General features: G+C 43.4%; 1 protein-coding gene and 1 non-coding gene across 2 annotated transcripts; one reads left to right on the forward strand and one right to left on the reverse strand.

The window, feature by feature from the left end:
* Nucleotides 1-51504: 51504 nt before the first annotated feature.
* On the reverse strand, nucleotides 51505-121673 carry LOC118380694 (GDNF family receptor alpha-4-like). The gene is made up of 8 exons (XM_035767677.2): nucleotides 121187-121673; nucleotides 65084-65359; nucleotides 63878-63958; nucleotides 57762-58107; nucleotides 56858-56967; nucleotides 55484-55618; nucleotides 53196-53359; nucleotides 51505-52876 (listed from the first exon to the last, which is right to left on the reverse strand). The coding sequence occupies exons 1-8, from the start codon at nucleotides 121227-121229 to the stop codon at nucleotides 52736-52738; spliced, it is 1296 nt and encodes a 431-aa protein (XP_035623570.1). The 5' UTR covers nucleotides 121230-121673; the 3' UTR covers nucleotides 51505-52735.
* trnaa-ugc (transfer RNA alanine (anticodon UGC)) lies at nucleotides 85479-85552 on the forward strand. The gene has a single exon. It is a non-coding gene; the product is annotated as a tRNA-Ala (tRNA).
* Nucleotides 121674-126097: the final 4424 nt, after the last annotated feature.

The following is a 126097-nucleotide window of genomic DNA, read 5'->3' on the forward strand; positions in this document are numbered from 1 at the left end:
ATATCCCTACTGATCGGTAAATTGTGTTTTCAACAACATATATATTTGGAAAAGCCAACACTTAACTTGCTATCTAATTGTTTGATAGGAGACAGTTGGCTGTGAAGGAGGCTAACGAGCTAGCAGAAGCTAATGACACGACTTGCAAGCTGCCACTGCTCTTGGGAAAGGCAGTCAGTGCATCTTTTCCAACCGAAGTTGGACACATTAGCCGATGTTGTTAACTTAAAGTAGCAACGGTCATCAAAATTGTTAAAATGTTTTCAAAACAATTCTAATAAATGTAAAAGTTGAAGAAAGGGTGAATATACTTTTTATTTATGAATTCATTAACATAAAGGGGTGTAATAGGGCTGCAACCACAAAAACGTCCTCTGGCTAGGCCTACCTGCACCAGAGAGGAAAATGCGAAGCGAGAGAGATAACTGGGCCCAAAATCTGTTTTCTCCTGCAGGTTGCATTTTTTGATGTTGTTTTTTTCGCTCACCAAGCAAGGAACTTTTGTATGGAGGTCAATGAGAATGTCTGTTTATATCCAGCTGCCAAAGAGAAGTAGAAAAATGGAAAGTGGTCAGGAATGTCAATGAAAGTATATCTGTACTAGCCACGTTATTCAAAGCATTTGTAAAATTATTGTCGATAAGGGTAGACCAATAACCTCTCTGCCAGTAATAGCTGGTTTTCCGTTTTCAACTCCCCACTCAGACCACTCCCAGAAAGTGCTAGCGGGGTTCTTGCTTGGGAGATTGCTCTTTGCTAAGAAGCTATTTTGGTTTATTTTTTACCAACGTAACATCATAACGTCGCAATGTTAACTGGGAAAAAACAACAGGCACAAGCAAGAGTATGAAAGAGTCATAGTAGTAAAATGAAAAAAATCAACAGAGGGAAATGTAAGTGAAAAGTGTATTTTGCACCCTAAAAACACAGGAAATAGATGGCTGAAAAAGACAGATCCTGGGTGGGGCATTGCTACTTAAGGACTGACCTGCCTATGCCAGCGAGCTACATTTTTTATAATGGAGAGAAATTTGGTGGAAAGATCATTATAGCCAAAACATGTCAATTAGATTGAACCCCATGGACATCAATAATGACAGTGAAATTTTGTTCAGTTTTGGAACCAAGCGCAAGCTAGCTAAGTTACCTAACTAATGCCCATTCAGCTCTAGCTAACAGCCACAGCTAATTGATGAGTATTTAACCCTCCACCTCTTGATGTAATAGTGAACTGATTAAACAAGTAAACATATAAATATGATTGATAGAATAAAATGCATCTGATGAGACTTATATAAAACTCTCCCCACTGCAAGGAAAACCTGTCCCTTTAATAGACACATACGCACCTTATTCAAGGTGAGCAGGCGTCTGATCAGTTTTAATACATCCACCTCAATCAGCCGTCCCATTTGAAGTGGCTAGAGCTTCCATTAAAGCCTGATTCAATATGGGCTCAGTAGTGACCAGTCAGTTGAACCCAGGCAAAGTCTATGTCTGGCTGTGCCATCGAGGGGTGTTGGTCTGCTTGACAATCTTCCACCGGATGGACTGATTATCACCATTCCCCTGAGGGACAGCACATTACACATAACGCAACCTACTATAGCCTACAGCCTAGTGCTTACACAATCTTCTATACAGCACATACTAGTGGCTATGTACTGTAGCATAAGGTTTGAAACTGTGGATGCTGGACTTTTGGTACCTCTAATGCCTTAAAGCTGGAATCTGCATAAGGGGAAGCAGTGCCACTGTTGGCCCCCCAGCACATCTGTTATTGTTTTTGGTTTTGTTGATGAAATGGAGGAGAGGGGTGTCCAGCATCGAGGTAAAAACATGGCAATACATACTCTACTGTTCCATCATGTGTGTAATGATGTGCAATGATGTGCAATGTTGTGCAATGAAGTGCAATGAAGTGCAATGATGTGCAATGATGTGCAATGATTTCTGAGGGGGAAAATACAGTGTTTGTTGTTTGAAGTAATTTCTTTGTTGTTGTAACATCACAAACGGACATGCTAGTTTCACCATTAAGGATTTAACAGTGGCTTTAAATATAACTGCGGATATAGTACTATTTTGTATTTTGCCTTGTCATATTTCTCTGTTATTAATTTGAATGAGTTAGAAGTCAATGACTGTCTAATGGTGTAGTACAGAGTGTACCAACATACATATTTAGCCCTTGGTTATGAAGGCATAATGTAAATGAGGACATTATGTAATCAATGCATTTCATGTAGATGCATTATTCAGTGTACACATACTTGGTCGTCATGATACATATATGCTTGAGTAATACATTTATACTGTAGGGCTTAGCACATGCCCCTGGGAGGGTGTTGCTGCCAAATGTTATCTGAACAACACTTACAGTCAATTATGTGATGATACATCCATGTGCCAACGACAAAGATGTCCACACGCTGCCTATTCTCCTCCTATTTCATCACTGACAGTCATATTATTTAGATGATTATGTTATGACACAGATGTGTCCTCTTGTATATTGGGGTCCCCTGTATTAGAAAAGGACGGCGTGAATACGGGTGTATTTATCATCACAATTAGTGTCACTCACTTCAGTTGAATACACGTACCCACAGCTGTCACTGCATGGTTGAGTTAAGCAATGTGAGAGATAATATAATTCACAGCAGGTTCTAGATAATAAGGTCTATTGTTGCAACCATTCAACACGGAAAGGTTGTGCCGATATAAAGCAAAACAACTTTTAATGTGTGCATATCACACATGCAAAAACAGATTGAGAATGAAAAAGGTGTAACGAGGTGTTCTTTTGTTAAAGACAATCTGTGTATAATTTCTGAAATCGTGCCAGTAAATTCAAAAGAAATTAGAATAGAAATTGTGCCTGATGAGGTGCCTGATGAGCTCAGATAAATAGCATAACAACTGCCAATATTTTTTAAATGGAGATATCATTTCCCAATCAATCAACGTATCATTGTTAAAGTTTATTTTAGGATACTCTTGTCTCATACATAGCCTATACAATATCTTTGTCACTTTCTGGTGGATACACAGGCATACAACTAATGGTAAATCTGGTAAATCTGTTTCTAAATGGTTGGTAAAGTCTGTTTCTAAACAGTTGGTGAGCTCTGTTTATAAACTAATGGTAAAGTTTTTTTATAAACAGTTTGTATAGTCTTTATTAACGGTTGGTAAAGTCTGTTTATAAACGGTTGGTGATGTCTGTTCATAAACAGTTGGTAAAGACTGTTTATAAACGGTTGATATAGTCTGTTCATAAACAGTTGGTAAAGTCTGTTTATAAACGGTTGGTGATGTCTGTTCATAAACAGTTGGTAAAGTCTGTTTATAAACGGTTGATATAGTCTGTTCATAAACAGTTGGTAAAGTCTGTTTATAAACGGTTGATATAGTCTGTTCATAAACAGTTGGTAAAGTCTGTTTATAAACGGTTGGTGATGTCTGTTTATAAGCGGTTGGTAAAGTCTGTTTATAAACGGTTGATATAGTCTGTTCATAAACAGTTGGTAAAGTCTGTTTATAAACGGTTGGTGATGTCTGTTTATAAGCGGTTGGTAAAGTCTGTTTATAAATGGTTGATATAGTCTGTTCATAAACAGTTGGTAAAGTCTGTTTATAAACGGTTGGTGATGTCTGTTCATAAACAGTTGGTAAAGTCTGTTTATAAACGGTTGATATAGTCTGTTCATAAACAGTTGGTAAAGTCTGTTTATAAACGGTTGATATAGTCTGTTCATAAACAGTTGGTAAAGACTGTTTATAAACGGTTGGTGATGTCTGTTCATAAACAGTTGGTAAAGTCTGTTTATAAACGGTTGATATAGTCTGTTCATAAACAGTTGGTAAAGTCTGTTTATAAACGGTTGATATAGTCTGTTCATAAACAGTTGGTAAAGTCTGTTTATAAACGGTTGATATAGTCTGTTCATAAACAGTGGGTAAAGTCTGTTTATAAACGGTTGATATAGTCTGTTCATGAACAGCTGGTAAAGTCTGTTTATAAACGGTTGGTGATGTCTGTTCATAAACAGTTGGTAAAGTCTGTTTATAAACGGTTGATATAGTCTGTTCATAAACAGTTGGTAAAGTCTGTTTATAAACGGTTGATATAGTCTGTTCATAAACAGTTGGTAAAGTCTGTTTATAAACGGTTGATATAGTCTGTTCATAAACAGTGGGTAAAGTCTGTTTATAAACGGTTGATATAGTCTGTTCATGAACAGTTGGTAAAGTCTGTTTATAAACGGTTGATATAGTCTGTTCATAAACAGTGGGTAAAGTCTGTTTATAAACGGTTGATATAGTCTGTTCATAAACAGTTGGTAAAGTCTGTTTATAAACGGTTGGTGATGTCTGTTCATAAACAGTTGGTAAAGTCTGTTTATAAACGGTTGATATAGTCTGTTCATAAACAGTTGGTAAAGTCTGTTTATAAACGGTTGATATAGTCTGTTCATAAACAGTTGGTAAAGTCTGTTTATAAACGGTTGATATAGTCTGTTCATAAACAGTTGGTAAAGTCTGTTTATAAACGGTTGATATAGTCTGTTCATAAACAGTTGGTAAAGTCTGTTTATAAACGGTTGGTGATGTCTGTTCATAAACTGTTGGTAAAGTCTGTTTATAAACGGTTGATATAGTCTGTTCATAAACAGTTGGTAAAGTCTGTTTATAAACGGTTGATATAGTCTGTTCATAAACAGTTGGTAAAGTCTGTTTATAAACGGTTGATATAGTCTGTTCATAAACAGTTGGTAAAGACTGTTTATAAACGGTTGGTGATGTCTGTTCATAAACAGTTGGTAAAGTCTGTTTATAAACGGTTGATATAGTCTGTTCATGAACAGTTGGTAAAGTCTGTTTATAAACGGTTGGTGATGTCTGTTCATAAACAGTTGGTAAAGTCTGTTTATAAACGGTTGATATAGTCTGTTCATAAACAGTTGGTAAAGTCTGTTTATAAACGGTTGATATAGTCTGTTCATAAACAGTTGGTAAAGTCTGTTTATAAACGGTTGGTGATGTCTGTTCATAAACTGTTGGTAAAGTCTGTTTATAAACGGTTGATATAGTCTGTTCATAAACAGTTGGTAAAGTCTGTTTATAAACGGTTGATATAGTCTGTTCATAAACAGTTGGTAAAGTCTGTTTATAAACGGTTGATATAGTCTGTTCATAAACATTTGGTAAAGACTGTTTATAAACGGTTGATATAGTCTGTTCATAAACAGTTGGTAAAGTCTGTTTATAAACGGTTGATATAGTCTGTTCATAAACAGTTGGTAAAGTCTGTTTATAAACGGTTGATATAGTCTGTTCATAAACAGTTGGTAAAGTCTGTTTATAAACGGTTGATATAGTCTGTTCATAAACATTTGGTAAAGACTGTTTATAAACGGTTGATATAGTCTGTTCATAAACAGTTGGTAAAGACTGTTTATAAACGGTTGGTGATGTCTGTTCATAAACAGTTGGTAAAGTCTGTTTATAAACATTTGATATAGTCTGTTCATAAACAGTTGGTAAAGTCTTTAGAAGCGGTTGGTAAACCATTACAGGCATCGTATGTTGACCATTCATACAGTTTGTAGAAATGTGTAAAGATGTTTGTCCTCATTTGTGAACACATTTATTATGTGTTAACCATTTATTACAGGATCCTGTAATCATATATGCATGAACAACAGGACTTAATACACGTATTAGCAAAAGTATAGTAATTTACACTGATCGTACAAAACATTAAGAACTCTTTCCATAACGTAGACTAACCAGGTGAATCCAAGGGAAAACTATGATCTCTTATTGATGTCACTAGTTAAATTCACATCAATCAATGAAGGGAAGGAGACAGGTTATGTAACGATTTTCAAGCCTTGAGATAATTGCGACATGGATTAGGTATGTGTGCCATTCAGAGGGCGAATGGGCAAGACAGAAGATTTAAGTGCCTTTGAACAGGGTATGGTAGTGCATCGGTTTGTGTCAAGAACTGCAACGCCACTGGGTTTTTCACATTCAACAGTTTCCTGTGTGTATCAAGAATGGTCCACCACCCAAAGGACATCCAGCCAACTTGAGACAACTGTGGGAAGCATTTGAGTCAACATGGGCCAGAATCCCTGTGGAATGCTTTCAACACCTTGTAGACTCCATGCTCTGACTAATTGAGACCAAATTTGTTGGGTATACTCAGTGTACACTAGCAGTTGTTAAGCGGAAAGTTTGACCACTTTCTTGTACAGTATTTTTAAGTCCAACCCAAGGCCTAAAACACACTCCAGCACACACAATTACGTAATTACAACGTAGACTTATATAATAATACCCCCCAAGATAAAAACTTTCAACAGTCTGAGAAATAACATTGTATTCACTTGATAAGCAGAACTTAGTCACAAACAATAACTTCACATTTGACCATTCGTGGCTTGGACGCGGCTTGGCACAGTGAATGAACAAAGCCATGGTCTCTTGAAGACAAACAGACATTTGGGTAAAGGTCAGCTGCACTATAAATAGCCCCAGTTCCCCATGTCCCAGGCTGGAGACAAATTACCAGGCAACCTCCCACTCAGAGAGAGGTGATTATTACACCACACTATCAGTTACTGTTTCACTCACTGTGGTTCACTCCCTGTGATTCACTCACCGTGGTTCACTCCCTGTGATTCACTCACTGTGGTTCACTCCCTGTGATTCACTCACTGTGATTCACTCATTGTGGTTCACTCCCTGTGATTCACTCACTGTGGTTCACTCCCTGGATTGGCTGTTGATACCTAGCACTACCTAGCATGCTTGCTTGAGCGCACATGAGGGCTAAGCTAGAGTGGCTTTCCAAATGATCATGCTATGTGGAAATCATCTTTAAGACAGATGTAAACAGACCTAGGGCTGGATTCAATGCTGCACACTTGAAGGAGTAGGGTATTTAATAAATTGGTCTGATGGTCAAATGTGATGTCATCTTGCTTGAAGAATAATAGAGGAGCAATAGAGAACAAATAGGCATGTACAACAAACTGCAAGTGAAAACCAAGTTAGCCTTGCTTGTAAGGAGACAAGTGACAGCCAAGTTAGCCTTGCTTGTAAGGAGACAAGTGACAGCCAAGTTAGCCTTGCTTGTAAGGAGACAAGTGACAGCCAAGTTAGCCTTGCTTGTAAGGAGACAAGTGACAGCCAGGTTAGCATTGCTTGTAAGGAGACAAGTGACAGCCAAGTTAGCATTGCTTGTAAGGAGACAAGTGACAGCCAAGTTAGCCTTGCTTGTAAGGAGACAAGAGACAGCCAAGTTAGCCTTGCTTGTAAGGAGACAAGTGACAGCCAAGTTAGCCTTGCTTGTAAGGAGACAAGAGACAGCCAAGTTAGCCTTGCTTGTAAGGAGACAAGTGACAGCCAGGTTAGCATTGCTTGTAAGGAGACAAGTGACAGCCAAGTTAGCCTTGCTTGTAAGGAGACAAGTGACAGCCAAGTTAGCCTTGCTTGTAAGGAGACAAGTGACAGCCAAGTTAGCCTTGCTTGTAAGGAGACAAGAGACAGCCAAGTTAGCCTTGCTTGTAAGGAGACAAGTGACAGCCAAGTTAGCCTTGCTTGTAAGGAGACAAGTGACAGCCAAGTTAGCCTTGCTTGTAAGGAGACAAGTGACAGCCAAGTTAGCCTTGCTTGTAAGGAGACAAGTGACAGCCAAGTTAGCCTTGCTTGTAAGGAGACAAGTGACAGCCAAGTTAGCCTTGCTTGTAAGGAGACAAGTGACAGCCAAGTTAGCCTTGCTTGTAAGGAGACAAGTGACAGCCAGGTTAGCCTTGCTTGTAAGGAGACAAGTGACAGCCAAGTTAGCCTTGCTTGTAAGGAGACAAGTGACAGCCAGGTTAGCCTTGCGTTGTAAGGAGACAAGTGACAGCCAGGTTAGCCTTGCTTGTAAGGAGACAAGTGACAGCCAGGTTAGCCTTGCGTTATAAGGAGACAAGTGACAGCCAGGTTAGCCTTGCGTTGTAAGGAGACAAGTGACAGCCAGGTTAGCATTGCTTGTAAGGAGACAAGTGACAGCCAGGTTAGCCTTGCGTTATAAGGAGACAAGTGACAGCCAGGTTAGCATTGCTTGTAAGGAGACAAGTGACAGCCAAGTTAGCCTTGCGTTGTAAGGAGACAAGTGACAGCCAGGTTAGCATTGCTTGTAAGGAGACAAGTGACAGCCAGGTTAGCATTGCTTGTAAGGAGACAAGTGACAGCCAGGTTAGCATTGCTTGTAAGGAGACAAGTGACAGCCAGGTTAGCCTTGCGTTATAAGGAGACAAGTGACAGCCAGGTTAGCCTTGCGTTATAAGGAGACAAGTGACAGCCAGGTTAGCATTGCTTGTAAGGAGACAAGTGACAGCCAGGTTAGCATTGCTTGTAAGGAGACAAGTGACAGCCAGGTTAGCATTGCTTGTAAGGAGACAAGTGACAGCCAGGTTAGCATTGCTTGTAAGGAGACAAGTGACAGCCAAGTTAGCATTGCTTGTAAGGAGACAAGTGACAGCCAGGTTAGCCTTGCGTTATAAGGAGACAAGTGACAGCCAGGTTAGCATTGCTTGTAAGGAGACAAGTGACAGCCAGGTTAGCATTGCTTGTAAGGAGACAAGTGACAGCCAGGTTAGCATTGCTTGTAAGGAGACAAGTGACAGCCAGGTTAGCATTGCTTGTAAGGAGACAAGTGACAGCCAAGTTAGCATTGCTTGTAAGGAGACAAGTGACAGCCAGGTTAGCCTTGCGTTATAAGGAGACAAGTGACAGCCAGGTTAGCCTTGCGTTATAAGGAGACAAGTGACAGCCAAGTTAGCCTTGCTTGTAAGGAGACAAGTGACAGCCAGGTTAGCCTTGCTTGTAAGGAGACAAGTGACAGCTAAGTTAGCCTTGCTTGTAAGGAGACAAGTGACAGCCAAGTTAGCATTGTTTGTAAGGAGACAAGTGACAGCCAGGTTAGCATTGCTTGTAAGGAGACAAGTGACAGCCAGGTTAGCATTGCTTGTAAGGAGACAAGTGACAGCCAAGTTAGCATTGCTTGTAAGGAGACAAGTGATAGCCAGGTTAGCATTGCTTGTAAGGAGACATAGTCCTGAGATTGCCCATGTAAATGCTAAACAAGTGAAATCTAACATCAAGTTTTGGTCTACGCTAACATATGGAATTGTTTTAAGATGTTCATACCATGGACAATTTAGTTATTTGATTTCACATTTTAGGACCCTTTTAGGTATCCAACAAAAAATGGAAATAAAATGTGCCCATATAAACACATTGAATAACACATTCATAAATAGCAAAACAAGACAGTGAAAAAAATGATAAAGAATAAGGTTTTGAAGTGTCTGTCCTAGGACATGTAAAAAAGCACAGGAAATATGGCACAGTTTTGTCAAGTTGGCTGGATGTTGTTCTTGACACAAACCAGTATGCCTGGCACCTACTACCATACCCCATTCAAAGCCACTTTTCTTGCCCATTCACCCTCTGAATGGTACACATACACAATCCATGTCTCAATTGTCTCAAGGGTCAACAACTTATTTAACCTGTCTCCTCCCCTTCATCTCCACTGATTCAAGTGGATTTAACATGTGACGTCAATAAGTAATCATAGCTTTCACCTGGATTCAACTGGTCAGGTTATGTCATGGAACGAGCACGTGTTCATAATGCTTTGTACACTAACAGTGCATATTTAAGCAGGGTCAAGTAAAAGATTATGCTGTGGATGATGTATTAAACCACCCAGACAGATCAAAGATACAGTCATCCATCTAGACTGAGCTGCAGGACAGGAATGGGTATGGGTATACTTGGTATGGGTATGGGTATACGCACATACTTTTCTTTATTTTACTATATTCTACATTATAGAATAATAATGAAGACATCAAAACTAAGAAATAAACACATATGGAATCATGTAGTAACCAAACAAATGTTAAACAAATCAACATTTATTTTAGATTTAAGATTCTTCAAAGTAGCCACCCTTTGCCTTGATGACAGCTTTGCACACTCTTTGCAGTCTCTCAACCAGTTTCACCTGGAATGCTTTTCCAACACTTGAAGAAGTTCCCACATATGCTGAGAACTTGTTGAATGCTTGTCCAAGCAAAGCACCCCCACACCATCATACCTCCTCCTCCATGTTTCACGGTGGGAACCACACACGCGGAGCTCATCCATTCACCTACTCTGCGTCTCACAAAGACACAGGGACTGGAACCAAAAATCTCACATTTGGATTCATCAGACCAAAGGAGAGATTTCCAATCTGGGTCTTCTTTTCCTGTGGCGTTCCTCATGAGTGCCAGTTTCATCATAGTGCTTGATGTTTTTTTCGACTGCACTTGAAGAAACTTTCAAAGTTCTTGACATTTTCCACATTGACTGACCTTCATGTCTTCAAGTAATGATGGACTGTCATTTCTCTTTGCTAATTTGAGCAGTTCTTGCCATAATTTGGATTTGGTCTTTTATCAAATAGGGCAATCTTCTCAAAATCCCCCCTACCTTGTCATAACACAACTGATTGGCTAAAACGCATTAAGAAGGAAAGAAATTCCACAAATTAACTTTTAACAAGGCACGCCTGTTAATTGAAATATATTCCAGGTGACTTGTAAAGCTGGTTGAGAGAGTGCCAAGAGTGTGTAAAGCTGTAATCATGTCAAGGGGTGGCTACTTTGAAGAATCTCCAATATAAAATATATTTGGATTTGTTTAACACTTTTTTGGTTACAACATGATTCCCTATGTCTTATTTCATAGTTTTAATGTCTTCACTATTATTCTACAATGCAAAAAATAGTAAAATACATTTTTAAAAACCTTGAATGAGTATGTGTACAAACTTTTGACTGGTACTATATACAAATCTGTACTGAAACTTTATTACTACTTGCATGAAAACTGTGGGTGGAAATGTGGTAATGACAAAAAAAAATCATAATTGAATTTATGTCAATCCCACTTTGTAACTAAACAAAATGTGCAAAATTCCAAGGGAGGCGGATACTTATGATACCCACTGTGAAAACTCAGAGTTTGAGACAGTGTAATTTATATTCAATTTATGTACAGCTCGAAAGGTTCGTATTGACAGTGGAGCACTATATCCTTATTGATGATGCACAGCCACGCACTTACACACAGCTATGCATCAAGAGGCTTTCAACGTGTGCCCCATTGGCTGCTTGCCAGACAGGCTCACTGACAGCAGCGCTGGAGGTTCTGGGAAGGAACACAATGTACTCAACCAGGGATGGAGGCCTTTAAGTAGCTATGACACAAATGTAACACATTATGAGCCTGAATACATATTGGAGAGGACACTCACGTGGGAGATGTGTTGTGATCATGGCGGAAACTAAACTAACTAATGAGAGTGATATAAGTCGGATTTTGTTGCTCGCTATCTAGTGACTTTTTAATTATTTTGTATGTTTTTTAATTATTATTACCATTATCATTAGGTCATCAGATACTGAACTTAAGCTGGATTCAAAGAACCCACACTGCGCCGACATCTCACTACACTTGACATTTAAAGGCAATTTCCCAGACGTTTACGCAATTATATTTGTTGTTAACACGTGCAACACCAGGATAGTGGGTTCAATTTCCGGGAACACCCATACGTAAAATGTATGCAGGTATTACTGTAAATGGCTTTGGATAAAAGAGTCTGTTAAATAGCATATATTATTATTATTGATATTAAAAGTCAGGTGCGATCGATGTTGGCACATTGCAGTTTGTTTGAATTCTAGAAAAACGTCTACTTTGATTTTATTTTTATGTTCCATGAAAATCTCTATCTTTCTCCCATCATGTCTGTCCTTTTTCTGCCATCACTTTCAGCATCATCTTTGAATTAAGACCTGCTCCCTTGCCAGCTCTATCCATACGACTTCCATTCCAGTGGAATATTACAGGAAGTCGTACAGTAGGTGTCAATTGTCTGTAGCGAGCCAGGGTCCTGTGTCCAGATTAGTCAGCTGAGGTGTGTGTCTGTAAGCCGTCTGATCACTAGTCCTGACAGTGTGGGAAAGACCAAGTAGCCTGCTAACTGTAGCGGGGTAATCACATGATCTTGGAAGAGAAGATTGGCAATGCATCAACAGGGTTGAACAAGGATTTTCAGTAAAAACTTATATAGTCCCTAGTCTACAGTCTGGACTGTGTGTAAAACTACATTACACAGCCATTAACAGTTTAACAGTATACTGTATGTCACGTTAAAGTTATAGCTAAGCCAAATGACAAATTCACATATTTGTTTCCGTTCCTTAAAGCAGATTTAGTCATGATATTTAACACAGAGATATTAGTGGTTGGAGGCAGTAGCTAGTTGAACTAAACCAAAATGTCAAAATGTCCTTTATTTGTCCATAGACTGCTTTTAAGGTAAAGAAACAAATGTACACTTTGACTAAACTATCCCTTTAATAAGCAATATAAACAGTAGAGCTAATATTCTGACATGAAGGGTATGTAACATGCTATTCAATAGGACATGAGCACGTTAGCAAATGCCTCAGTCGAGGTAGTTGGCCAACTGGAGTGATGCCTTTATTAGCAGAACCAGTGGGTGAGTGGTGAAAGGGCAGTAATACTAGTGGTACGCACTTGGCAGAGTCCAACTCTATAATCTGTGTTCATTAGTGTTAGAGGACTGAACCAGGACAAGGGGTTGCCAATCCTGCTACTGACCTGACCTGTATATGACCAGTGCCAGTACCTGACCTGTATCTGACTAGTGCCAGTACCTGACTTGACCAGTACCTGACCTGACCTGTATCTGACTTGACCTGTACCTGACCTGACCTGTATCTGACTAGTGCCAGTACCTGACTTGACCAGTACCTGACCTGACCTGTATCTGACTTGACCTGTACCTGACCTGACCTGTATCTGACCTGACCTGTATCTGACTAGTGCCAGTACCTGACTTGACCAGTACCTGACCTGACCTGTATCTGACTAGTGCCAGTACCTGACTTGACCAGTACCTGACTTGACCAGTACCTGACCTGACCTGTATCTGACTTGACCTGTACCTGACCTGTATCTGACTAGTGCCAGTACCTGACTTGACCAGTACCTGACCTGACCTGTATCTGACTTGACCTGTACCTGACCTGACCTGTATCTGACCTGACCTGTATCTGACTAGTGCCAGTACCTGACTTGACCAGTACCTGACTTGACCAGTACCTGACCTGACCTGTATCTGACTTGACCTGTACCTGACCTGACCTGTATCTGACTAGTGCCAGTACCTGACTTGACCAGTACCTGACCTGACCTGTATCTGACCTGACCTGTATCTGACCTGACCTGTATCTGACTAGTGCCAGTACCTGACTTGACCAGTACCTGACCTGACCTGTATCTGACCTGACCTGTATCTGACTAGTGCCAGTACCTGACTTGACCAGTACCTGACCTGACCTGTATCTGACTAGTGCCAGTACCTGACTTGACCAGTACCTGACTTGACCAGTACCTGACCTGACCTGTATCTGACTTGACCTGTACCTGACCTGTATCTGACTAGTGCCAGTACCTGACTTGACCAGTACCTGACCTGACCTGTATCTGACTTGACCTGTACCTGACCTGTATCTGACTAGTGCCAGTACCTGACTTGACCAGTACCTGACCTGACCTGTATCTGACTTGACCTGTACCTGACCTGACCTGTATCTAACCTGACCTGTATCTGACTAGTGCCAGTACCTGACTTGACCAGTACCTGACTTGACCAGTACCTGACCTGACCTGTATCTGACTTGACCTGTACCTGACCTGACCTGTATCTGACTAGTGCCAGTACCTGACTTGACCAGTACCTGACCTGACCTGTATCTGACCTGACCTGTATCTGACCTGACCTGTATCTGACTAGTGCCAGTACCTGACTTGACCAGTACCTGACCTGACCTGTATCTGACTAGTGCCAGTACCTGACTTGACCAGTACCTGACCTGACCTGTATCTGACTAGTGCCAGTACCTGACTTGACCAGTACCTGACCTGACCTGTACCTGACTTGACCTGTACCTGACCTGTACCTGACCTGACCTGACCTGACCTGTACCTGACCTGTACCTGACTAGGTCCATTACCTGACTTGACCAGTACCTGACCTGACCTGTACCTGACTTGACCTGTACCTGACCTGTACCTGACCTGTACCTGACCTGACCTGTACCTGACCTGTACCTGACCTGACCTGTACCTGACCTGACCTGACCTGTACTTGACCTGTACCTGACCTGTCCCTGACCTGACCTGTACCTGACCTGTATCTGACTAGTGCCAGTACCTGACTTGACCAGTACCTGACCTGACCTGTATCTGACTTGACCAGTACCTGACCTGACCTGTATCTGACTAGTGCCAGTACCTGACTTGACCAGTACCTGACCTGACCTGTATCTGACTAGTGCCAGTACCTGATTTGACCAGTACCTGACCTGTACCTGACCAGTTCCAGTACCTGACCTGACCTGACCTGACCTGTACCTGACCAGTGCCAGTACCTGACCTGTACCTGACCAGTGCCAGTACCTGACTTGACCAGTACCTGACCTGACCTGACCTGACCTGGACCAGTACCTGACCTGACCTGTACCTGACTTGACCTGTACCTGACCTGACCTTACCTATATGTACCTGACTAGGTCCATTACCTGACTTGACCAGTACCTGACCTGTACCTGACCTGACCTGACCTGTACCTGACCTGTACCTGACCTGACCTGTACCTGACCTGTACCTGACCTGACCTGTACCTGTACCTGACCTGATCTGACCTGTACCTGACCTGTACCTGACCTGACCTGACCTGACCTGTACCAGACCTGTACCTGACCTGTACCTGACTTGACCTGTACCTGACCTGTACCTGACCTGTACCTGACCTGACCTGACCTGTACCTGACCTGACCTGTACCTAACCTGACCTGACCAGTACTTGACCTGTACCTGACCTGTCCCTGACCTGACCTGTACCTGACCTGTATCTGACTTGACCATTACCTGACTTGACCAGTACCTGACCTGACCTATATCTGACTAGTGCCAGTACCTGATTTGACCAGTACCTGACCTGTACCTGACCTGTACCTGACCAGTTCCAGTACCTGACCTGACCTGACCTGTACCTGACCAGTGCCAGTACCTGACCTGACCTGTACCTGACCAGTGCCAGTACCTGACTAGGTCCATTACCTGACTTGACCAGTACCTGACCTGACCTGACCTGTACCTGACTTGACCTGTACCTGACCTGACCTGTACCTGACCTGTACCTGACCTGACCTGACCTGTACCTGACCTGACCTGACCTGTACCTGACCTGACCTGTACTTGACCAGTACCTGACCTGACCTGTACCTGACCTGACCTGACCTGACCTGTACCTGTACCTGACCTGATCTGACCTGTACCTGACCTGTACCTGACCTGACCAGTACCTGACCTGACCTGACCTGGACCAGTACCTGACCTGACCTGTACCTGACCTGACCTGTACCTGACCTGACCTGACCTATATGTACCTGACTAGGTCCATTACCTGACTTGACCAGTACCTGACCTGACCTGACCTGTACCTGACCTGTACCTGACCTGACCTGACCTGACCTGACCTGACCTTACCTGACCTGTACCTGACCTGACCTGTACCTGTACCTGACCTGATCTGACCTGTACCTGACCTGTACCTGACCTGACCTGTACCTGACCTGACCTGACCTGACCTGACCTGTACCTTACCTGTACCTGACCTGTACCTGACTTGACCAGTACCTGACCTGTACCTGACCTGTACCTGTACCTGACCTGTACCTGACCTGACCTGTACCTGTACCTGACCTGACCTGACCTGACCTGACCTGTACCTGACCTGTACCTGACTTGACCAGTACCTGACCTGTACCTGACCTGTACCTGACCTGACCTGTACCTGACCTGACCTGACCTGACCTGACCTGTACCTGACCTGTACCTGACTTGACCAGTACCTGACCTGTACCTGTACCTGACCTGACTTGACCAGTACCTGACCTGTACCTGACTAGGTCCATTACCTGACTAGGTCCATTACCTGACCTGACCTGTACCTGACTTGACCTGTACCTGACCTGACCTGACCTGACCTGACCTGTACCTGACCTGTACCTGACCTGACCTGTACCTGACCTGTACTTGACCAGTACCTGACCTGACCTGTACCTGACCTGACCTGACCTGATCTGACCTGTACCTGACCTGTACCTGACCTGATCTGACCTGCCCTGACCTGTACCTGACCTGTACCTGACCTGTACCTGACTTGACCAGTACCTGACCTGTACCTGACCTGTACCTGTACCTGTACCTGACCTGACTTGACCAGTACCTGACCTGTACCTGACTAGGTCCAGTACCTGACTTCACCAGTACCTGACCTGACCTGTACATGACTTGACCTGTACCTGACCTGTACCTGACCTGACCTGACCTGTACCTGACTAGGTCCATTACCTGACTTGACCAGTACCTGACCTGACCTGTACCTGACCTGACCTGACCTGACCTGACCTGTACCTGACCTGACCTGTACTTGACCAGTACCTGACCTGTACCTGTACCTGACCTGACCTGACCTGTACCTGACCTGACCTGTACCTGTACCTGACCTGATCTGACCTGTACCTGACCTGTACCTGACCTGACCTGTACCTGACCTGACCTGACCTGTACCTGACCTGTACCTGACTTGACCAGTACCTGACCTGTACCTGACCTGACCTGACCTGTACCTGACTAGGTCCAGTACCTGACTTCACCAGTACCTGACCTGACCTGTACCTGACTTGACCTGTACCTGACCTGTACCTGACCTGACCTGACCTGTACCTGACTAGGTCCATTACCTGACTTGACCAGTACCTGACCTGTACCTGACCTGTACCTGACCTGACCTGACCTGACCTGTACCTGACCTGTACCTGACTTGACCAGTACCTGACCTGTACCTGACCTGTACCTGTACCTGACCTGACTTGACCAGTACCTGACCTGTACCTGACTAGGTCCATTACCTGACTAGGTCCATTACCTGACCTGACCTGTACCTGACTTGACCTGTACCTGACCTGACCTGACCTGACCTGTACCTGACCTGTACCTGACCTGACCTGTACCTGACCTGTACCTGACCTGTACCTGACCAGTACCTGACCTGACCTGTACCTGACCTGACCTGACCTGATCTGACCTGTACCTGACCTGTACCTGACCTGATCTGACCTGCCCTGACCTGTACCTGACCTGTACCTGACCTGTACCTGACTTGACCAGTACCTGACCTGTACCTGACCTGTACCTGTACCTGTACCTGACCTGACTTGACCAGTACCTGACCTGTACCTGACTAGGTCCAGTACCTGACTTCACCAGTACCTGACCTGACCTGTACATGACTTGACCTGTACCTGACCTGTACCTGACCTGACCTGACCTGTACCTGACTAGGTCCATTACCTGACTTGACCAGTACCTGACCTGACCTGTACCTGACTTGACCTGTACCTGACCTGACCTGTACTTGACCAGTACCTGACCTGTACCTGTACCTGACCTGACCTGACCTGTACCTGACCTGACCTGTACCTGTACCTGACCTGATCTGACCTGTACCTGACCTGTACCTGACCTGACCTGTACCTGACCTGACCTGACCTGTACCTGACCTGTACCTGACCTGTACCTGACTTGACCAGTACCTGACCTGTACCTGACCTGACCTGACCTGTACCTGACTAGGTCCAGTACCTGACTTCACCAGTACCTGACCTGACCTGTACCTGACTTGACCTGTACCTGACCTGTACCTGACCTGATCTGACCTGTACCTGACTAGGTCCATTACCTGACTTGACCAGTACCTGACCTGACCTGTACCTGACTTGACCTGTACCAGACCTGTACCTGACCTGTACCTGACCTGACCTGTACCTGACCTGTACCTGACCTGACCTGACCTGTACCTGACCTGACCTGACCTGTACTTGACCAGTACCTGACCTGACCTGTACCTGACCTGTACCTGACCTGACCTGTACCTGACCTGACCTGTACCTGTACCTGATCTGACCTGTACCTGACCTGTACCTGACCTGACCTGTACCTGACCTGACCTGACCTGACCTGTACCTGACCTGTACCTGACCTGTACCTGACTTGACCAGTACCTGACCTGACCTGTACCTGACCTGACCTGTACCTGTACCTGTACCTGACCTGTACCTGACTTGACCAGTACCTGACCTGTCCCTGACCTGACCTGTACCTGACCTGACCTGACCTGACCTGTACCTGTACCTGTACCTGTACCTGACCTGACCTGTACCTGACTCGATCCAGTACCTGACCTGACCTGACCTGTACCTGACCTGTACCTGACCTGTACCTGACCTGACCTGTACCTGACTCGATCCAGTACCTGACCTGACCTGTACCTGACCTGACCTGTACCTGACTCGATCCAGTACCTGACCTGACCTGTACCTGACCTGTACCTGACCTGACCTGTACCTGACTCGATCCAGTACCTGACCTGACCTGTACCTGACCAGTGCAGGTACCTGGCCTGACCTGACCAGTATCTGACCTACTAAACCCCCTACTACTAAATGTTTGCTTTTTTTTTTGCTAATAAAATAACTACATGGACTATTTTCATTGAACCTTATATTTTAGTTTTAGTTTTGCATTGACCCTATGCACACTCACAGGACTCTACACACTCATACACACTCACACTTACACTCACACTTACACTTCAACACACACACACACACACACACACACACACACACACACACACACACACACACACACACATAATATGCTGCTGCTACTCTGTTTAACATATATCCTGACGCCTAGTCACCTTACCCCTATAGTCACCTTACCCCCCATTTTTGATCTATTTTACTTTTACATTTTTTTATAGTGCTAATGATATTGATTACTGCATTGTTGGGAAAGAGAAAACAAGAAAGGAATTTCACTGTACTTGTGCGTGTGACAATAAAACTTGAAACTTGCCTCAGCTTGACAAACACAGAGCTGCTAGAAATCTTACTCTGTTTCAACACATGGTGGACTGGACAAGTGCCTTATTCCCATCGTATGTATTCTAATAACTAGGAACTATTGCAGCCCACAAACATGCCATTTCTGAAGGTGTTCTGTTTTGCTTAGACATGCTACATAGGACCACATGATTACTTGATATTCATTGGGCCTAGCGACGGCTTCTCTTCAACTCTTTATTGCCCAAACTTTTTAGTCCAGGACTAGGTCTGGGAAACCGGCCCATGAAGTGCTACCCAAACCTTTTTTCAGAAGCCATCAGTTGGCTTGCTGGAACAGGTCTATGTAACTGTTACGAAGGTATCAAATGTCTTTCCGAGTTAATGAGAGAGGATGAGATAATCAGTGACTCAGGTTCGCTGAATTGTGCAGAGAATGGAGGTCTCCTTGGTGGCTGGTTAAAGGCCCAGTGCTGCCAAAAACATTAATTTATTGTGTTTTAAATATATTTGCACACTATGAGTTTGGAATAATAAAGTGAAATTGTACAAATGATGATAATCCCCTGTTTGAAAAGATCTGTTTGAAAAGACAGCCTGATATTTCAGAGTTCCTAAACGCTCTGCAAATAACAGCTAGTTTTCAGTTTCCCCCTCCCCACACAGACTACTCCAGTCCTAGAAAAATTATTGAATGAGAAATTTGCCACTTGAAAATAATCACAGAAAGGTACTTCATTGTAACCCACACATGATTTGATACTGATATTTAAAATAGGCTGCATTGGTCCTTTAAAGCAAGACAATGGACGTGAATTGGGGTGAGATGTGGACTGTGAGCTCTCAGAGACCTGAGGACATGATGTGACACAAAGGTGACATATTTGCTGAACTAGCAGGCCCGGCGTTTTGAAGCAGCACTAATGAGGTGACTAGAGGAACTCCTATCACTGCAGTTCAACCACACATCTGACCATTCATTCTCAAATGCATTGAACCGAGACTGATTGTTTCTGTTGGGATGATCATGAGTGTCATTCGGAAAACTTTAACACGAATCATAACATTTGAAAATAAAACATATGACATTCGGATCAATCCAAAAAGGACAGTGGTGTGAGGTAAAGTTACAACATAAGGGAGTGAGCTTTATTTATAATAAGGGTTACATGGAGAAAGACGGACCTCTCTGAATTGAAAATGGATGTCCCTCCCTTTAGCAATATATACTTACAGTACTAGTCAAAAGTTCGGACACCTACTATTTGCAAGGTTTTTCTTTATTTTTACTATATTCTACATTGTAGAATAGTAGTGAAGACATCAGAACTATGAAATAGCACATATGGAATAATGTAGTTGGCAAAAATTGTTAATCAAATGAAAATATAAAACACCAGTCTCAACATCAACAGTGAAGAGGTGACTCCAGGGTGCTGGTGTCACGCCTTGGTCATTGTATTTTGTGTTTTCGTTATATTATTTGGTCAGGCCAGGGTGTGACATGGGTTTTTGTTATATTGTATTTTCGTATTGGGGTTTGTAGTATTTGGGATCGCGGCTGATTAGGGGTGTTGTATAGGCTTGGCTGCCTGAGGCGGTTCTCAATCTGAGTCAGGTGATTCTCGTTGTCTCTGATTGGGAACCGTATTTAGGGAGCCTGGTTTCGCTGTGTATTTTGTGGGTGATTGTTCCTGTCTCTGTGTAGTTTCACCAGATAGGCTGTAATAGGTTTCAGGTTCTGTTTGTTGTTTTCGTATTTGTTACGTTATTTCATGTATCACGATCTTTGTTCATTAAAGACATGAGTAACCACTACGCTGCATTTCGGTCCGACTCTCTTTCCACAAACGAAGAACGCCGTTACAGCTGGCCTTCTAGGCAGAGTTGCTCTGTCCAGTGTCTGTGTTCTTTTGCCCATCTTAATATTTTTTAGTATTGGCCAGTCTGAGATATGGCTTTTTCTTTGCAACTCTGCCTAGAAGGCCAGCTTCCCGGAGTCGCCCCTTCACTGTTGACGTTGAGACTGGTGGTTTGTTGGTACTATTTAAAAAGCTGCCAGTTGAGGACTTGTGAGGCATCTGTTCTCAAACTAGACACTCTAATGTACTTGTCCTCTTGCTCAGTTGTGCACTGCGGCCTCCCACTCCTATTTATATTCTGGTTAGAGCCAGTTTGCTCTGTTCTGTGAAGGGAGTAGTACACAGCATTGTACGAGATCTTCCGTTTCTTGGCAATTTCTCGCATGGAATAGCCTTCATTTATCAGAACAAGAATAAACTGATGATTTTCAGAAGAAAGTTATTTGTTTCTGGCCATTTTGAGCCTATAATAGAACCCACAAATGCTGATGCTCTAGATACTCAACTAGTCTAAAGAAGGACAGTTGTATTGCTTCTTTAATCAGGACAACAGTTTTTATCTGTGCTAACAAAATCGCAAAATGGTTTTCTAAGGATCAATTAGCCTTTTAAAATGATAAACTTGGATTAGCTAACACAACGTGCCATTGGAAAACAGGAGTGATGGTTGCTGATAATGGGCCTCTGTACGCGTATGTAGATATTCCATTACAAATCAGACTTTTTCAGCTACAATCGGGAGGGATCGTTAATTGCACTGCACCGAACTGCCCCTAATCAAAACAAAACAAAATGGCCTAAACCAAGCTGTCAGAAAACACAGAAAATGTTACTTTTTTTCAATGTGTCATTCACTCTCGAGTCATCTGGGACCCACAAGCTAAGCCCAAGGGACCACTAGGGGGGCACTTGAACATTCGCAGTGTCATTCCAAAAAGTGATCAAATTCGACATCTTCTCACAGACTCCAACCTTGACTTCCTCTTCCTTTCAGAGCCCTGGTTCCATAAAACCTCTCCATGTGCTGCTTTGATTGTGCCTGGCTACAATGTTTTCAGGAGAGACAAAGAACATATCCGATGTAAACAAATTGAGTGGTCATGTGATAATGAACTAGAATGTATTGGCCTGAACGTTACACTGTCTCCCCAAATGTCTGTTACCCTTATTGGAATGTATTGACCACCTTCCACCAAAAGTGTGTTTTTTGAACAGTTTAATAACATGCGTAGGGAATGTGATTTTGGGAAAGAGGTCATCTTAATGGGAGATTTTAATATGAATTATGAAGACAAGTCTGAGTCTTGAGGGAAAACCCTCAAACAGATCACTAATACCTTTGACCTTACACAGCTAGTTAAAGGGCCAACCAGGGTGACTTGTTGCTCTAAAACACTGATTTGGTGTTCAGTAATAAACCAGAGAGAGTGACTAAATCATTCAATATGGTTACTGGGCTATCTGATCATAATCTGACACTATAGCCAGAAAGCTTTCTAAGAACAGGTTTAACCTTGCTACTGTTAGAAAGCCTGATCAACTCAGAATACCTAAGAGTGAATTACATTATCTTGAAAACGCAAATAAGGGAATTAACTGGAATGATCTCTTGCCCTTTATAGATGTGGAAGCTGATAGTCAGGTTTTTCTATCCACAATTCAGAATAAAATAAATGGCTTCCTAAATAAAATAAAATCCAAACCTGGCCAAAATAGCACTCTTTCTTGGCTAAATGGAGAAATCTGGAAATTGATGAAAGAACGAAATAGCAATAGCCTTCAATTCCTACTTTATTGACTCTGTCAGGGTACTGACACAGCACCCCTCCACTGGTTTCTTGGGCTCAGTGCTAGTGAATGACACTCAACCTATCTTCATTATAAGGGAGGTTTCTGAGTCAGAGGTGAACAAGGTGATTAGCTCACTAAAGAACTCTAAAGCCAAAGATGTGTTTGGGCTGGACTCTACCTTTCTCAAAAACTACAAAGAGGCACTCATTGGCCCCATTACTAAGGTCACCAACACATATATTGGTGGGGGGCTGTTTCCAAGGGTTTGGAAGTCGGCCATAATAACGGCCATCTTTAAATCGGGTGACCCTGCTGACGTGAGTAACTACAGGCCCATTAGTATACTACCTGTGGTGTCGAAGGTTGTTGGAAAGTGTGTAGCAGAGCAACTGATTGCCCACCTCAACAACATCCCCTTCACATTACACGCAGTTTGGCTTCAGAGCAAAACACTCCACAGAAACGACCAACTGCTTCTTCTGGAAAATGTGAAGTCCAAGTCCAACAAAGGGGGCGTTGTTAACCGAGGTGCTCATCACAAAATTGTCCAAGTCCAACAAAGGGGGCGTTGTTAACCGAGGTGCTCATCACAAAATTGTCCAAGTTCAACTTTTCCCCCGATGCCTTGCGATGGATGAAATCATACCTTGAAGGCAGAATTCATTGTGTCAGAGTGAGCAATGAGCTGTCACCCACTCTTAGCTATGATGTGGGTGTGCCCCAAGGGTCAATACCGGGGCCCCTCCTGTTCAGCCTGTACATGGGTCTGAAGTTCAAATGTATGCAGATGATACAGTGATATATGTGCATGCAAAGAGCAAACAATACGTTGCACAAGAACTCACTACTGTAATGGTCCAGGTTACAAAGTGGCTCAGTGACTCATGTTTGCATCTCAATGTGAGAAAAACTGTCTGCATGTTCTTCACAAAGAGGGAAACTGATGCTACTGAGCCAGATGTCTATGTGTCAGGGGAGAAGCTCTAGGTGGTATCTGATTTTAAGTACCTTGGACTCCCCCACTTAACATACTGCTTGACTAGTTGGGCCCAAGCTTGCTGTACAACATTATTCAGTCTGTTTACAAAAAAAGGCTCTCAAAGTGCTTGATAGCCATCATCACTGTTACATCCTCAGACAGCATGAGCTCCTGAGTTGGAAAAATCATGTGCAATACACCAATGCATATCTTGTATTCAAGATCCTAAATGGCCTGGCTCCCCCTCCACTCAGTACTTTTGTTAAACAGAAAACCCAAACATATGGCAGCAGATCCACAAGGTCTGCCATGAGAGGTGACTGTATAGTTCCCTTAAGGAAGAGCACCTTTAGTCAATCTGCATTCTCTGTGAGAGCTTCCCATGTTTGAAATACACTGCCATCAGACACACATAACTGCACCACCTATCACACTTTCACAAAAAACATGAAGACATGGCTAAAGGCCAATCAGATTTGTGAACAGTTTTGTATTGACGCTTTCTATGTTGTCTGTAGCTTGTGAGGTGTGGAAAGACTGTTGCTTTTATGGGTTTTATCTTGTTGCTTTTTGTGCTATGTTGCTCTGTCTACATGCTACGTATTGCTTGTCCTATGTTGCTCTGTGTGTGCTCACTGCTCAATGATTGTCTATATTGTTAATGTAATTGTTTTTAATAACCTGCCCAGGGACTGCGGGTTGAAAATTAACAGGCTGGCTAAAACAGGCACGTTTACTGAAATGTTGATTAATGTGCACTGTATTTTTCATCAATTTGATGTTATTTTAATGGACCAAAAATGTGCTTTTCTTTCAAAAACTGGAATATTTCTAAGAGACCCCAAACTTTTGAACGGTAGTGCATATACAGTGCATTCGGAAAGTATTCAGACTCCTTACATTTTTCTGCGTTTTGTTACGTTACAGCCTTGTTTTAAAATGTATTCAATTGTTTTTCCCCCCTTGATCAATCTACACACAGTACCCCATAATGACGAAGCAAAAACTGAAATATCACATTTACATATCTATTCAGACCCTTGACTGGGTACTTTGTTGAAGCACCTTTGACAGCGATTACAGCCTCGAGTCTTCTTGGGTATGACGCTACAAGCTTGGCACACCTGTATTTGAGGAATTTCTCCCATTTTTCTCTGCAGATCCTCTCAAGCCATCAGGTTGGATGGGGAGCGTCACAGCACAGCTATTTGTACGAGATCTTCTCTCCAGAGATGTTTGATCAGGTTCAAGTCCGGCTCTGGCTGGGCCACTCAAGGACATTCAGAGACGTCTCCCAAAGCCGCTCGTGTGTTGTCTTGGCTGTGTGCTTAGGGTCGTTGTCCTGTTGTAAGGTGAACCTTTGTCCCCAAGTCTGAGGTCCTGAGCACTCTGGAGAAGGTTTTCATCAAGGACATTTCTGTACTTTGCTCCATTCATCTTTCCCTCAGTCCTGACCAGTCTCCCAGTCCCTGCCGCTGAAAACCATCCCCACAGCACCATGCTTCACCGTAGGGACTGTACTAGGTTCTCCAGACGTGACGCTTGACATTCAGGCCACAGAGTTCAATTTTGGTTTCATCAGACCAGAGAATCTTGTCTCTCATGGACTGAGTCCTTTAGTTGCCTTTTGGCAAACTCCTAGCAGGCTGCTATGTGCCTTTTACTGAGGAGTGGCTTCTGTCTGGCTACTTTACCATAAAGGCCTGAATGGTGGAGTGCTGCAGAAATGGCTGTCCTTCAGGAAGGTTCTCCCATCTCCACAGAGGAACCCTGGAGCTCTGTCAGCATGACCATTGACCTCTTGGTCACCTCCCTGGAAGCCACTGTGTTCTTGGGGACCTTCAATGCTGCAGAAATGTTTTGGTACCCTACCCCAGATCTGTGCCTCGACACAATGCTGTCTCGGAGCTCTACAGGGAATTCCTTCAACCTCATGACTTGGTTTTTGCTCTGAAATGCATTGTCAACTGTGGAAACTTATATAGACAAGTGGGTGCCTTTCCAACTCATGTCCAATCAATTGAATTTACCACAGGTGGATCAAGTTGTAGAAACATCTCAAGGATGATCAATGGAAACAAGATGCACCTGAGCTCAACTTCCAGTCTCATAGCAAAGGGTCTGAATACTTTTGGAAATAAGGTATTTCTGTTTTTCATTTGTAATAAATGTGCTAACATTTCTTAATAAACCCTGTTTTCGCTTTATCATTATGGGTATTGTGTGTAGATTGATGAGGAAAAACATTTATTTAATCAATTTTAGAGTAAGGCTGTAACGTAACAAAATTTGGAAAAAGTCACACAGTCTGAATACTTTCCAAATGCACTATATATATATATATATATATATATATATACAGTGCCTTGCGAAAGTATTCGGCCCCCTTGAACTTTGCGACCTTTTGCCACATTTCAGGCTTCAAACATAAAGTTATAAAACTGTATTTTTTTGTGAAGAATCAACAACAAGTGGGACACAATCATGAAGTGGAACGACATTTATTGGATATTTCAAACTTTTTTAACAAATCAAAAACTGAGAAATTGGGCGTGCAAAATTATTCAGCCCCTTTACTTTCAGTGCAGCAAACTCTCTCCAGAAGTTGAGTGAGGATCTCTGAATGATCCAATGTTGACCTAAATGACTAATGATGATAAATGCAATCCACCTGTGTGTAATCAAGTCTCCGTATAAATGCACCTGCACTGTGATAGTCTCCGAGGTCCGTTAAAAGCGCAGATAGCATCATGAAGAACAAGGAACACACCAGGCAGGTCCGAGATACTGTTGTGAAGAAGTTTAAAGCCGGATTTGGATACAAAAAGATTTCCCAAGCTTTAAACATCCCAAGGAGCACTGTGCAAGCGATAATATTGAAATGGAAGGAGTATCAGACCACTGCAAATCTACCAAGACCTGGCCGTCCCTCTAAACTTTCAGCTCATACAAGGAAAAGACTGATCAGAGATGCAGCCAAGAGGCCCATGATCACTCTGGATGAACTGCAGAGATCTACAGCTGAGGTGGGAGATTCTGTCCATAGGACAACAATCAGTCGTATATTGCACAAATCTGGCCTTTATGGAAGAGTGGCAAGAAGAAAGCCATTTCTTAAAGATATCCATAAAAAGTGTAGTTTAAAGTTTGCCCAAGCCACCTGCGAGACACACCAAACATGTGGAAGAAGGTGCTCTGGTCAGATGAAACCAAAATTTAACTTTTTGGCAACAATGCAAAACGTTATGTTTGGCGTAAAAGCAACACAACGCATCACCCTGAACACACCATCCCCACTGTCAAACATGGTGGTGGCAGCATCATGGTCTGGGCCTGCTTTTCTTCAGCAGGGACAGGGAAGATGGTTAAAATTGATGGGAAGATGGATGGAGCCAAATACAGGACCTGGAAGAAAACCTGATGGAGTCTGCAAAAGACCTGAGACTGGGACGGAGATTTGTCTTCCAACAAGACAATGATCCAAAACATAAAGCAAAATCTACAATGGAATGGTTCATAAATAAACATATCCAGGTGTTAGAATGGCCAAGTCAAAGTCCAGACCTGAATCCAATCGAGAATCTGTGGAAAGAACTGAAAACTGCTGTTCACAAATGCTCTCCATCCAACCTCACTGAGCTCGAGCTGTTTTGCAAGGAGGAATGGGGGAAAAAACTCAGTCTCTCGATGTGCAAAACTGATAGAGACATACCCCAAGCGACTTACAGCTGTAATCGCAGCAAAAGGTGGCGCTACAAAGTATTAACTTAAGGGGGCTGAATAATTTTGCACGCCCAATTTTGAAGTGTTTGATTTGTTTAAAAAAGTTTGAAATATCCAATAAATGTCGTTCCACTTCATGATTGTGTCCCACTTGTTGTTGATTCTTCACAAAAAAATAGTTTTATATCTTTATGTTTGTAAGCTTGAAATGTGGCCAAAAAGGCGCAAAGTTCAAGGGGGCCGAATACTTTCGCAAGGCACTGTATATATATATATATATATATACCCCAAATAATAATTAAAACAAAGTGGATAGCAGAGAACATGTCTATGGTTTATCCTCACTACTAGGACAGACCAGATACTTAGATAGGCAGTTTTGAGCATTTATGCCCTGTGAGCATTACATGGTAACACAGGACTTTTGATAGTGTACAGGACTGCGGGCGAGATGATTGCAGTTTCGCAGACCACCATGGACAAGAGTAGGGGTGGAAAGATCTCCTTTAATGTAAATGCATTTCATGAAATTATCATCATATTTGCGGGTCCAATAAAACATAGCATAAAATATTTCATACAATTCGACATCCTTTTACAGGACTGGAGAATTTAGCAGAATATGTTTTAATACCACACACATTTGTTTTAATTACAGGCTAAGAATGGACAGAGAGATAGGCCTGTGTGTTCATCTTATCGTATTTCTCTAATGCCAAATCAGTGTGTCTTGTTTGCCACACAACTGTCGCGGTTTGCAAAAAATTTCACCTGAAACATTATGAATCTGAGCATGGTACTTTCAAAAGTTAGGCCTACCTTTCCACCCCAGACAGAGTAGGCCAACTGACACAGAATAATGTAAGTTTTATCTGCTGGCTACTCTTCTTCTGTGGCTTAACCCAACGAGAGAAGGTCACAAGTGTTTCTCTAAAAGCTGTCTGGATTTAAACATCTTCTATTCTACAGAAAGTGAATAGCTTAATTAATGGATAGTGACAGAATTAGATTACTTCCAAGCAAAGTACATTTTTTGTCTCCTCAGCTATAGAAGGTTGTCAAAGAAACAAAACAATGATATCCCCATATGCATTGGAGTCACGGTCTTTCTAGAATAAAGCATCACAGACCAAAGTGCTCTTATAGATCCCTTTATATAATCAATCTGTTTAATTGTATTCAAAATCTTAAGCTAAAAAGGGGTAGGTCTGTCATGATCGTCGTAATAACATTCGGACCAAGGCGCAGCGTGATATGGGTTCCACATCTTTTTATTCGTGAAACGCACAAAAACATTAAAGAGCAAACTACACGTGAAGCTATGGAGTGCTCACAGGCAACTACACATAAACAAGATCCCACAAGAACCCAGTGGGGAAATGGCTGCCTAAATATGTTCCCCAATCAGAGACAATGCTAAACAGCTGCCTCTGAATGGGAACCTTACCAGGCCAACATAGAAAAAAAACAACCTAGATTACCCACCCTAGTCACACCCCGGCCTAACCAAAATAGGCTCTTGATGGTCAGGGCGTGACAAGGTCTATGCTTTTTGCCATTTTCTGTAATAACAGGTGGCATACCCTCTCATTCCCACTCAATCCGAGTACTGGTTTTAACTTAATAGCCCTTCACTGACACTGGGCTAGGCTCGGCTATTAAAGAGTGCATGGTGGGTGTAATTGGCCGACAAGCCTGTAGCCTAATTTTGTCTGTCAAACAAGTATAAGAAGAAATAGGCTTCAACACAAAGCCCTCTTGTTGCTAGTACAGTCAATTTAAAATTAAGACGGGTCAAATGAATTATGTCTATTCAAATGTGCCTTCTTTTGCTACATATTCGTCGCCAAACCCACTGGCTCCAGGTCATCCATAAGTCTTTGCTAGGTAAAGCTCCGCCTTATCTCAACCCACTGGTCACCATAGCAACAGCCACACGTAGCATGCGCTCCAGCAGGTATATCTCACTGGTCATCCCCAAAGCCAACACGTCCTTTGGCCATCATTTCTTCCAATTCTCTATTGCCAATGACTGGAGCGAATTGCAAAAATCAATGAAGTTGGAGACTTATATCTCCCTCACTGACTTCAAGCATCTGGGGTGGCAGCGTAGCCTAGTGGTTAGAGCATTGGACTAGTAACCGGAAGGTTGTGAGTTCAAACTCCTGAGCTGACAAGGTACAAATCTGTCGTTCTGCCCCTGAACAGGCAGTTAACCCACTGTTCCCAGGCCGTCATTGAAAATAAGAACATGTTCTTAACTGACTTGCCTGGTTAAATAAAGGTAAAAAAAAATATCTGCTGTCAGAGCAGCTTACCGATCGCTGAAGCTGTACCGAGCCCATCTGTAAATAGCCCATCCAACCAACTATCTACTATCTACCTCATATTTGTTTTTTATTTTATTCTGCTCTTTTGTATTTCCACTTGCACAGCCTCATCTATCACTATGCACATCTATCACTCCAGTGTCAATTGCTAAATTGTAATTACAGTGAGGGAAAAAAGTATTTGATCCCCTGCTGATTTTGTACATTTGCCCACTGACAAAGAAATGATCACTCTATAATTTTAATGGTAGGTTTATTTGAACAATGAGAGACTGAATAACAACAAAAAAATCCAGAAAAACGTATGTCAAAAATGTTATAAATTGATTTGCATTTTAATGAGGGAAATAAGTATTTGACCCCTCTGCAAAACATGACTTAGTACTTGGTGGCAAAACCCTTGTTGGCAATCACAGAGGTCAGACGTTTCTTGTTGTTGGCCACCTAGTTTGCACACATCACACATCTGTCCCACTCCTCTTTGCAGATCTTCTCCAAGTCATTAAGGTTTCGAGGCTGATGTTTGGCAACTCGAACCTTCAGCTCCCTCCACAGATTTTCTATGGGATTAAGGTCTGGAGACCAGCTCGGCCACTCCGGGACCTTAATGTGCTTCTTCTTGAGCCACTCCTTTGTTGCCTTGGCTGTGTGTTTTAGGTCATTGTCATGCTGGGCGACCCATCCACGACACATTTTCAATGCCCTGGCTGATGGAAGGAGGTTCTCACCCAAGATCTGACGGTACATGGCCCCGTCCATTGTCCCTTTGATGCAGTGAAGTTGTCCTGTCCCCTTAGCAGAAAAACACCCGGTAAGCATAATGTTTCCACCTCCATGTTTGACAGTGGGAATGGTGTTCTTGGGGTCATAGGCAGCATTCCTGCTCCAAACACTTTCACCCAGTTGTCCTCTGAATAATTCAGATGTTCATTGGCAATCTTCAGACTGGTATGTATGTATATGTGCTTTCTTGAGCAGGGGGACCTTGCGGGCGCTGCAGGATTTCAGTCATTCATGGCGTAGTGTGTTACCAATTGTTTTCTTGGTGACTATGGTCCCAGCTGCCTTGAGATCATTGACAAGATCCTCCCGTGTAGTTCTGGGCTGGTTCCTCTCCGTTCTCATGATCATTGCAACTCCAAGAGGTGAGATCTTGTATGGAGCCCCAGGCCGAGGGAGATTGACAGTTCTTTTGTGTTTCTTCCCATTTGCGAATAATCGCACCAACTGTTGTCACCGTCTCACTAAGCTGTTTGGGGATGGTCTTGTAGCCCATTCCAGCCTTGTGTAGGTCTACAATCTTGTCCCTGACATCCTTGGAGAGCTCTTTGGTCTTGGCCATTGTGGAGAGTTTGGAATCTGATTGATTGATTGCTTCTGTGGACAGGTGTCTTTTTTACAGGCAACAGACTGAGATTAGGAGCACTCCCTTTAAAAGTGTGCTCCTAATCTCAGCTCGTTACCTGTATAAAAGACACCTGGGAGCCAGAAATCTTTCTGATTGAGAGGCGGTCCAATACTTATTTCCCTCATTAAAATGCATTTTTGATGTGTTTTTTATTTTCTTTTCACTCACTGTTCAAATAAACCTACCATTAAAATTATAGACTGATCATTTCTTTGTCAGTGGGCAAACGTACAAAATCAGCAGGGATCAAATACTTTTCCCCCCTCACTGTACTTCGCCACTAGGGCCGTTTTATTGCCTTACCTCCTTGCTTCATTTGCACACACTGTACACAGATTTTCTATTGTGTTATTGACTGTATGTTTGTTTACTCCATGTGTACCTCTGTGTTGTTGTTTTTGTCACACTGCTTTGCTTTATCTTGGTTGCAGTTGTAAATGAGAACTTGTTCTCAACTGACCTACCTGGTTAAATAAAGGTGAATTAAAAAATAAATAATTTAAACATGTGCTGTCCATTTCCAAATGATTGTGCTGCGGATGCCACTTCAAGTTTCAGCACCACTATGTACAGTAAATTACTCAAATCTGGATAAATAGATAATGGACTAGAAACATATTATTTTTAATAAAATATATTATAGTAGTAGCAAGTTATCAAAGTTGACCTCTGGTCCTCCTTCTCGTCATCGCTCTATCCTTTCCAAGCTGAACAGAACATGTACACAATATTGACATTTTTTGACTAGGTCTAATCAAAAATAATTTTTGTGAAGAAGCCTTGGACTTCTCCTAAACTGCCATTATAGGCCTACACAGCACAGCCAATGATTAGGTAGCACAAAACACATTTTTGATCAGCAAGAGCAGAGCACGCGAGGGTTACGGGTTGGAATATCCATTGAAGTGTGTAATGCAACCTCGTTTTATTTACACCATACCAGCAGTGCAAAATACTTGGAAAGGAAGTATATTTTCTTAGAAATATAACTTTGCTCTGTGCTTCTCAGAGCATGCATTTCGTAGTACTAAATCATACTAAAATAAATAGCCTGTAAGTTCACTTGATATTGCACGCCCAGAAGAGAATCAGAGATGAGGGATGGCATCGGGCACACATTGATATATAGCCTAATAAGCAACTAATTTTAAAAAATGTTTTTATCAATTAGAAATTACATGACCCTCCCCTGGACTAGATTTTTTTTTAAATGCTAAACCCTCCCCTTAACTGAAATTGAAAAAGTATGACCCTCCCCCTATTATGTACAGGTCCCCATTCTGTACATTTCAAACCATCCCTTAAGCGGTGATCTTTCAAGTACTTGTGCCAGCTGAAGAACAATATTCAAGCCCCAAACTCTCAGCCCCCTAAACCACACTTTCAGCTTCATAGCTGGTAACCTGGAGGTAATGTCTGTCAGGTTGCCTAAGAGCTGTAGGCCAAGGTCAGTGAGGCCAAGGTCAGTGAGGTTATGAGCAGTACAGTGTCCCATGTGGTTCTGCTCACACAGGGGTTAGTGATAGTAAAGTAATAGCCCCAGCATGTGGCTTTCCCTCCCTCCCTCCTTCCCTCCCTCCACACTGCTGTGCATGCTGGGATAGTGTTCAGTGCCCTCTTCCACTCCACACCCCCTAGATCAGAAGGCGAGTGCTGAGACTTAAGTGGCATGGCATTGTTGATACACTCCAGCTGGTGCTGGGTGTAAAACTAGTGATGCCACCACTTACAACAGTACCACAGTGCGATCTTGATGGTACTCTAGCAGGCCACTCCAGGATTCCTTATACTTTCCAAAATCTGATTAGGATATCAGTGTTCGCTGATATTTTGTGTTGGTTCAAACATGAATACATTTTCTGCATTAACTAAATTTTGAAGATTTACTTTATTTTACCAGGTAGGTTGATTGAAGACTCATCATTTACAACAACCAGAGTAACATGTGAAGAGAAGAAAAGAGTAGTGAAGTGAAGAGTAGTGAAGTGAGAAGAAAAGAAAAGAGAAGAGAAGAGAAGAGAAGAGAAGAGAAGAGAACAGGGGTCAAGCCGAGGTTTATCAGACAGCCATGGTAGTATGCAGGTTAGGAATTCCACTTGTGCACTGGCGTTAACAACGCTACTCTTGCGATATGTGCAATAAACCCTAAATGACCACTGATAGTCACACTCAGTGGTCACACAACTTGCCAGTCAGTGTTTCCCGTTGATTTAACACTACTTCCCAGATGTCCCAGATGTCAGTATCAACTTCTGGTCCAGGCTTGCTTCAAATAAAAGCTATCAGAGCATTGTTTATGGTGACTGAAATGTACTACAAGAGAAATGCGTAATTTATTTCCATGAGATTACCTGAAAGTTCTATTCTAATAAGTGCAGTTTGCCATTTGCTGATATCAACCTTTGGTGGCCTGCATTAAACTTGACATTTCTTGATATGAGTGTCTGACCACCTGTGAAGGATGTCCTCTCTCCACCCCCTGGGTTACCATGACAGCAGCGAGGCTGATTGGCCACCTGCTGCCTAGCCCTAGAGTGTGCTTATTACAGACCTCTAATGTAAAAAAAAGCTACAGGGACTATTCCATAACCTTGTAATGAACAAATGACATACTGTGGTCTGCCGTGTTCATTCCAAGTAATTATGTTTTTTCATTTTAGAACTAAGTGATTAAAGAAAGCAAAATCTTTCTGAACTGGAGTGAACTGGATTTAAAGTTATTATTGACTCACTTCTGTATTCCATTGAATGAGATTTGTTGGAGTAGGTCTGCAGTGCACTTTCTAAACAGAAGGGGGCAGTCTAGCAACAGCCTCGTTTCCTCCACTAACAGCTCCAGGGTTCCGTCGCAATTATTCCTCTCCTTCGCCGCTCCTTCAACACTCCCATCTAAAGGAACTGACCAGGTATAAGCTAACCTTATGAGCTTCCACTACATTGTTTTCACCTGTCCAGTCTTGATTAGGGGGAGGAGATGAGGAGAGGATGGATTTTCAAGCAACTGAGACAGAGCCAAAGTCTGTTATTCATATGAGTCACCTAAGCAAGAGCTCCTACCCTGTCTCCCTCTGTTCCTTCCTCCTTTTGTTAACTAAGGTCTTGCCTTTGAATAAGAGCGCATGGAAATTAGATTGTTGCCTGGGTATCTCAGCAAACAGCAGTAGCCTAAAGCGGACCTGTGTTGCTAAAGCATTTAATGACCTATATCAGTGTTTGATTGTCTAAGGTACTCTACTGATTGCCTGTTCCGTGTGTTTTGATTGCTAATTGCACCCTGCCTGTGTTCTAACAAACGTTCACGCCACCTGAACTTAGCTTAGCTGCGGATCACAATTACAATCATACAATTGAAAACATACAATGAGTATTGCCTTTGCATCTTGACAAAAATATTGGTAAGCCAAAAGCATTTGTCATCTGTATACTGCACAAATCTGTAAAAAGAAGGATTCACACGGACCGGAAACATGTTATATTTTTACTAGGCTATCATCTTTAACATTAAGCTCAGTAAAATGTCATGAGTTGATATCAAGGCAGTTGGTTTCATTGTGTTGTGCAATGTCATTCTGGCTCTTATTAGGTATAGAGCAGACACATCTGTTTAGCTAACCCTGTTTTCATTGTTAGCTCTAGGTGAGCCTGGGTCAGGCTCTTTATACATTACAGACAGGTGCTGGCTTTGGCTTGCAGCTGGAGCCATATGGATGGAAATACATGGCAGTGATTGATGTCTGTCTCAGAACGTAGAAGAGAGCGAGCGACAGAGTCAACATGCTAACCCCCAGCCCATATCTTTACCTATCCAGAGTCTTGGCCCAGGGCAAAATACTATGCCGGCTCCACTCAGCACAGCTTCCCTCATAACAATACTGACCAAGCGAGGACATCCAGGGGATCAGATGTCATGCGAACTGACATTCCCGTGCACTGACCTCACCAGGCTGTTGCGTTCAGAATGTCTTATTTCGCAACCAACCAGAAATGCACAAACAACGCTCAAAAGAGATTTACGGTCAACGAATAATTTTGAGTCAAGACATCGAGACCGAAACAAAGGCTCTTTCTCATTTCATCTTTCCTTGATACCTCGTATTCTCTCTCCTCACCTCCTTATTAAAACGCATTGGAGAAGAATGTCCACCTGGGACCTTTAATTCAAGAGGCATGGCGATTGTGCGACCGACAGTACTTGAATTCGGCCTGAACACATCAGTATTGAGTACCAGAACCTCACATTGTTTACTGCTTGAGTTACATATATAGGTTGAAAATATTATAACAAATATATAAATAGTGCAAGCACTGGCGATCAAGGAATCGTGGAAAGATTAATTGAGATTGAGCCACAGACTGAGAACTAGGTTAGTTTTTTCTCTCTTTTCAGCAGGAATAGCTCAAAGCCCACAGTTGATCTGTCGAGAGAGACGACAGATGTAGATTAAGCGATGAATTACTTGAGAAACTTCAAAGTAATTTCCCAATGAAGTATTCTAATGGTGGCTGGAAATCTCGACTTCCCACTTGAAAGTTGTGTAAAGTCAAGGGGTTTCTCAGCTTCGTCAGCCAATTAATGGGAGTCTGGGGCTTTTTCAACTGTCAAGCACGCTGTTGACATTCTGCTTCTCTATTCTTATGCTCAATTTGATGATACCGTGGTGCTTTCCAATTTAAATGTGCAAAACTGGAAGTCCATATTATCTGGAACATAGCTCTTCAACACCCATCAAGGGTGTATTGACCCCTACTTTCGTCTTGTGTGAGATGAGAATTCCGACGACGTGTCTCTATTCAGTCTGTTTATTGATTTGTTCGCACTCTTCTCGCTGGTTATTACAGTGCAAGCGTATGTTACCTTGGACCGGCTTAATTAGAGTGCACCCTTTCAGTGACACAGGTTTGACACATATTGCTATGAGGCAGAGTCAACGGTGGGAAAACAAGCAATACATATAATACAGAAGTCTCCAAGGACGTGAGGGTGGGAGTTGTGTCGTTGGGCCTTTTGTCCTCTCCTGTACAGAGTGCAAACCAGCAGTAAGGAGCCATAGAGCAGATATCTCACACTGTAGATGTATTGTACCAGAATTCAGATGTCACTTTAATATGCACTACCGTGCCTTCTCGCCATGTCTTCACTCACAAAGACTTCACAAGTATGGATTAAGGAAATAGCATCAATGTAAAAACCTTATTGCCACCCATTTCCAGGTAGCCATGCAATAGCTACATATAAGCCTCAAGAGTCTGGATGGTGATACCTGTATTAACTGTACAGTGTCACGAGTCTGGATGGTGATACTGTATTAACTGTACAGTGTCATGAGTCTGGGTGGTGATACTGTATTAACTGCACAGTGCATCAACAAGGGCACCATGACATTACATGTCATGATTAATGAATGTACTGTAACCAAAAAGAGTGACAGTTTCTGGCTAAATGGCCCCTTGCAGGCAGAGTTTTATGTCTTGGGCCAGCCTGGTCGGCCCCCAGGGAGTCTCTAGTCTCAGATGGAGGGCTCAGGGGTAGTGTGAGTGGGGCCCCACAGGGACCAATGGGCCAGCAGAGGGAGAGGGAGAGGGAGTGGGCAGCCAACCCAGTCCAGCTGATCCCCCCCATGACTCCTCTGTTCAGGGACATAAGTGCATCTGCCACACTGCAGCCGCTGGCCGCTGTGATAAGAGCACCACACACACGAACGCATGCAAGCACGCACGCACGCAAGCACACACACACACACAGAGAGAGAGAGAGAGAGAGAGGGGAGAGAGATTGATAAACACAAGATATGCACGTGCATACACACCCACTGCCGGACACACACACAAGCATGTGCTCATATGGAGCCACTCTGACCCATTTGCTGAACCCCCACTGTAACCGGTGTGTGACTTTTCAACTTCCCACAGAAAGCCAGCTGGGAGACAGGAGACAGCCACAAACACACACAAACATGGAGATCAGGGCTGCAAGGCACACACACACACACACACACCTGTTATTCATGAATGATGGATTTTATTACCATACAAGGGGGAGCACAGAAAGATGGATTATTTCACATACCCAACATTTCATAGTTTTCCACTGACATGCACATGCACTTGTATTGAATACAATCTCTGAAAATATTATTGTAGAACACCTACATCACTGAATTACGCTAGATTTGTGTCAGACCTGGCCCTGTGTGAAATTCTTGAATGTATTTGAGATGAGCCTGACTTATCATGAAGTTCGTACTTTGGGGACTCTTACATTGGTTCCATTGCATCGAGCAAACCTGCCTCGTTGGCATGAAGGATCGGGAGACAGGCGCAGGAATGTGTTATAGGGGTTAAGCCCAAATTACGACATGCCGTGTAAAGGCACGGGGACGAAGACCAAACAAACATGTAACAAAAACACAGGGTTGAAACACAAACAAAAGAGCAAGGAGTACCTTGAATAAATAACACGCACGATGATGAACACACGGGACGAGACCCGTAATAATCTGTGCAATCCACAAGGCCATGAAAGCTCAAAACACACAGCACAGATACTCATACGCACCAACGGACAATGTCGCAATAATCGCCAAGACCATGGAAACCAAAGGGCACAACTTATACAAGTACTAATCAGTGGGAATAGGGGACAGGTGTGCGAAATGAAAGTTCCGGAGGGATCCGTGACAGTGCCCCCCGCCCCTCCCCGATACACTGCTCTGGCAGCACAACGACACCGGCCTCGAGGACGGTCATAGGAATGCAGTGCAGGTCGATCAGGACATGATGCAGCTGCCGAAGTTGCGGCGGCGTCGGACAGACCAGTAGCAGTGGTGCCGGACAGACCCGTTGTTGCGGCATCGGATGGGCTAGTTGCAGCCGTGCCGGATGGACCAGTCGCAGCATCGTCGGATGGGTCATTCCAGCTGTCTCCCTTAATGGTCAATTATTTTGTCACGTTGGTATGAATGAGTCGGGAGACAGGCGCAGGAATGCATAATAGGATTTTTTATTTAGCCCAAGTTACGGAATGCTGTGTAAAGGCACGGGGACGAAGACCAAACAAACACGTAACAAAAACAAAGGGTTGAAAACTAAAGAGCGAGAAGTACACTGAATAAATAACACAAGCACACAATGATTATTAACACACGGGACGAGACCAGTAATCATCTGCACACTCCACAATGGCACAAAAGCCAAAACAACAAGGCACAGATACTCACACGACCATCGGACATTGTAACAATAATCGACTGCCCAATAATCGACTGGTGAAACAAAGGGCACATTTATACAAATACAATCAGTGGGAATAGGGGACAGGTGTGCGTAATGAAAGTTCCGGAGTGATCCGTGACAAAACCAACTCAAAGCTCAGCACAAATATTTTAACACGTTTGACATGCATGTGACCCAGGTCGACTACAGTAGGCTGATGTTCCAAAAATACTTAGTTTCAAATGTCATTGAATGCTAGTTGATTGTTCCAGACTGTGCAGTGCAGTAACAGGTTTGCATTAGCCTCAACTCAGTCAGTGTTGAGGACTGAGCTAGAGCAGAGATGAAGCTCCTGCTTGGGAAACACAACAATTCCCTTCAGACAGATTATTAACACTGAGTTGGACTGATTAAAGCCAAACTGTGCAAACAGGCTACAGTATGTGGATTACATTTTCAACCAAATAAAGCTCAAACACAAAGGCACAGCTTTGTGTCCTCATTAGACAACTAGAGAAAATAGTTATCATAATTTATGATGAAAGCTGTGCAAAACACATAAAACTCACACCATCTCAATGAAGTTCAATTAGTTATTTGAGTGTATGACGGAAATTTGATAAACTGTGCCAAGCAAACATAACTCACCCATCTCAATGGATGACAATGAAAACAGGGGCATGGTTTTGAATGTGTTTTTTTTGTGTATGTACAAGGTATAGTAATATATACTATTATATAGTATAATATAGTATTACCTTTCCCCAATTTCCAAATTGAGAGTAAATACTAAGTTGATGTGAGCATTTGTCACAGGCTTTAAAGAAGGCAAGCAATGGGGTTTACCTCTGTGTTTCATTGTTAGGGGTTGAACTCATAAAATGGCTACAAACAAGTCATTACTCAGGAGAGTAGAGCTCAGAGAAAGTTAAGTTGACATGTTTCATGAACACAGGCTCTACTTTGTTGCAGTGTTTACAGCAATGAGCTGGGCCAAATCGATCCCAATTCTCCTTTGCAAAGGCGGGCTTTAGAAGGTAATGGAAAAAGCAAGCAACTCCTTGGAATACAAAGATATGATTGGTAAAAAACCCTGGGTATATATTTGCAGGTGAACTCGGGACTCTGCAATAAATGGCAAAGGGTTGCAAGACTCCCAGGGCAATACTCGATTGTTTCCATTGATGGTGTCTGAATTCGAAACCGTCATTGGGTAGAAATTGAGGTGAATCGGGCATTGGCCCAACTGATAGTCCCAAAGGTCCCTGCAGCTTTTGGGGGGAATACATGTATATTGGAAGCAAGGGAATGGCAGAAGGAAAAGGTCAGGTACAAATCATTACTGTTCTTTTCTTTCACCTAGCTGTTTATGATGTCATTCTTCAATTTGTATTCTTATTTGTAATTCTAGATGGCTGCTTGGAACATGAAAGATTGAAAGAGGGTGGCTTGGAACATGAAAGATTGAAAGAGTGTGGCTTGGAACATGAAAGATTGACAGAGGGTGGCTTGGAACATGAAAGATTGGAGAGGGTGGCTTGGAACATGAAAGATTGGAGAGGGTGGCTTGGAACATGAAAGATTGAAAGAGGGTGGCTTGGAACATGAAAGATTGAAAGAGGGTGGCTTGGAACATGAAAGATTGAAAGAGGGTGGCTTGGAACATGAAAGATTGAAAGAGGGTGGCTTGGAACATGAAAGATTGAAAGAGGGTGGCTTGGAACATGAAAGATTGAAAGAGGGTGGCTTGGAACATGAAAGATTGAAAGAGGGTGGCTTGGAACATGAAAGATTGCGACCCCATTAGCTTTATTATTCTTCAAAATATTTTTCAGCCCATCATCCTCTGGAAATTTGTAGGTCACTAGCTGCCACTGAGTTCCATCACTGTCGGGCTAAAACAAGTGCTGTGGCAATATTCCCTCATCCTGTAGAGTACTGTATATAGGTTGTATCTTCTTGCAGAGGGTCACGTCATCACCATGTGGTACCAAAATCATGAAATATTAGACCCATCTTAAAGGGAGGCCAGAGCAGTGTCACTGCACTGTCTGGTAATAAGTAATTGAGGGATTCCATGTGTAGCAACATCAATCCATAACTGAAGTCATACCATGAAATGTCCATTAATTGCACATTCCTTTGGAGCTTTAACATGGGAGATAGCATAACCATTTCAATTACTTGTGAAGTTTGTAACCCCCAAACAGACTTTGATTGCAGTTTTACAGCTATCCAATTAATTAAACTCTGCCCATATTGTTGTAATTCAGGTAACTCTTTAAAAAAAAGATTTTCAATATTGGACAAGATAAATATGACACAGTGAATGTTTCCTAGGATTCTTGGCTACATATTCTGGTTTGGGAATTTTGGGATGAGTAATGTCTATCAAATTCTATTTTTAAAAAGCAAGCATACATTTGATTTGTGTTTACACTTGTGTATCCCAATGAATATTAAGCAATTTCAATGTCAATATGAATTGATTCTTTTATTTTAAAGTAAAAGTCTACTTTCGGCGACTTCCAACCAAGTTTTTATGTTGGTTCTATGGTTCTACGGCAGCTCTTTCAGTAAGCTCTCTGGGTTCAAAGACTACTCTTATCTCTTCCTCCCCTGACATTTTTGTGCATTTGTGTTTGCAACGGAAGCCGAAAGTAAAACGGATCCACAAAAATAAATGGGAAACAGCCTATTCACATTCTCAGAGGACGTCTATTACTTCTGTAGTCTTTAAATGTCAAAAGCAATTTTCTGCTCAGTAAAAAAAAATTGAGGCCTAGACTCATCATAAAAATTATAAATGTTCTTTTTATATTCCCTCTGATGTTGTGGGCTTTCTTCATTCCTTATCACGCCATACATGTTTTCTTGGGCTAATCAAAAGCATTGTCAGAGAGGATAGTGAAAGAAATGCCGACGCATACCTGGGAGTGCAGCCAAGTCCAGTGGTGTACGGTGATACAAACCTGGCAGCGCTGATATCCTCTCAACACCGCACTTCCAATATTACTATCAACCGCATTCAGAATCATAGCCACACCATTGTTATATTTTGTGGTGTGTTATGGCCGCATGGCATGATACACCATAATGAAAGGTCAGTGTAATTCTTTTTTTGGAGAGAGAGAGACCTCTTTTCTGGGATACAAAATCCATTGAATACAATTGTAGCCAGGTCATTCGAGGTAAGCCATGTGGACCTGTTCCATGTTTTTCTCACAGAACGTTAAATTAAAAGCCATCAGTCATGCTATGTGATGATTTGAGTATACAGTCGCACCAGGCCAATACATCCCTCTCACTGGAAATCATCCGAACCACTCCAACTGAGTATTCATATTGATTGCTACAATCTGTTTCATATCAACAAAGTAGGCCTACAAATGCGAACAGGGGTTTTCCCTGTAGTACTAGTCTTTTGGAAGTCACCTCTTGAGAGTGGTTTAACCACTGATAAACTTGCCACAACCTCACATTGAGATATCCTTGATTTAGGGCTCTATCCAATCTGGATTGCTGAAGCGTTACAGATTGAGCGATAGAAGAGTAAGGTAATTTCCGATTTAGACGACATCTCGTTCCTCGCCTTCTTCAACGCGTCATTCTCCGCCAATGCCACCATCAGCCGATGATGAGTGACTCTCTGCCAATACCACCTGGCTCTGGACCAACGCATCAGATGATTCATTTTACAATCACAGGAAAAGCGATTTAATTAAGGGGTTCAGTTAAGAAAATATGGCGCTGTACAGCGGGACCGGTTGGGAGTAGGCCTAAGCTACTAATTGACTGCAAAGGAAGAGCAAAATAATCCTAACATTTCCAAATAAAAATCTGATTGATTTATTAAGAAGACCAGTCCCCATGCTCTGTCATTCAGTGATATGTATTCCATATTATCCTGCTGATAGTTGAAATAAACATCTGCATTTTGAAAGAGTATTTTTATCATTATTTTATTAATGAAAGCATAAATACAATACAGTATATGCTTGATCCGACATTTGCGGTTGCATGAGGTTTGGAGTTAGTGTAATGCTCCGGGTGTCGTGGGTGTGGAGTCAAACGCAGGAGACAGAGAGTGCAATGCTGTGCTTTTTAATGCACCAATGCACCACAGGGTGCTCACAATAATAACGGCCCCAAACACGGGGAATGAAAAATGTACAACTAAAAATGCACGACCAGGAACAAACACGTTCCTCTACTACAGAGCCGAAGGTTACAATAATTAATCCCGCACAACAAACAGGCGGGCTGGCTGTCTAAAGAAGCCCAACTAATCATCACAAACAGGTGCTACCAATAAACATACAAGGAGGGGGAGGAAAGACAATCAGTGGCAGCTAATAGGCCGGTGACAACGACCGCCGAGCGCCACCTCGGTCGGACTCGTGACAGTACCCCCCTGACACGCGGCTCCCGCAGCGCGCCGACACCGGCCTCGAGGTCGCCCCGGAGGACGAGGTGCAGGGCGATCCGGATGGATGGAAATCCCTCAACATGGATGGATCCAAGATGTCCCCCACCGGTACCCAGCACCTCTCCTCCGGACCGTACCCCTCCCAGTCCACGAGGTACTGCAGGCCCCTCACCCGGCGTCTTGAGTCCAGAATGGCCCAGATCGTATACGCCGGGGACCTCCGGCACCTCACTGTCCTGCAGGGGACCAGCTACCAACGGCCTGAGGAGAGACACATGAAACGAGGGGTTAATACGATAATAGGAAGGGAGTTGTAATCGATAACACACCTTGTTTATTCTCCTCAGGACTTTAAAGGGCCCTACACACTGTGGACCCAGCTTCCGACAGGGCAAGCGGAGGGGTAGGTTTCGGGTCGGGAGCCAGACCCTGTCCCCCGGTACAAACACGGGGGCCAAACTGCGGTGGCAGTCAGCACTCCTCTTCTGCCATCCACTCGCTTGTTGTAGAGATTCCTGGACGGCCCTCCAGGTCTCCTTGGAGCGCTGTACCCATTCCTCCACCGCAGGAGCCTCGGGGTGATAACCGGAGGTCAGGCTGACAGAGACCCCCAAACGTTCCATGAAGGCCCTCCATACCCGGGACGTGAATTGGGGGCCCCGATCAGAAACGATGTCATCCTGCACCCCGTAGTGCCGAAAGACATGGGTGAATAATGCCTCTGCAGTCTGTAGGGCTGTAGGGATACCGGGCAACGGGAGGAGACAGCAGGACTTAGAGAACCGATCCACAATCACTAGAACCGTGGTGTTCCCCTGAGACGGTGGAAGATCGGTCAGGAAATCTACAGATAGATGTGACCATGGCCGTTGTGGAACGGTAAGGGGTTGTAAGTTCCCTCTAGGAAGGTGCCTAGGAGCCTTACTCTGGGGGCACACCGAACAGGAGGAGACATAACCCTTAACATCCTTTGCCAAAGTAGGCCACCAATACCTCCCCCGAAGGCTCCCCACTGTCCTCGTCACCCCAGGGTGACCCGAGGAGGGTAGGACGTGAGCCCAACGAATCAGTTTGTCCCGAACACCAAACAGCACGTACTTACGCCCCGCCGGACACTGAGGAGGCGCGGGTTCAGCCCGCTCAATGTCCGATTCCACCTCCCATACCACTGGTGCTACCAGTTTTGAGGCGGGAAGGATGGGAGTAGGTTCGGTGGACCCATCCTCCGTGTCGTAAAGACGGGACAGTGCATCAGCCTTTACGTTCTGGGAGCCCGGTCTATACGACAATGTAAACCGGAACCGGGTGAAGAATATGGGCCACCTTGCCCGACGTGGGTTTAGTCTCCTAGCTGCCCGAATATACTCCAGATTCTGGTGGTCAGTCCAGATGAGAAAGGGGTGCTTAGCCCCCTCAAGCCAGTGTCTCCACACCTTCAGAGCTCTAACCACCGCTAGCAACTCCCGGTCCCCCACATCATAGTTACGCTCCGCTGGGCTGAGCTTCCTTGAGAAAAAAGCGCAGGGGCGGAGTTTTAGTTGGCGTACCCGAGCGCTGTGATAGCACGGCACCCACCCCAGCCTCGGACGCGTCCACCTCCACTATGAATGCTAGAGAGGGGTCCGGATGCGCCAACACGGGCGCATCAGTGAACAGCGGGTTCAACTTGTTGAAAGCTCTGTTCGCCTCTGCTGACCACTGCAACCGCACATGGCCCCCCTTCAGCAGTGAGGTAATGGGAGCCACTATCTGGCCAAAACCCCGGATAAACCTCCGGTAGTAGTTGGCAAAACCCAAAAACTGCTGCACCTCCTTTACCGTGGTCGGAGTCGGCCAATTACGCACGGCCCTAATGCGGTCCATCACCACCCCCGAGGTGGAAATGCGATAACCCAGAAAGGAGACGGCTGGTTTAGAGAACACGCATTTCTCAGCCTTTACGTATAGGTCATGCTCCAGCAGTCTACCAAGCACCTTACGTACCAGAGACACATGCAAGGTGTGAGTGGCCGAGTAGATCAGAATGTCATCGATATAAACCACCACTCCCTGTCTGCACAGGTCCCTGAGAATCTCGTCTACGAAGGATTGGAAGACGGCTGGAGCATTCTTTAACCCATACGGCATGACGAGGTACTCATAGTGGCCTGATGTGGTACTAAATGCGGTTTTCCACTCGTCTCCCTTCCGAATACGCACCAGACTATACGCGCTCCTGAGATCCAGTTTTGTGAAGAACTGCGCTCCGTGGAATGATTCCACTGCGGTAGTGATGAGAGGTAGAGGGTAACTATACCCCACTGTGATGGCTTTTAGACCTCTATAATCAATACACGGACGCAAACCTCCCTCCTTTTTCCTCACAAAAAAGAAACTCGAGGAGACGGGTGAGATGGAGGGCCGAATGTACCCCTGTCCCAGCGACTCCGTGACATATGTCTCCATTGCCAACGTCTCCTCCTGGGACAGTGGGTACACGTGACTCTTGGGAAGCGCAGCGTTTACCTGGAGATCTATCGTACAATCCCTTCCCGGTCGATAAGGTGGTAATTTAGTCGGTTTCACTTTACTGAAAGCGATTGCCAAATCGGCATACTCGGGGGGAATGCACACGGTGGAACCCTGGTCTGGACTCTCCACCGACGTGGCACCGATGGAAACTCCCAAACACCTTCCAGAACACTCCTCTGACCACCCCTGGAGAACCCCCTGTCTCCACGAAATTTTAGGATTGTGCCGGAACCAGCCAGGGAATCCCCAGCACTAATGGAAACGCAGGCGAATCAATAATAAAAAGACTGATACGCTCCCTATGATTCCCCTGCGTCGCCATGTCCAGTCTCCCTGACCATCCCTGACCCTAATGGCCTCCTATCTTGGGAGTGCACGGGAAAAGGAGAATCTATCGGAACCCCTAATTTAAGGGCGAGTCCACGATCCATAAAGTTCCCAGCTGCGCCTGAATCGACTAGCGCCCTATGCTGGGAAGAGGGAAAAAAGTGAAGGAAAAAAGTTAAGACAAACAAGTGGCCAACAAGGGGTTCTGGGTGAGTTTGATGCTGACTCACCTGGGGTGATCGAGAAGCGTTCCGCCTGCCATCTCTACTCCCAGACGGACCCCCCCAGCACCAATCAGACATGTGTCCTCTCCGACCACAGTTGATGCAGGGAAGGCCTCCTCCTCCGGTACCCCTTGGCACAGCCCCTCCCAACTCCATCAGAATGGGAGCGGAGGGGCTGGGTAGTGGAACGCACAGGACCCTCTCCGAACGCCCGCGGGCAGCCAGCAGATTGTTCAGTCGAATGGACATGTCAATCAGCTCATCCAGGGAAAGAGCGGTGTCCCGACACGCTAACTCCCTGCGGACGTCCTCCCGGAGACTACACCTGTAGTGGTCAATAAGGGCCCTGTCGTTCCACCCAGATCCTGCTGCCAAGGTCCGGAACTCCAGCGCGTAATCCTGGGCGATCCTCCTCTCCTGCCTGAGATGAAATAGTCATTCTCCCACCGCTCGGCCGTCTGGAGGGTGATCAAACACGGCACGGAAGCGGCGGGAAAACTCTGGGTAGTGCTCCCGCGCTGAGTCTGGGCCATTCCAGACTGCGTTCGCCCACTCCAGAGCACGACCCGTGAGGCAGGAGATGAGGACACTCACCCTCTCTGCTCCTGAGGGAGTGGGTCTGATGGTGGCCAGGTATAGCTCCAGCTGAAGCAAAAACCCCTGGCAACCCGCCGCCGCTCCATCATAAGCCCTCGGTAGCGTCAGACGTCGGGTGATGGGGAGTCCGGAGCCGGGGGTGCCGAAGGTGGAGAGAGGAGACCACTCCTCTCCCATCGGTCCATTCTCTCCATCACTTGATCCATCGCGGATCCGATCCGATGGAGGACGGTGGTGTGGTGGAGAACCCGTTCCTCCATCGATGGGAGAGGGTTGGCTGCTGCTCCTGCTGACTCCATTCAATCTTTTGGTGTGGGATTCTGTAATGCTCCGGGTGTCGTGGGTGTGGAGTCAAAGGCAGGAGACAGAGAGTGCAATGCTGTGCTTTTTAATGCACCAATGCACCACAGGGTGCTCACAATAATAACGGCCCCAAACACGGGGAATGAAAAATGTACAACTGAAAATGCACGACCAGGAACAAACACGTTCCTCTACTACAGAGCCGAAGGTTACAATAATTAATCCCGCACAACAAACAGGCGGGCCGGCTGTCTAAACAAGCCCAACTAATCATCACAAACAGGTGCTACCAATAAACATACAAGGAGGGGGAAGAAAGACAATCAGTGGCAGTTAATAGGCCGGTGACAACGACCGCGGTGCGCCACCCGACCGGGAAGGGAAGGCATCCTCGGTCGGACTCATGACAGTTAGAAATAAAAAAATTTAGAGTACTTAATACATTGCAAGTTGTATCTAAGCTATTAGATTATCCTTTTGTAAAGGTTGAAGAGTCTATTGTCCTGCTAATAGCCCATCCTGGAAATGTTGTTTGCAGAATTCACAGCCTGATACGCTTGTGAAAAACAAAATGCCTCCAGCTGTCCATCACTACTGTAAATAAAAACACAGAATATCTAAGGGGCTTTTATATAATTATACTGCAGGGTTAATAATCATAATAATCGATGGATAACAGATCGGCTCTCGGAACTCATGAAGAGGCGGCTTCTATCTTCAATATAATCATTAATTCAGAAGGTTAAACCCATAGGTTTTTGGCCTGCAGTAGGTTATAATAAACGGAACATTGCGTGTCAATTCATAAACCATGTGCCATGGAATCGGTACATCGAAAATCTCTTCCCAACCATTTTGCAATCTATACGGCACAGATGTCAATTTTTTGGCCCTAAATGAAACTGGTATATATTTTATTTATCACAATTTTCTTAAACAAATGTTGGTCTTTAATTCAGGGCCGACAGACAAGTTCCTTACTATCCCCCTTGCACTTGATAAAGGTTCCAATTGATAATGTTTTTTTAATCAATTAGTATATTTGAGTTTAACCACAACATTTGTTGTATTATTTGTTCTGTATTTTCTGATGGATCAACTGAATTTGCAACCAACTTTCTATGGCTTGTTTAAAAAATAACAATATTTTGGAGATGATTTTGTTTTCAAATAACCAAAAGTGAGCGGTTGTAATCTTAATACAGGGAAAAAGGCCATTCTTGAACATGGGATGAGACATTCTTACTAATTTGTAGATAAAGGCAGTTCGTTATTTAGAATGATTTATTTCTGTTTTTAGAGGGAGAGAAACCAAAAGCGCACCATGCCTATTTTTCGAAAATCGTCAATCCACATGTCAAGTGTTATTCCTCCATTGTATTTACACAAGCTCTCTCTTAAAACTTCAGGACCGCCGACAGTTTTTGTCGTTGTTGCCTGATGCAGGACTCCAGTGCCAGAGAAGAGAGACTCTTAAAATGCCTCCATTAATTTACAAACAGTTTATACTATCAATAGATCAGCGCTCTAACTCCCCCTTGTGATAGTGTGGTGCACTGACAGAATGCCACTATCTACAACTAACGGTTGCGGCATAAGCTTGTAACTTTTAAAGGAAGAACCCTTGTATGCATCGTTAACCTTGAATGCAGTCTCCGACAGAGTATGTGAGCGGAACTAGAGCAGAGCGAGGAACGGAGTGAGCCCAATTTGACTGGAGCGTGTCGGCCTTCTCGCCAGCTCCAATTTCGCTCCAGTAGCGCTCACTTCACGAGCTCAGGGCATACCCAACCCAGCATGCATTTGTAGTGTACTTGTGTGCCGCTATAGCCCCTTGCTTCAGCTACTGTCACGGAGTTCGCGAAATAGCATGATGGTGTACTTACTACATGCACATGTTAACAGAAAGGAACGAGGTTGGTAGCTAATTAAGTTCATCATTGTATTTATAAATAAAAACTCAGATCTCTTAAAATGTTTGTTAATTTTTGTTCTATTATCTATACAATAGGCCAAAATTGACTTTGGCCCAATAAGCTTGACATCCCTGAGCAAGGCACACTGTTCCCCAGGCACCGATGACGTGGGTGACGATTAAGGCAGCTGATTCAGAGGGGTTGGGTTAAATGTGGAAGACTGAATGCATTCAATTGAATGCATTCAGTTGTTCAACTGACTAGGTATTGACGAGCCGATCTTTATTCCCACTTTCAAGGAGCATTGCATTTTGATAGGGTTACACCTGTAGGTGTTTAGCATCCCCAGTGGCTCTGCAAGCATAGAGAGGATATTCTCTGCTGCTGGCCTGCTCTCTAGACACCATCGCATGAGCTTCAAGCCACAGACTCTGGCCAAACTCTTGTTTCTACAAATGAATTCAAAGGCACTGTAGACTGAGCCTAATAAGGCATTTTTGCTTCATTTGTATTTAATTCCAAGTCACAGCCTATTTGCACAATTTATTGACTATAATGATTTAAAACAATGAAATGTTGAACTCCCTATGGTTGAGTTGATATCCATGCCTCCCGTGGAAATAGAATTAGTATTATAAGAATTAAAAAACATGAAAATCTGTCAATTTAAACTAGAGATCTCTGTTTGTTTGTTTTGCGTTGGCTGCGTCTCAATCCACCAAATCCACTTTTGTATCACATCTGTTAGGTGGAGCAGCACTGGGGAACCCAAGAGCAGACTCAGACCAGAAAACAGGGATGAATGAACCAATATATTTATTGTAACAGGGAGAGATGAAGTGCAGATCCAGGGAAGTTCAGATGAGTTGTAGGAAACCAGATGTGGAGGCTGAGGTTGGAGTGAGCTGTGTTGGGACAGGGTAAACAGGTCCGGAGGGGAATCCAAGGGAGTGATGGTGAGCTGAATCCAGAACAGGGTAGCGGGATGGTGAGATGTGGAACAGGAGACAGGAACCAGAGTCAGAGTAGCAAGACTGTAGTAAGAGGAGAAACAGCCTCAGGCAAGGAAACCGGCACAGCAGGATACAGGATCTTAAATAATAACAAACACCGAGAAGCATGACTGACTGAACAGAGATAACGATCTGGCAGAGTGGAAGTGGCAGGACTGAGTATTTGTAGAGGTCTTGATTATGGAACGGGTTGCAGCTGGTGGGGAACTGCTCTGACTCCAGCACACCTGTCTCCAACCACACAATCAGACACAGAGAGGGAGAACTAGGGGAATGGCTGCAGACACCGGATGTCACTAGGGGGTGTGGCAGGAGCAGATGTGACAATTGCCGCATCTGCAGTGAAATGTGATTCAGACCATGAGACATCCCAAAAATCGGTCTTCACACAAAATCATCTATAGCGTCCGAACGGTTTGGCCTTCAAACTATTATAACCTGTCTACGGAAAGATGAGACTCTCACAAACACAATTGTGTTCTCCATTTTGCTCTACGATGATTTTAGGTGATCTAGGTGATCTGCCAACTTCCGTCACTAGCATCCGAACAATTTGGCCTACACACTAATATGTCCCCTCTGTGTAAAGGTGAGACTCTCACAAACTAAATAGTTGGTATGTGTTGGTTGTTTTGCTCTACACACGTCTAACGGTCCCCCGGTACCAGTCGAAATTATGGAAGTATATATGGAGACTGTTTAGTGACGGAAATAAGGGGTTAAATACATGTGAATAAAATTTGTTTCCTGATCTTTCTTATATCTCTCACATATAGAATAGACACTTCAGAACAAACTTCCTTTACATTACCAGCCTAGTGTCGCACTCTCAAATGCCTCACAATGTATTTCTTTGTAGGCTATAGCCTTGAAATAATTGAAATAATAGGCTCCCTATCTGGTTCCTGACCTATTTAGTGTGTTAATATGCTGTTTAAAATGACATGAAATTATGAGTGCTTCTTACATTCACCTTTTCATGTTCATTAAAATACTAGAATTTTGTTTCAGAACTTCAAAACCAAATGGTAGTTCCAGGTAGTCACAAAATTAGATGGGTGTTGGTTGAATTGTGATTTTAATGAATGGAGCGAATTCGGAGCAGCAGTTTTTTTTTCATGTGAGAGCAGAGCGGTTTAAAGAATGTAGAGTGCCGGAGCGTGTGCACTGCTCCATTAGCAATGAGAGGGATTGCCTTTAAATTTCAATCACACTGTAAAGCTGAATTTCTGTATAAAGCCCTTTGCTTACAGTAGTAATACACACTGCCAACCCACTCCCTGGTTTCCAAATAATTTTTAATAGAAGAGCTGGCCACCAGACGGTTGTTTTTGAGAGTGAAACGGCTTGGATTCACCTGACTGATTCTACCTCACAGCTACTTCTCTGTTTATTTTCTAATCATGGCGCTCTCCAAGGCATCCTTCTCTTCCATTATTGAAATGTGCAGAATACTTAGAGTTGTCATTAGTGTTCTTTGCGTATACGGTGCCTGATAAGACCTCAACTTTTCAACTTTAATTAATCAAGCCGTTAATTGCGTCCAACCCATACCCCTATGGTCCAATTAATATTAGAACAAACATAAACAAATAGACATATTACTGTACTCAGCAAAAGCTCTATGGGATAGAAATCTGCTTGAATTGTCATAATCTAATTGCTTTTTTGAAGAACTGATAAGGATGTTTATTGTCCAATCACTGAACAGGACATTTACTGTATATTCGGAAAGAGAGAAGCATTGGATTTTCTGACAGCTTTTATTGGCAGCAATTCAAATGATTCCTATGACATTGGAACATTTCCGTCCTCCCGATAACATCATTCATGACCATCTTTTATTATGAACAGGTAATATATACCGCATTTCACACTATTGTGCTGACCCAAACTGTACTCTGCTTTTGGCTCTGGCATTTTCTTTTCACATTGTGCATTCCAGCATGGTTTCAGCAACTACGGTGGCTGCGTTGAGGCCAGCACAGTACAGCTCGGCTTCTCTTGGCTAGGCTCAGTAGTGTGAAAAGGGTCAAATTTAGCCCGAAATGTTGAGATGCAAGTCTTTCTTCCAATATGGCACACCGATTCCGACACCCTTTAAACAATGTCCATTTACACAATGAGGAACAGAGGGCAGTGCTTCCACACAAACACAGAACAATGGTACTGTACACAAAGAGAATCTGTTTGCTCATAACTTCATTTCAACAAAGGAGAAGAAAGTGTTTTATAATGAACACTTAGCTAATCATTAGTGAGAACAAATGAATTGGCAGTAGACAAAGAGCCCAATCTTCACTGCGGGCATGATAATCATTAGGTCCAGGTATTCTGAGGTGTCCACATCTCTTGTAGCCGACAGCACTCGGAATGATCTGAGTCAGGGTATTTGTCCAGAATGGCTGAATAAGCCGTAGCTCCATTGTCCATCTCTACCATTCCAGTATCGATTAGAAATAATGTTCCTCCTTCAGTCAAGTCAAAGCGAACGGTATTAAAGCACTTATATCCTCAAGGGTCTTTTCCAATCAGTTTGTGCAGTTGAGTACCAAATAAAGACAAAGTTTCGCAGTTCATTGACAACATTTTAGCTAAGAGCTTTCCATTTATATATAGATCTTAATGGATAACCGCGTAGTTTCCAATGGTGCTTTTTAAATTCACTCTTGAAAACAATGGATGTGCTTGGATAGCTGGATGGTAGGTTAGTCCACATAAAAAGTACTTTTATCTTGACTTGAAGCGATAACAATGTACAAGTGTACAGATTGGTTTCAATCTGTCTCAGTCCCTCTCTGTACACTTAAATGGCTCGCAGATGCAGTTGAACCACTAAGACACAAAAATATAAAAACGACTATGCTGTACATGTTTCGGAGGAGGAGAAGCCTATTGGCCAAAGAGTCAAATTTCTCTAGAATTTGTCAACAAATCATCCCATCTGCTCTATGGGTGGTCCTTGGCAGTGCTTCCTCCTTTAATGTCCATATAAGAGCAAAGGTAGGAGCACAAGGCCGGTAAAGGCCGTTGGAGGCAGAAGGCCAAGTGCGGGGGCAGAGTTTGGGAGCCCATCCAATGGGAGGGTAGAATCTCCCCACAGTCGGTCATTTCCGCTGGCCTAAGGGTGAGAAAGAGAAATCAATGTTGACCAAAAAACATTGAAGCCCACATGGTTAGCCTGAAACAGAACAGAACAAAACTAGGGAGGTATTATTCACTGTCGAGGGCCAAATCTAAGATATGCTCCATCATTCTGATTCAAATTTCAAAGGTCAAGGGTGATCGGGTGGGAGTACTGTAAATATGCAACTGTAACCTCCCTGAACTTAACTGGCAAAGGTTTCAACTCTTGGCAAATCTTTATACTGTACAAACAACTGAACAAGTATATATTTTATCCCATTCTAGCTCTGACCCTGATGAAACAATCACCACACCTGTGTTGGTATAATTGGGTCCAGAACATTCCGTGTGGTCTCCACGGTAGCAGGCAGAGGGGTGGTGGCATGGTTCTCTCTGCCTGCGGCAGGGCTGAGCAGTCCCGATAGACTGGGAGTGGGCGCCATATCTGTCCCGCTCCCAAATGCCAGGAGGGCATTCCCTGTTTAACAAGATGACAACAGCCACAGTTTGAAAACAGACAATTTGACTCAAGGCTCCCGAAATGGACCTGACACGTCTTCACCAATTTCCAATCACGCCCACATTCAGTTACTGCACCCATTCTGCATTCTGCCTGAGTGGCTTGGCTCTGGCAAGTTTGGATTTGCTCGGTGGAGAAGAAAAGGCGAATACTCAGTATTCTCTTCAGGTTCCCCAACTGCACCTGCCTCTCCACATCCTCTCATTAACTCACAGACGAGTGGCATTGGCCAAACAAGACTGGAACCTCGCTCTGTGTCTTTTTTTGTCATGGAGAGAAGAGGCCACCGAGGAGAGGAGAGGCCACTGAGGAGAGGAGAGGTCACGAGGAGAGGAGAGGAGAGGAGAGGAGAGGAGAGGAGAGGAGAGGAGAGGAGAGGAGAGAGGAGAGGAGAGGAGAGGAGAGGAGAGGAGAGGCTATCTAATGGCTTTAGAGTTACTGGTCGTCACCATTTACCACAGCCACAAAGTCATAAAGCCTGCCTATTTCTACAATTTCATTTTAAACCTAACCTTAACCATAACCTTATCCATGCTTCAAACCTTATGTCTCCCTCTAACCCAAAAAGCTCATTTTGACTTTGTGCCCATACTATCAGGTGGAAACCAGATTTACCTTGCGCTCTCCGGGAGGAAGATAGCCCCTGTCTGTTTAAACAGGTCAGATGAAAAACACTGTAGCAAAGTCAATAATAAGGACAATTAAGTATTCACTACATAGAAAGGGCACAAGCAAAATTGGAATAGAGATGGAAGACCATTAGGGTGAGAGAGAAAAAATCCCAGGGAAATGTGTGTACTGAGTCACGGTGCTGACGCATGATGCTCCTGAAACAAAGCTGAAAGTGAAGGTCTGGTTCATGTGGTTGAAGCACTCTTCATCTTCTACAAGGGATCATAAACATATCGCACAAGCACCATATTTTCTTTCATCCTTGTTTCCCTTTCTGTAAACCATGGTGGAACTAGCTTGCCTCCCATCATGTGAGGTGATATTACACTTATTACATGTAATAACGCAATTATTACTGTGTCATTATGGGTTAAATTTGTAGGTTGAGTCTTCTATGCCAATATTTACATAAACTGTTAAAACAGGAATAAATGCACAAGTCGTTAAGACGGAGAGGGTGAATTCATAAATAAGTGATTCCTTCAGAATCACAGGGATAACCTATTTCCTTTTCACTCAGGGAAAACAGCAGCCATTCATCAATGAAAATAGGCTAGGTTCAACAAGGAGTAACATCATCCCTTATTTCCATCATCAAGAAAAAAACAAGTTGAATAATTCCAAAGGCATTGTTGCGCAGACCAATTATTGTAATAGAAAACCATAGTGTTGGATGAATCATTCCTCAGAGAGAAAATAAATCTAAGCAAAAATCTAAATCAAGTATAGTAAATACATTTACCAGTACATAGTTAGAAAAAATAGGTGCTAATAACCAACCTAACACTTTTGGTTCCATGTAGAACCCTTTCCCCAGAGGGTTCTACATGGAACCCAAAATAGTTCTACCTGGGACCAAAAAAGGGTTCTCCTATGGGGACAGCCGAAGAACCATTTGGAACGCTTTTTTCTAAGAGTGTAGGCTACTGACAGGCACAATCCCCAGAACTCATGGAGTTCTGCTTTATCCCCTAAAACCTGCTACAGATGTCACACATTCACGCTAACAATCACGATGGCTATTCAACTGTAAGTGATCACTACCTTCCACGAAACCGCCCCATTAGAACGTAAGGAACAATACTTTATAGAAATAGCGCTTTTTTGAGATACAAGATGATGTTGCTCTTGTTCTTCCCCAGTCTAAACCTTGCAAACATGTTCATTAGGGAACACCATAGCAAACTGTTTCAAAATATTTCCAAAAGTTCAGATAGTACCTTGGGCTGTTTTCCTTCATTTCATGCCTAGTGAACACAACCCTACACTAAGGCTGCATCCCATAATAAACCCTACTCCCTATATAGTGCACTGCTTTTGACCAGAGCCCTATGGAACCTCCAGCCTAAGTCACTGGAGACTGCTTTCAGTGGTGACTTGATGGATTAGGAGCCATTGGGAGCCACTCACTGAGACAGACGTTGTCGGTGAAGTATTCCAGGAAGTCGGAGCACTCTTCTCTCTGGTTCCCACTGGCAGAGCAGGAGCACCATGGGGCCACGCTAGACGTGGAGTTATCCACATAGTTGGGAGTTATCGAGCTGCCTGTAAAAACAATGTGTGCTCAGTTCAGTATCAAATATTTATTCCCTCCAAAGACCGATTGTTACAAGACTGTTTTTACAATGTTATAGAAACTAAAACATTTATGAACAGTATTTGCAATTCACAGTTCACTCGCACAATGTAAGGTGGAATACTGTTCAAGAAATTAGCAGAAATGCAAGTGTGTTGAGGGTAATTCTTGGCAGTTATCTGCTGCTTGTTTTTATGAAGTCAAAGACGCTTCAATTTGTGCTTCCTTTGAAAACGTTTAGAAGTGTTTGTTGTGCCATTTCTCTCCCAAGTTCTGAAATGGAGTGGAAAGTTTTCAAGTGCTTAATAAATACAGGCCAGGAATGAAAATGCCAAGTGTTTGTTTGTGCTGAAGGGCACCATAGGAAGCTCTTGAAATGCATTAGGTCGCTTTGTGCTCTTTTGAAGAGCATGAAAAAGAAGCGGACGTTCTTTGAGCGAGTGCATAAAACAAAGCTAATAGCCTAATCACTGATCAAGCAACGTTATGGACTAATTTTTGAAATCCTGTTGCTGCAGGATTGTTTTTCTACGACAATACGGTTCAAATTAAGATCCTATATCTGTACTGCTTTAAACCTCCACAAATAAGATCTACTCAAATCCTACTCAAACTCATTCATTATAGGCCTACAGTATTAAAGAAGGTACATCTAGCATTTCCACCTGCAAATAGAAAATAGTTTCCGTGTAGGTACATGCATCAGCATCTTCCTGTTTCATGATTGGTTCTCGTTCGTAAGGTTGCAAACATAAACAACATAACATTACCTTTCGCCCATGCAGCAGATGTAATTTGGGTTATGATAAGGTCAGAAAGCAGTGCATAAGCTATTTATGCTATTTCTAAGATATATTTTGAAAACCACAAGGGAATCTGAATTATTGCTAAATGGTTACATGTAGCTCCTTTAAATAGCAACTTTCACTTCCCCGCCAAAGTAATAATTTCCTTTCACTCTTTCTCCTGTTCTTTATTCATTAGTTTACCTTTTCTATCCTTCCCTCACTCCTCATTTCCCCTGTATCTAACTGCTTTCTCCATTTCAGTACACTGTAGGCTAGTTACATTTTCTCCACTCACATTCTGTATGTTAAACACTTAATTTTCTCTTTCTCCTGTTCTTTATTCATCGATTTACCCTTTCCTCCACATGTTCGGCTTTCTCCCATCCGTTTCACATTCGCTCTCTCCATCTCTGTACCCACCTATCAGGCCTGTGTAGGCGAGTAGACAGGCTCCATAGTTCCCCTGCTTGCAACCGTTGGCAGACGACTCGGCTGGTTGGCAGTCGTACTGGAACTGAGCCAGGCGGGACCTATACAGAGCCAATACAACTAGCACTGTTTAGCAGTGAGCAAGGGCCGGACACCAATTACAATTATGGCATACCGTAAAGATAGCATGTTTTATTGAATGGTTTTCACTGGAGGAAGAGAGGGTTTCGCTATCTCCATGTGCTATAGATTAGGTACAACACTCGTATGTTTAAGGCTATGTGGCAAACTGCAGTGAGGGGCATTGGTTTATTTTATTTGTTTCATTCCACAAGCCAGAATCATTAGTTCAGCCCCAGAGCAGTAAAAGGGGGGGGGGGGGTGAAAATAATGTTCATGACCAACAATTGCAATGAGCGATAACTCTAATCCATCTTATGTTTTATCTGTGTTAAATATTTGATGTGTTATTGCAGCACACTCTCCAGGGGGGTTGGGGGTAGACTATTGAACCATTTTGTTGATTGAGTGGTTTGCTTGTTCTGTTTTGTGTGTTGATAGAGTGGTGGTTCCCAAATAATGGGTCATGGCCCCACTGGTTGGTCACAGCTGGTACTGTCTGGGTCAGGACTAAAGAATGTCTTTGTTTGGTTGAGTTGGTGGGTCACAGTTTTTCTTTAAAAGTGACAACAAGTTTGGGAGCCACTGTTAAACATCTTATACTCTGAGAGTACAAGACTGGAAGAGATGAGCTGGCAGAGATCTACCTCTCTGGGAGCGAGCTGAGGCACAACTTGACCAAGAACAGAAAGAAGTGGTACAGTAACAGCTCAATGTGCTCTATGTCCCAAAGGATATAAGTCAATATGTTGTGTTACTGGAGCGTCTCACTCACCTGCACACATAGTCAGCCTTGCAAATACGCATCTGTGTCAGGCAGCTGGGTTTTTCCGAGCCCTCGAAGGAGCACCCGGGAACTATGGTCTGCCTGCGTCGCTCTGCGCACGCAGTGTCCGTGCAGGGGCAGAAGAGTAGCTCATGCGTGTAGTCTGGAGGGATGCGATCAAAGAACCGGCGTAAGGCCTTGCTGCACTTGGCCTTGTTGCAGAGGCCAGACTTGGCCGAGGGCTTGATGCAGGCAGATACGTACTCTGTGCGGAGCTTCTGGCACAGGTCGTCGACATTACATGCCTTGGCTGCATCCAGGCAGCGGTTCACCGTCACCATACCAGCCTCGGAGTCTGTTGGTGGAAGGGGAAGGAGGGATCAGAGAACCATACAATAACAAGAGAAAGTCATAAAAATACTTTTTGGGTAAATGGTATATCACCTATCAGTGATACAGTGCCTTCAGAAATTTGACTTTTTCCACATTTTGTTGTGATACCACATGAACTTAAAATGGATTAAATGTAGATTTTTTGGGGGGTTACTGGCCTACACACAATACCCTATAATGTCAAAGTGGAATCATGTTTTTATTTATTTTTTACAAATTAATTAAAAATGAAAAGCTGAAATGTCTTGAGTCAATAAGTATTTAACACCTTTGTTATTGTATAAGTTCAGGAGTAAAAATATGCTTAGCAAGTCACATAATAAGTTGCATGGACTCACTCTGTGTGAAATAATAGTGTTTAACACTATTTTAGAATGACTACCTCATCTCTGCAGTGGTAGCTGCATTATGTTATGGCTATTGTTGTAATCGTTAAGGACTGGAGCTAAGCACAGGCAAAATCCTAGATTTTGAGTTGGAGGAAAACCTGGTTCAGTCTGCTTTCCACAAAACATTGGGAGATGAGTTCACATTTAAGCAGGACAATAACTGAAAACACAAGGCCAAATCTACACTGGAGTTGCTTACCAAGAACACAGTGAATGTTTGAGTGGTCGAGTTACAGTTTTGATTTAAATCTACGGCAGGTCCTGAAAATCGTTGTCAAGCAATGATCAACAACCAAGTTGACAGAGGTTGAAGTATTTTGAAAAGAATACTGGGCAAATGTTACACAATCAAGATGTGAAAAGTTCTTAAAGACCTACCCAGAAAGCCTCACAGCTGTAATCACTGCCAAAGGTGCATTTTACTTACAGTACCAGTCAAGTTTGCACACACCTACTCATTCAAGAGTTTCTCCACCCTTTGCCTTGATGACAGCTTTGCACACTCTTGGCATTCTGTCAACCAGTTTCACCTGGAATGCTTTTCCAACAGTCTTGAAGGAGTTCCCACATATACTGAGCACTTGTTGTGTCACGTATACTCCCTCTCTGGCCTCTAGGTCAACAGGCTGCTTGTTATGGCGCACACCTGTCACCATCATTGCACACACCAGCGCGTGCCTGATTACCTTCCCTATATATGTCACTCCCTTTGGTTCCTTCCCAGGTGTTATTGTTTCTCTTTCAGTTTCCTGTCTGTGTGTTGTTTGTGTTTCTTGTTTTGTATTATGTTTAATTTATTAATTAAATGATTCACTCCCTGATCTTGCTTCCCGACTCCCAGTGCACACGTTACATGTTGGCTGCTTTTCCTTCACTCTGCGGTCCAACTCATCCCAAACCATCTCAATTTGGTTGAGGTCAGGTGACTGGGGAGGTCAGGTCATCTGATGCAGCACTCCATCACTCTCTTTGGTCAAATAGCCCTTACACAACCTGGAGATGTGTTAGGTCATTGTCCTGTTGAAAAACAAATGATAGTCCAACTAAGCGCAAACCAGGTAGGATGGAGTATCTCTGCAGAAGACTGTGGTATCCATGCTGGTTAAGTGTGCCTTGAATTCTAAATAAATCATAGACAGTGTCACACTTTCTCCTCCATGCTTCACAGTGGGAACCACACATGCGGAGATCATCCGTTCACCTACTAGGTAGCCATTTGATTAGCTGTTCAGGAGTCTTGTGGCTTGGGAATAGAAGCTATTTAGGAGCTTCTTGGACCTGGACTTGGTGCTCTGGTACCGCTTGCCGTGCGGTAGCAGAGAGAACAGTCTATGACTAGGGTGGCTGGAGTCTTTGACAACTTTTAGGGCTTTCCTCTGACACCGCCTGGTATAGATGTCCTGGATTGCAGGAAGCTTGGCCCCAGTACTGTACTGGGCCGTACGCACAACCCTCTGTAGTGCTTTGTGGTCGGAGGCTGAGCAGTTGCCATACCAGGCAGTGATGCAAGCAGTCAATATGCTCTTGATGGTGCAGCTGTAAAACCTTTTGAGGATCTGAGGGGGGATAGGTTTTGTCATGCCCTCTTCATGACTGTCTTGGTGTTCTTGGACCATTTAAGTTTGTTGATGATGTGGACACCAAGGACATTTAAGCTCTCAACCTGCTCCACTACAGCCCTGTCGATGAGAATGGGGGCATGCTCGGTCCTCCTTTTCCTGTAGTCCACAATCATCTTCTTTGTCTTGATTACGTTGAGGGAGAGGTTGTTATCTTTGCACCACATGGTCAGAGCTCTGACCTCCTCCCTACAGGCTGTCTCATCGTTGTCAGTGATCAGGCCTACCACTGTTGTGTCATCAGCAAACTTAATGATGGTGTTGGAGTCATGCCTGGCCATGCAGTCATGGGTGAACAGGGAGTACAGTAGGGGGCTGAGCTCACACACCTGAGAGGCCCCCGTGTTGAGGATCAGCATGGCGGATGTGTTGTTACCTACCCTCACCACCTGGGGGCAGCCCATCAGGAAGTCCAGGATCCAGTTTCAGACGGAGGTGTTTTGTCCCAGGGTCCTTAGCTTAGTGATGAGCTTTGAGGGAACTATGGTGTTGAACTCTGATCTGTAGTCAATGAATAGCATTCTTACATAGGTGTTCCTTTTGTCCAGGTGTGAAAGGGTAGTGTGGAGTGCAATAGAGATTGCATTATCTGTGAATCTGTTCGTGCGGTATGCAAATTGGTGTGGGTCTAGGGTCTCTGGGATAATGGTGTTGATGTAAGCCATGACCAGCCTTTCAAAGCAATTCATGGCTACAGACATGAGCGCTATAGGTCGGTAGTCATTTAGGCAGGTTACCTTAGTGTTCTTGGCCACAGGAACTATGGTAGTCTGGTTGAAACATGTTGGTATTACAGACTCAGATAGGGAGAGGTTGAAAATGTCAGCGAAGACACTTGCCAGTTGGTCAGTGCATGCTCGAAGTACACGTCCTGGTAATTCCTCTGGCTCTGCGACCTTATGAATGCTGTTTGAAGGTCTTATTCACATCAGCTGTGGAGAGCGTGATCGCACAGTGGTACGGAACAGCTGATGCTCTCTTGCATGTTTCAGTGTTACTTGCCTCGAAGCGAGCATAGAAGTTATTTAGCTCGTCTGGTAGGTTCGTGTCACTGGGCAGCTCTCGGCTGTGCTCCCCTTTGGAGTCTGTAATAGTTTGTAAGCCCTGCCACATCCGACGAGCATCGGAGCCGGAGGACTACGATTCGATCTTAGTCCTGTATTGACTCTTTGCCTGTTTGATGGTTTGTTGGAGGGCATAGCGGGATTTCTTATCAGCTTCCGGGTTAGAGTCCCGCTCCTTGAAAGAGGCAGCTCTTCCCTTTAGCTCAGTGCGAATGTTGCCTGTAATCCATGGCTTCGGGTTGGGGTATGTACATACACAGTGGGGACAACATCCTCAATGCACTTATTGATAAAGCCAGTGACTGATGTGGTGTACTCCTCAATGCCATCGGAAGAATCCCGGAACAGTCTGTGCTAGCAAAGCTAGCAAAGCAGTTTAGAATCTGTTTCATCTGACCACTTTTTTATAGACAGAGTCACTGGTACTTCCTGCTTTAATTTTTGCTTGTAAGCAAAGAGCTTTGTACGCATCTCTGTGTGTGTAGTAAAGGTGATCTAGAACTTTTTCCCGCTGGTTGCGCATTTAACATGCTGATAAGTTTCCCTGCATTAAAGTCCCTGGCCACTAGGAGCTCCCCCTCTGGATAAGCATTTTCCTGTTTGCTAATTGTCACGCCCTGACCTTAGAGAGCCTTTTTATTCTCTATTTTGGTTAGGTCAGGGTGCGACTAGGGTGGGCATTCTAGTTTTGTTATTTCTATGTTGGCCAGGTATGGTTCCCAATCAGAGGCAGATTGGAGATCATATTTAGGAAGCCTTTTCCCACCTATTTGTTGTGGGATCTTGTTTGTGTATAGTTGCCTTTGTGTATAGTTGCCACAACTGGACCAAGCAGCGTGCCCGGGAGGACATGGCATCCTGGTCTTTGGAGGAGGTTGAGGAGAGAATATTCTGGACTTGGGAGGAAGTCTTGGCAAGACACGAAAGCCTGCCATGGGAGCAGTCGGAAGCAGCGAGGGAGGAACAACGATGACACTGGGGTTCGCGACCACGACGGAAGCCCGAGAGGATTTGGGTGGTTGGCGGAGCCAAGATGGGAACCAGAACCAACTCCCTGTACTCACCGTGTGGAGTTGGTCACCGTTCAGATGCCATGTTTTCCGGTTCTACGCACCGTGTCTCCAGTCCGCCTCCATAGACTGGTGCATTCTGTGCCAACCCCCCGCACTTGTTGTGCTAAAGTGGGTATCTGTTCAGGACGGGTTGTGCCGGCTCAGCGCTCCTGGTCTCCAGTACGCCTCCAGTGTCCAGGATATCCTGCGCCAGCTCTACGGTGCGCCTTCACAGCCTAGTGCGTCCTGTGCCAGCTCCCCGCATTTGCCGTGCGAAGGTGGTCCTTTGTCCAGGATGCGTTGTGCCAGCTCTACGCTCCAGACCTCCAGTGCGCCTCCACGGCCCTGTATATCCTGTCCCGGTCATACGTACTGTGTCTCCAGTGCGCCTTAACAGCCCAGTGCGTCCTGTGCTAGCTCCCCGCACTTGCTGTGCGAGGGTGGTCATTTGTCCAGGACGCATTGTGCCAGCTCTACGATCCAGACCTCCAGTGCGCCTCCACGGTCCAGTATATCCTGTGCCAGCTCCATGCACCCAGCCTCCAGTGCTTGTCTCCAGCCTGGTACGTCCTGTGCCAGCTCCACGCACAAATCCTCCAGTGATGATACATGGCACAAAGCCTCCAGTGATGATCCATGGCCCGAAGCCTCCAGTGATGATACATGGCCCGAAGCCTCCAGTGATTATCCATAGCCCGGAGCCTCCAGTGATGATCCATGGCCCGGAGCCTCCAGTGATGATCCATGGCCCGAAGCCTACAGTGATGATCCATGGCCTGAAGCCTCCAGTGATGATCCATGGCCTGAAGCCTCCAGTGATGATCCATGGCCCGGTGTCTCCAGTTATGATCCATAGCCCGGAGAGTCCAGTGACGATCCATGGCCCGGAGCCTCCAGAGACGATCCATGGCCCGGAGCCTCCAGCGGCGGTCGGCAGTCCAGAGCCTCCAGCAACGGTTGGCAGTCTAGAGCCTCCAACAACGGTCTGCGGTCCAGAGCCTCCAGCGACAGTCTGTAGTCCAGAGACTCTTGGCAAATGTTGGATACTTTGATGAATCTCAAATATAAAATCCATTTTGATTTGTTTAACACTTTTTTGGTAAACACATTATTCCATGTGTTGAATAGGTGTGTTCAAACTTTTGACTGGTACCGTATGTAAATGTAATATTTAAGTATTTCATTCTCAATAAATTTGCAATCATTTCTAAAAACATGTTTTCACTTTGTCATTATGTAATGAATTCAGACTGTAACACAACAAAATGTGGAACAGTGAAGGGGTATGAATACATTCTAATCTAGTTCCTCTATTGGTCTGGTTCATTGTTCTTCTGTACTTGTCTTCCTCAAAATTAAATGATAAATCAGATGTAAATGAGGGTCTTTGAAACATATTATTTGTAATATTGCTAATTGTGTTCAGACTCTTTCTGATGCTTTCATTTTTAACTATGCCTCCAGGACACAATGTGGACTATTCTATGCCTAAGGCTGCCTTCCAGGGGACCTAAACGATACAAGACGGGTTCTTTTCAACATTAATCCTTTGGTTCATGGTGAAAAGGTTGAGGTAAGATCAAAACGAACCGAGGTCACTTTACTTACCAGCTGTGATGGAGGCCAGACGAACGTAGTCGTAGTCTCTCTCCATGGCTTCATAAGGGTAACTCTCTACCAGGTTGAGTCCTGAGAGTATATGGAATGACACATTGCATGACACGGTAATGACACATTATCCCTTTGGAGCTAATGAACTGGATTCACGCTAGGATTGGATGGTATACCGTATATATACAGTATACAGGGGTATCTGGAATAAGCCATGGGATGGTTTGTCAATAACATTGAAACTATTTATTTAAAAAAATTTGGGGACATTTTAATATTTGTAGCTACTTTTTAAATAAATACCTGCAGTCAACTTGTGCAATAGGAGAGAAAGAACATTGTGTTCTTCATTTCACCAGTCATTATTATGAAGCTTACGGTAGTACCCAGTCACGTGGGGTTCAGACTAGAGACCGGAGCCTTGTGAGTTACTCACTGTTGTGCAGCATGCACCAGATGATATAATTAAGGTATAGAATTCTCTACTAAAAGTTTTCCATCTGGATATCGTAGAACTATTAAGTTAACTGTCTAAAATGTGCTAAATGCTCTTCAGTTGTGCATTTGGCATGCTAATTTAGTAGCTAGATAGCTATCTAGCTAAGTGGTTAGCTTCTTCCAACAGCAGAGAATCCCCTCCTGGATCAAGAGCCTTGCTGGCTAATATTTATTTGGTGCGTGCAGCAAACTGTGGGTAGCATGTTTGAGTTAATTGTATAGTTTAGGTCAGAAACTGTACAAAATATTCGCAATGCGCTCATTAACATTTAGTTAGCATTCTCTATGGGATTTTACATGTAGTTGTTGGCAATGCTAACCTTCGGATTACAGAGTATCAATGGGGTTTGAAAACAGGGCTGGTATTACTGAATATCCCGGTATAGCATAAGGTCAATATGAAGGCATGACACTCTGGATAATGGCCAAGGCTAATTCATACATTATTAATTTCCTGTAGTAGTTTACTAGCTCTCGTGCAGGTTAATACAGAATACCCCTCTCCAAGGACCTTCAGTCAATTGTTCCACAGTGACACCAGGTTTAGTGACTGATAGCTGACTGTTTGCCAGGCATCATGACTAAGCTGCATCAGCCACATTATGTTCTGTGTAGAGAGTTAAATCTGTAACCTGTGTTACATAATTGGACTTGGCCGTTGTCCCATCCAATACAAACGACCGAGCACTTGACTAAATTGCTCACCGTGTATGACAGACTGATGGAGACTCCAGTAGATGCTGAGGCAGTTCTTCTCCTTCTTCATGCCTCGCTTGCACTGGCAACCATGCAGGGGGCTGGAGAGCAGTGCCGACACTGCGTTGGCGCACTGGCTCCGGGCCCCGGGGCCCAGCTTCATGCTACCATTGCCCGCTACGCACTGACGCAGGGTCCGCAGACGTGGGCTGCAGGTCTCGTCGCTGGAGCACGAGTCCCCCGCCACCAGACAGTCTCTGCCTGCTGACAGAACTACCTGCAGGGCTACAGGTCAGAGGAGGGGAGTGGGAGGGTGGAGGGGAAGAAAGTTGAGAATAATTAAGATGTACTTTATAGATATGCTAAGAATAGGTCTTGAAGAAAAAAAAACGCACACCTATTTAGGCGAGGTGCTGGCTAGCGGAGTAGAAAACTTGAAAATAAAAGAGAGCCGCACACTCTAGGAGCTCAGATGCACATATGTAATTACCAACATTTCGACAGCCAAGCTGTCTTCATCAGGGTATAATCACTGGCCCTCGCTACATATTCGTCGCCAGACTCACTGGCTCCAGGTCATCTACAAGTCCATGCTAGGTAAAGCTCCGCCTTATCTCAGTTCATTGGTCACGATGGCAACACCCATCCGTAGCACGCGCTCCAGCAGGTGTATCTCACTGATCATCCCTAAAGCCAACACCTCATTTGGCCGCCTTTCGTTCCAGTACTCTGCTGCCTGTGACTGGAACGAATTGCAAAAATCGCTGAAGTTGGAGACTTTTATCTCCTTCACCAACTTCAAACATCTGCTATCTGAGCAGCTAACCGATCGCTGCAGCTGTACATAATCTATTGGTAAATAGCCCACCCATTTTTACCTACCTCATCCCCATCCTGTTTTTATTTATTTACTTTTCTGCTCTTTTGCACACCAACATCTCTACCTGTACATGACCATCTGATCATTTATCATCACTCCAGTGTTAATCTGCAAAATTGTAATTATTCGCCTACCTCCTCATGCCTTTTGCACACAATGTATATAGACTCCCCTTTTTTTCTACTGTGTTATTGACTTGTTAATTGTTTACTCCATGTGTAACTCTGTGTTGTCTGTTCACACTGCTATGCTTTATCTTGGCCAGGTCGCAGTTGCAAATGAGAACTTGTTCTCAACTAGCCTACCTGGTTAAATAAAGGTGAAATTAAAAAATGTTTTAAAATAACACTGCGGGATGACTCGTTTATCTAGTGTCAAAAGACACAGGTGTCTGTAATCATGGCCAAGAGTGGCCTAATATCATTGGTTAATTATCAAATATTAAAATGTCATACAAAGAACAGCATACAAACAACAAATGGATAGCATACGATCATAAATGAATTTGACTACACAAGCTTACAAACAATGACAAAGTCACAATAATCACAAGAATGGCTTCTTGGAGCAGGCCACTCGATTTCGTTGAGTGGTCGACTGTATTACCACCGGAACCCTTTCTCTGTTGGTCTACTGTATTACCACCAGAACCCTTTATCTGTTGGTCTATTGCCACTGGAACCCTTTTTCTGTTGGTTTATTACCAGTGGAACCATTCCTCTGTTGGTCTACTGTATTATCACCAGTACCCATACTCTGTTTGAATACTGTATTGCCATCGGAAGCCTTTCTCCATTGGTCTATTACCACCGGAACCCTTTCTCTGTTGTGCAAGTGTATTACCAACAGAACCCTTTCTCTGTTGGTCTACTGTATTACCACGGGAACCCTTTCTCTGTTGGTAAAATTACCACTGAAATCCTTTCTCTGTTGGTCTATTACCACCGGAACCCTTTCTCTGTTGAGCTACTGTATTAACCTCTTAAGACTCTAGGGGCAGTATTTCATTTTTGGATAAAAAGACGTGCCAGTTTTAAGCGCAATATTTTGTCACGAAAAGATGCTCGACTATGCATGGAATTGATAGCTTTGGAAAGAAAACACTCTCACGTTTCCAGAACTGCAAAGATTTTCACTGTGAGTGCCCTAGAACAAAAGCTTCAGGCAAAACCAAGATGTTTCTGCAACCAGGAAATGAACAGGATTTCTGAGGCTACGTTTTGCATTATCTCCTTATATGGCTGTGAATGCGACAGGAATGAGCCTACCCTTTCTATCATTTCCCCAAGGGGTCTGGAGCATTGTGACGTATTTGCAGGCATATCATTGGAAGATTGACCATAAGAGACTACATTTGCCAAGTGTCCGCACGGTGTCCTGCGTGGAAATTTGTGCGCAAAACTCAGCTGCTGGTATTTTTCCATGGGATTCTGAGAAAAACCATGCTTCCACGAACAGCATATCAATGAAGAGATATTTGACAAAACACCTTGAGGATTTATTTCAAACAACGTTTGCCATGTTTCGGTCGATATTATGGAGTTAATTCGGAAAAAAGTTTGACTGAATTTTCGGTTCGTTTCGGTAGCCAAATGTGTAGTAACAAAACGGAGCGATTTGTCCTACACAAAGAATCTTTCAGGAAAAACTGGACATCTGCTATGTAACTGAGAGTCTCCTCATTGAAACATCTGAAGTTCTTTTTAAGTTCTGAAATTATTTTATTTGATTCCTTTGCTGGTTTTTGTGAATATGTTGCGTGCTAAATGCTACGCTAAATGCTAAGCTAGCCATCAACACTCTTACACAAATTATTGATTTTCTATGGTTCAAAAGCATATTTTGAAAATCTGAGATGACAGTGTTGTTAAGAAAAGGCTAAGCTTGAGAGCAGGCATATTTATTTCATTTCATTTGCGATTTTTAGAAATCGTTAACGTTGCGTTATGGTAATGAGCTTGAGGCTGTAGTCACGATACCGGATCCGGCATGGCTCGGCGCAAGAGGTTAACAGCAGAAGTCTTTTGCTATTGGTCTTCTGTATTACCACCAGAACCCCTTCATTGTTGGTCTATTACCACTGAAACCCTTTCTCTGTTGGTCTACTGTATTGCCACGAAACCCTTTCGTTAACTTCTTGCGTCGAGCCATCCCGGATCCGGGATCGTGACTACAGCCTCAAGCCCTTTACCATAACGCAACGTTAACTATTCATGAAAATCGCAAATGAAATGAAATCAATTAGCTAGCTCTCAAGCTTAGCCTTTTGTTAACAACACTGTCATCTCAGATTTTCAAAATTGTGCTTCTCAACCATAGCAAAACAAGCATTTATGTAACAGTATTGATAGCTATTCATAGCTATCGTAGCATTTAGCGTTAGCATTCAGCAGGCAACATTTTCACAAAAAACAGAAAAGCATTCAAATAAAATAATTTACCTTTGAAGAACTTCGGATGTTTTCAATAAGGAGACTCTCAGTTAGATAGCAAATGTTCCGTGTTTACAAAAATATTATTTGTGTTGACAAATCGCTCCGTTTTCTTCATCACGTTTGGGTAAGAAAAAAAACAAAAATTAAGTTATTAAAACGCAAACTTTTTTCCAAATTAACTCCATAATATCGACAGAAACATGGCAAACAATGTTTAGAATCAATCCTCAAGGTGTTTTTCACATATCTATCGACGATAAATCCTTCATGGCAGTTGACTTTCTCTTCTGAAGAAATGGAATACCTGGAGATTACGCAATAATTTCGACACAGCACACCGGGCCGACACCTGGTAAATGTAGTCTCTTATGGTCAATCTTCCAATGATATGCCTACAAATACATCACAATGCTGCAGACACCTTGGAGAAACGACAGAAAGGGCAGGCTCATTCCTGGCACATTCACAGCCATATAAGGAGACATTGGAACACAGCGCCTTCAGAATCTGGGGAATTTCCTGTATGAAACTTCATCTTGGTTTCGCCTGTAGCATTAGTTCTGGGGCACTCACAGATAATATCTTTGCAGTTTTGGAAACGTCAGAGTCTTTCCAAAGCTGTCAATTACATGCATAGTCGAGCATCTTTTCCTGACAGAATATCTTGTTTAAAACGGGAACGTTTTTTATCCAAAAATTAAAAGAGCGCCTCCTATCTCGAAGAAGTTAATGGTCTATTACCACTGAAACCCTTTCTCTGTTTGTCTACTGTATTACCAGCGAACCCTTTCTCTGTTGGTCTACTGTATTACCACCAAACCCCTTTCTCTGTTTGTCTACTGTCTTACCACCGGAACCCTTTATCTGTTGGTCTATTACCACCAGAACCCGTTATCTGTTGGACTACTGTATTATCACCGGAACTCTGTCTCTGTTGTCTATTACCACCGGAATCTATCCTCTGTTGGTCTCCTGTATAATCAGTGGAAATATTTCTCTGTTGGTCTACTGTATTACCACCGGAACCCTTTCTCTGTTGGTCTACTGTATGACCATCAGACCCCTTTCTCTGTTGGTCTAGTGTATTACCACCGGAACCCTTTATCTGTTGGTCTATTAACACCAGAAACCTTTCTCTGTTGGTCTACTGTATTACCAATGGAACCCTTTCTCTTTTGGTCTATTACAACCGGAACCATTTCTCTGTTAGATTACTGTAATACCACCGGAACCCTTTCTCTGTTGGTCTATTACCACCAGAACCCTTTCTCTGTTTGATTACTGTATTACCAGCGGAAACCCTTTCTCTGTTGGTCTATTACCCCTGGAACCCTTTCTCTGTTTGTCTATTACCACCGGAACCGTTTCTCTGTTGGTAAATTACCACGGCAACCCATTCTCTGTTGGTCTACTGTATTACCAGTGGAACCAATTCACTGTTGGTCTACTGTACTACCACCGGAACCATTTCTCTATTGGTCTATTACCACTGCTGGTAATACAGTTAACAAACAGAGAAAGGGTTCCGGTGGTATTAGACCAACAGAGAAAGAGTTCTGGTGGTAATAGACCAACAGATACAGGGTTCCGGTGGTAAGACAGTAGACCAACAGAGAAAGGGTTCGCTGGTAATACAGTAGACCAACAGAGAAAGGGTTCCGATGGAAGTAGACCAACAGTGAAAGTGTTCCTGTGGTAGTACAGTTGAACAACAGAGAAAGGCTTCTGCTGGTAATACAGTAGACCAATAGAGAAAGGGTTCTGGTGGTACTAGACATAACACAGAACCTGTTCCGGTGGCAAGACAGTAGACCAACAGATAAAGGGTTCCGCTGGTAATACAGTAGACCAATAGAGAAAGACTTCCGGTGGTAATAGAACAACAAAGAAAGGGTTCCGCTGGTATTGCAGTAGACCATCAGATAAAGGGTTCCGCTGGTAATACAGTAGACCAATAGAGAAAGAGTTCCGGTGGTAATAGACCAACAGAGAAAGGCTCCCGTTGTTAATTCAGTAGAGCAACAGGGAAAGGGTTCTGGTGGTAATAGATCAACAGAATAAGGCTTCCGGTGTTAATATAGCAGACCAACAGTGAAAGGGTTCCACTGGTAATAGAGAATACCAACAGAGATAGGGTTTCACCAGTAATTTACCAACAGAGAACGGGTTCCGGTGATAATACAGTAGACCAACAGAGAAAGGGTTCCACTGGTAATACAGTTAACAAACAGAGAAAGGGTTCCGGTGGTATTACACCAACAGAGAAAGAGTTCTGGTGGTAATAGACCAACATAGAAAGGGTTCCGGTGGTAATACAGTAGACCAAAAGAGAAAGGGTTCCGGTTATATTACAGTAGACCAACAGAGAAAGGGTTCCGCTGGTAATACAGTAGCCCAACACTGAAAGGGTTCCGGTGGCAATACAGTAGACCAACAGATAAAGGGTTCCGGTGGTAATAGACCAACAGAGAAAGGCTCCCGTTGTTAATCCAGTAGAGCAACAGAGGAAGGGTTCTGGTGGTAATAGATCAACAGAATAAGGCTTCCGGTGTTACTACATGAGACCAACAGAGGAAGTGTTACCACAGGAATCCTTTCTCTGTTAGTATTACCCTTTCTCTGTTGGTCTACGGGGCGGAAGGGTAGCCTAGTTTTTAGAGCGTTGGACTAGTAACCGGAAGGTTGCAAGTTCAAACCCCCGAGCTGACAAGGTACAAATCTGTCTTTCTGCTCCTGAACAGGCAGTTAACCCACTGTTTCTAGGCCGTCATTGAAAATAAGAATTTGTTCTGAACTGACTTGCCTGGTTAAATAAAGGTTAAAAAAATAAAATAAAAAATAACGGGAACCCTTTCTCGGTTGGTCTACTATATTATCACCGGAACCCGTTCTCTGTTGGTAAATTACCACTGAAACCCTATCTCTGTTGGTCGACTGTACTACCAGCGGAGCCCATTCTCTGTTTGTCTAAAACCACCAGAACCCTTTCTCTGTTTGTTAACTATATTACCAGTGGAACCCTTTCACTGTTGGTGTTCTATATTAACACCGGAACCATATCTCTGTTGGTCTATTACCACCGGAACCCTTTCTCTGTTGGTCTACTGTATTACCAACATAACCCATTCTCTGTTGTTCTACTGTACTACCACCGGAAGGCTTTCTCTGTTGGTCTATTACATCCGTAACCCTTTCTCTGTTGGTCTACTGTATTACCAGCAGAACCCTTTCTCTGTTGGTCTTCTGCAATACCAACATGACCCATTCTCTGTTGTTCTACTGTACGACCACCGGAAGGCTTTCTCTGTTGGTCTATTACATCCGTAACCCTTTCTCTGTATGTCTACTGTATTACCAGTGGAACCTTTTCTCTGTTGGTCTACTGTATTACCACCGGAAACCATTCTCTGTTGGTCTATTACCACAAGAACCATTTGTCTGTTGGTCGACTGTACTACCACCGGAACGATTTCTCTGTTGGTCTACTGTATTACCAGCAGAACCCTTTCTCTGTTTGTCTGCTGTATTACCAGCGGAACCATGTCTCTGTTGGCCTAATACACCCGGAACAATTTTCTGTGGGTTTACTGTATTACCACAGGAACCCTTTCTCTGTTGGTTTACAGTATTATCACCGGAACCCATTCTCTGTTGATCGTCTGTACTACCAGCGGAGCCCTTTCTCTGTTGGTTTACTGTAATACCAGCAGCACCTTTCTCTGTTGGTCTACTGGATTACCAGTGGAACCCTTTATCTGTTGGTCTACTGTATTGCCACCGGAACACTTTCTCTGTTTGTCTAGTACCAATGGAACCCTTTCTATGTTGGGCTACTGTGTTACCAGCGGAACACCTTCTCTGTTGGTCTACTGTATTACCAGCGGAACCATTTCTATGTTGGTCTATTACCACCTGAACCCTTTCTCTGTTGATCTACTGTAATACCAGTGGAACCATGTCTCTATTGGTCTACTGTATTACCACAAGAACACATTCTCTGTTGGTCTACTGGATTACCAGTGGAACCCTTTCTATGTTGGGCTACTGTGTTACCAGCGGAACACTTTCTCTGTCGGTCTACCGTATTACCAGCGGAACCCTTTCTCTGTATGTCTACTGTATTACCACCAGATTCCCTTCTCTGTTGGTCTACTGTATTACCAGCGGAACCATTTCTGTGTTGGTCTATTACCACCTGAACCCTTTCTCTGTTGGTCTACTGTAAAACCAGTGGAACCATGTTTCTATTGGTCTATTGGTATTACCACAGGAACGATTTCTCTGCTGGTCTATTACCACCAGAACCCTTTTCTGTTGGTTTACTGTATTACCACAGGAACACTATCTCTGTTGGTTTACAGTATTACCAGCGGAACCCTTTCTCCGTTGGTATACTGTATTAACACAGGAACGCTTTCTCTGTGGGGCTCATGTAGCAACACCGGAAGCCTTATTCTGTTGGTCTATTACCACCAGAACCCCTTCTCTGTTGCTCTACTGGATTAACACCGGAACCCTTTCTCTGTATGTCTACTGTATTACCACCAGATTCCCTTCTCTGTTGGTCTACTGTACTACCAGCGGAACCCTTTCTCTGTATGTCTACTGTATTACCACCAGATTCCCTTCTCTGTTGGTCTACTGTACTACCAGCGGAACCCTTTCTCTGTATGTCTACTGTATTACCACCAGATTCCCTTCTCTGTTGGTCTACTGTAAAACCATGGGAACCATGTCTCTATTGGTCTACTGTATTACCACAGGAACTATTTCTCTGCTGGTCTATTACCACCAGAACCATTTTCTGTTGGTTTACTGTATTACCACAGGAACACTATCTCTGTTGGTTTACAGTATTACCAGCGGAACCCTTTCTCCGTTGGTATACTGTATTAACACAGGAACGCTTTCTCTGTTGGTCTCATGGAGTAACACCGGAAGCCTTTCTCTGTTGGTCTATTACCACCATAACCCCTTCTCTATTGCTCTACTGGATTAACACCGGGAGCCTTTCTCTGTTGGTCCACTGTACTATCAGCAGAACCCATTCTCTGTTTGTCTGCTGTAATACCACCGAACCCTTTCTCTGTTGGTCTATTACCACCGTAACCATTTCTCTGTTGGTCTATTACCACCAGAACCCTTTCTCTGTTGGACCACTGTACTATCAGCAGAACCCATTCTCTGTTTGTCTGCTGTATTACCACCGGAACCCTTTCTCTGTTGGTCTACTGTATTACCAGTGGAACGCCTTCTCTGTTGGTCTACTGTACAACGAGGGGAACCCTTTCTCTGTATGTCTACTGCATCACACCCAGAACCCTTTCTATGTTGGTCTATTACCACCTGAACCCTTTCTCTATTGGTCTACTGTATTACCATCGGAACACTTTCTCTGTTGCTCTATTTGATTAACACCGGGAGCCTTTCTCTGTTGGTCTAGTACCACCAGAACCATGTCTCTATTGGTTTACTGCATTACCACAGGAACACTATCTCTGTTGGATTACAGTATTACCATCGGAACACTTTCTCTGCTCGTCTATTACCACCAGAACCCTTTTCTGTTGGTTTACTGTATTACCACCAGAACCCTTTCTCTGTTGCTCTATTGGATTAACACCGGGAGCCTTTCTTTGTTGGCCTATTACCACCAGAACCCCTTCTCTGTTGCTCTATTGGATTAACACCTGTTGGGAGCCTTTCTTTGTTGGTCTATTTCCACCGGAATGCCTTCTCTGTTGGTCTATTTCCACCGGAATGCCTTCTCTGTTGGTCTACTGTATTACCAGCGGAACCTTTTCTCTGTTGGTCTACTGTATAACCAGGGGAACCCTTTCTCTGTATGTCTACTGCATCACCACCAGAACCCTTTCTATGTTGGGCTACTGTATTACCAGCGGAACCATTTATCTGTTGGTCTACTATCTTGCCACCGGAACAGTTTCTGTGTTGGTCTAGTACCACCAGAACCATGTCTCTATTGGTCTACTCTATTACCACAGGAACACTTTCTCTGTTGGTCTATTACCACCAGAACCCTTTTCTGTTGGTTTACAGTATTACCAGCGGAACCCTTTCTCCGTTGGTATACTGTATAAACACAGGAACGCTTTCTCCGTTGGTCTCATGTAGTAACACCGGAAGCCTTATTCTGTTGGTCTATGACCACCAGAACCCCTTCTCTGTTGCTCTACTGGATTAACACCGGGAGCCTTTCTCTGTTGGTCTATTACCACCAGAACCCCTTCTCTGTTGCTCTACTGGATTAACACCGGGAGCCTTTCTGTTGGTCTATTACCACCGGAAACATTTCTCTGTTGGTCCACTGTACTATTAGTGGAACCCATTCTCTTTTTGTCTGCTGTAAATACCACCGTAACCCTTTCTCTTTTGGTCTATTTCCACCGGAACGCCTTCTCTGTTGGTCTACTGTAAAACCATGGGAACCATGTCTCTATTGGTCTACTGTATTACCACAGGAACTATTTCTCTGCTGGTCTATTACCACCAGAACCATTTTCTGTTGGTTTACTGTATTACCACAGGAACACTATCTCTGTTGGTTTACAGTATTACCAGCGGAACCCTTTCTCCGTTGGTATACTGTATTAACACAGGAACGCTTTCTCTGTTGGTCTCATGGAGTAACACCGGAAGCCTTTCTCTGTTGGTCTATTACCACCATAACCCCTTCTCTATTGCTCTACTGGATTAACACCGGGAGCCTTTCTCTGTTGGTCCACTGTACTATCAGCAGAACCCATTCTCTGTTTGTCTGCTGTAATACCACCGAACCCTTTCTCTGTTGGTCTATTACCACCGTAACCATTTCTCTGTTGGTCTATTACCACCAGAACCCTTTCTCTGTTGGACCACTGTACTATCAGCAGAACCCATTCTCTGTTTGTCTGCTGTATTACCACCGGAACCCTTTCTCTGTTGGTCTACTGTATTACCAGTGGAACGCCTTCTCTGTTGGTCTACTGTACAACGAGGGGAACCCTTTCTCTGTATGTCTACTGCATCACACCCAGAACCCTTTCTATGTTGGTCTATTACCACCTGAACCCTTTCTCTATTGGTTTACTGTATTACCACCAGAACCCTTTCTCTGTTGCTCTATTGGATTAACACCGGGAGCCTTTCTCTGTTGGTCTAGTACCACCAGAACCATGTCTCTATTGGTTTACTGCATTACCACAGGAACGTTATCTTTGTTGGATTACAGTATTACCATCGGAACACTTTCTCTGCTCGTCTATTACCACCAGAACCCTTTTCTGTTGGTTTACTGTATTACCACCAGAACCCTTTCTCTGTTGCTCTATTGGATTAACACTGGGAGCCTTTCTCTGTTGGTCTATTACCACCAGAACCCCTTCTCTGTTGCTCTATTGGATTAACACCGGGAGCCTTTCTTTGTTGGCCTATTACCACCGGAATGCCTTCTCTGTTGGTCTATTACCACCGGAATGCCTTCTCTGTTGGTCTACTGTATTACCAGCGGAACCTTTTCTCTGTTGGTCTACTGTATAACCAGGGAACCCTTTCTCTGTATGTCTACTGCATCACCACCAGAACCCTTTCTATGTTGGGCTACTGTATTACCAGCGGAACCATTTATCTGTTGGTCTACTATCTTGCCACCGGAACAGTTTCTGTGTTGGTCTAGTACCACCAGAACCATGTCTCTATTGGTCTACTCTATTACCACAGGAACACTTTCTCTGTTGGTCTATTACCACCAGAACCCTTTTCTGTTGGTTTACAGTATTACCAGCGGAACCCTTTCTCCGTTGGTATACTGTATAAACACAGGAACGCTTTCTCTGTTGGTCTCATGTAGTAACACCGGAAGCCTTATTCTGTTGGTCTATGACCACCAGAACCCCTTCTCTGTTGCTCTACTGGATTAACACCGGGAGCCTTTCTCTGTTGGTCTATTACCACCAGAACCCCTTCTCTGTTGCTCTACTGGATTAACACCGGGAGCCTTTCTGTTGGTCTATTACCACCGGAAACATTTCTCTGTTGGTCCACTGTACTATTAGTGGAACCCATTCTCTTTTTGTCTGCTGTAAATACCACCGTAACCCTTTCTCTTTTGGTCTATTTCCACCGGAACGCCTTCTCTGTTGGTCTACTGTAAAACCATGGGAACCATGTCTCTATTGGTCTACTGTATTACCACAGGAACTATTTCTCTGCTGGTCTATTACCACCAGAACCATTTCTCTGTTGGTCTACTGTATTACCAGCGGAACCATTTCTGTGTTGGTCTATTACCACCTGAACCCTTTCTCTGTTGGTCTACTGTAAAACCAGTGGAACCATGTTTCTATTGGTCTATTGGTATTACCACAGGAACGATTTCTCTGCTGGTCTATTACCACCAGAACCCTTTTCTGTTGGTTTACTGTATTACCACAGGAACACTATCTCTGTTGGTTTACAGTATTACCAGCGGAACCCTTTCTCCGTTGGTATACTGTATTAACACAGGAACGCTTTCTCTGTGGGGCTCATGTAGCAACACCGGAAGCCTTATTCTGTTGGTCTATTACCACCAGAACCCCTTCTCTGTTGCTCTACTGGATTAACACCGGAACCCTTTCTCTGTATGTCTACTGTATTACCACCAGATTCCCTTCTCTGTTGGTCTACTGTACTACCAGCGGAACCCTTTCTCTGTATGTCTACTGTATTACCACCAGATTCCCTTCTCTGTTGGTCTACTGTACTACCAGCGGAACCCTTTCTCTGTATGTCTACTGTATTACCACCAGATTCCCTTCTCTGTTGGTCTACTGTAAAACCATGGGAACCATGTCTCTATTGGTCTACTGTATTACCACAGGAACTATTTCTCTGCTGGTCTATTACCACCAGAACCATTTTCTGTTGGTTTACTGTATTACCACAGGAACACTATCTCTGTTGGTTTACAGTATTACCAGCGGAACCCTTTCTCCGTTGGTATACTGTATTAACACAGGAACGCTTTCTCTGTTGGTCTCATGGAGTAACACCGGAAGCCTTTCTCTGTTGGTCTATTACCACCATAACCCCTTCTCTATTGCTCTACTGGATTAACACCGGGAGCCTTTCTGTTGGTCTATTACCACCGGAACCCTTTCTCTGTTGGTCCACTGTACTATCAGCAGAACCCATTCTCTGTTTGTCTGCTGTATTACCACCGGAACCCTTTCTCTGTTGGTCTATTACCACCGTAACCATTTCTCTGTTGGTCTATTACCACCAGAACCCTTTCTCTGTTGGTCCACTGTACTATCAGCGGAACCCATTCTCTGTTTGTCTGCTGTAATACCACCGGAACGCCTTCTCTGTTGGTCTACTGTACAACGAGGGGAACCCTTTCTCTGTATGTCTACTGCATCACACCCAGAACCCTTTCTATGTTGGTCTATTACCACCTGAACCCTTTCTCTATTGGTCTACTGTATTACCATCGGAACACTTTCTCTGTTGCTCTATTTGATTAACACCGGGAGCCTTTCTCTGTTGGTCTAGTACCACCAGAACCATGTCTCTATTGGTTTACTGCATTACCACAGGAACACTATCTCTGTTGGATTACAGTATTACCATCGGAACACTTTCTCTGCTCGTCTATTACCACCAGAACCCTTTTCTGTTGGTTTACTGTATTACCACCAGAACCCTTTCTCTGTTGCTCTATTGGATTAACACGGGAGCCTTTCTCTGTTGGTCTATTACCACCAGAACCCCTTCTCTGTTGCTCTATTGGATTAACACCGGGAGCCTTTCTTTGTTGGCCTATTACCACCGGAATGCCTTCTCTGTTGGTCTATTTCCACCGGAATGCCTTCTCTATTGGTCTACTGTATTACCAGCGGAACCTTTTCTCTGTTGGTCTACTGTATAACCAGGGGAACCCTTTCTCTGTATGTCTACTGCATCACCACCAGAACCCTTTCTATGTTGGGCTACTGTATTACCAGCGGAACCATTTATCTGTTGGTCTACTATCTTGCCACCGGAACAGTTTCTGTGTTGGTCTAGTACCACCAGAACCATGTCTCTATTGGTCTACTCTATTACCACAGGAACACTTTCTCTGTTGGTCTATTACCACCAGAACCCTTTTCTGTTGGTTTACAGTATTACCAGCGGAACCCTTTCTCCGTTGGTATACTGTATAAACACAGGAACGCTTTCTCTGTTGGTCTCATGTAGTAACACCGGAAGCCTTATTCTGTTGGTCTATGACCACCAGAACCCCTTCTCTGTTGCTCTACTGGATTAACACCGGGAGCCTTTCTCTGTTGGTCTATTACCACCAGAACCCCTTCTCTGTTGCTCTACTGGATTAACACCGGGAGCCTTTCTGTTGGTCTATTACCACCGGAAACATTTCTCTGTTGGTCCACTGTACTATTAGTGGAACCCATTCTCTTTTTGTCTGCTGTAAATACCACCGTAACCCTTTCTCTTTTGGTCTATTTCCACCGGAACGCCTTCTCTGTTGGTCTACTGTATTGCCACCGGAACCGTATCAGTGTTGGGCTACTGTTTTAGCAGCGGAACCTTTTCTCTGTTGGTCTACTGTATAACCAGGGGAACCCTTTCTCTGTTTGTCTACTGCATCACCACCAGAACCCTTTCTATGTTGGGCTACTGTATTACCACCAGAACTCTTTCTCTATTGGTCTACTGTATTACCAGCGGAACCATTTATCTGTTGGTCTACTATCTTGCCACCGGAACAGTTTCTCTGTTGGTCTATTACCACCAGAATCCTTGCTCTGTTGGTCTACTATATTACCACCGGAACCCTTTCTCTGTTGGTCTATTACCACCAGAACCCTTGCTCTGTTGGTCTACTATATTACCACCGGAACACTTTCTTTGTTGGTAAATTACCTCTGAAACCCTTTCTCTGTTGGTCTCCTGTATTACCACCGGAACCCTTTCTCTGTTGGTCTACTGTATTACCACCGGAACCCTTTCTCTGTTGGTCTATCTCCACCGTTCTGTCCTCCGTAGTAGCAAGACGGAGAAGGGTAGCCAACAAATCAGGGCGTTCTTGCATGTGGGCATTCCTGCATCCGCAGGAACCCCTCTTTATACTTATAATTGGTCAATATTTACGCTAGGACCCGGTACACGGGCGGGAGGACTCCAGTACAATCCATAACATTGGATGCTAACCGCCGATAAACACCACAGAAGAAGTGGAGGGGGCAACAACACCAGTAGCTAGCTAGGACAATGGTAGACAGTGTCCTTCCCTCTCGCCTTTCGGGCATGTTTTCGAGGGCGAGGGCAGGTGTTCGGCAGACATTAGCAAAAGACACTGGGTGCTAGTTAGCTAGCTTGGACTCTGGTACAGGGCAGGCGGGATAGGTAGCTAGCTAACTAACGATAGCTAAGACGTCAGTAGACAGTTTCCTTCACCCCCGCCTGTTGGGCACTGCTTTCCCGCAGTTCTGTTAACAACGGCGAGGACAGGCGGGAGCAAAGGACACAGTGTGCTAGTTAGTTAACTAGCTAGCCAGCTAGTTAGCTAGCTAGAAGGACTCCAGTACACAGCAGGTAGGAGGTGGGGGCAAAAACCGGTAGCTAGCTAGGACACCAGGAGACAGTGTCCTTCGCCCCCCTCCAAAACTCAGATAATACTTTTATTTCCCTTTTATTTTGACCTCCATTTTAATTGCATAGACAATCAGGGGAAATCCAGAATATCAAAAGTGTCACACAAGCATGAAAACGGCGTGCTCGGGGTGGGGGGGGGGGAATAAGCACACACCATGTGTGTGCGGACCAGTGTGTGTGTGTGTCGGGACTGGGAGAGGGGTGTCAAAACAATGGTCAAAATATCTTCTCCAAGAGGCAAACCATGGACCTTCAGATTCCATGGTGGTTATACTTAGCTAGCTTGCTAGCAACTAGCTGTACTTTGTGTAAGAATGTGGGAGATGTTGTAAATATTGAGTTGTGCTAGTGCATCGCAATCTGTCCATACAGGTAATGTTACAGTCTTGTTGGCTTGTAGCTAGCTAACTGGCAATAGCAGCCAAGGACGTTCGCCATCTTATCTGTGCTTATTTGATTGTGCTCTGATTACACGGAAGTGTCAAGGCAAACAGTTGACACAGATGACTTCAGCAATGGGGAAAAGCTTCCATAGCCAAATATAGCTAGCTTTCTATGCTTGTAGCTTGCCTCTCATTTGACTGGTTTTAGCTAGCTACTAGCTCTGTTGCTGCACAACCCAAGTTCATTTGTCTGGTTTTAGAAATCTGAGATTCCGCTGAATTTGTTTTAGCCTTGTCAGAAATGCTACAAAAAAGGTAGTATATATTTAACGAACAGAAATGAGCACGTGAGAGTGATAAACTATACATTTAATCAAAACTGTTGCCCCTACAAACTTATTCAGTCCGAAAGGAGGTAAGTCTAATGGTCACTTTATGGACGCTGCAGTCTCGTTCTTATCCGACGCCTAGATATTTCCTAATGCTAACGAACCTGTTAAAAATCCGGTATGTGTCTCTCTGTAATGGCTGAGAGGCAGGGAGTGTGTTGTGTACCTCCAATCAAATTTTCATCGACCCTGGTGTCATATTGGCTTAGATATGGTAGGGTGATTTGGATCTAATATTGAGCTTTCACCAATGCATATACTATTGTGGGGCCAACTCCCCCATAACAATCTATCTCTGCTTTGGGGAGCCTGTCCCAAGTAATTTTACAGCTCTCTATCTGTCTCAATACAATGACAAGACAGCTGGCAAAATTAGGCTTCTATCTTCTTCAAGTGTTCTTCTGAATCTGCTGTTTCTTTACACTCTTAGAAAAAAGGGTTCCAATATGGTTATTCGGCTGTCCCCATAGGAGAACACATTTTGGTTCCATGTAGAACCCTTTTGGGTTCCATGTAGAGCCCTCTGTGGAAATGATTCTACATAAAACACAAAATGATTGTACCTGGAACCAAAAATAGTTATTCAAAGGGTTATCCTATGAGGACAGCTAAAGTACCATTTTAGGTTCTAGATAACACCTTTTTTTCTAAGAGTGTAGAGGATTAAGGAGGGATAACCGTATTTGATACAACCCTGGCCGGTGGTGCGCTCATCAAATGAAACATGATGAGATAATGCATTATTTATACCCGACTTCCTCATTCCCTCTCTATTCCACACTGCTTTGAATTATATTAATGAGGGATTTTCAAATACAATCATTAACCTACTCTTCATACTCTTTTAATTTGTATTTCTCTGTCTGATTTAAGAGTGGCCTTTGTCGGGGTTTTCAGAGTTTTTTTCAGGGAGCCTTGTGCTGATAGATGAGCAGAAGGACTGTCATGACTGAACATGGTTGATGTAGATGGGCACTCATTGCTGAGGCTTTTACAAACAGTAGTGAAGTGCAGGGGTCTTCATGCTGAGTATGCCAAGATAAGATAATGATCAAATGATGGCGCTGGATGGTAAGCATTTCACTGTAAGGTGTTGTATTCGGCGCACGTGACAAATACACTTTGATTTGGTGGAAGTAAGTGGGGAAACAACGGCGAGTAGCTAGAGCAGCGTTTCTCAAACTCGGTCCCAGTGGTGGAAAAAGTACCCAATTGTCATACTTGAGTGAAGGTAAAGATACCTTAATAGAAAACGACCCAGGTAAAAGTGAAAGTCACCCAGTAAATTACTACTTGAGTAAAAGTATGAAGGTATTTGGTTTTAAATATACGGAAATGTAATTGCTAAAGTATACTTAAGTATCAAAAGTTAAAGTCTAAATAATTTCAAATTCCTTATACTAAGCAAACCAGACAGCACCATTTTCTTGTTTTTTAAATTTACGGATGGATAGGGGCACTCTCCAACACACAAACATAATTTATAAACGAAGCATGTGTGTTTACTGATTCCACCAAATCATCAGTAGGGATGACCAGGGATGTTCTCTTGATATTTAAATAGTAAAGTAAATTACAGATCCCCCAAAAAACTACTTAAGTAGTACTTTAAAGTAACCAAAAAGGGTTCTTCAAAGGGTTCTCCTATGGGGACAGTCCAAGAACCATTTTAGGTTCTAGATGGCACAATTATTTTTAAGAGTGCAGGCTTTAGTTCCCTGAGCTCATGCCTATGCTGTAGTTCCCTGAGCTCATGCCTTTAGTTCCCTGAGCTCATGCCTATGCTGTAGTTCCCTGAGCTCATGCCTATGCTGTAGTTCCCTGAGCTCATGCCTTTAGTTCCCTGAGCTCATGCCTATGCTGTAGTTCCCTGAGCTCATGCCTATGCTGTAGTTCCCTGAGCTCATGCCTAGGCTTTAGTTCCCTGAGCTCATGCCTTTAGTTCCCTGAGCTCATGCCTAGGCTTTAGCTCAGCTGGCAAACACAAGAACCCTGTGCCTTGACCCAGATGATTCTCTGTGAAGTGGAGGTTAACGGGGGGTGAAGGGGAACCCAGATGGTTCTCTGTGAAGTGTAGGTCAATGGGGGGTGAAGGGTGACCCAGGTGGTTCTCTGTGAAGTGTAGGTCAACAGGGGGCTGAAGGGGAACCCAGGTGGTACTGTGTTGCTGGAGACCTGAAGAATTGGGTTAGCTCCCCGACCTAACGTCTAGTCATTCATTTAGTGGACTTATAAAGTCTTGTGGCATACAGATATCAAGTTGAACCCAGTCAGTCACGAAAGCTCCACATACTTCACAGAGGTTCTATGGATACCAAATCTATAGAGAAAAATGTAGTCTTAGATGATGAGTTTGTTACATTGTGAAATAAATCATTTGTTTTGTCTCTACAAGAAAAGTTTACCTCATGCCCTCAAGGCATGTGAGACAGCTTGTGTGGAACTACAGTAACTTCCTGAAATGACAAGTGGTGCCACAACAATAACACCACCTACACTACGTGACCAAAAGTATGTTGACACCTGTTCGTCAAACATCTCATTCCAAAATCATGGGCATTAATATGGAGTTGGTCCCATCTTTGCTGCTATAACAGCCTCCAATCTTCTGGGAAGGCTTTCCACTAAGATGTTGGAACATTGCTGCAGGGACTTGCTTCCATTCAGCCACAAGAGCATTAGTGAGGTCAGGCACTGATGTTTGGCTATAGAAACCCATTTCATTAAGCTCCCGATGAACAGTTCTTGTGCTGATGTTGCTTCCAGAGGCAGTTTAGAACTCGGTAGTGAGTGTTGCAACAGAGGACTGAAAATGTTTACGCGCTACGTGCTTCAGCACCCGGCGATCCCATTCTGTGAGCTTGTGTGGCCTACCACTTCACAGCTGAGCCATTGTTTCTCCTAGACGTTTCCACAATAACAGCACTTACAGTTGACCGGGGCAACTCTAGCAGGGCAGAAATTTGACGAACTGACTTGGCTGTGTGCTCGATTTTATACACCTGTCAACAACAATGCTCCATTTGAACATGCTTCTGAACTTCCTCCCATTCTACACTGGGTAATTGTGGAGCAAAATTGCACCATGAGAGTTCTATCGATTTTCGAACAACACACTGTTCGATGAAGGACACCTAAAACGGTCAGGTTTAAGTGTAACAACACTGTTCCCCTATAAGAGTATTGACCCTGAGTCATAGCATGGATACTCCCAACACTTGTCCTCTATTCAACCCAAGTCAACTAAGTTCATTGGACAGAGGGATGTTAGCCCTTGTTGCAAAAAAAAAATTTGAAATCTCAAGTGAGTCAACATCTCAGTAGGACAGATGATCAGTTGCAAATTTGAGGCAGAACTCCCAGCCTTTCTCTATGGTTTGTGTCAAGTTGTGCTTCCTGGGCAGAAGCTGGAATAGACACCATACATCAGGAATGCAAATGAGGCGCTTGATTTGACATTTCCAATAATCCTGTCTCAATGTACCAGTGGGTTTAGCCAATTAACCATGTCAGTAATCAATGCCTTCGGAGCCTTGGTTAAGTCCTCAGTTTGTCTGCCACATAAATCATTGGGAGATTAACCGATCAGTTACCCAGACGCATTTAATGGCCCACTTCAGAAGAGATAAAATGGAAAATGAAGCTTAATGAACTCTGGTGGAATGTTAAGCCTAGCCTATCCCTCTTTACAATATACCTGCAAGGCAGTACGGCTGTGAGGAAGAGGTAATGCATCAGTGTACTTAATGCCTATCAGAAAGAGTTTCAACACTCTGAATATACAATTACCGACATTGACATAAAGTACCAGTGAAATAAATATTTCATCACCATCCAAATGCAAATAAACAATGTTGGATCTGTGTGTCATTTTATTTAATTTAGTTTACCGTTATGTCATGTCACGTGTGAATATCTGACATGTCACGAAAATACGTTTTTTTTTAACCCTTTTTTGTCCAGGAAGTCCCATTGAGGTCAGAAGACAAATGAGACCTTAACGATAGCGATGGAATTTAGGCTTACGTTTGTTTTAACAATTCATCTTTCCTACAACAGCCGAAGTTGCTACATGTGTTTCCCAAAACAGCATGCATAGAGAACGGTCGCTAAGTGTGACGCTGGACCATGTGTCGATACTGATAGGATCGAAAGAAAAGGGAGTGCTGCTCTTGGATCAGCTTTCTCTATTCAAATCTTAGAATTATTTCACAATACTGATGACGGATCAACTCCTCGAGAGATTACCACGTACGGCTGCAAATATTGAGGCGGCTTATTCTAATGCTTATCCTATTATATTGTACTACATCAAGATTTGGCACATCATTGCTCACGTTAGACTACACATCATGAAATATATTGATACAAGTACAGACAGTAGCCTACAAGTAGCAACATATAACTCAATTGATTGAACATGAAATGTATTTCAATATGATTGAAATAGGCTTATAGCCTACTGTTTATTTTAATGCAGTCATCTAGGTTTTCATCTGAAGCATATTTTTATACTTAGCTTATTTGAATCATTTGCAAAGACATTGACAATTTTGTATTGTAGTCATCAGAGATTTCTGTGTATAAATTGACACAGGACGGCAAGAAATAATCAATGGACACGCTTAGCTGTTCTATGAGTGGTCTCGTTAAAATACGAGAGTTTTCCAGTACAATGTCCCGTGTAGCTCAGTTGGTAGAGCATGGTGCTTGCAACGCTAGGGTTGTGGGTTCGATTCCCACAGGGGACCTGTATGAAAATCCATGCACTCACTACTGTAAGTAGAGTGTCTGCTAAATGACAACAAACAGAAAATAGGCAAACAGTAGGGTTTTGCAAAACAGCTGGGAGATTTGACGATGGATGTAACAATGAACCTAGCCTTAAGATGCTTTTTGGAAACCGGGCAAAGACAAATTTGATTTTGATCAGAGGGAGCACAGCTAAGACCGGAAGTTACTTTTTCGTAGCAGGTTAGAGAATTTACTCCGCGGGTTAGGATAATTAACATGGCAGGCTTCGATTAAGGTTAAGAAAATGGTTAGGGATAGCTAAAATGCTATCCTAACCTGCTACGAAAAGTCAGTTCCGGTTGCTGTCACAACCAGCAAATGCAGTATCATTATAATGGCAAGGGGTGGAAGTACTGAGTAGACTTTTCATCAATCCAACTTTGGATTGCCTGCTGGTCTTATTGAAGTCCTTAATAATAATAGTATTAAGCCACTGGAAAGACAAATTAAAATACTTGAGTGACTGATGATGAATCTTACAAAGGTTATTGAGCTTTCCCAGAATGCTTTGAGCTTAAAGGCATCTAATCATGGGTACCATAATCTACAATTATATCCACAAGCACCACTTCAGAGTCCTGAAATATTTAGCTATGTTCCTTCTGACATGTGTCTAACTTAGAGAACTAGAAACATCTGTGAGGGATCTACCTGATATCAATTCCTGAATCCAATTGGTGATGCTAACTCGAAATGGTGCTGCATGTTTGATTGAATAATTAATTACCTTTTTGTTTGAATTCCCAATTAATGTAATCTGCAGAGATTGTTAAAAATAAAACCTTGCATTAAGGACACCTGCTCTTTCCATGGCATAAAGTGACAAGGGGAACCCAGGTGAAAGCTATGATCCTTTATTGAAGCCAATTGTTAAATCTACTTCAGTCAGTGTAGATGAAGGAGAGGAGAATGTGCAAGACAAAATATGAAGTGACTTTGAACGGGGTATGGTAGTGTGTGCCAGGGGCACCGGTTTGAGTGTGTCAAGAACGGCAACACTGCTGGTTTTTCACGCTCAACAGTTTCCCGTGGACATCTAGCCAGCCAACTTAACACAACTGTGGGAAGCATTGGAGTCAACATGGGCCAGCGTCCCGCCCCAACAAATTGAGACTGTTCTGGGGGGCAAAAGGGGGTGCAACTCAATATTAGGAAGCTATTTAGTACAGTACAGACAGTGTATTAGTTTAGTACAGACAGTGTATTAACCTTTTGTGGCCAAAAAGCCGTCAGCCTTTATTGTGTTGTGTTAATGTCCTTGATCATTTTTTATGTACGCAATGTTGTCTTCAGGCTGGAGTAACATACTACTTTTTAATTATTTAATGAATTTAATGAATCAATCAGGATACTTTACAGTAAAGAGGTGCTGCAAAAAAAACAAATGACTTACTGCATAGAGTTTTCTGCACCTCCTCTCTACCGTAAAGTAATATGATACTGTCTGGCCACGAAGGGTTCACTTGGGGGTTCTTGTAAAGTAAGTCTTGTGAATTAGCGCACAGGATAAGACAACAATATTTGCATTTCTGGCACAAAAAAAACATAAATTACAGACATCAAAGGCAAATAGATTGATGTTGGAGAACTGAGACAGCAAAATACGGAAGTTCTCTTAAAAAGGAGGCAATGTCAGCTCTCCTCAATCTTCATATTCAACATCAAACATATTCTGGTATGAGAGAGGTAGGAAAGACAGATTAACCTGGCATTGTTTTTACAGAGAAGCAATTATTTTTCACGCTGACTTTCAGGGAGAAATGTGTTCTCATGCGACATTACACAGCAGATTTGCGAAAAAGCTCTTCGTCAACTGTAACATTGCTTAGTTTCTTGAAAAAAATGATGCACTCATAAAGTATAGCCAGTCAATGGTGCTGTGACTTTCAGCATTGCGACTATGCTTTTGATCTCGTACAAAGGCAATCCAGAAATGAAGGATAACTGTGTGATGGGCATGGACAGCCATATGAATCAAAGCGATTAACCATCTGAAAATGAAATGGTACTGTAGTCCATGCAATCTAGAAGTTTGAGATCATCGGACCATTTGAAAGATGGCAGCTTGAGACATCGTAACAACACACGCACATGCTCACACGAACGCGCCCAGACGCGCACTCTCACCAAACCCCCACAGACATCCCCAACACGTCCGGTGAAGAATGAGAGGCATTGAAAGATCTTGATTCCCCTAATTGACGTTTTACACTCCACCTTGATAAGATCATCATGTCAAGAATGGTGACTGTGTAGGTCTCTGCTAATCTCTGTTCTCTAGCTCCAGTCTTTGCTGAGAGGTGCTTTCATTTGAAAGGCAATGGTTTTGTCAATAGAAAGCGGACCTGAAACACACACAGCGTTCATATCTCCAAACGTTACCTTCGAGTCCGCAGAAAGGAGTACCGTGGAAGAGCAGACAAGCACAATCCCTGGGTGTGGGCAGCTGTGTTACATTACCGTGGGGTATTCAAGTCCTTCCATAATAAGCAATATTGAAAATGCACAATACTGCACATCCATGTAATGATTAGGTAATAAAAACCAAGTAGCAGGGAATGAACCGCCGTCCTGCGCCCGTCCACTCCTTTAATTCTGTTCATGCTCTTATGTCTTTTCCCCACAGCTTTCTGGCATTGACAAACATGGTCCTAGTTATTAATCATGGCCCATCACTGGAGGCAGGAGCATGTCGTTGCCATAATCTCATGCTACCATTACAAGGACTCGATACATACAGAACTCGGCTCTTCTAGGACTAAGAAAAAACACCTGTACCTCGCTATCTTTTCCTGTTGATTTTCTACATGGCACGCTTTCCCTGATAAGATTAAACAAATTCCAAATGTCAGACCCCAGTGCACATTCAAATATGCCTATAAATTGCTTTGTAATGCCCTGGCTGCTTTGAAATTGTGTGAACGTAAACAAAATATTATATTGAGAGACACTCTTGAGATGTCGGTTATTATTCCACCTGAACTGCGTGCTTCAAACAAGCATCCATGTCAGCTTGATCCAAACGCTAGATTATGAATGATTGACGGTGTTGCCGTGTAACCGGCCTCATGCACGGCTAGTTGGAGTGTTTGAAGAGTCTGCCATATGTGCACACAAGTAACAACCTGTGTGCCCAAGCCTTAACCCCCAGTTCCCCTTCAGGTGTTTTCCAAAGGTCTCCGAACTGCCAGGGGCTTATATCACAGGCTGGCTGCTCCTGGTCAGGGTGCCCTGGGCTTGTTGCCAAACAGAATCAAACACACAGCACAGGACAACTCACACAAGCACATCAGCAAACCTAGCCTTCATTCTGAGATGATAGGCTAATAACTCTCGGGAACCACCTTCGCGTTTATTGTCCTGTAAGGAAGACTCCGGTCTCCATGGGATAGGCACACTGGCCACTGTATATACAATTAACAACAGACAATTTGCTACCTAGAAGGGTGAGACAACGAGCTATATTCACAGCCATTTTGCTAAAGCTAATAGGTAGGAGGTTGGACTGTGACAGCAAACATTTATCTCCCCCGTCTAAAAGGCACACATGAGGTGATGAGAGGACAGAGCAGGTGCTCAATGGTTTATGTACTGTACTAGAGAATGGTACATGAGAGCATTACGTGGCATGGCAGAGCACGTCAATGCAAAGGAAGCGTCTGAATTAGTAATGCAATGCGGAGAACAGAGAAAGATGCATGAAACAGTTCATCAAGATACATGTATTTGAGGAAAAAAATGGAAGAGAAGAAAACATGAATAAAATGTCACGTAATAATAAAGGTGAGGGTGTTTCTTCTCATGAGATATTGGAGGAGTATTGTGTGATGCAAATCAACAGGGCTTGAATGAATATCTAATCAAGGGCCACAGATAGCATAGCATGCTTTGTGATTTCCTCATAGAAATATCAGACTAGATTTTCCCTTATGAAAAAAGACAAAAATGTCCATTAATTATAACCCACATAATAATTTACATTTCCTGTTGCTGCAGGATTATTTTCCTGCTGTAGCAAACTGGCTTAAATTAAGATCCTATATCTGTAATTGCTACCTGGATCATTTCACATTGTAACTCCCCTTTAAAGCAGAAACAAGCTGCTGACATTTTATTAACGAGGAGACACAACTAATCGTTAATGAGAATGTGAAAGCGTGGAAGCATACATTTTTCTATGCAAAATAGAGCACATTTTCTTCCAAATTTAATTTGATTCATTTTGTCAGATTTATTTAAAAAACGACAGTGATGTAAAAAGTGTCTGATGGCAGAAAGTGAAGGCCAATTCTTATGCTGAGTGTGTGATGGCTTGTCAAGTTCAGTCTCAATGTCACGCCACAAAGGCACTTTATCTCAAGACAGGGAACAGTGACATTATAACAGCGTAGTCTATTGGTTCGTAATGGTCGCAATGAACTTATCAGCGTATCTCCTTCGTTCAGGAGGGTGAGAGTGTGACTCACCGCATTTCTTCCTGTTAAAGTACTGAACGCCCACCAGCACAAAACAGAGGGACACATGCTATCCAGAGCACCAGTTATTTGGACTGCCAAGATGAAGGCTTTCGGAATCTGACGTTCACACTAACCCTGAATCATCAATAGAGCATTTGCACATATTAACATACAGTAAGCGGAGGGCAATTAACACCCACATTTATAATGAGACCGCTATGTTTCCTCACTAAAATATGCCACAAGTGATCTTTGTCTATATCATTAATCATTCCATTAGGAGTAGCCTAATCACTATTCACTTCCGACCTCAATGGGTCTCTAATGGGTCTTCTGAATGACACTCATAAAATAACCTTTCACGATTTAAACAGTTATAGATTTAGTCTGACATCATTTGCCCTAAATTGGTAAATTGCTTTCACCCTGTGTGTGATGTGACAGGCACAGAGCAAGTCACATTTTTCCAATCACATCCAAGAAGAACCATGATTTAATGTCACAGGTTGTGACACACAAACACACATAAAAAAGCTCAGTCCTGAGTTGTCCTATACGAGTGATGACATTCTGGTCTGTGATGTGTCAAGACAGAGCCATCGTGGCCTTCAGCTGCGGCTGCAGTGGGAGGGAGGCCATTACATCTTGATGAGACTCTTAACTTTGCGCCATCATAGCCCTATGTGGTCCCCTGGCCACAGAGCATGCTGGGTAAAGGGCCCGCAAGCTAAGGAACCGGCAGCAGGCATAATGTGATGGTGGGGTCGGGAGAAACGATTGGGCCACTCAAATGGATCTTGAGAAAGGGCTTTTCAGTTGATTGCCTGGATTTATATCCATTTAGATAAAAAAAAGTTGCAACCAGGGTAATACCTGTAAGTTTGTGTGTTTGGGGTAAAAAGAGAGAAGGACAATTGCGATACTCTTCATTTATGAGGCTTGATGACACTCAGCTTTAATTGAGGTCAGGCAATGTAGAATCTGTCTTGATCTGGTTCGGTCTGAAAGCTCAAAGATATTCCAGGGCCTTAATATTCACTCGTAGCACCATGGCTTTATTCCTTTTCTCATGTCCCCCACTGTCTATCTAACAAGCCATTTTTACTGTACAACACCATGTCATCTCTATATAACAACCCTATTGTGCACAGGGAGCTTCAACTTGGGACTTTGTTTAGTATCATTTCCAACTGGGTCAATACCAGGACGCGGTAAAAAAAAATAAGATAATTGACCAGTCAGACGGCATGAGAGTTGCCCAATCACTGGAGGAAACAATGTCTCCCTCAATGGGTGAGGTCATCCAGTGGAGGGCATATAGAGGAAGAAATTGTCCATCACGGGGGCCCTCTGGGGTCTCTCGTGATTCACTGCATTAGAGCTCCCCACGGAAAGGGTCAAGCACTGATCGCAGGGCCAATACAACTTTAGCCTCAAGATCAAAAAGGAAGTACTTCACTGAGTCAATACGAGCTGGAATCAGAGGTCAGAGAAGTTGAGTCAGAGTAGCTTTTGTACAAGACATTCTAAACTCTTCTTTAAAGTCTGGCCAAGAGGAGGTCAGTCAATCGGGCTGTTTGATCAAACAGATTATTTAATGTGGTGCGGTATCATAAAGTGCAGTTAAGGAATGAATGATAACCGATTCTATTATTTAAGGAGGAAAACATTAATCTCATTCAGGAGTGACAATTTTTTTTGTAACACAGAGAGTTAAACATAAAAGCATGCTGAGACACAGACTCATAGACTGGCTCAGAGAGAAAATGGAGTCCAAAGTTTCCCCTCTCCTCATTAGCATAATATGAAAGTGATTCATAACATGGAGATGTGACAGAAGCCACCTGGTCACTGTGAGTTTTAGACAGGTGGTTGAGTTACTGTTCCTCTATGTATTTTCGGTGCATTTTGTTGGGATGAAAAGCCAACGACTAGTTTCAGGATAATTTCCTACGCATATCATTATTCCCCCTTTTTTATATGAAAAAGATCATTGACATTTCTCAGAATTATATACATGATAAATCAACATGATCAAACTTGCTTCTGAAAGTGAACCATTCAGGTAAAAACGAAAGGAGAGGGTCGTTTTTTTAATCTTCTGGCTCTGGATTGATTTTCAATTTTAATCTCACAGTTACTTTATAGTCTGTTGTAAACACAAAGCATCGATCCAACTATGCAGCCATGCATTCACATGCCAAGGCCCAATTATATGTTTTGCGAAAAGTCTAGAATCACCAACAATACAGAAAATTAACAACTTTTGTTTGTTGTTGTTTTTTTAACTCACTGCAATATACTCCAACATGGAACTAGCTATATATTTTACCTCTTTGCTCTCTAACGGGCTTCCTTTGTCAAAAAAACGAAATAATGTCAAACGGCAAGGAGCAGACAAGGAGTGCCGCTATCTCTCTCAGAATGACCTTCTTGATCCAAATCAGTCAGGTTTCAAGACTAGTCATTCAACTGAGACTGCTCTTCTCTGTATCACGGAGGCGCTCCGCACTGCTAAAGCTAACTCTCTCTCCTCTGCTCTCATTCTTCTAGACCTATCGGCTGCCTTCGATACTGTGAACCATCAGATCCTCCTCTCCACCCTCTCCGAGTTGGGCATCTCCGGCGCGGCCCACGCTTGGATTGCGTCCTACCTGACAGGTCGCTCCTACCAGGTGGCGTGGCGAGAATCTGTCTCCTCACCACGCGCTCTCACCACTGGTGTCCCCCAGGGCTCTGTTCTAGGCCCTCTCCTATTCTCGCTATACACCAAGTCACTTGGCTCTGTCATAACCTCACATGGTCTCTCCTATCATTGCTATGCTGACGACACACAATTAATCTTCTCCTTTCCCCCTTCTGATGACCAGGTGGCGAATCGCATCTCTGCATGTCTGGCAGACATATCAGTGTGGATGACGGATCACCACCTCAAGCTGAACCTCGGCAAGACGGAGCTGCCCTTCCTCCCGGGAAGGACTGCCCGTTCCATGATCTCGCCATCACGGTTGACAACTCCATTGTGTCCTCCTCCCAGAGCGCTAAGAACCTTGGCGTGATCCTGGACAACACCCTGTCGTTCTCAACTAACATCAAGGCGGTGGCCCGTTCCTGTAGGTTCATGCTCTACAACATCCGCAGAGTGCGACCCTGCCTCACACAGGAAGCGGCGCAGGTCCTAATCCAGGCACTTGTCATCTCCCGTCTGGATTACTGCAACTCGCTGTTGGCTGGGCTCCCTGCCTGTGCCATTAAACCCCTACAACTCATCCAGAACGCCGCAGCCCGTTTGGTGTTCAACCTTCCCAAGTTCTCTCACGTCACCCCGCTCCTCCGCTCTCTCCACTGGCTTCCAGTTGAAGCTCGCATCCGCTACAAGACCATGGTGCTTGCCTACGGAGCTGTGAGGGGAACGGCACCTCAGTACCTCCAGGCTCTGATCAGGCCCTACACCCAAACAAGGGCACTGCGTTCATCCACCTCTGGCCTGCTCGCCTCCCTACCACTGAGGAAGTACAGTTCCCGCTCAGCCCAGTCAAAACTGTTCGCTGCTCTGGCTCCCCAATGGTGGAACACACTCCCTCACGACGCCAGGACAGCGGAGTCAATCACCACCTTCCGGAGACACCTGAAACCCCACCTCTTTAAGGAATACCTAGGATAGGATAAAGTAATCCTTCTCACCCCCCTTAAAATATTTAGATGCACTATTGTAAAGTGGCTGTTCCACTGGATGTCATAAGGTGAATGCACCAATTTGTAAGTCGCTCTGGATAAGAGCGTCTGCTAAATGACTTAAATGTAATGTAAATGTAAATAATAAAGAGAATGAAATATAAAGCATAGTACCAGAAGCTCAGCTATATAATGGTACCAGAAGCTCAGCTATATAATGGTACCTGGACCTCAGCTATATAATGGTACCTGGAGCTCAGCTATATAATGGTACCTGGAGCTCAGCTATATAATGGTACCTGGAGCTCAGCTATATAATGGTACCAGAAGCTCAGCTATATAATGGTACCAGAAGCTCAGCTATATAATGGTGCCAGGAGCTCAGCTATATAATGGTACCAGAAGCTCAGCTATATAATGGTACCAGAAGCTCAGCTATATAATGGTACCAGAAGCTCAGCTATATAATGGTACCTGGAGCTCAGCTATATAATGGTACCTGGAGCTCAGCTATATAATGGTACCAGGAGCTCAGCTATATAATGGTACCAGAAGCTCAGCTATATAATGGTACCAGAAGCTCAGCTATAAAATGGTACCAGGAGCTCAGCTATATAATGGTGCCAGGAACTCAGCTATATAATGGTACCAGAAGCTCAGCTATATAATGGTACCTGGAGCTCAGCTGTATAATAGTACTTGGAGCTCAGCTATGTAATGGTAGGCGGTTCACATTATCTACATTGTAGCTTAAAATAACTTAAGTTTTACCATAAGCACCGTAAGTGGTTGGTTTAACGCTATCAATGTGTTTTGGTAGAGGTCAAGATAAGACATTTAAAAATCATCCAGTGGTAGACTAATTATAGTGTTTGCACCAGAATGGCAAAATGAAACCAGAAATCTTTGTGAATGCCCAGAAAAAGACAGTTAAATTAACAGAAAAGCATCAAACAGCTGTTTCATAACAAGCCTCAACTCCTCGCCACCCCTTTGTGATCCGGGTGAATTGCTTAGTTAATGTTATAGTCAGTTTTTCAGTTTTAGTGTGTGTGTGTGTGTGTGTGTGTGTGTGTGTGTGTGTGTGTGTGTGTGTGTGTGTGTGTGTGTGTGTGTGTGTGTGTGTGTGTGTGTGTGTGTGTGTGTGTGTGTGTGTGTTTTTAGAGAGAGAAAAGCACCATCGTTAGCATCACTAAAGCCTAACCAGATGTATTTACCTGTCAGTCCCATTTTGTTGTACTGTAAGCTTTCACCTGGATCCAACTGGTCAGTGTTTGTCAAGTAAAAATCTAATAAAATAAAATAAAATGTTGTGCCAAATACAACAGGTGTAGACTTTACAGTGAAATTATTACTTACAAGCCTTTAACCAAAAATGCAGTTTAATAAAAAATTGAAAAAATTGAAATATAACTAATAACAATTAATAAAATAACAATAGCAAGGCTATATACAGGGGGTTCCGGTCAATGTGCGAGGGTAATTGAGGTAATGTGTATAGTACATGTAGGTAGAGGTAAACAGTCTATGACTATGGTGGCTGGAGTCCTTGGCAATTTTTTGGGCCTTCCTCTGACACCGCCTGGTTTTGTGGTCCTGGATGGCAGGAAGCTTGGCCCCAGTGATGTACTGAGCCGTTTGCCCTACCCTCTGTAGTGCCTTGCGGTCGGAGGCCGAGCAGTTAACATACCAGGCGGTGATGCAACCAGTGCTCTTATATACCTTTAATGACTCCCCATCCCGCATGAGGCGTAATCATCGCCTGACACTAATTAGCATAACGCACCGGACATAAATATTCCTCGAAAATATTCCTATTCATGAAAATCACAAATGAAATATATTTAGACACAGCTTAGCCTTTTGTTAATAACCCTGTCATCTCAGATTTTCAAAATATGCTTTACAGCCAAAGCTAGACAAGCGTTTGTGTAAGTTTATCGATAGCCTAGTATAGCATTTTGTCCAGCTAGCAGCAGGTAACTTGGTCACGGAAATCAGAAAAGCAATCAAATTAAATCGTTTACCTTTGATGAGCTTCGAATGTTTTCACTCACGAGACTCCCAGTTAGATAGGAAATGTTCCTTTTACCAAAAATATTATTTTTGTAGGCGAAATAGCTCCGTTTGTTCTTCACGTTTGGCTGAGAAATCGCCCGGAAATTGCAGTCACGAAAACTGTGAAAAATATTCCAAATTAGCTCCATAGTATCGACAGAAACATGGCAAACATTGTTTATAATCAGTCCTCAAGTTGTTTTTCAAATATATATTAGATAATATATCCATCGGGACAATTTGTTTTTCAGTAGGACCGATTGGAGTAATGGCTACCTCTGTATTTTAGCATCAGGTGACCCCTTGCGCAATGTAGCCGCTTACGGGTATTCTTCAACATAAATGCGTAAAACTACGTCACAATGCTGTAGACACCTTCGGGAATACGGAGAAAGAGTAATCTGGTTGATAGCCCATTCACTGCTCAATAGGGACACATTGGAACGCAGCACTTTCAAAACATGAGGGACTTCCGGATTGGATTTTTTTCAGGCTTTCGCCTGCAACATCAGTTCTGTTATACTCACAGACAATATTTTTACAGTTTTGGAAACTTTAGAGTGTTTTCTACCCTAAGCTGTCAATTATATGCATATTCTAGCACGTTTTTTTCCCAAAAATGAAAATACTGTCCCCTAGTCACAACAGGTTTTAATGGTGCAGCTGTAGAACATTTTGAGGATCTGAGGACCCATGCCAAATCTTTTCAGTCTCCTGAGATGGAATAGGCGTTGTAGTGCGCTCTTCACGACTGTCTTGGTGTGTTTGGACCATGACGGTTTGTTGATGATGTGGACACCAAGGAACTTGAAGCTCTCAACCTGCTCCACTACAGCCCCGTTGATGAGAATGGGGGCGTGTTCGGTCCTCCTTTTTCTGTAATCCATAATCATCTCTTTCGTCTTGATCACGATGAGGGAGAGGTTGTTATCCTGGCACCACACTGCCAGATCTCTGACCTCCTCCCTATAGGCTGTCTCATCGTTGTCAGTGATCAGGCCTACCACTGTTGTGTCATCAGCAAAACTTAATGATGGTGTTGTTGTGCTTGGCCATGCAGTCATGGGTGAACAGGGAGTACATGAGGGCACTGAGCACGCATCCCTGAGGGCCCCCTGTGATGAGGATCAGCGTGGCGGATGTGTTGTTACTTACCCTTACCACCTGGGGGCGGCCCGTCAGGAAGTCCAGGATCCAGTTGCAGAGGGAGGTGTTTACTCCCAGGGTCCTTAGCTTAGTGATGAGCTTTGAGGGCACTCTGGTGTTGAACGCTGAGCTGTACTCAATGAATAGCATTCTCACATAGGTGTTCCTTTTGTCCAGGTGGGAGAGGGCAGTGTGGAGAGCAAAAGAGATTGCATCAGGTTACCTTGGTGTTCTTGGGCACAGAGACTATGGTGGTCTGCTTGAAACATGTTGGTATTACAGACTCGGTTAGGGACAGGTTGAAAATGTCAGTGAAGATACTTGCAAGTTGGTCAGCGCAGGCCTGGAGTACACGTCCTGGTAATCCGTCTCGCCCTGCGACCTTGTGAATGTTGACTTGTTTAAAGGTCTTACTCACATTGGCAACGGAGAGCGTGATCACACAGTCATCCGGAACAGCTGATGCTCTCATGCATTCTTCAGTGCTGCTTGCCTCGAAATGAGCATAGAAGTTATTTAGCTCATCTGGTAGGCTCGTGTTACTGGGCAGCTCACTGCTGTGCTTCCCTTTGTAGTCCATAATAGTTTGCAAGCCCTGCCACATCCGAGGAGCATACAATTCAATCTTAGCCCTGTATTGACGCGTTTCCTGTTTGATGGTTCGTCGGAGGGCATAGCTGGATTTCTAAAAAGCAGGTGTTCATATTGTTTTGTACAATCAGTGTAGATATAGTGTAGATGCATACATTATGATGTCATAATCAACATCTGAAGTGACCAGATAAGAGAGTACTGTCACGCCCTGGTCGAAGTATTTTGTGTTTATCTTCATGTATTGGGTCAGGCCAGGGTGTGGCATGGGTTTTTGTATGTGGTGTGTATATATTGGGATTGTAGCTAGTGGGGTGATCTAGCAAAGTCTATGGCTGTCTGGAGTGGTTCTCAATCAGAGGCAGGTGTTTATCGTTGTCTCTGATTGGGAACCATATGTAGGCAGCCATATTCTTTGAGTTTGTCGTGTGTGATTGTCCTTAGTGTCCTTGTTCCTGTCTATGTGTTAATGTACACAAGTATAGGCTGTTTCGGTTTTTGTTACGTTTATTGTTTTTTGTAGTGTTTTGTATTTAGATTCGTGTTACGTTTGTTTATTAAAATATGGATTGCAATCTACACGCTGCATTTTGGTCCGACTCTCCTTCACACCAAGAGAACTGTTACAAGTACAGTAAAGTACAGTATCAGTCAAAGGTTTGGAGAGACCTACACATTTCAGGGTTTTTCTTTATTTTACTATTTTCTACACTGTAGACTAAGAGTGAAGACATTAAAGTTATGAAATAAATCATGTAGTAACCAAAAAAGTGTTCTCTCAACCAGCTTCATAAGGTAGTCACCTGGAATGCATTTCAATTAACAGGTGTGCCTTGTTAAAATTGTTTTTTGTGGAATTTCTTTCCTTCTTAATGCGTTTGAGCCAATCAGTTGTGTTGTGATAAGGTAGGGGTGGTATTCCGAAGATAGCCCTATTTCCATATTATGGCAAGAACAGCGCAAATAAAGAAAGAGAAATGACAATCCATCATTAAATTAAGACATGAAGGTCAGTCAATACGGAACATTTCAAGAACTTTAAAGTTTCTTCAAGTGCAGTCGCAAAACCCATCAAGCGCTCTCATGAGGACCACCACAGGAAAGAAAGACCCAGAGTTACCCTTACTGCAGAGGATAAGTTCATTAGTTACTAGTCTCAGACTGCAGCCCAAATAAATGCTTCAAGTAACATACACATCTCAACATCAGCTGAGACTGGGTGAATCAAGCCTTCATGGTCGAATTACTGCAAAGAAACCACTACTAAAGGACACCAATAAGAAGTCTGATGAGTCCAAATTTGAGATTCTTGGTTACAACCGCTGTCTTTATGAGACGCAAAGTAGAAGAATGGATTATCTCCACATGTGTGGCTCCAACTGTGAAGCATGGAGGAGGAGGTGTGATGGTGCTTTGTTAGTGACACTATCAGTGATGTATTTACAATTCAAGGCACACTTAACCAGCATGGCTACCACAGCATTCTGCAGCGATACGCCATCCCATCTGGTTTGTGCTTAGTGGGATTATCATTTATTTTTCAACAGGACAATGACCCAAAACACCTCCAGGCTGTGTAAGAGCTATTTGACAAAGAAGGAGAGTGATGGAGTGCTGCATCAGATGATCTGGCCTCCACAATCACCCAACCTCAACCCAATTGAGATGGTTTGGGATGAGTTGGACCGCAGAGTGAAGGAAAAGCAGCCAACAAGTGCTCAGCATATGTGGGAACTCCTTCAAGACTGTTGGAAAAGTATTCCAGGTGAAGCTGGTTGAGAGAATGCCAAGAGTGTGCAAATCTGTCATCAAGGCAAAGAGTGGCTACTTTGAAGAATCTCAAATATAAAATATATTTTTTGGTTACTACATGATTACATACAGTTGAAGTCGGAAGTTTACATACACTTAGGTTGAAAGTCATTAAAACTCATTTTTCACTCCACAAATTTCTTGTTAACAAACTATAGTTTTGGCAAGTCGGTAAGGACACCTACTTTGTGCATGACAAGTAATTTTTCCAACAATTGTTTACAGACAGATTATTTCACTGTATCACAATTCCAGTGGGTCAGAAGTTTACATACACTAAGTTGACTGTGCCTATAAACACCTTGGAAAATTCCAGAAAAAAATGATGTCATGGCTTTAGAAGCTTCTGATAGGCTAATTGACATTATTTGAGCCAATTGAAGATGTACCTGTGGATGTATTTCAAGGCCTACCTTCAAACTCATTGCCTCTCTGCTTGTCATCGTGGGAAAATCAAAAGAAATCAGCCAAGACCTCAGAAAAAAAATTGGAGACCTCAACAAGTCTGTTTCATCCTTGGGAGCAATTTCCAAATGCCTCAATGTACCATGTTCATCTGTACAAACAATAGTACTCAAGTATAAACACCATGGGACTATGCAGCCGTCATACCGCTCAGGAAGGAGACATGTTCTGTCTCCTAGAGATGAACGTACTTTGGTGCAAAAAGTGCAAATCAATCCCAGAACAACAGCAAAGGACCTTGTGATGATGCTGGAGAAAACAGTTACAAAGGTACAGTAAAACCACAGTAAAACGAGTCCTATATCGACATAACCTGAAAGGCCGCTCAGCAAGGAAGAAGACACTGCTCCAAAACGACGGTTTGCAACTGCACATGGGGAAAAGATCGCACTTTTTGGAGAAATGTCCTCTGGTCTGATGAAACAAAAATATAACTGTTTGGCCATAATGACCATTGTTATATTTGGAGGGAAAAGGGTGAGGCTTGCAAGCCGAAGAACACATCCCAACCGTGAGGCACGGGGTGGCAGCATCATGTTGTGGGGGTGCTTTGCTGCACGAGGGACTGGTGCACTTCACAAAATAGATGGCATCATGAGGTAGGAAAATGATATATTGAAGCAACATCTCAGGACATCAGTCCGGAAGTTAAAGCTTGGTCGCAAATGGGTCTTCCAAATGGACAATGACCCCAAGCATACTTCCAAAGTTGTGGCAAAATGGCTTAAGGACAACAAAGTTAAGGTATTGGAGTGGCCATCACAATGCCCTGACCTCAATCCTATGGAAAATCTGTGGGCAGAAGTGATAAAGCGTGTACGAGCAAGGAGGCCTACAAACCTGACTCAGTTACACTAGCTCTGTCAGGAGGAATTGGCCAAAATTCACCCAACTTATTGTTGGAAGCTTGTGGAAGGCTACCCAAAACGTTTGACCCAAGTTAAACAATTTAAAGGCAATAATGCTACCAAATAGTAATTGGCTGTATGTAAACTTCTGACCCACTGTGAATGTGATGAAATAAATAAAAGCTGAAATAAATCATTCTCTCTACTATAACCTATTCTGACATTTCACATTCTTAAAATGAAGTGGTGATCTTAACTGACCTAAGACAGGGAATTTTTACTAGGATTAAATGTCAGGAATGGTGAAAAACTGAGTTTAAATGTATTTGCCTAAGGTGTATGTAAACTTCTGACTTCTGTATGTCCTCCTCTTTATGTGTTATTTCATAGTATTGATGTCTTAATTATTATTCTACAACGTAGAAAATACTAAAAATAAAGAAAAACCTTGAAATTAGTAGTTGTGTCCAAACTTATGACTGGTTCTATACTTTCCAACCAACTCGTATACAAAGAAAATCAATGTAAATATGGTCTTCTATTCAAATGAAAACTATAAAATGGTATTTTGTACTTCAGCCGACAGGTTAGTTGGTTTAATTTCATTTGCCTCTATATTACAATTTTATGATAATCACATAGATTGCTTTCCCGCATGGGTTCTTTGTCCATGAACACAGAGGCTGTCAAGGCTATAGCTCATATTTATTTGAGGCCTCTGCCGCCTTTCAAGGATTCTGGGTATTGAAACTTGAATGTATATGAGGGTTCTAAGTGATCTGTGTATATAATACTATTTTATATGGTCCTCCTTCATTTGATACTTTTTAATGATGTAAAGGATGCTTTGTCAATTAAAATTCATACAGATAATCCTATTCTTATTTTAAACATTTGAAACCTTCAACTCTTCTTGATGTAAGTATCAGAATAAGTATTGTTGTCCGCTAGTATACTCCAATCAGGGTAGGGGTGGTGGGGGGGGGGTCTAGATTTTAAAATATACTGTATATATATATATATATATATATATATATATAAACAAAATAACTCCTCTTGATGTATTTTCAACTCTTCATCCTTGGGTATGTGGATAAAACATAAAACATAAAACATGTAGCTTCCAGTACATTCTGACCTGCACAGTGCATTCCGGTTTTACCATCATTTAGAACCCTTTACTATAACTTAGAACCCTTTACTATAACTGATAACCCTTTACTATAACCTAGAACCCTTTACTATAACTTAGAACCCTTTACTATAACTTAGAACCCTTTACTATAACCTAGAACATTTTACTATAAGACAGCAAGCTGGGCAGTTCTATAAAATTATAAAATGGGTAGTTTGGGTCTTGGATGCTGAATTGGCTGAAAGCTGTGGAATATCAAACATTATAAACTGGGCGGTTTGAGCCCTGAATGCTGATTGGCTGACATCTGTGGTATATCAGACCGTATACCACGGGAATGACAAAACATTGAATATACCATGGGTATGATGAAAAAATACTTGTTAAGTGTTATATTTATGATTGCAACCAGTTCATAATAGCAAAAAGGCACCTCTAGGGTTCTGTGGTTTATGGCCGTATACCACGGCTAAAGTCTGGATCCAGTCACTCCACTTCGCGACATGTGTAAGAACAGTCCCTAGCATTGATGGCCATTATAAACTGGGTGGTTTGAGCCCTGAATTATGATTGGCTCAAAGCCATGGTTTATCAGACCGTATACCACGTGTATGACAAAACATTTAATTGTATTACTTTAATTAATTTGGTAACCAGTTTATAATAGCAATAATGCACCTCGGGGGTTTGTGCTTAAGAACAGCACTTGGCCGTGGTATATTGGCCATATTCCACACCCCCCCGTGCCTTATTGCTTAAATATACCACACCCCCTCGAACCTTATTGCTTAACTATACCACAACGCGGGTGTGATATGGCTCCCTGAAATGATGCCGAATCGTAACCCAAAATGGTTGCCTTTATTTGTATTTAATTGCACAGCCCAGTGTTGATTATAACGCAGCTACTTGCAGCAGAAGATAATACTAACACACACACATTTTATTCACTGGAAAGAAAACTCATTGTTAGCTTGCTTTGTGCACCTCTGCAGCTAGCAAGCTAGGTAGGTCACTAGCTAACTCAAGGATCTCTCACCAATATAGTTGTTTTCCACCTAACCTTGGAAACAGCAGGTCAAACGAGGAACATATGGGACTATTTCGCTTGTTTTAGTTTTGCCACTTGCGTAATGACTGCATCATTGTAACAGACCAGATAAATGAATGTCCATCACTGCACACAGCGAGTCACCAAATGAGGTAAAGCAAGAGCTTTGAGCAAGAATCTAAGCAAATGCAAGCTAGCCAGCAACCAACATTTACCTGACACATTTCTCTCTGTTATTAGACCTGCGTCATAAAATGATGGTAAACAGCAATCAACTCTTAAATAGCTATTCTTAACTTTTGGACTCGTTAGTTTGTTTTCTCACATCGACCAAGAATGCTGAACTTTCTTTCAGGAGCAGTAACACCAGTCTGGAAGGTTTGTTGCTTCACCAACGGCCTTACAGAAAAGGGAGAAAGCTTAAGCAAATTCAACATGACCTTTTGTTTCGCACCATATGTTGTCTCTAACCTCAAACAGGTGATTCTCAGGTTCAAAGGGCATGTACAAGACTACTGAGGCAGGTAATCTCAAGCAGCAGCCGGTTTTCCGCATCCATACTGCTGCCTCCCTCCAACATGGCTCATCCACACTGCTGCCTCCCTCCAACATGCCTCATCTACACTGCTGCCTCCCTCCAACATGGCTCATCCACACTGCTGCCTTCCTCCAACATGGCTCATCCACACTGCTGCCTCCCTCCAACATGGCTCATCTACACTGCTGCCTCCCTCCAACATGCCTCATCTACACTGCTGCCTCCCTCCAACATGGCTCATCCACACTGCTGCCTTCCTCCAACATGGCTCATCTACACTGCTGCCTCCCTCCAACATGGCTCATCCACACTGCTGCCTCCCTCCAACATGGCTCATCTACACTGCTGCCTCCCTCCAACATGGCTCATCCACACTGCTGCCTTCCTCCAACATGGCTCATCCACACTGCTGCCTCCCTCCAACATGGCTCATCTACACTGCTGCCTCCCTCCAACATGGCTCATCTACACTGCTGCCTCCCTCCAACATGGCTCATCTACACTGCTGCCTCCCTCCAACATGGCTCATCCACACTGCTGCCTCCCTCCAACATGGCTCATCTACACTGCTGCCTCCCTCCAACATGGCTCATCTACACTGCTGCCTCCCTCCAACATGGCTCATCTACACTGCTGCCTCCCTCCAACATGGCTCATCTACACTGCTGCCTCCCTCCAACATGGCTCATCTACACTGCTGCCTCCCTCCAACATGGCTCATCCACACTGCTGCCTCCCTCCAACATGGCTCATCCACACTGCTGCCTTCCTACAACATGGCTCATCCACACTGCTGCCTTCCTCCAACATGGCTCATCCACACTGCTGCCTCCCTCCAACATGGCTCATCCACACTGCTGCCTCCCTCCAACATGGCTCATCCACACTGCTGCCTCCCCCAACATGGCTCATCCACACTGCTGCCTCCCTCCAACATGGCTCATCCACACTGCTGCCTCCCTCCAACATGGCTCATCCACACTGCTGCCTTCCTACAACATGGCTCATCCACACTGCTGCCTTCCTCCAACATGGCTCATCCACACTGCTGCCTCCCTCCAACATGGCTCATCTACACTGCTGCCTTCCTGCAACATGGCTCATCCACACTGCTGCCTCCCTGCAACATGGCTCATCCACACTGCTGCCTCCCTCCAACATGGCTCATCCACACTGCTGCCTTCCTCCAACATGGCTCATCCACACTGCTGCCTTCCTACAACATGGCTCATCCACACTGCTGCCTCCCCCAACATGGCTCATCCACACTGCTGCCTCCCTCCACATGGCTCATCCACACTGCTGCCTCCTCCAACATGGCTCATCCACACTGCTGCCTCCCTCCAACATGGCTCATCCACACTGCTGCCTTCCTACAACATGGCTCATCCACACTGCTGCCTCCCTCCAACATGGCTCATCCACACTGCTGCCTCCCTCCAACATGGCTCATCCACACTGCTGCCTCCCTCCAACATGGCTCATCCACACTGCTGCCTTCCTACAACATGGCTCATCCACACTGCTGCCTCCCTCCAACATGGCTCATCCACACTGCTGCCTCCCTGCAACATGGCTTATCCATACTGCTGCCTTCCTACAACATGGCTCATCCACACTGCTGCCTCCCTCCAACATGGCTCATCCACACTGCTGCCTCCCTCCAACATGGCTCATCCACACTGCTGCCTTCCTACAACATGGCTCATCCACACTGCTGCCTCCCTCCAACATGGCTCATCCACACTGCTGCCTCCCTGCAACATGGCTCATCCACACTGCTGCCTTCCTCCAACATGGCTCATCCACACTGCTGCCTTCCTCCAACATGGCTCATCCACACTGCTGCCTCCCTCCAACATGGCTCATCCACACTGCTGCCTTCCTCCAACATGGCTCATCCACACTGCTGCCTCCCTCCAACATGGCTCATCCACACTGCTGCCTCCCTCCAACATGGCTCATCCACACTGCTGCCTCCCTCCAACATGGCTCATCCACACTGCTGCCTCCCTCCAACATGGCTCATCCACACTGCTGCCTCCCTCCAACATGGCTCATCCACACTGCTGCCTCCCTCCAACATGGCTCATCCACACTGCTGCCTTCCTCCAACATGGCTCATCCACACTGCTGCCTCCCTCCAACATGGCTCATCCACACTGCTGCCTTCCTCCAACATGGCTCATCCACACTGCTGCCTCCCTCCAACATGGCTCATCCACACTGCTGCCTCCCTCCAACATGGCTCATCCACACTGCTGCCTCCCTCCAACATGGCTCATCCACACTGCTGCCTCCCTCCAACATGGCTCATCCACACTGCTGCCTCCCTCCAACATGGCTCATCCACACTGCTGCCTCCCTCCAACATGGCTCATCCACACTGCTGCCTCCCTCCAACATGGCTCATCCACACTGCTGCCTCCCTCCAACATGGCTCATCCACACTGCTGCCTCCCTCCATCATGGCTCATCCACACTGCTGCCTTCCTCCAACATGGCTCATCCACACTGCTGCCTCCCTCCAACATGGCTCATCCACACTGCTGCCTTCCTCCAACATGGCTCAGGCACTGCACGCCCTTTTTTCCCTGAGTGTGATGCTGTGAGCTGGAATATGAGGCGCAGACTCATTACAATGCAGGGCAATGGATCAACCCCCGCAAAGAAATAACAAAGCTGGCAAAAACTTGGCCTGAGACTCAGGCTCTTGTAGTTTCCACTGCCCATTTTTTGGAGGCTGATGAAAGGATTGGTTGCCGAAGGCTTTTCCCCACGTGATGTCACAGCTCCTACCGGTAATGTTATCGAGTCTAACTCGGTGGCAGACCCAGGCTGGCACGAGGGCCCCCAAACTTCCTCAGCTACTGTCTTATATGGATGGATGCCATGCACTGTATATGGACCATAGGATTGGTCACGCATGGCTTACCTCCAATCTGTGAAATGTCATTCCTCCTCACGTCTTTCGAGAAGATCAGAAGCACTGACTGTACGGTGCAATTAAAGTATACATTTGTGCAAAATCACACAATCTGTCGAACTTTATCAACAAACTTGGTTCTTGCATGAAAAAAGCATACAGTATCTGCCCTCTAATATTACCATCATTATGACCAGTCATCCAGACCATAATTGTTGATACCTATATCGCAAGCCAGTCATGAAATTCATTAGCAAACAAAGTGTGGTTGGTGCTGCTTCATTTGACTGGTTAACACGAAATCTGTGTTATATCCCCTGCCTCTGAGAACGAGAGAGAGAGTCAATGGGCCTAATATGGAGTGATCTTCTCCAGGGGCAGAACCCTGGTAGTGGGCCTGTGTTCTTAGCCGCCACTCACGCAGACCTGTCAAATGCTTACTGACATTCTCTCAATCCAATTAATTAGGGCCTAACAAGCTATGGGAATGGGTGGGATTGGGTACGGAGTGATGGCAGAGGCACAACCCTTTTACAGGTCCAACCGTCAGCATTTCAGAGGATGCCCAGTAATGAGGTGGCTGAAGGAACTTGGTGGCTCGTGTCATGTGCCTTGGCTCACCTAGAGGATACATTTGCTGGTGACGTCTGTGGGAAATCTGGGCATTCTCCCCCAGTAATACTTTGGTAGAGTGCTTAAATTTCAAATCACATTTATAGTAATGCTGTGAACGCACTGCATGGCTTTGTGAAACAGTCACCAAACTGAAACAAAGAGCATAGCTGCGACATAATATTTTTGAAAGTAAGACCAAATTTGTATTTTTATTTATTATGGATCCCCATTAGCTGCTGCCTTGGCAGCTTGGGTCTAGCAAAATTAAGGCAGTTTATACAATAATAAAATACATTACAATACATTCACAGACTGTGTGCCCTTAAGCCCCACCACTACCACATATACACAGTACAAAATCCATGTGTACGTGTGTCTATAGTGCGTATGTTATCGTATGTGTCTGTGCCTATGTTTGTGTTCCTTCAGTCCCAGCTGTTACATAAGGTGTTTTTTAATCTGTTTTTTAAGTCTAATTTTACTGCTTGCATGAGTTACTTGATGTGGAATAGATTTCCATCTAGTCATGGTTCTATTTGGTACTGTATGCCTTCCATAGTCTGTTCTGGACTTGGGGACTGTAAAGAGACCTCTTGTGGCATGTCTTGTGGGGTATGCATGGGTGTCCGAGCTGTGCGCCAGTAGTTCAAACAGACAGCTCGGTGCATTCAACATGTCAATACCTCTCATAACTACAAGCCGTGATGAAGTCAATCTCTCCTCCACTTTGTGCCAGGAGAGATTGGCATGCATATTATTAATGTTAGCTCTCTGTGTACATCCAAGGGCCTGCCGTGCTGCCCTATTCTGAACCAATGGCAATTTTCCTTTTTTGTGGCACCTGACCACACGACTGAACAGTAGTCCAGGTGTGACAAAACTAGGGCCTGTAGGACCTGCCTTGTTGACAGTGATTTTAAGAAGGTAGAGCAGCACCTTATTATGGACAGACTTCTCCCCATCTTAGCTACCGTTGTATCAATATGTTTTGACCATGACAGTTCACAATCCAGGGTAGCTCCAAGCATTTTAGTCACCTCAACTTGCTCCATTTCCACATGATTTATTACAAGATTTAGTTGAGGTTTAGGGTTTAGTGAATGATTTGTCACAAATACAATGCTTTAGTTTTAGAAATATTTAGGCCACATCCCAATGTTGAACAAGAGGAAGACTTGTTCTGTGCATAGAGGATTTGCAATTACAGTTTGCCTCCTCTTCCCTGAGTCTGAAATAATGAATCAAGTAGCGGTGAGCGGAGGTGGCAGCCTCTCCTGCATGGACCAGATGTTGTAAATCCACGGAATCTTCCAGAGACAGGTGCCCTCCAGCCGGTTCCTGTCTGCTGCCTTGGTAATGGTTTGTTTCCTTTCCTGGAACACTGGAGAAATCAGGCAGCACTACTCCAACCTCTATCATCTCCACATTACAAGGTTATACAGCATTTCCAATGCTGGCAGTGGTGTCCTATGACTCCGCTTTATAACGGCTACAATTACTGAGTGGACAGAGTAAAGACAGTTCGGCCTGTGGGGTCAAAGGATTACCGGTATGTCTGCCTCTTGTTGCCATTATGCCATTTCCTGTATTTGGGCTGCTGTCAAGCAAAGATCTCTGATTTCTTGGTACAGGCCAGACAGTACTGATACGATTTATTATTTGGAGACAAACATTTCAGATCAGACTTTATATCTACAACCACAATGAGGCCACTAGACTGGTTTAATGGATTTGATTAACTGAAGAGCCCCTCATGAAAATAAACGTCACTGGATTAATTTCGGCAAAAAACTATTTGGTGCCACGGCCTGACTGGTATTCTGGCTGTGCCTACTGACTAGACTGGATTTTATTGGGTTGCTGAACTGCAGTGTAATTCACTTCACTGTGCATGTAGGCAAACATTTGAATGGCCCCATAGTAATTACATGCCATGGAGATTGAGGCCACATTTATGTTTAATAAAATAATAACAAACCAAATAATACATGCATAGTGATGAATATAAAACCTGTTCAGTTAGTGGATCCCATTCATCCTGCCTGTCATAAAAGCTGTGTTGCGACCACAATGAAATTAGACAGCTGCATCCATCACGGCTTTGCCAGCGATGTCTTCTTAGAGCTCACTCCCGGGCTCTATCTCCCGTTTTTCAATTATGTATTTTGTGTACTCTTCCCCCTGTTTCCTCAATTTCTTTGGCTTACATCTCCAAAACTTCAGGGATTAAAAAGGGATGAAGAAAGGATGAATACTGTCATAAATCGTTTTAGATTTTCTGGTAGTAAAGATGAGAGGGATACCTGGTGAAAACAAAAATGTAATCCTAAAGATACCAACTGTACACAGTACCTCTCATGTTTACTGATGCAAGAGAAGTTCAAAGGAACGTGAAACAAAAATAACTCCATTGAAACAACACTATGATGAAAGTTATCAAAAGAGTCCAAATTTATCCCAGCAGGAACAGAAAGAGGTCCATGGTTTCACCTCCAATCTCACCTTTTTTAAACCAGTAACAGTCTGCACTTTCAAGTCTGACATTTAATTAAATAAATAATTTCTCTGAGGATCTTACAAAACTATAGTGGACCATAGGTCCGCAGCTCTGTTTCCGATTGACGCAGGTAAACCGGCTGCTGATGTCGCATCTGAAGGGGAGTCAGTCTTCCTTGAAACACTTCCTCACATTTCCTCTTCATCACAGATGGAATATTAGGTAAACATACTCATTCTCACTCAAAGACCATATTGTCTACATTAGGTGCAATCTGTGCAATCTAAATATAAATTTCACAGCTTACTACAGGAACTTTGAAATGTAAGTCCTTGGACAATTGACGGCCATTCTCTTTCCAACAAACCTATCTACCTAAATAAAACTTCAGTCAGTCATCCCAAGATAGCTATGTCCCAGAAACACAGTGGCAGACTGGGTAGCTATTTGGTAGCCGAGCTTAAGCCCTCCATTTGAAGTTGTGTCACAAAGGAGCTGTGTCTACCTGTCTGGAACAGGCTTTCTCTCTGGATAACCGCCGACAGACTCCGAACTAATGAGGCTCTGTTTGGCCCTTGGAGGCCACTGTATGTCTATAACCCCAGAGCCATCTCCTGAATTTCTTAACAGGCCTGGTGAGGGGAGAGCCACAGCTTTTAGCCCTACCAAGAGCCCTACTTTTAACAAGTACCATTTCAGTCCAACTTCGCATTTTTAGCTCCGGTATCAACAGTCATTTCCAAATGACCACAAAGATGAATCCTGAGCCAAGGACCTCAGGAGTTCTTCAACTGTGACTCGCTCCTAACTCCTTACATGATGTGCTGTCTGGAGCTAGTAGGGTTTAATATTGTAGGCAGATGATTACGTGTAGTATTGAATAATGTCAGGAGGAAAGGTCAAAGCCATCAAGCTGATTGACACTAAATGAATGGCAAAGTTCCGGGCAGCAAGGTTTAAAGCGTCTATAAGGCCCAGACAATAGGTTTTAAAGCATCTATAAGGCCCAGACAATAGGGTTTAAAGCATATATAAGGCCCAGACAATAGGTTTTAAAGCATCTATAAGGCCCACACAATAGGTTTTAATGCATCTATAAGGCCCAGACAATAGGTTTTAAAGCATCTATAAGTCCCAGACAATAGGTTTTAAAGCATTTATAAGGCCCAGACAATAGGTTTTAAAGCATCTATAAGGCCCAGACAATAGTTTTTAAAGCATCTATAAGGCCCAGACAATAGGGTTTAAAGCATCTCTAAGGCCCAGACAATAGGTTGTAAAGCATCTATAAGGCCCAGACAATAGGTTTTAAAGCATCTATAAGGCCCAGATAATAGGTTTTAAAACATCTATAAGGCCCAGACAATAGGTTTTAAAGCATCTATAAGGCCCAGACAATAGGTTTTAAAACATCTATAAGGCCCAGACAATAGGTTTCAAAGCATCTTTAAGGCCCAGACAATAGGTTTTAAAGCATCTATAAGGCCCAGACAATAGGTTTTAAAGCATCTATAAGGCCCAGACAATAGCAAGGGAACAGAGGCAGCTAACAGCTTTTAACGTCAGGTTCTACCAGGAAGAACATCATGATGATCACATCTCAAACACTAATGACTGGGTCTGGATGGGTGGATAACTAGGTGGATGCTACAGTATGTATCCTTTTGATGATTTTATTTTTATTCAGGGGATGAAACGGCTACGGTACTTAACTGAAATGATACAAATCTGAGGAGGAAATTGTTTCCACTACTGTATAAAAACAAGATCTGAATGAAATCTGTTCCTGTGACCTACTCAAAGACATCAAAATCACATCATTTTATGATGTGACGCTTATGACAATAGTATAATATTGTTATATTGGTTATTATAGGCATTACAATCCAATATTGAAATGTATATCTTCCTAATATTTCGTTATAATGTGAAGATCAAAGTTGCAGTTTTTAGTGATGCATTTTCTATTGTTCTACCTCACAAGGACAAAGGGTCACACCTACTCCCGAGGACAAGTCTTATTATGAAGACAACAATAGGAGTTGTTTTTTTTAAATCATCAACAATGATACATATGAGCATCTGATGTGATTGTAATGACTTGGCCATTTCTCCCACATGAGAAAGCCGTGCACATCTGCTATATGCTCATCATGGGTAATACCTGCCTCAAATGAGATTTGTGACAAATCCCTTACAAGAGCACAGCCAATATGCTTGGTGATAGCATGCTTGGGGATGGCTTATCTGTCTCCATTAGAGACACGAGTCATGCCCCACAATGTCAAAACCCTTAAACCTCACATTACCAATATGATAGAATAGGGAGGTACACATTGACACTATTAGAATAGTCAGGAACCCATTGACTCCGTTAGAATAGTCAGGAACCCATTGACTCCATTAGAATAGTCAGGAACCCATTGACTCCATTAGAATAGTAAGGAACCCATTGACTCCATTAGAATAGTCAGGAACCCATTGACTCCATTAGAATAGTCAGGAACCCATTGACTCCATTAGAATAGTCAGGAACCCATTGACTCCATTAGAATAGTCAGGAACCCATTGACTCCATTAGAATAGTAAGGAACCCATTGACTCCATTAGAATAGTAAGGAACCCATTGACTCCATTAGAATAGTCAGGAACCCATTGACTCCATTAGAATAGTCAGGAACCCATTGACTCCATTAGAATAGTAAGGAACCCATTGACTCCGTTAGAATAGTCAGGAACCCATTGACTCCATTAGAATAGAAAGGAACCCATTGACTCCATTAGAATAGTCAGGAACCCATTGACTCCATTAGAATAGTCAGGAACCCATTGACTCCATTAGAATAGTAAGGAACCCATTGACTCCATTAGAAAAGTAAGGAACCCATTGACTCCATTAGAATAGTGAGGAACCCATTGAATCCATTAGAAGCGATTTTGTCTGCATTTCGGTTCGTCTGACTCATATTGAAAAGCAGACAGAATCAGGTGTGAACATTACACACTGTAAAAGTGCTCATTTATCCGTGATTAGTGCCTGTTGTATTTTTCTAAAGCAGAAATGTCATAAGTTTGATAGTTTAAAGCTCATTTGCAGCCATTAGATTAATCCCTACCAATTCAAAACTCTCACTCCTGCTATGGAGTAGTTGTCAATCATTTTCAAATTGAAATGGTTCCTAGTCTCGATGCCACCCGATATCATTTCTTACCCATTCAATATGAACCAATAATATTCAATGCAATCACCTTGCGCTACAGTTGGACTTGGCTCCTTGATATCAAATGGTAGTGATCTGACTGATGTAACATAGATGGTATCTCTAAGTTAACATGGTGGGCGAATAAATAGAAAAACCAAAAAGGGAACATTGCATTGCACAAACGTATTCAATCCTGTATCGTTTTGGCCCCCATATGGATCTGTCAAAGGCAAACCGTGTGCACATTCATCATGCAGATACTATCAATGCTTGGACAGTCTATTCTGGCTTTTTAAATTCTTCTCCTTTCTCATTGGGGTGGACAAGGTGGTTATTCACACTGAGCTCCAACTCATCTGAATGCAGTATCTGGCCTTCCTGTTAGATGAATGTCTTCTTTGAGACCCTAGGCCCTGGAAGGAAGATCATCATCCCTCTTGGTCTACATCTCTCTCGAAACCAATGAGGTAGAGATTACTGTAGTTTCACAAAACCAGCTAGTCTTAATGAGTCATCAGGTTTACAGCAACCTAAGATACGGTATTTCGATATATTATATATATATAGAAATACTGTAGAATAGTCAGGAATATATATAGGCTCAGTAGTGTGTGTGGCCTCCACGTGCCTGTATGACCTCCCTACAACGCCTGGGTATGCTCCTGATGAGGTGGAGGATGGTCTCCTGAGGGATCTCCTCCCAGACCTGGACTAAAGCATCCGCCAACTCTTGGACAGTCTGTGGTGCAACGCGGCGTTCGTGGATGGAGCGAGACATGATGTCCCAGATGTGCTCAATTGGATTCAGGTCTGGGGAACGGGCAGGCCAGTTAATAGCATCAATGCCTTCCTCTTGCAGGAACTCCAGCCACATGAGGTCTAGCATTGTCTTGCATTAGGAGGAACCCAGGGCCAACCGCACCAGCATATGGTCTCATAAGGGGTCTGAGGATCTCATCTCGGTACCTAATGGCAGTCAGGCTACCTCTGGCGAGCACATGGCCCCCCAAAGAAATGCCACCCCACACCATGACTGACCCACCGACAAACCGGTCATTCTGGAGGATGTTGCAGGCAGCAGAACGTTCTCCACGGCGTCTCCAGACTCTGTCACGTCTGTGCTTAGTGTGAACCTGCTTTCATCTGTGAAGAGCACAGAGCGCCAGTGGCGAATTTGCCAATCTTGGTGTTCTCTGGCAAATGCCAAACGTCCTGCACGGTGTTGGGCTGTAAGCACAACCCCCACCTGTGGACGTCGGGCCCTCATACCACCCTCATGGAGTCTGTTTCTGACCGTTTGAGCAGACACATGCACATTTGTGGCCTGCTGGAGGTCATTTTGCAGGGCTCTGGCAGTGCTCCTCCTGCTCCTCCTTGCACAAAGGCTGAGGTAGCAGTCCTGCTGCTGGGTTGTTGCCCTCCTACGGCCTCCTCCACGTCTCCTGATGTACTGGCCTGTCTCCTGGTAGCGCCTCCATGCTCTGGACACTACGCTGACAGACACAGCAAACCCATGTCAGAGACTCAAACTCGGTCTCAACCTTTAAGTCTTTACTGAAAACTCATCTCTTCAGTGGGTCATATGATTGAGTGTAGTCTGGCCCAGGAGTGGGAAGGTGAACGGAAAGGCTCTGGAGCAATGAACCGCCCTTGCTGTCTCTGCCTGGCCAGTTCCCTTCTTTCCACTGGGATTCTCTGCCTCTAACCCTATTACAGGGGCTGAGTCACTGGCTTACTGGGGCTCTCTCATGCCGTCCCTGGAAGGGGTGCGTCACCTGAGTGGGTTGATTCACTGATGTGGTCATCCTGTCTGGGTTGGCGCCCCCCCCTGGGTTGTGCCATGGCGGAGATCTTTGTGGGCTATACTCAGCCTTGTCTCAGGATGGTAAGTTGGTGGTTGAAGATATCCCTCTAGTGGTGTGGGGGCTGTGCTTTGGCAAAGTGGGTGGGGTTATATCCTTCCTGTTTGGCCCTGTCCGGGGGTGTCCTCGGATGGGGCCACAGTGTCTCCTGACCCCTCCTGCCTCAGCCTCCAGTATTTATGCTGCAGTAGTTTATGTGTCGGGGGGCTAGGGTCAGTTTGTTATCTGGAGTACTTCTCCTGTCCTATTCGGTGTCCTGTGTGAATCTAAGTTGTGCGTTCTCTAATTCTCTCCTTCTCTCTTTCTTTCTCTCTCTCGGAGGAACTGAGCCCTAGGACCATGCCCCAGGACTACCTGACATGATGACGCCTTGCTGTCCCCAGTCCACCTGGCCGTGCTGCTGCTCCAGTTTCAACTGTTCTGCCTCATTATTATTCAACCATGCTGGTCATTTATGAACATTTGAACATCTTGGCCATGTTCTGTTATAATCTACACCCGGCACAGCCAGAAGAGGACTGGCCACCCCACATAGCCTGGTTCCTCTCTAGGTTTCTTCCTAGGTTTTGGCCTTTCTAGGGAGTTTTTCCTAGCCACCATGCTTCTACACCTGCATTGCTTGCTGTTTGGGGTTTTAGGCTGGGTTTCTGTACAGCACTTTGAGATATCAGCTGATGTACGAAGGGCTATATAAATACATTTGATTTGATTTGGCCACAGCTCGCATTGATGTGTCATCCTGGATGAGCTGCACTACCTGAGCCACTAGTGTGGGTTGTAGACTCCGTCTCATGCTACCACTAGAGTGAAAGCACCGCCAGCATTCAAAAGTGACCAAAACATCAGCCAGGAAGCATAGGAACTGAGAAGTGGTCTGTGGTCACCACCTGCAGAACCACTCCTTTATTGGGGGGGGGGTCTTGCTAATTGCCTATAATTTCCACCTGTTGTCTAGTCCATTTGCACAACAGCATGTGAAATGTATTGTCAATCAGTGTTGCTTCCTAAGTGGACAGTTTGATTTCACAGAAGTGTGATTGACTTGGAGTTACATTGTGTTGTTTAAGTGTTCCCTTTATTTTTTTGAGCAGTGTATATACATACATACACACACACATAGTGCCTTCAGAGAGTATTCACACACCGCTTTGACTTTTCCAAATGTTGCTGTGTTACAAATTTTGTGTCACTGATCTACACACAATAATGTTAAAGAGGAATTGTGTTTTTGGAAGTGTTTACAAATTAATTAGAAATTAAATGTCTTGAGTCAGTAAGTATTCAACCCTTTTGTTATGGCCTAAATAAGTTCAGGAGTAAAAATGTGCTAACAAGTCACATAATGAGTTGCATGGACTTAACTTTTGTGCAATAATAGTGTTTAACATGATTTTTAAATGACTATCCCATCTCTGTAACCCACACATACAGATAATTGTAACGTCCCTAAATCGAACAGTGAATTTCAAGCACACAACCACAAAGACCAGGGAGGTTTTCGTATGGTTTGCATAGATGGAAACCTGACATTGAATATCACTTTGAGCATGGTGCAGTTATTCATTTTACATTTTGGAAGGTGTATCAATACACCAGGTCACAACAAAGATACATGCGTCCTTCCTAACTCATTTGCTGGAGAGAAAGGATTTATACATCAGGACAATGGTGACTTTAAAACTGTTACAGAGTTTAATGGCTGTGATAAGAGAAAAATGATGATGCATCAACAACATTGTGGTTACTACACAATACTAACATAAATGAAAGAGTGAAAAGAAGGAAGCCAGTACAGAATAAAAAATATTATAAAACATTTAATACAAGTAATACTGCGAAAAATGTGTCAAAGCAATTAACTCTTTGTCTTAAATATAAAACGCTATGTTTGGGGCAAATCCAACAGAACACATCACTGAGTACCACTCTTCATATTTTCAAGAATGGTGGTGGCTGCATCATGATATGGGTATGCTTGTCATCAGTAAGGACTAGGGAATCTAAGAAACAGAACGGAGCTAAGCACAGGCAAAATCCTGGAGGAAAACCTGGTTCAGAGACAAATTCACCTTTCAGCAGAACAATAACCTAAAACAAAAGGCAAATAAATACACATTGGAGTTGCATACCAAGACTACATTGAATGTTCCCGAGTGGCCTAGTTACAGTTTTGACTTAAATCAACTTGAAAATATATGGCAAGACTTGAAAATGGCTGTCTAGCAATGATCAACAACCAACTTGACAGAGCTTGACACATTTTTTATAGAATAATGGGCAATTATTGTACAATCCAGGTGTGCAAAGCTCTTAGAGACATATCCAGAAAGACTCACAGTTGTAATATCTGCTGAAAGTGATTTTAACATGTATCGACTCAGGGGGTTGAAAACTTCTCTAATGAAGTGTTTCGTTTTCCATTAATAAAAATTATAATACATCAAAAATCTTCCACGTTGACAAAAAAAATGACAATTAAATCTATTTGATTGCCACTTTGTAACATAACAAAATGGGGGCAAACTACCTGCCCTCCAGGACACCTACACCACCCGATGTCACAGGAAGGCCATAAAGATCATCAAGGACAACAACCACCCGAGCCACTGCCTGTTCACCCCGCTATTATCCAGAAGGCGAGGTCAGTAAAGGTTCATCAAAGCAGGGACCGAGAGACTGAAAAACAGCTTCTATCTCAAGGCCATCAGACTGTTAAACAGCCATCACTAACATTGAATGGCTGCTGCCAACATACGGACTCAACTCCAGCCACTTTAATAATGGAAATTGATGTAAAAATATATCACTAGCCACATTAAACAATGCTACTTAATATAATGTTTACATACCCTACATTACTCATCTCATATGTATATGTATATACTGTACTCTATATAATCTACTGCATCTTTATGTAATACATGCATCACTAGCCACTTTAAACTATGCCACTTTGTTTACATACCCTACATTACTCTCATATGTATATACTGTACTCGATACCATCTACTGCATCTTCCCTATGCCGTTCTGTACCATCACTCATTCTTATATCTTTATGTACATATTCTTTATCCCTTTACAGTTGTGTGTATAAGGTAGTAGTTTTGGAAATTGCGGAACAAGAAGCACAAGCATTTCGCTACACTCGCATTAACATCTGCTAACCATGTGTATGTGACAAATAAAATTTGATTTGATGGGTGTGAATACTTTTGATGGGTGTGAATCCTAATGTTCTGTACACTGAGTGTACAGAACATTAGGAACATCTTCCTAATATTGACTTGCACCCCCTTTTGCCCTCATAACAGCCTCAATTTGTCGGGGCATGGACTCGAGAAGGTGTCGAAAGCGTTCCACAGGGATTCTGGCCCATGTTGACTCCAATGCTTCCGACAGTTACATCAAGTTGGCTGGTTGTCCTTTGGGTGGTGGACCATTTTTAATACACACGGGAAACTGTTGCGAGTGAAAATCACAACAGCGTTTCAGTTCTTGACACACTCAAACAGGTGCGCCTGACACCTACTACCATACCCTGTTCAAAGGCACTTAAATATTTTATATTTATATTATTTTATATTCTAAATATTCTAAATGGCACACATACACAATCCATGTCTCAATTGTCTCAAGGCTTAAAAATCCTTCTTTAACCTGTCTCCTCCCCTTCATCTACACTGATTGAAGTGGATTTAACAGGTGACATCAATAAGGGATCATAGCTTTCACCTGGTCAGTCGGTCATCGAAAGAGCAGGTATTCTTAATGTCTTGTACACTCAGTGTAAATTCAGCTGTAGAATATTCTTCTATATTTAACCATATATTGTCATAATGCTCTCCGTGGAAATGTAAAGATGGTAATATGTGTAGGTCTAGTTCTTACAGATGGTCACTGATTCCATCACAGACCGAGTGTTTCCTTTAGTACAGTATGTGCTCTTTTATTGCATTCCTGGAAATTGACATCATTATGAATCCCCAGTATTAGCGATGTGCAATGGGAGCAGTTTGATCAAACAGGCTGTTCTGTCTATATGCTGTTGTTGGACATGGTTATGTGAGTTAAACCCCAGTCTTATCAACCACACTGCTGCCTCGTCAGTAGGCCACATAAATGCATAATGTCATCTACAGAAATTGTGATCTATGTACACTGTGCCTGTGCTGTGAATTGTTGCCTGTGCTCGTTAGTTTGGACAAGTGGCTCAACAACAATGCAATTACCTCAGAAATGTGCCAATGTAAATACAAAACACCTAAAATACAGCAAGTTTGTGTGAGAACAAAAGACAATGATTGAATACTTAAGCTGGAAAATTGCACCATTATGCTTCTGTTGAGGTAAAGCTACAGTTGTGGATGCATACCGGCAAGATCCATCTGTTATCAATGACAACTGCAAACACCTCATTTCTTCATCAGTTCTAGCTACCTTACCTTGAATTCAAAATCAAATTCAAAGGCTGGTATACACTAACCCAAAGGAACTAACTATCGCTTGTGCATAATTACATGATGTGGTAAGTTTCAAGGATGTTAAGACCATTGACCTTGCGTTTTCAGAGAAGAAAATGGCAGACCATCCAATTGGCTTAAACAGACCTCTTCTCCACCTTATGTCTATTGAATAGACATTGAATCATATCATGTTATGATTCTCAATGCATAACTGTATTCATTTCCTTTCAGAATTCCCCACCTCCAACCCCTTCATTTCTCTAATGAAGACAGTACTGGAGTTGCTGAAGAGAATATCAATACTGAGGCAGGATTTAGTGTAAATGTCTGTTCTCCTGTTAGCCAGCTGTTGATAAATTGGGAATGCCAGTTCCCAATTGAGATAGGAATGATCAACTCTGGTGTCATGGCCGTGTCAATAACCATAATGGTATTACCCCCGCCTTGCAACAAGGTCAGGATTAACATGTCAGTGTTGTCTTGACTAATAGACATTGATAGTTTACAACTTGTGGCTCTCCTTTCTCACTTGCACGCATCAGAGGCAAAAAATCGATAGCGACTTCATCCAATCACACTGAGAGAGTCTGCCATTCAACAATGATGACGAAGCCACCCAGGTACCTCTGTGAAATTGGTTGAAATTATTCATATGGGGGAATGTGTCACCTTTTCTATACTGTTACTCTGAAATCAGTCAAACATTCAGTAGAACAGTTCAGTGCAGAGCAGTCAAACGATCAGTAGAACAGTTCAATGCCGTGGCAGTAAATGTGGGTACCAGTACATTGTGAAGGTTTCACCAGCACCACTCATAAAGTGAAGGAAAAATGTGGTGTATCTTGTTGAATTGAGTAAATATATGCCCAAGTAGGATTAGATAGAATGATATTCATAGGATTCATAGAGTCCTATGAATGCTACAGCTAGATTGGACAAGACTTGTATCCCTGTGGACCAATTCGTACATTAACCATTCTCCATTCGGGCTAAAAAGGCTTCGATTGCCTCCTTAACTCGATTGAATGGTGCGAATGCAGAAATAAAAACAGGAAAAATATGCATACTTTCTTTATGAAACACCATTTTCAACCATAATGATAGAGTGGATAATGCCTAAGAATGATAGCACAGGATGTTGCGTATTGCGTTCAGCCAATCAGGTCGCAGTGGTCTGTTGTTTACCCCTGGCTGAAAGCGGGCACAAAATCTGGAAGTAGCATTAGCCACTCTTGCATGGTGGTGGAAAATGGTGTTTCATTAAAAAAAAAGTGTGCGAATTTTCCCCGTTTTTTCCCCCAGACATTACATCAAGTTGTGGTATTAAAAAACATTCAGTTAATGTGTTCTGTCATGTACATGAGGTAGAATTGCATGACATGCGTTTTCAAAAAGGCAGATTTTTATTATGGCTTTATTATAAAGTGGCTTTCTCTTCAACAGTAAATATACTACCCATCGAATTGCATTTTGATGCATGGATTTGTTTACAGGGGTTGTGGTCAGGCAATTTCTTAATCTGGCCCTGTTTGAATGCTAAAATGAAACAACTCATTATCATCATCTGCAGGTCTTTGGGCTAGGTTGTAGCCTAATGTTGTCAGAGAGTAGTTGATGTACACACACGCACGTACACCCACAATTTCAATGAGTTCCTACAATAGCCTACATGTTGACAATATCCCGTCATAATGGTATATGCGGATTATTGGGCCATATAAATTATTTATATAGGTATCAGGACACCATAGAACACTTATGAAGTGCTAGTCAGTCACTAAATTTCGACCTCATATTGAGATTCAATGTGGCATACATTGCAAGGAAGTAATCACAGATTCTCCAAATGGCGTAAACATAATATCCGACAACTAAAATGTATGCTAAATTATTGCAGGGCAACAACTAAATCACTCCTCATAATTTCTACCATAAAATCAACTTCCACCGAAATATATAATTGTGCTAGTGGGACCATTTTTTTTATTGAAATATACATAGGTCAGTGATAGAAAATAAAAGCATACTTGATTTTCCTAAATATACTTTAGTAGCCTATTTGCTCAACAGAAAGAGTTGTCCAAATATGCGGGTTTGCTGCATATTGCGAACAGGTTGCAAAACTGAAAATCTCCTTGGTTTCTGTATTCCATTAAATCTTTATCAGAGGAACGTGTCTATCAATAGTCATGAATTGCAATATCTCGTAGGGCAAGTACAGGTAGAAAGTACGCATGTTTACTTACCGAAGAAGACGAGATGAAATAGGTAAACTCCCCAAAGATCCATTTTGATTTCCGATGTAAAATTCTGTTTAAATGATTCCAGGTAACGCACCACTACACCTACACCTTTGAAATTACACTCAAATACATCCTCCTGTACAAGTGGACTGAATTGTTACAAAGGGATTGATAACCAAAATAACTCCTTGTTCACTAAATGTTTCAGAATTCCATAAGTTTCCCGAAAAGTGGATGGATTAATCAAATGTCATGGACATAAATAAATTAGAATACGGGCGTAATCGTTATGTAAACGATAATGTAAAACGTGTTATAGACCCTGAAAAGTTATCTAGGCTTCATCTAGGATCAGGTATGTGAGAGTTTGTGGTTGCCCGCCGCTGTTCTTTATCCGCAGAAAGCAAGTCCTCTTCGAACGTATTTTCTGTTGGTAAGTGGGAAAGAGAGTGGCTCGGATGGACTAACTGCTGAGAGCGACGTAGGTGAGCATGAGGGAATGGGAGAGAGTGGGGGAGCAAAAGGGGTTACGTAGAGTGGTAGGGACAGTGACACATGACATGCAATGCTCGTGTAAAAAAAATCACGCAGCATAATATCGCCTCTACAATGCTACAGGCATGTAGGTCAAGTTATATTGTACTATTTGTTTCCCAATTTTTCTCAGTCCCAATTGGAAAAGAAGATATACCTACCAATTAAGTGAAACTGACTAACAATGATGGATGAACAACACCATAATAGATAGTCTGACTGAATTCAACAAGATGCATACAAATGTCCCTGTACTTTAGGAGTGGTGTTGAATTAAAATATTTTTTAAATGTTTTATTATCCCAACTTTGCGTGGCAACTGGCAAGGCCAGCATTGTTTATTCAGATTGAAGACAATTGTAAATAGGTCTACACACAATAAAGCTTTAAATTACACTGTGACAGAATGATAAGAAAACATGCAAGAGGGAAAATAAATGTGTAATTAAAAGGAGTGCTAAAACAAAACCAAGTTTTGGATGGATACAATTCATATACAATCTATAATAGGAGACAGATAAGCTCCTGGGGGGGAAATACTATTTGGCTTTCGGCACTAAAATAATAATTTGCTGCTGTCTGCTTCAGTATCTGTTTATTATTTCTATCTTGTTTGTAAAGCACTTTTCTCAGTCATCGTTTTTTTCCATTCTTGGCACTTGTATGGTGCTATCTTGGAGGAGACTACCAGATTCCATGACAGCTGGTCCATTTGTGGGTTGTTTTGTGAGAAACACGCAAGCCCGGGATTATGACTTTGTTGTTAAGAGTAACAATGACTGGGGAGGGATGAGGGAGGGTAAAGGCTCCGGGAGGTGGTTGGTTGGATAGATGGATGGGTGTTCTGCATTGCAGAATGTCTAGAATATCATGTGACTTGTTGCGCAAATAAAAATCTCTATAAAATCTATAAAAGAGAAGAGTTGAAATGAAGCTGTGGACAGCCTTCTAATACCATGACACTGATTCTTGAACGGTTTAAAATATGACTATTGTGTCAAATCCATCTTTAATATGTCAGAGACTCACAGCATCTTCTATCTAGAGAGCAGGGCTGGGAAACTCTGGTGCTGGAGAGCTGCGTTGGTTCCACACTTGATTAAAATGTTCAAATAATCATGGTCTTCAATTTGGACAATGATTATTTCATGACGAGTGAAGTTCAATGACAGCAGTCGTCCAGGAAGTGCATTTGGGCTGTATTGATCCACCTTTTGGCTCAGCTCCAAAATGGTGACAGCAGCCAATTGAGTTTCCACATGATCCATCCAAACAGAGCTGGCAGGAGATAACCACCAGTCGGTCAACCATGTTGGATCCCAGTATAAGGCTGCCTACAGGTCCAGCAGGATTGCTGCCATTGGACACAATGCAACATGGGCAGTATAGCAGCTTTCTTTGATTTCAAAGGAAGCATTCCCTCAGTGGCTGATGGCTCGTGGCAATGCCAGACGTCTGATGGCTGTAGTCCCCACAGGTCCAAGAGGATCATCCAGCTGTTTGTTAAAGACTGAATGGAGACCACTGGAGAACAGTTGTAGCTGCTTGGTGTCTTGTTGATTGTCATTCATGGTTTTCCTCAACTATATTTGAGTGTACAGCAATAACAATCCATTTCGGTTTCATTTTTACCATACAGGCATGGGTGATAATGGGGGGCAATTATAATGATGGCCTATTTCATTTTGAGTGCTGAAATTGGAGTCACAAATGTGTACATGCAGGTCAATAAATTAATTACTGAAGATTATATGTTGGAGTGCTGTCCATTTCATTTATTATTATTTTTGACATGCAGGCAGCCATCTAGAGGAATCACTAATTGTACTGTACAACAACCTAGTACGCTTTATGTTTGTCCTGTACTAGTTCACTTCCTAATACGCTTTTGAAAACAAAACAACATTACCATCTCAGTTGGAAAGTGAGTACTGCCTATTTAGGGGGGAAATTAGCTCTGACCATGTTTGATATATAAAATAAAAAATTACAGACATAAAGTGCCTTGGGGATTTTTTGGTAAATCACATATTTGCACTGTGCATTTTGAATTTGTTATTCAAATTGACACTAAATGTTGCAAGAAAAGCAGAAAGCGCTCTCTGAGGGAAAGGGAGCTTAAAAAAGGAGTACAGCTTGTTTATATTTTTGTCTTAAGCCGTGAGGTCTCCCTGACATTCTCTGAGGGACGTTCTGAGTGCTATGTCAGTCTTCTCCTTACATTAGAGAAAGGGTGACCTAACCTTATCTGACCTGAACCACCTCCACTGAGGATACTCCTAAGGAAACCACTGAGGAGATGAATGCTTTGTCAAGGCAAGCCTTCCTCATAATACATACCCTCTCCATCTGAAGGGCTTTACTCTCCCGGGTTCTCAATTAATCCAAGCTCTTCTCAGTCCTCTGGACTGCTTAGCTTTCAGAAGGGATGGTGGGTCAGCTTTGAAGGCAAAGGAGATGGACAGGCATCACTTTCTAGCCGCCGGCGAGGGTACACTGATTTCCTATCGTTCGGAGCCGAAGCAGTGTGGACATTTTATAATGAGGGATTACTACTGTATCTGTGATCATTTCTATGTCAATGTGGTATAGAGGTAGATGGATGATGAAGTGGGCGCTGCCGCTCTGTAAAATGTTTGTTGGACACATTTAATGGCTACTTTTACTGCCGAATTTAGCTCTACATTGTGTTTTGATGTTTGTATGATAAATCAAAGTGCTGGCGGGTTTTCCCAACATTTCTCCCAGTCAAGATTTCCCACCAGGATACTCTGTTTTCAGGCTTTTAAACTCAACGTTTTATCCAATAGTTTTGCTCTTATTCTCAAGTAGACCAATAATGTTGAGAGTTTTATGTTGAGAGGTATAGCCAGAGGTAGTCGTAGTGATTATTTTAGAGATTGAGAGTCTGACTACATATGTTTCAGCACTTCACACTACACCCCAAACATGAATTTGTCTCGTTTCAAAAGTCTACCATAAGTCCCAGGACAGTGATGTCATGGCTAGGTTCCATTGCACACACAGTGGTGCTTGGGTTGCATGAACTGTGGGATAGATTTTCCTCTTTTTGTGTGTGCCTAACAACTCAGCAAGGCTACGGCTGATTGGCTGATACTTGAAACAACAACATACATAAGAAATGGCAGTGTATATTTCTCGAATATGTGAAATTAATTTCTACTAGGATTACCAGTCTGCAAGTTAGTTAAATAGTTTCCCCCCTGTGTGACCACTATTGTTAAATAGGAACACCTTTTAAAGGTTAGAAAGATGCTCCCTTCTAACTGGCAAATGAAGGATTTGGATATTTGCTTACTATCAGGAGAGGTTGGGGCTGATGAAGCCACAAAATGGAGAGGGGTTATTTCACAGCTGCTCTCAAACAGAACATTGTTCAAATGCAGTGAGATTTCATGGTGGGCATTCACACACAGTGACTCGGTATCCTCTCACAACAACAGATGGTGGGTCTCATGCCTACTGTGTGGGAGGGTTAGGTTACAGCGCTGTGGATGCCTAGTTCTGTCTTTAAACCTATTTTGGGCCAGACACAATCACACACAGACACACAGACACACACACACACACAGACACACACACAGAGAAAGAACAGGGGGAAAGACACCACTGGATTAATCAAGCAGTAGGTGTTGATAAAAACATTCAATTTGTACTGCAACAGGAAGCACATTAAGTTTGGCTCCGTCGTGCAGCCACAGCACAACCTGTGAGGTGCTAGACTCTCCTTTGCCTCCTTGCTACTTTAAAGCGTCAAAGTCTTCCCTTCCTGTCCTCTCTTATGACGAGCAGAATATAAAACATAAGAGCTCCGTATAATACAGCATTTCATCTTTTACGTATGGGGCTTCTTTAATGCTTCTTCCTTTGTTCTGATGACACCTCGGGTTTCAGCCATTATCGCCAGTTTAATGAGAGATTAGTAGAAACTCAGGAAAATAGCAAAAAGATCAGGTTCCCCTGGCAGTATCAGACGTTAGATTCATAAAGTCCTTGTGCAGCAGGGGCCCTTACTGTCTTCTTTAGTGGGGTGAAGAGGTGAGCCTGGAACATCTATCACCGATTTTCCAGACACTCCTGGTGGCCAAAAATAATCAGATGGCACCTGAATCAACAGCTCTGCGTTTTCAGATCCATAACTCATCATTTGCTGTGTGTGTGTGTGTGTGTGTGTGTGTGTGTGTGTGTGTGTGTGTGTGTGTGTGTGTGTGTGTGTGTGTGTGTGTGTGTGTGTGTGTGTGTGTGTGTGTGTGTGTGTGTGTGTGTGTGTGTGTGTGTGTGTGTGTGTGTGTGCGTGTGTGATATCCTCATGTGAATGTATTCATGAAATTTCTGTTTCATAATCAAAATAGAGACATT

The sequence above is a fragment of the Oncorhynchus keta genome, chromosome 4, assembly GCF_023373465.1.
Source record: "Oncorhynchus keta strain PuntledgeMale-10-30-2019 chromosome 4, Oket_V2, whole genome shotgun sequence".
NCBI lineage: Eukaryota > Metazoa > Chordata > Actinopteri > Salmoniformes > Salmonidae > Oncorhynchus > Oncorhynchus keta.

What these genes read in the sequence shown, in the direction of transcription:
- LOC118380694 (XM_035767677.2), bottom strand. Translation starts at nt 121,229, where the DNA reads ATGGATCTTTGGGGAGTTTACCTATTTCATCTCGTCTTCTTCG. An exon ending in CGCCTACACAGGCCTGATAG is followed by an intron (nt 55,619 to 56,857) that starts GTGGGTACAGAG and finishes TTGTTTTTACAG; the next exon opens with GCAGCTCGATAACTCCCAAC. An exon ending in CACCGACAACGTCTGTCTCA is followed by an intron (nt 53,360 to 55,483) that starts GTGAGTGGCTCC and finishes CTTGTTAAACAG; the next exon opens with GGAATGCCCTCCTGGCATTT.